Here is a 144,179-nt window from a genome sequence, read left to right on the forward strand (position 1 = left end):
TAAATAGGCATGAATTAGGGATGCCACGAGGAGAGGTGGGGTGCAGAGGCTGTCTGCAGCCAGCGCTTGCCTTCAGCTCTTGCAAATAATCACATTTTTTTAAATTAAATAGCATAATTGTGTGTGTGCAGGTACAGGTCGGGATCAGGGTTGCATTCCCAGGAAGGGAAGAGCAAGGAAGCAGATGGAAGGGATGGGCTGAGACTGAGAGGACAGGTGAGCACGGGAGAGGAGCACCAAAGGACAGAGCACGACGGCAGAGACGGAGGAGGAGGTTAGTGGGAAGGGAGGCAGGAAATGCTGGCCAAGAAAACGGAGCAGGACACAGCACTGGACAAGTCAGGTTTTATGTTGAGGGCAGAGAGGGGAAACAGGAGAACAGAGAGGGCCTGGGGCTTGGAGCAGCAGCACAAGGCTGCACGTGGCTGGGCTCAGCTCGCACTGTGGGAGAGCCTGGCTGCAGCTCTGAGGGCAAGGTGGTCTCATCCTCATGCGCTGCTGGAGCGTGAAAAACCAGGGCTTCTTATTTCTGGGTCTGCTCTGCCCAGCCTCTGTGTGGTGCCTTCACTGCCTCTGTTTCACCTGCCACCTTCTCCTATTTACAGTTCGCTGGGGCAGAGACTTGAGACCTATGTACAAAACAGGGGTATATTCTATGAAAAGGTTTATCTAATTTTGTTCCTGGAACATAACACATAGGACAATGAAAGCCTGGTTTTCAGTAGAGTACAGACTTGTTTCTTAAATTGCATGAAATTAAGTAAAACCTGCTGTCAGCAACTCAGCATAAACGGCGTGCTAAGCAGAGGTACGTCAGTAAGCACTAGACATAAGCAGGACTGTGAACATGAACGTGGTTAGCGCTTACCACGCCTTTGCTATTCGAGACCGAGAAGAAGCAATGGGTTATGAACCCTCCTCTGTCACCATCGTTCTCTTCCATGGTGCTGGGAGAGCCGGGGGGTTGCGGGGATGGGGGGGCCACAGGCGGAGCTGGTGGAGGAGCCCCAGGCTGGGGTATCGGTGTGCTGTACAGATGTGAAGGTCGGTACTGAGCTTTATTGGCCGGTCACTGAGGTGGAAACAAGCCACGCTTCTGGTGCTGTACATGGATGTCACCAGTGCTACCAGGGCTCCACCGCAATGTCTGCTCTGAATACACCTGGAAAAGCTGTCTGCGCCTTTTCACCTCCACCTCCTTAAAGCTGAGACTAAAAAGACAAGCAAAACCCTGGCAAGCACAACATCTCTTTTCATTAACATTTTAAATGGTTATTTTTAATGGTACATTTAACTAACACTAACTTATCCATGGGAAGAGAATTTGGCTGTTAACACTGGCATCTGCTTAACAAACTGAAGCTTTGCATTTGGTGAGGCGTGAGCATAACACCAATAGTATTACTTGCTAACAGCAGACTCATTAGCATTAATTACTGTGTTTACTACCACAAAGAGCTTTCTGTATCTGTAACAGCAGTTATTAGATGTACCCCATTCTCACTGGAAAAGGTACATAGGAAATTATTAGCAGTGATGCAGACCTACCGGTAAATGATGATCTAAATTCTTGGCACTTACCATAACTCAAAACTTCCAGAAGAGTAAAAAAAGTGATGAGATGTTCTGGGGACGGTGTTCATCTTTTCTCACTGGAGAACTATGTTCAAACATGGCTAAATTGCATTTGGAAATGAGTTGTTTAAGGTTTATGGTGCTCAAAGGCCACAGGAAAATGTGCGTCCATAAAACTATCTTGCAATTCAGCCAAGACTGGCTCTTGCTATCGAAAGCAGGCGTTGTCAGAACAGGCAAAGACCTGAGTTTAGAGAGATAAACTACGATGGGTAAAACACCTGATCAGATTTGCCACAACTGTGCACTGGTTGGCACTCTTAAGATTGGCAGGACTTGTCACTTGTGCCTATCAGCAGCTGGAATCCCAAGGCAGCGTATTTGTCTTAGACACACCATATTTTGATGCTTGGGATGTGAAATAGAGATTTTTTTCATAAGATTTCTCAAAATGTGACACTTCAGGCTGGGTTATAAATCAGGATGCAAATGTCTCAACTTATCACAAAATTCAGACCCAAGCGTCCCAGAAGCACAAGGGCATCTTGGAGTGGCTGTGACACGGGATACCTATGAGAGCTGGAAATTGCAATGACTTGCTTCCAGAGAGATACCTGTACCTAATGCCTTGTCTGTGTTACGAACTATGTCCACACACGGCAGGTGTGGTGTCTGTAAAAACTTGGGAACACACTGGAGAGTATGAGCTTTACACAATGCTTTCTGGTGATTAATACTTCATGGTATATGGTTTGTAGAATATTTACCTCTTCAAAAGCGCTGTCTTTCCAGTTTAGCTTAAAAATGGTGCAATGACCAGGAAGCTAGAATGAATGTTTGAACCATTTTTCACAGAGAGGAAGGTGTTAATTGAAATGCAGAATAGAGTGGCCATACATTCCAATAACCTTGGTGATAAATCTGATTTTAGTTTTTTTAAAATATTACAACTAAAATGCAAAACACTGAGCAGGAATAACACCACTCTGCCAGATGAGAGCTGCTCCAAAATTGTTAGAGGGCCGGAGGGCAGCAAGGCACCCTTTAGGCTTGGTTTGGAAATCACACCTTTGCATTGATCTGCTGTTGCTCTTTCCTTGGCTGCTGATTTTTTTATCCAGCTCTGTGCCTGGGACTTGAGGGTTGCAGTCCCCTGATGCCTGTGGCGACAGGCTGCAGTACTGGCAATGGGAGAGTTTGTGGAAGTTATTGGTAGAAGTAGACAGTCCCACCTTCTTCTGCCAGCTCAACACATGGATCTGGGTTTTCAATCTCTTGGAGCCCAGCCTCCAAGACTGCTTCTTTAGCTTGCAAGCCATTTTGCAACCCAGTCCTCCCAGCCGGAGAAATCACTCCAGGGCCTGAGCCCCTCAAGGATGCCACCCAGAGAGAGGGTCAGTGGGAATGCACAAGGCACTTGACACGAGTGCAGGAATCCAGCAGAGCTTCAGCCCCTCACAGTGCACCTGGCTTCCAGTCCTGGCCCCACATTCAGCCCTACATGATCACGTGTAGCTCTAATAGTCGTGCAGGCTTACTTCTTGTAGATGCCTGAATTGAGTCAGGTTTTATTTTTGCCCTGTTGTTCTGTTGGGTTCCCCTCCCAGCACTGAATGCTTTGTCTAGCATCAAAATTTTCATGGGGAATAATGGTCTAATCCCCACCATTATAAGAGAAGTTATTTTGCTTTCAGGCCAAGGGATATGGCAGCACAGAAAGCAAGGATCTTGAACCAAAGAGTCTGCAGGGGTACTCCTGCCACCCCCTCCCTCCCCATTCCTTGGGCCAGTGAACACATGGCAAGTGAGCAAGCTGAAACGGCCACAGGGAGAAGCTCTGACTCCAGCTGGGCTTCTCCCATCCCCTCCCACCCAGCCATATGCCATCTCCAAACCCTCATTCTCTCAGTGTCATGCAGGGGCAGAGGAACCACCGGGGATCCTGGCAGAGAAGCAGGAGGTCCTCTTTGAGACCGATGGTGGGATCTCTGCCTTCACCTGGCTGTCTGGCAGCTAGCACCCTTCCACTGCCATCCAGCAGGCAGCACACGAAGAGCTCCTAGAGGTGCCAGAGCCTGCAGCAAGTAACAGCATAAGCCAGGTCACACAAGGAGGCAGCTGGGTCTCCGGATATAAGGGTGGCACAACCATCATTACTGGAGGAACTCTGCCTCAGGGACATACTGCTCATTTAAAGTGGCTTCAGTTGGCAAAAAACAAGCACTGTGCATTCAGCTAGAGCCCCCATGAGCTGATGGCAAGCTTGAGATAAGACTATGCATCCTCTCTGCAATGTGGTTTGGGAAGCCTGCTCAAATAAAGGCTGCTGTGCCTGCCTGTGGGTCCATCACCCATTTGTAGAGTGGCCTGAGAACTTCTCTGGCCATGGAGAACCTCTCCCACATCATCTCACTGGCTGCTGACTTTACTGGTTTTCTTAGCAGAGCCAAGACAACCCCTTCCCAGCACCAGTACTTGTGTGCTGGTTGTCTGTCTTGTGAAGGAAGGGGTGGGCTCACTATATCTTTCCATGAATGTTACTTTACCCAGTCTGAGGTCTTCCTTCCACCACAGAGCCTTGCACGCCTTCAGCACAGCCTCCTGTCACTGATCAAAGCTCTTCTCCATGGCACAGAAACTAAGATGTCCAGAGGTTCATTGCTGAAGTGCTAGTGATAGCCCCAGCTGCACCTCTGGTAACCCAACACGATGTGCAGCCTCTCTCATTGCAGCCAAGGCAGAGCAGGGAGCAGTGCTGCTGTTTCCATCCATGGCACACAGTGGGGATGAACACAGTGCCATGCTCTTGAAGCAAGTTCCTCTTGCTGGTAGCGGTGCATTGCTCTTCTGCAAGGTTTTTCCGTGGCAGCAGTTGGCACAGCAGAGCTGCTGGCAGGCATCAGGGCAAGCCTCCTACGCTGCAGGATGGGGTTCCAGCTGACACGGCCCTCGTACCCATCAATATGAGCCATACTGCGTGCTCTGTTAGCAGGACAGAAATGTGATCATATGCCTGAGCCCAGTCAGGCCTTTTACTGCCAAGTGTTCTGGCAGCAAGTGGCTGCGGAAGGGATGGGTGTGCAAGTGTGGCCTTGGGCTGCTGTCTCCTTGAGGATGATGTAGGGGGGGCATCTCTCTAGGGACTCACACCTCTTGGGGACCCGAGGGCTGCAGAGAAGACAGGGATTTGTGCTGATGGCTGCAGAGAAGGATTTACTTCCCGGGGGCACAACTGAGCGCCTCTTTGTAAGGAGCCAGCAGCTGAGAGCCAGCTCCTGGGTCCAAGCAAACCCTGAATCAGCATGGGGGCAAGGATCACAAGCTCTGAGGGCATTTGCAATGCTGTCCAAAGCCTTCCTGCTCTGCTCTTGTTACCCCTGTTAGCTAATTGAAATGGAAATAAGGAAAGAGACCAAACATCTCTGGGAAGAGGCTGTAACACTTGCAAATAAAGGTTTGCAACGGCTCTAAAGCACCTCCCTGGCCCCCTGCCCCAGGCAGCTACCCCAGGCAGCGATGTGTCTTTGGGCAGTGGAGGGATAGGGCATCCTGAGGCAGCCAGATCAGACCAACAAGAGCTGATTGCAACTGAGTGATAGCAGAGTTAACAAACTACAAGGCACTAAGGAGAGTGACTGAAGAAAGGGGAAAAAAGACAATGGAGGCACTTTGTGCCTCTAATGATGGCTTCGATGCGGCAAATGAGGGAAAATTAGCACCAGACAGACAAATGGCAACTCATTTCAAAAGGCACTGAATGAGACAAAATCGCAATGAGAAGCTCAGGGGATTAATTCGGTAGCAATGAAACAATGAAATCTCCCAAGGAATCCAGTGCTCCCGCACACTCCCTTGGTCACTGTCTGTACCCTCAGAGCTCTCCCTCCCTGCCCTGTAGTGATTCCCCCTTGCTTTTAGATAAATGCTAGAGCTGATAAAACATTTATTCAGAGCAGGAGGGTGAATTTGCTTTGATGCTATCCTCCCTCCCACCTTCTAAAATTCGTATCTGCAACAAACAATTCCTGTCTGCAACGAAGATGAACAGGAGTAGGAAGTTATCATTACTCCCATGGCCAAAAGCTGATGTTGTGGTCAGCATCATGGAACAGTCTGAGAAACCAGGATGACCTGATCACGGTTAGGGTCAGGGAGGTTTTCCCTTGGGGCACAAGGACAGCGGCTGCATAAAATGGTTTTTGCTTGTATACCAGAGGGAATAGTCCCCTTCCTCAGCTGGCTGGGCAATTTCACTTAATGAATTAATTGCTGAACTCTGTCCCTGTCCGTCTCTGAAACACTGGCAATGCCATTGCGTTCTCCTGCTCTGTCTCTGTGACATGTGGTTGTTTTTTTAGCCTTGTGCGCTCTTGCCCTAAGAGACATAACCTTGTGCTAAGAGGCACATATCATGGGGAGGGAGCCTGTGCACCACCCTGTGCATCCTTCTGCACCGGGTGCCCACGCCAGGGCCACCCATGACAGAGGAACAACACTCAACACTTAGGACTGGGTCTGTGTGTTCAGCCAGTGGAAGCAATACAGTAATTTAGGCAGCGGGAAACCTACAGCATGGGACCCTGCTGGGACTCTTGCTGTGATAGCAGTTTCTGTCCAATGTTTACAAACAGTAGGGATTCCTACCAGAGGCAGACTAGTACCTGCCTAAAGTCCTTGTTGATACCTCCTGAGCTAAGTGTGCCTGCCTCGTTGCACTGGGTTTAGCCTCACTTCAAAAGGATGGCACCAGCTTGGTGTGAGAGGTTACCTGGTGGCAAATCAGGTATGAGCGGTTTGGGGTATTTTTCATATATGCTCATTACCAATGCCTATGAATAACCCCAAGAGAGACAGCATGATGGCTCTGCTTGTGCTTACCCAACAGCTCTGTCACCTGAAAAGATTATTGCGATTACTGTGCCATTTTGGTTCCAGGCACAGATGCCTACTTTAAGGGCCAGATACCCACGTGGTGAAAATCAGCATTGATATACTGACACCAATGAGTCTGCTGTGCTGGTTAGTGAGCTCCTCTCCAATGTCAGAGTTGCTATATGTAGAACCTATCAAACAGGAGGGATTCAGCCGTGTCATATAGCGATGGGACTCTGCTTGACAGGTGCCACAAAGGACAGGTATGTGTAGGCACCTGCTCTGGAGCCTTGAAGTCATGCTGTCCCACAATGGCAATCTTGCCCTAGAAATTTAATTCGGTGGAGAGGCCTGTTTAGCTGAGCTGCCCTTTGTACAGGAGAAGCAGCCCTTGAGAAGCGCTACCTGGGCTGTGATTGCTCTGTGCACACCCTGTGCCTGCAGTGGGACCCCCAACGCTGGGCTTGCTGGCCCCTCTAATGCTGTCAGAGGCATGGCGCAGTGGGACCCTGCTGAGCGGGGCTGAACACAGAGGCTGAGTCTCACCCAGGGGCCGGAGCATGCTGGCAGGTAGCAGGTCGTTCTAATAATTTTTTTGTAGTGAGCAAATTAGGTAAAAGTGAAGCCAGTCTCCAGACACATTATGAACAGATAAAAGAAGTGTAGCTACATAGGGAAGTGTTTGATGGGTGCTCAGCTGCCTTGTTTTCTGCTCTTATTCTCTTGCTTCTCTGTCATTCGAATCTCCTTTCCACCTTTATTGGTATTAGATAGTTAATTTCCTCGCAGCATTAGTGTTTGTCTCTTCCATTTCTGTTTCTAGTGCATGATTTTGTTGAGCAAGCACGAGCCATTTGGCCCACATTGATTATTTATGAAGGTGGGAACCTTTTATCTCAGCTGCCTAGTAACTTAACTATGGTGTAGAAAGAGGCTGTCTAGAAGTAGCTGCATGTCTTGCAGGAGCTAGGAGACAGGGAAGGCGGTTGAGATGCTGCAATGTCTGATAGGAAAGGGATAGAGAAGGGAGGCAAATCAGGCTGAACTCACTGTAAAGGGTGATTTATCTATTATGCCACTAGAAAGCAGGGTTAAAATGATACCCTTGGGATTTGATAGCACCTTGCATTCACCTTGCAGAGGTGCTAAGAAAATATCAGTAAAGAGTGAGGTCCATTATTATAATTTCCAATGAGAAGGGATGAAATTTTTTCAGGAATGAGTGCAATGAGAACATCGCACCTCTGCTTGAGATGGGCTGGAAGCTCACCCCTCACTGTGCGCAGGCAGATGCTCCGCAGTTGCCTGGGTGCTGGCTGTACAGCCTGACTCTGCGAGTGAGGGCAGAGACGAAGAGAACAAAGGATTTCTAGTTCAAGCGAGGCTTAGCGGGAGAGGCGTTGCAACCCTCCGGTGAGACTGCATACCGTGATTTCTGCAAAACCAGGCAAGTCACGCACTTGTAATGGGTCACTGGGACCTGCTCAGGTGGAAACAGAAAATGAGCTTCCCTCCCCGGCCCCCGCCCTTTCCTAGCCCAGCCTTTTGTATTTTCTCTCTTTTCGTTGCCTATCTGCTCACATTGGCCTCTACTAGTCCAGAAGATGGGAAAAGAAACACAGCTGACCAAGTGTTGGCAAAGAGATCTGCAGAGGGACACCTGTATGAAATAACGCACCATTGAGATGATCATTCTCAGGGTCCAACACACAAATACAAGGCTGGCAGCCCGGAAAGGCGTTGTCCCTTTCTTATACACACAAGTATGCAGGAAGGCAAATCCATTGCATGTTGAAAACTGCTCTAGAGCAAAACAAATAGATCAACACTAAAGGACAGGAGCTGAACTGTTTTATGAATGGAGATGTTATTAGAGTGTACTGCAAACAGGATAATGAAATATCAGCTCAAATTTCACTTTGCTCTTACTACTAAATTGGAATCCTACACAGAGTTTAATATAGTTCTCCTAAAAATTTCTTGTCGCTTCTGCTCTTCCCTTCATCCAATGACAGCTGAACCTGTCAGATTCCAATCTGTCCCACGGCTTATGAAAAAAATGTTTTATGGAAAAAGTATTTTATGGGAACATAAATTTAAATACTGCTCCAGCATCAGTGCCTTTTAGACAGAAAATGTTACAGGAGCTGCCTTTGAGGTGATCAGCGAGAACACAGTAAAGTTAATGTGAGGAAAGGAGGAGGCCATCTGACCCCTTCTTTAGCTGCATGTCATCAGGATTTGGCATGACATTCTCTGGTGGGATGAAAATGCGACAAGGGCAGGGTGTATCCTGGAGGCATCCACAGTCAGCCAAGGAAGTGCACACATGCACCGTGGGTCTTGAGCCTGGTTTAGCAAAGGATGGATCCCAAGGATCTCCGCCATCATTTAAAAGTATAGCTTTCTCCACCATGAGCAGGGCAGCAGGGATAGCTGCCGATGGAGGCTGATGTCTCTGTGGCAGGGATGCAGCGCCTCTACCCCAGCATGAGCTATCAGAGCCATCTGAGACAGGAGGAGAAGGTACAACTCTTAGGGTCCCTCTCAACTGAGCCAATACCCAAGTGCATGCACCATGAGCGGGTTCTGCTTTTCAACCAGCCGCTGAGCTGAGGCTTTCCGTGAGGCTCGCTGAACAAAAGGCAAATCTAATTTTCCCCTCCAGCAGTCTCAACAGCAGCAGAAAGCAGGGCTGATCTGTTTTGAGCAGCACAGGGATGCTTTGCTGTGGCTGCTGTGCAGGCTGCACAGGTCTCTCGCTGCCCCATCTCCAAACCCTGCAGCGCTACTGGGGTGCTGCCGCCCCTGACTCCCCCCTTCCCCGGCACGGTGCAAGGGGTGCACCCCCAGTCCCTGATTCAGTAGTGCTTTGCCTTCTTTATGCCAAGGCCTCCTAAAATCCCCATTCTCTTTCCCTATCGCACCTGCTACCATGTCACCACGTGGCAAAGGCTGCCTGGTTCATCCAGCCGTCGCTGCACTGCCATTTGAATGACAGTGGCATTTAAACCTGGATCTTAACAAAAACGTAAAGGGTGGCTGACCGTGCTTGTTTGCAAGCAAAGGCCCATGCCACGTGCAGTGCCAAGGCTCTGTGCACAGCTCAGGTGGCGCAGAGCTGTTACTGATGAACAGCCGAGTGAGCTAAAAAGGTGTTTCTAGTTTAAAATCTGATCTTATTCACTTAATAAAGATGAACTAAAAGAAAGCCTTATGTGCAGACTTTTCTGTGACTACAGCAGGCTTATTAAGAGCTGCAAGGACGGGAAGTGCTTTCGGGGAAAGGCAGAGGTAGGCAGAGCGCTGCGCGGGTATGTGCTCTCCTGAGGCATTTCACTTAGCAGAGCATTCACCTACAGAGACGGTCCCGAGAAGCCTTTTCCCTGCTGGGTGTTTTGCTTACAGAGACATTCCCCAGAGATCATCCCTGGAGACGCTTTTACCCTTAGAAGACAGCTGTCTTCATGGCATGTGTTTTTAACAAGGCTTAAAGGTATGTTTTATTCTCATCCTCTTCCCTGCAGAATAAATACTTCGGAGCAGAGTAGTTATTGATCTGATCCGCACGAAATCCTGAGAGACGAGCTCAGTTGTGTGCTCTGCCACAGCCTCTTCCCGCGCCTCTGGGCAAGCAGCAGAGCCCTGCTGCACAACCGGGAGGAAGGTATCGCAAAATGTCTTGAGGGTCGAAGCCTTCACAGCCCTGTGTTGTAACAAGCATCTTTCGCGCGGCGCTCCAGGGGTTGTGAGGATCACATTATTAGAGTACTGACAGCTCCTGGGTACAGCGTGATGGAAACACTGTGGTGCTAAGGCTGGCAGACTTCTGAGGTCTGGAGACATCACCAGCAATGTGAGACAGTCCTTTAGTCTTGGCATTGCTAATGCCAAATTTGAACGGCTAGAGCTGGCCAGCCATTTGGGCACCCAGACGCTGCTGGAGCATCTTATTTACTTGTGATGGCAACCAACAGCCAAGTGCCTGTGTGAGCAATGGCCTGTTCATACAAAATCTTGAATAGCTAATAAATTGGGACATGGAAGATTTGGCAAAATGGTTTATGGCCATTTTAGAATTTTCCTGTATGAACAGAGAGGAAAAGTCACACCTCCTGTGTGTAAACGTGCCTGAGTGCAGAAATGAGCCTGTGTTTGTGGGCTTTGCCCTTGCTTCAGATCAAAATGCTGGTTTGATCATATCTCTGTTTCAGGGCACATCTGACACCAGGATTTGTATTTTAAATGAAGGGAGACTTCTTGCCATGTGATGGCAATCACAGCAGAGACAGAAAAGGGTTCCCTGGTTCTGGGCTCTGTGGTCCCCAAGCTCCACAAGAAAGCAATAAACTGGGGAAGTGTGACCTTAATGGCCTTAAATGCTTCCAGTCTGTGTAATATTGTGATAGGATCATCATGTGGGTTTTGCTAGTACAATGCCACAGGGAAGGAAATGGAGGCAGCTACAGTTGTGTGAAGGGTCCAAACCTTGTCAGGCACAGAGGCAGATGGTGACTACAGAGCGATGAGGGGGAGCCTGAATCTTTCTTCCACCTGTGCTTCGTACCTCTGAAATCACCTGAGAAGTTCTATGAGGGATTGTCTGCTGTGGAGCTGATAGAAAGTGCGCTGATAGAAAGTGAAGGCATGACCATGATCTTTGCAGATGCCCACAGCCTCCATCCAGAAGATCCTTCAGAAAAGTTCTGATGAGCCATGAATGGTGCTCTTTTTTACAGGAGGTGCACTTAGCTGCCTCAGAGAGTGCTTTCTTTTCTTACCTCAGCAGTGTGTTTTCTGACTGCCTGACTTGCTAAACCAAGCAGTCCTTCGGTTCTTTCCCAAGTGCCTATCTGCTGAGCACCTATACATGTCAGGGTGCAACCCATGCAAAGCAAAACTTCATAGTTTCACACTTCTTGGTACTTAGATTCTTGATTTGTGCCTTTTCTACGGAGAGAGTTAATTGCCAGACTATAGACCTGGCATGTTTAAATCTCTGATCTGGCTTGTTTAATACTGGGATCATTCATGTCTTTATCCTGCATGGAGAGAGTGCTGCAAAAAGGTATAGCTAGCCAAGTTTCACCCTGAGACGCTCTCTGTGTCTGCTCGTGCACTGCCACTGCTTTACAAACTTCTTTCTCCCTGCCTGGAAATAAATAACCAGACAACACAACAGCTCAGATGTAAGGGCTTGAGTTCTTGATCATGAGCAGTGTTTGGCAGCAGAGGAAAAACATGCAGACTCATTCATAGAGATGTTGTGTGGAGCTGCCGTGGAAGAGCCTGTGGGCGTATGATGAATGCTTAGTAATTAAGCTGATTCTGGGCACGTTGATTATCATTTCAGGGAGTCATGGAACATCCTGCAAATACTTACATAAACATCTGATTCCTGGAGCACATGCGCGAGTGTGTGTGTGTGTGTGTGTGTACAGGAGGGAAGGGGAAGCAGCCTGACGAGTGTTTTGAGAATAAGAATAAATAGGTGCTGTTGCATCTGTGACTCTGTTCTGGTTTTTAATCCAGCAGGGAGGAACCACAGGAATTTGTACATTTATAATCCTGCTTCTCTGTCTCTGTCAGCCAGAGTGAACAACTCATTAGCATGAAGATTTTGCTCTTTTGGTTCATCCAAGTACTAATGCAGAGAGAAGCCAAGTGGTCTTGTGAGCCCCTTGCTGAGCACCTCTTGTAGTTTTCGCTGCGATAGCACTGGTGCAGGAACAATCTGTTTTCTTAGTGCACTATCCAGGTCCGACTGTAGTTCGTGGAGTCCTTGATAAAAACTTACTTAAGACTTGAAGCTGCAAGCTTTCAAAGTGTGGCTGCTGCAAAAGAGGTTTGAATCTGGAGCAGAGAGTTGCACCTTTCCCCACCCCCAAAAATCTCAGAGATATTTGGTTCTGGGATTTTGGCAGGGACATATCAGTTAGTTTGACGATTAGAGTCCTGGTTTAGTACCTAACAGGTTTGGAAAATGTCAAACTGGAGAGACAGAAAACAAGAAAAGGTAAATGAGTATACCTGAGAAGGATCTATTTTATATCATGGTGGGATGCTCCACAAGTCCAGTTGTTCTTGTTTTGCAATGATGCAGATGATGCTCTGAGATCCCACTTGGCCTTGATCTTTTGGGACATTTGGGACAGCAGAGTGCAATGGCACTATTTATTACATCCTTTCTCCACACTTCCCAGCAGGCTCCTTGCTGTGTCAGGTACTGCAGACAGGGCATCCAAAATCCAATGTGCTTCTGCACTGTCTCATCGAAGCTCTGGACTTTCCCTGGATTAGTGCTGAGGCAAGGAAGAAACTAATTGCCTCCAGGCATTTTTCGTCAGCCTGTGTGATTCTTACAGAGCTCCTGGCCCTGCAGGTTATGAAGACAGGCAGGGAGACAGATGTGGGGTGTATGCGTGTGATAGGGGTGGGGGGCAGCAACTCCAGATAGTGCTCTCTGCTTAATTGGTTTCCTTCCTTTCTCACTGTATTAATCACCTCCCTGTGCATGCTGCCCAGGGCTTATTTTGGGTCATTTTGTGGGCCTGGTGAGAGGGACAGAGAGCAGTCTGGGAGTGGATCACTTCCCAGCAGCCTCTGGTTAGAGCCACAGGTCCCTTTATCTGTCTCCCTGGCTCCACGGCAGCGTACTTTCCACCCAGTCCCTCTTCGATGCTCTCTAATGGAGGAGGAGGTGAGCATGAAATGGACTGCTAAAACCTATGAATATTTCAGAGGAGAAAGTCAAGGGACTCCATTAAATCCTCTTCAGTCTCTGCAAATGGAGCTGGAGGGGGAGGGTATGCTGGTTAATGAGAAACTCCAGCAGCATTCAGGCAATGTCAGGAATGCACCTAGCAACTTCCAGGCCGGTGTGACCCCATGATGCTTTCCAAAACCTCCCTTTTGCACCGTCTCCGTAGAGCCACCCAGCACTGCTGCCGTCCTCTCCTTTCCCAGACAAGCCCAAACACCTCTGCTGTCAGCCATGTCTTCTGCTGCCACAGCCTGCCCCTATGCACCTACCCAAAATTCACCACCCAGCTTAGCCCAGCTGTCCTCAGAGGTACCTCTTCCCACTATTGCACTCACAGCATGCCAGACTCCCCCTGAGCTGCCCAGCAGCATTTGGCTGGCTTTTAACCCAATGTCCTCCTATAGCAGCCCATCACCTACCAGCACACTGTTTACCAGTATCCCTCCCAGCTCACCTGCCATCTTCCCCTAGCCCCTTACCAAGCCCCCGATCTCATCACAGCCTCCTCGAGATGGCTTTTACCCCCCCCCCCCCCCCCCATCAGCAAAGAGCTAGAGCAGCGGCAGCTTTCAGAGCAACAGCCAGACAGAGCCTGACAGCCCCATATGTTTCGGCAGAGACAGTTCCTCCCTCTAATGGGCCCAGAGGAGTGCGGCTTTCAAAGGATTCAGCGTGGAAGTGACAGGCTGGAAAGCCTTATTAATGGGCTCTCCGCCGGCAAGGGGCTGGGAGGCAGTCAGTGCCAACAGCCCAGCAGCACGGCTGTCCTGCCGCGGCGAGGCAGAGCCAGCCCTCCCCAGCCTCCCGCTGCAGCCCGCGCACCGGTGCTCCACGGCAGCAAGCGAGCGTTCCTCACTGTCCCCTCAGACATGAGACGGGGTGGCGATGCCCCCGGGGTCTTCAACTTTTTCCTAGGGACCTGTCAGAGTGCTAGGTCTTTTCAGTCTATGCACCCTGCATTGCAATCTGCTCTTCCAGCCCCAACTCCTAAACATGGCCTGTGGGGTGTCTGGCACCAGGCTTGGCTGTCATGAGTGGAGAGGAGCCTGGGGGCAGCAACTCATGGCTGTAGGGCTCCTCTCTCTTTGCTGCTGAGAAGAGGTGGGGTCAGGAAGCCGAAGCACTGGCGTTCAGAAACTGCTCACCCCTTTGCCAGGTGCTGGCAGTCAACCAGGAATTGTCTTTCGGTCTTTAAGTGGCTTCTAGAGAAGGTGACCCGTCATCACTCACAGGGCTGCTCCTCATGGATTTCTTCTCCATGGCTTCCGGGAACATTGGTCCTCCACATCCAAAGCCACCAGTGTCTCCCCTGTTAGACACCATCAGCCCCTTAGGCCACCATTGAATCTGGCAGTTTCTTAGCTTTTGCTGTGTTTTTTGTGAATCACTCAGGTCTGCCTCAAAATGAAAGAGACCCAAGAAGGAAAGCCTCAGGCTCTGGGCAAACACAAGGAAGAAGAGTCTGCCCCACAGCACACGCAGTGAAATCGTCCCTCCACTTAAACAGGAGCTGCTACACAGACAGGAGTTGAATGAGACTCATTGAAATTTAAACCACAGATTGACTGACTGTGCGTAGGTAAATGTTGGGCACACGTGGTGTGGAGGGGGAAAATTGAACCTTCTCCATTAGACCTCTCCTCCAATGAGAGAAACTGTTTTTCCCTCTCTGGGTCAGGGTCCTGAGGATGGCCCCAAAACCCTTCAGAAGATGACTGTCTCAAGACAAAAAAAGCATAATCATGGGCTCAGTAGAGAGAGACCTCACCAGCAGTTTTCAGTTCACCCCAATTAACCCTTCCTTGTCCTCCAGCCAGTGATGACCTGTACCACCCTTCATCTCTCCCACCACAGATAATGTGTCTTATCTCTCTCTTGGCTTAGCATCCACCCATTGCTCCTGAAGTGCTAATTACATTTTACTCATAACTTTTTTAATCAACTACCATAATTAAATTAAGCACGAAGCAGTGCCTTTCTACCAGTACCCAGCTTGTAGTTTGGATTGTAGGCTGGTGCATTTACAGGGAGAAATGGGCTTTTACTTCCTTGCCTTTCTTATTATTCATGTTCATCGTTCCATGCCAAGCTAAATGAAAATTATTTCCTCTTTAATAAACAAAAGTGGCCCTACATGGAGAAAAATAATTTCATTTTTAATAAACAAAAGTGATCTTAGGTACAGAAGTGCATAATTTTCTTTGTCTGGCTTTTTCTGCTCATCTTCAGAGGGCAGCAGCCCCTGTCAGTCTGAAAGCCAGCTCCACATACAATGGTAAAACAGGGCAAAGTGTAGCAGATTAGGAGACTGTAAATGTCTATTACAGGGTGCTTCATGCCGCCTGCTGGGTAAAGGATAGCAGACTTTTAGAAATTTGAGTGATAGTATGAGAAATACTGGTCTTTTGCCGGTGACCTCAGTAGAGCAATGAAGGTGGCAAGTCTGCCGTGAAGCTGTTGGCATTGTCAAAACCCAGGAAAACGTGAAGCTCCTGTTGTGGTTTCCCCAAGAAGAGGAGGTCTCCCCCAGCCCAGTGTGGGCTAAGCCGGGGACCACCATGGGAATCGTAAACCCATTGCTCGCTCACGTCTGGCAGAAGCTAGGGAAAGGCTGTCGGTGCAGGCCATGAATGTAAGCAGCAATCTGAAGGGTGTTCACCTGGGCAAAGAGGCGATGGGGGGTGAACACCCGAGGTGAGTCACGGGCCATTTTGTACAATTCAGGCAGAAAGTTTTTTTTCCAGCTCGCAGTGGCAAGAGCGTGACACTGGAAGTCACGCACAACGAGCTTTGTGTGCCTGGTTAGAAAGTCTCTGGCGAAGATTCACATCAGGCTGTGTTTCAGCTAACACATGTGCCATGGGACAACCGTTCAGCCTCCTGCCCCCTCTCCGCTGTGCAGAAGATAAAAGAGTGCAAGGCAGCCTCGCTACCCCAAGACAACCATTCACGTGGAGGGAGGTTCTTGGCTGCCCCTTTACAGGTATTTTGCCCCACTGAAGCAAAGCCAATCTGCCAGGGTTGAGCCCTGCAATCTAGCGATGTGGCTAATTGAAACCACTTGATTTTGAATGCTAAATATTTGTTTGCACACAAGCTGGAGTCCACGCCTTTTTTGGAGAAGACACGGGGCAACTGATGATTACATGCAAGAATACAGACATCTAATTGTGTCATTTTCATTTGTAAATTGGCACTTTGTCCAGAACCCATGTGAGGTGCCGAGGTCTGCTCTGTTTCCCAGGCAGCTCCTTGGAGCCTCATCAGGAATTTTCCTGGGCCCTTGCTAAGCCAGCTGCTGTATTCCAGGGATCAGTTGCAAGTGATTTCTAAATAGTGTTTGCAAAGCTTCCTGGGATGAATAGATGTGATACAAATGCTTGATTTCAGCTCTGCTCTTGAGCTGCTGACAGATACAGCACAGCATTAAGTCAGCAGCCTAGCACAGCTTGGGCAGCAATTGCTGCTCTGTTCATATTTCATTGTATTTGGCACAAAGTTGATAGTGAGGGAAAGAACTTGGTGGGGATTCTTAGGTGCTGAAATATATATTCCTATCTCAAAAACTTCTGGAGTTTCCCAGTGAACTACTGAAGCTTTAAATCCAATGAGGAATTTGATACCTTTAGATACACTTGCACAAGATTGCCTAATTGTCTAAAAAAATTTTATTCCATTTTGTACTCACTTTTCCTTAAACATGCTGAGTGCTTAACTGAACGGTGACCCACATCACCATTTCTACACCCAAGCAGATTGCCTTCCTTGGAACATCACCGGCCCAGCATTTTGCCGTGGACATTTTGCAGATACGTGGTGCCGAAGCACAGCTTTCCTCAGTTCAGCCTGGTTTCAGGCAGTGTCTAGAGAGCCACACTCCAGCCTTTCCTGGGTCGAGAGCATGTGCAGTGATGTCTGCTTCTTATTGTATAAATACCTAGTACTCTTGCACTGGGAGACGCAAGATACATCTTGCATCAGGCAAGATGTATCTTGCCTGTATCTTGCCTGTATCTTCTACCTCAATAGATACTTAACAGCAGTAAAAACATACCAGGCCTTTTACTTCACCCTTTCATTGTAACATAGCTTTTTATCCAGACAGAATAAGTAGGAAGTGTTTCTTTCCACAGTAATAGGACTTGACTGACAAGGTCAAGGGCGAATGGAATGAGATTTTTCGTAAAAGCATTAAAATCCTACACAAGGGAGAAACTTCTGTTACAGGAGCAAATAACTGCACACAACTACACATATCTATAAGTGAGAGACTTTATTTGAACCAATTTTTCAAATACAGACATCTGTATTATTCTCACTTCTTGGGAATGTTTTCTGCTCATTTTTGAAGCTTGCAACCTTAGGACAATATTCAGGACATATGTGTACATTAGATCTCTGCAGATGGACACATTCATAATGCACAAGTACAATGAGTGAGAGACTCTTTCCAGATCCTCACACAAGAGCATCGGAAATGGGCCACTCTAATCGTCAAGTTCTGCTCTTATTAGCTTCCAGACACATCACAGTTCTTGATACTCTCTAGGCTGTAGCCGCCTTCTTCAGGCCCCCATTTACTACTGTGTTACTTCAGCTGTATGCCAGTGTAATTCCTCGAAATAGGGCTTAGGTGATGCACAGGGATGTGTTTCGTTCATTGGGAACAGGCATGAGCAGAAAAACCAAGCTATTGGATGAACGGTTCACCTAGGATTTTCTTTTGTGAGAGTAGTCTAGGTGTCAGGCTGGGATTCTTTTTTTCTTTTGGAAGTGACCAGTGGTTCTGGGTGTGTAATACATGAATCTTGATGTTCAGAGTATACGAGGGACCTGTGGATTGGGTCCCAGCAAGATGTCTCTCACGTTGGGCACTCCAGACGTGAGCCACTGGGGTCACTAGCCTGTTCTGCAAATCTCGACCTTCACCTCTTCTTCCAAGTATTGCTCAACAGAGGAATGTAGTAATAAAGCATTGTAGGTAAGAATGCAGGCTTGCACATGACCTGAGATCAACACCCTGAAAAATGGATAGAGGGTAGCGCTTTCAGGACCACCTAAATGACTCATGATCTTCAGTTCCATTTTGGAAAATGACTGGAGAATTTTAGGCCTGAGACCCCAAATTCGCTGCAGAGAGGAGTTTGGACATCCTTCAGCATCTGGGCCTTAGGAGCTTATGTCTCTGAAAGCCAGTGAAATGTGTGCTCTCAAGTGCCCATGTCACTTAGGTTATTCTGAAAACCGTACCCTATATACATATGGGTAGATAAGGGGCAGACTTTCACAGGCACAAGTGGCAGTTAGACATGTAACTCCCATTGATTTTTTTTTCCCCCTCGGGGACCTGGAAAATCCCCCCCCGAGGAGTTGAATCCTCCTCTCGCATTATTTTCACACCAGATTAACACCACTGGTTCCAGTGGAGCGACTCCTGAGTTACCCCAGTGTGAGCGAGAGGAGAACCAGTCCTGAGGTGCTCTAAATATCCAGTGAAAGTGCTAATGTGGCAATGCAGAAAAGCAGGGAATCTGAGCACAGGCCTGGAAGAGGACCCCCAACACCACCCCCCGCGTCGCTGAGCTGCAGGTGACCACTGAACGGACTTCTTAGCCAAGAGGGGCCACAAAAACATTCATTCAGACCTTCCCTCCACCTCTGCAAACCACAGCTGCGCTATTTCCTTCCTAAGACACCTATGACAAACACCAGACCTTCAGTACAAAAAGCCTCATGTGCTAGTTCGCCATTCGGAGACCACAGGAAAAAAAACAAACAAACTCCTGTGTGGAGTTTGGTATGAACTTCTTTCCTTTCTTTCTGAACACCTCTCCTCCAGTCATGGCCATTTCTTTCATTTAGAGTAACACGTTCCCCAAGCGATGGTGTTTACGTTGTCGCCATAGGTGAGTTCCTTCTAGCTAAGGCCTCTCATGGGGCTGCATTAGGGTTTGAGGCTGGAAAACACTAGGTCTGAAGGGATCTCGGCAGGGTGCCCTTCCCCTCCCTTTGGAATGTGGCTCACGGTGGAGCTTCTTGGCTGATGCAACTATTGCAAGGGTTATGGATTTTCATATGCTACCAACGCAGACAGTCTGGGATGCCACAAGCATTGCAAAGCAGACCAAATTCATGCAAATGATCTACTGCATTGACAGGGGGTGTTAGGTTGGGATTTTTTTATACTTTTCCAAGGCTTAGTCTAGATGAGGTGAAATGTCAAGAGCTGGCCAACAGCTGGGTCGAGCATTCAGTATAGATGTGGATCACTAGCATATCTTACTACAGAGGCATGGAAAAAGCCCCTCTTGGACTCTGAATTTCCGCAGCACTGTAGGTGAGGTCAGGCACCATATTCCCAGTGTGAGTCATTCTGACATGCCCTTCCCTCTCCGTACGTAAAGTAACAACCACAGACACCTCCAGGCAAAGCTATATCCTCTTCAGGGAAAGAGGATTAGATATACACCCCCTGGGGAATTCGTGTTGGTTGTTGCATCAGGAGTAGCAGAAAAGCTCCAGCTACTCTGCTGGATACTCTTTGCTCCACGCTTTACTTCTGGGACCTCCTGCCTCTTGTGCTGCTCTCAGCTCACTTGATATCCTGCTAGAAAAATCGTTCCTCAAATACCTCTGTTCTCCTTCCAGTTTCCGTCCCATGCTACATCCTTTATACTGTTTCCTTTTAGTCTTTTAAAATCTGGCTGAAGAGGCAACTCAAGGAAATCCAAATGCTTTTCTCTGCTCTCTTCCTGTACCCTGAATACAGCCCAGCTTCCTATACAAATCTTGTGTATTACACATTAAACCACTGCCTGCTCAAGGCAGGGTTTGTCTGTGTGCTCTCTCTCACGCTCTCTTTGCCCTGACTCTCTGGCAGGATCAGGACACGGTACAATAAGAAAGATAGGGGGGTGCTTGGTTACAGCTAGTAATTTTAAACTGGAACCAAGGGAGAGGAATTAGTATTTAAATTATTTAGGTTTGCAGTTGGTAACCACATACCCCGGTCTCTTTGTGGGGGGAAAAAAACCAAAACACAAAACCCAACCCTTTGTTCTCTACGCAACATGGCAAAGTATGTTCTTACGAATGGTGACACGACACACGCGATGCCCCAACCATCAGCCAAGGGGGAGGCAACATGCGAAATACAAAGATAAAACATCCCTGGGGAGAGAAAAATGTTTCTGTTTTTTGAGGAGGGAGGAAGGCCTATGTCCAAGAAGACATGAGAGGCAGTTTTCCTTATAAAGTTAAAAATAGCTATAGTAAAGTGGAGGCAAGATGAAAAGTTTGGGGTCTGAAGTCAGAAGAGCAGGGAGACCACGCGGTCTTTGCAGAAACAGGCAAGACAGTCCTTAAGAAAACTCTTGTAAATGGTCATGACAGGAGATGAGGCTAAACAAAAACTGTGCTCTCTCCTTCCTGCCTCCTCCCAAACACCTCTCCCACAAATCCTGAGAGCTGAACCTCAGTTCTCTGGACTCGGTGCTAGAGACACGGGGTGTCTGCAACGTCCAAGCTGGGCTGGGCACCTCGTGTGCTACGAACAGCAAACATACTCTACGCCTCTCCTCCCTACGCCTCGGCCCCCCGTGTCCGTCAGAGCGCTCTCCCTCCCCACACACCGCCCGCCCCCCTGCCGCTCCCGCGGCAGAAACGGGCAGGGCGGTGAGACCTGACATACGGTCCAAGCAATGCCTGATGTCCGCGCTACATCTGCTGAATTGAGGTCAGGCTGGAAGGTGTCTCAGGGTTTACCACCCATCATGACATGGGAATATTAGCATATATATCGTTTATGAAGTATGACACAATACCTATCTGTCAGTCAGCCCATCTTTCTACCTATTTAGTCTGTCTAATCTACTTTAGCTAGCTACGTTTCACTATCTCTATCAATCATCTATTGCTCCATATTATCTAATTTCTTCCTGTCTCTCTCTCATCTTTTTCACTCTAATCTTTCTTACTCTAGCTATACTCCCCTCTGTCTCCCTATCATCCATCTATCCACTCGAAAATCTTTCCCCCCCTTATCTCTCTAATCCCTGTTTTTAAAAATCTCTGTCCAATCTCTCTCCCACTCTCTCTTTCCCTCTCTTTTAAAAATTCCTCCCACTCTCTCTCTCTCGCTTATTTCTGCACAATGCCAGGAAGCGCATGTAAATGAATCCTGATGCGTTTTGGTGGCACTTCCAGTGAGCGATCTACGTTCAAACCGATCATCTCTGAGGAGACACCGTTCATCTTTTCTCCCTATTTCCAACAAAGAGATGGAGGTGAACAAAGGAGTAGGGCAGGGAGGGCCAGCCAGCCCTCTGAAGGCCATGGGGCTGCCACTCCAAGCATCAGCCACCAAGGGACGTTGGAGCTGCCAGCAGACCCGATTTTTTGGTGTTACTGCTGTGACGCCAATTTAACCGTGGCCCTGCAGCATCGTACAGCAATCCTGCAAGGTACACTGGCTGTCATTGCCAATGTGGCCAGGAAACCATGCAAAAGTTGGTGGGAAAGCACATGATAATGATCACGGCAGTGAAAGAGCAATAACTGGGCTTTCATGAAAGCACAGTTATTAATTAATACATTTTAACTGTTCACTCTTGCAGCTCATAAACAGAGCAGCAGACCCCGACGGCCATTCAGCCTCAGGGTCAGGCATCTGTCAGTCCTCCACCGGCACAGGCTGGGTGTAGTGGGTGTGCGGTTGGTGCGCACCAGGGAAAATCCCACACCCCGTGGGAAGCGGTAGTGGAGACCAACACAGTGGTTCTCTGCCCGTGGCGCCAAGCCTGCACCAGGCTTTTAGCTGGAAAGGTCATAAATGACAGCTAAAAGCTTTGGCCCTCATTAGGGCTGGGTGAAGCAACCCGGGTTTTGCCAGGGAGCAGGAATGAGATATTTCTCGAAGTGCTCTTGACTGGCTCTTATGCTACCAGACCTTGCCCTGCCCGCGTGCCTATTTACTCAATGAATTGGCCCAATTTATTTTGCCAAACAGAACATTTCTGGAGGGCCACACACACTCAACACCTTCTCCAACCCCAGCCCGGTGGGGCGAGCATCACCCTGCTGCCGGGGGGAGCTCAGGCCCCAGGACCCTGTCCCCTCATGGCCCTCAGTGTGACCCTCGGCAGGGGTCGGACCTTCAGCATGGACCAAAGCTGGTCCCCCTGCTGGGACCCATGGGGCTGCCCGGGCTCATCCCTCCAAGGTCAGGTCACCATGCTTCTCCAAATCAGGGCCTAGAGATCTGCTAGAGGGCTGCTGATTTTGTTCTTTCCTAAAACTGACTTTGCTACTTTCATTATTTATGTTAGTTGGTGCTAACACCTCACTCAAAATCCAAGCCTGCTTCCCTTAAAAATCCCCTCAGCAGTGGCAGGGAGTGTGGTCAGTCCCTGACCGGTGGCCGAGGAGCACAGCGGGGCCACCAAAGTGGCCCACCAAAGACCGCAGGGCAGCAGGATGTACGGCAGCATAGAAATGCGACACGGTGGTATTAATGATCATTATTCTCATTTATTATAATTATTGTTCAGTTTGAAAAAGGAGCCTGGAGCCAAGCATTACGCTAATTGGCACATTTTTCTTTGTTGTTTTAGTTCTGAAAACAAACTGGGGTTTAGTATGATTTTTCATTCGTTTGTTGGGTTTGGTCTTTTTTTTTTCTTTCGTTCATTCCATCACATTGAAAAAGGAAGAAAAGGATTTTTTTTTTTCCTCTTTTGTTTTAACTCACTCGGTAAGTCTGGACTCCTCGGATGAACGTAACATTGCACACACACACACTTGGAGAAGAGAGAGAAGGGGGGGAGAGAGAGAGAGAGCGCGCTCGTGGTGGGCAGACAGACACACGCACGCGCCAGGTCAAAGAACTCTGATACAGTGCAAGAATTTTCCCAAAATGATTGGATCATCATTACCAAAAAACTCGCCATAACAACACCAAGAAACAAATAAATGTTTAAGCCACACTGTTTGACTGGGATTTTTCCTGCTTTTTTTTTTTTTTTTCTTTAAATGTTTGCCACACAGAGAGAAAAAGGGTTTAAGTGGGAATGGGAGAGGGATGGACAGGCTCACAGATGTGAGCAGGAAGGGGGGAGATCAAGATTGGGGTGGGAAGGAAGGATAGAGGATAGGGGGAGGGAGGGAGGGGCAATGGGGAGTCATTTCTTAATGTTCAGGCATTTTCTTGGTCCGCCTTGCTCTCTTCTTCTTTCACCTCTTCCTGCTGGGCACTTTCAGTAGGTTTGGTTTCTTCTACAGCATCTAGTGGGGAAAGAGATGGTCCAGGGTTAGTCAGCCATGATCTAGAGCATCCTGCACGTGCACACAGCCATCGCACGATGGAGTGCGTGGCTTCAGGCTTCTCTCTCCCCAAAGTGACCCAGGTCTCAAAGTCCCTGGCACTTCTGCAGCATGGAAAGAATGTGCCGGCGTGCAGCCCAGCAGACAAGTGTGTAGCTCTCATGAAACACCTCCAGCCCCACCAGAAACCATGTGCAACAGGAATCACAGAACCACAGAATCATAGAATCATAAAATACCAGGTGGAAGGGACGTCAGGGATCATCTGGTCCAACTTTTCCAGCACAATCTAGACGAGATGGCCCAGCACCATGTCCAGCTGAGTCTTAAACATCTTCAGTATAGCAGAGTCAACCACTTCTCTGGGGAGATTATTCCAATGGTTGACTGTTCTCATTGTGAAAAGTTTACCTCTCGTGTCCAATCGGAATCTCCCTGGGAGTAACTTGTACCTGTTACCCCTTGTCCTCACCATGGGACTCCTTGTAAAAAGGGAGCTCTCTGGAAGGAGCTGCCTAGCTCGCTGCTGATGTGGCAGGCAACTGTCATTCATTTGATCAGGTGCACTGATTAGGCTCTTGGCTTACCAGCTAGATCAGACACCTGTATTACCCTTTTACTGAACCCAATGACTGTGCCAACCACTGTTGAATTGTTGCCCCCTAATTAGTCCTACAGATCCTTCCAGTCGAGTCTTAAAGAGGTAATGAAGAGACAACTCTACACGCACTTGAAGCTTTGCAAGACCCAGAGGGAAAAATTTTATAACGTGTAACTCAGACTTCTCTTACATTGAATAGAGACCTAGAGAAATGTCTCTGAGCCTTCAAGAACAGGAGCCTTCAACTGGGAGGTTATCATGTCTCTCCGGTTTTCTGGGCTCTCCCTTCAAAGGCAGAGCTGCCCCAGGGGGAAGCAATGAGTGTAACTGGAGGCTGGATCTGCCTGTCAGTCAGACACCTTGTTCTGGCACACCATTCACGTGAGAATTTAAAATGAACACTAGGAGCAATCCCACAGCAATGAACTAGACAGGGAATCAGAACCAAGGGGAAGGCAGAGGCAGCCAGCAGGGACAAGGTAAAAGAAAGGAGCGCCCCTCAGGTTGGAGCGGTCTTGCTGCTGGGTTCATCCAGCCTGAGACACCATGCCCCTCTCATTGCAGCAGGATGAATTTAATTGTCTCCGAGTTCCTGCTGACCAGCTCTCATCATATTTAGATCAGTGTTCCTGGGCCTCTTTCAGAAGCCCCGGTAAGGTCTATGCACTGTGTGGATTTCTTTTTACAGGTGAAGGTGATGGTTCACGCAGGCATGCAGGGTTGTAAGGTAGAATAACACACAAGGGTCTTAGTGTACTGTAGTGGCTGGTCTGCTCCATTCCCGTCTCTCCCCATTCCTCACTGACTCCCCACCACACGCACACACACACACACAGAGACCATGGAGAGGCCAAGCAAGCAGCATCACTCCAGATTTGGGATAAAGAACAGGGAAAAGAAACAAGTGCTGAAGGGCTGGGTGGTGTGGGACAGACCATGTGATTGGTATGTCACATACCTCGACACTGGCACTCAACATACCTCTGTAGCATCACTGTATCTCTGGTGGTCATTCACAGAGGACTGTGGGGTGCCTTTGAACCAGACAGTTCCTGGCTTCTCTGATGGGCTACCAGATTATGTTACCCAGCAAATAAAATGGGCCAGGGACTGCTCTCTGGCCCTGAGGCCAGCTGGCACTACACAGGTCATGTCCATACGGCTAAACTCTTTCTCTCCAGAACAGAGTGGCTGTGTCTGGGAGCTGTCTGGGGCAAAGCTGGTTGGCATATTCAAAAATCACACCATGGCCCATGCTGTCAGCTTAACAATACAGATGTTCACATGCCAATGTTTAGTTTGTGAGGATTAGCATCCTCACACCCATGTTTAGCGTTAGTGAGAATGCTAATTGGGATGTGAACCTTTCCTTACTGACACCATTTATGCATTTTGGTCTGGTCTATTCAATGCCATCAGATGGCAGACTTGTATTTGCTTCCAACACTGGCAGTAGGTGCTGCAGTCTCGCTTCCATCTCCCCCTCAGCTATTTAGCCTCTCTTTTAAATTCCTTCCTATCCACCATTTCCATATGGATCACCTTTAAGTTGTGTGCAACTTCCTATCCTGAATCATCTTCATTAAAGGCTCTGCTTCTGGACCTTCAAATACTTTTTATCTTAGTAAATGCTGACTGTTGATTTTCCAAAAGGAAAAAGTCTGTGGGAACATCCCCATGGCCCAGGACCATAACCTGAGCCCCTGCACCTGCAAACCCCCTGTCAGCAAAAACATCTGTGGACTTGCTTTCCCTTGATACTGAACAGCCAAACAGAGTGCTACTCAAGGACTCCTTCTATACATGGTATAGCCACAGCCATGAACCAAAGACAAAATAGACTACTGATTAAAAGAGGATGCAAGTATCGCTGGAAGGCAAAGCAGGCCAACTTGCCCTAGTTTTGTTAATTTTCCTGAATGACTTGATCACACTCCACGGCAGAGGGAAGGGAGTCCTTTTAATCCTGCTCTTCTCCAAGGCATTCATAGCAGGAGACACGTTGAATTATGGAGCTGAGAGCAGAATCCCAGTGCACAACCACCTACCCCAAAATTTGAGCCGAAAGACTATCGTTAGCCAGCAGCAAAGCATGCTTTACTATATGGCTCTGATAGATCCCAGCAAGGTAGAATTTCTGTTTTTTCTGCACATAAATGCATGATGAATGTAAGAACAACAAAGGATAGGCAATGTGGCTTCAGAAACACAAGCCCTGACACTATATTTTGTTTTGTTTAAGACTTTCTGTGTCTTCCTACTGAAAATATGCACACATTTTAGCCAGCAGTCCCCACAGCCTCCTCCGGACAGCACAACAGAAGGGCCCGTAATGCATGAAGCACAGGGCTATACACTCGGAGGTCCTGCGTACCTGCTGTGATACTGAGTGCCTTGGCCAAGACATACAAACCGCTAAGTCACACAGATGCCCCTGTTACATCAGCAGCTGAAAGTGGGGTCCAACTCCTACAGTGGTAGGCTCTTGACAATTGTCCTAGTGAGATGGGCAGGAAATCTGGTTGCACGCAAAGTGGGGGAGCTGGCAACCTCGGTGACGTGGGGTAGCTCACCATGTTTCCCGTGTCGTTCTTGCTCTTAAGATAAGCAGGCAGGTTGAAACACAATTTTCTGCCATGTTTTGTTCCCTGTTGGCTCACCACAGTGGCAAATCTAATTTTCAGGGAGTGCCTGTGGCGCCCAGAGATCCCTGGCTGGCAGAGGAATTGCGCGGGGGTGCCTCGCTGCGCCTGTTGCCTTTCTCTGGGGATCAGTTAGTGGTAGGCAGATGACTCTCTGCTGAAGCAGCCCAGAGACTGCACTGATTTCTGCCATGGCCGAAATAACCTGGACTGACTCGAGATCATGGAGCAGCAGAAAGGACTTAAAGTCACTTAATCACATATTCAAGTCATTCCTCTCCTTCAAGAGAGGAATCATAAACCAAATGCTGGACACATGGCAAACTAGAGCAAATTTTCATGACTGTGGATGTCCCAAGTATAAACAAGAGGTCTAGCTTTTTGAGTAGGAATTATCACAGAAAATTCAGCCAGCCACTCACCCTCTTTTTTCTTGCATGGTGTTGAAGCAATAAGGGGAAATATGCTATGCACTGCTACACCCTGCTAAGCTATGTCTTATTTCCTAGCAGCTTTAGCAGCATTTCATTGGTCTTTGGGACGAGGGAAAAGAAGTAAGCTGGTGTTGTTATACAATAATGAACTTTAGCAAGAAGTAATACCACAAAGGATAAAAAATTTGGCACAAAAAATAAAGTTCAAGCTGTGGCACTTCTAAACCACAGAAGTGAAAAGAAGAGGATTCTCTCTGTGCAATGGGAGCAACGCAGCACAACCCTACTGACATCAGGGCCAATTAATAGCAGTTTCTGATTCATGAGGAGAGGTGAGACGGTTTATCTGACTCACCCTTCACCAGTTTGTCTGATGCAGGCTATTTCTGCAGTATGTTCTCTGGGGTTTTCTCCAGCCTAGTTTTCAGTGTCCCAGCAAAGGAGGGCAAGGTATCCCTGGGGAGATTAGTAGATAGCTATCCTGGGGATTCCGTACATCAGAGAGGATGTTTCTTACGTTGCTTTTTACTCAATACTAGTCTTGATTTCCCAATTCCTTGAACTCTGCACTGTCACACCTGTTGGTTTGTAGTGGACAAATACAGTGATACAGAGAGAACTGCGCAGCCTTGGCATTTTACGTTCACTTTGCACTTTGTTGGAATAGGTGTAAAAGGTGACAAAAAAGCAGGTGAGAATTCAGGGCGTTTAGGCAAAATGTTCCATCCCCTGCTTGAGGAACAAAAACATTTCATCCTGGGTGGCCAAATTTCCACCTGTCTAAAGCCACCTCCCTTCTGAACATGGCAGCACTGTGAGATCTCCTTCTGCAAGATCAGTCCCGTGTCCATTTCTAAGGGAGAGAACAAGTAGGAGGCAGTGAGTTATTTCTTAAGATGGACCTGGACTGGGGCAGCACTGAGATGCATGTGAAGAGATCATGAAATGGGAAAGTTGAAGTGGGAGTAGATGTCTCACCTAACTCCAGACATCTACACAGAGGCACCTCCAGCTGATCTTCTCACCCTCTGCTCCCTTTCTAATTACTGGAAATAAACATGACGTTTCTAGGACTCTATTAAGCTGACCCATTTAGATGCCTGCTTTAGGACAAGAGGAGCTGCAGCCTGGGAACACCTACATCTTTAGCAACCCAAGGTAGAGACATCCATATTTGTTCTAGAGCATTCCAGCCACAGAGCAAAAAGAAGGGCCCAAATTCACAAAATGAGAACACAACATGTGCACGTGTGGAGGAAACATAGCAGGAGGGGAGGCTGAGCTGTAATATGAAGCAAAAGAAGCTTGAGGAGGGGCCAAAAATAAAATCTGTCCTGAAGGATAAGGCAGGAATGGCTAGGTCAAAAAGCTAAAAAAAAAACCCCCCAAAAAAAACCCCAAACAAACAAACAAAAAACCAAGACCAACAACAAAACCCACCTAGTTTGTGCTTGCAGTCATCACCCTCACACTTGTTTTAATGCACATCAGTCATTGCTTGCAGTGCTCTTCGTTATTCCAGCCCTGTGGTCCCCCCTAGACACAGCTTTGAGATTTTAGTTTGTTTTGCAGCTTTGCCTTTTGTTTCAAAATCTATGCTGCAGTCCAGATCATCCTATAACATGGGATAATTTTGCCACAGAGACAGGTGAGCTGAGATGCCACCAGTCGCACTTCAATCTAGCACCCTGGATGGGGCAGCCAAGCTGAAAAACCTTTTTGGGCAGCCTCAGTCAAACCTTAAGCTGCGACTGCAGAATTGCTTAAGCGATAGAGCTGCACGGTGGGAGAGGCTGAAGTGTGTTTGCTTCCCAGCTGAAGGGCCTGTGTCAGAGACATGTTTCATTCCTACAGCTCCAGCTGGTACCTCCTAGGGTACTGCCTTGCCCATGGAAAAGGAATTATATGGAAATGAACTACAGATCCTTGCTGAAATACGGTCTTAGATTGCTCCTGCCCCTCAGCACTCCATTTATTTCCTGGAAAGGGTGAGAGTCATGTCTGTGAGCCCTGCTGGGGAGCAAACGCCTCGAACATATGCAGCTCTGGTTGCTGTAAAGCTGAAGCAGGCACACAAGCAGTAGTTCTGCTGAATGGTGGTACTTCCAGCTGCCTTTGCCTATGCTGTGCTCTAATGGCTGAGCGTGCAGGCTTCTCTCCAAGTCTCTTCACTGCCCTACATTAGTGAAATTAGGTTGAGTGGATTTCCGGGTAAAACAGTGTCTCTTGGGACCTGCCCAGCTCCCGTCTGACTTGCCAAGATTAATTAAATCAGAGCAGACATCAGCTTATGACCATAGTAGCAGCAACCTCTCTGCTGATCATTTCTTTTGTGGCTGGTGGCTTGGGTTTTGTTTTCCTTTTTGTCTCTGTTCCATTGCAGATCTTTAAATTACCACAGCTGATGCCAAGAGAAGAGAAATTGCACAAACACACTGGGATTCTACTACAGATGCAGGGATTTTGCTTTTGCTGCTTTTCCACTGTTTGCATAATTATTGCTGATACTGATTGTGCCACTAGAACTCTCCCATGCCTTCGTGCTGAAGTATTGAACAGATCTACTCAGCTGCTGCTCTTCCTCTAGCATTTGTCATGCTCACTTCTTTCTCCCTCTGTCCTCTGCCAACTACAGCTTGGTCAGAGATGGAACTGAAAACCTGTGCCTCGTCTGGCCTCCTCTTTGCTTCCAAATATTAATCTGGGTTTTGCTGCCCTGTTATAAGAAGACTTTGTCTGCCCCAGAGATGACTCTGTTTAGAGACATTTTTTGGAGGGTAAGGAGCACTGGAAGGCCCCATTTAAAATCCCTGACCTGAGCATCTCCTAGTTTTAATGACATTTGGATCCAGACTTGGATCCAGGCTTCACAGCTTGATTCATCTGTCCTGATCCATCTGTCCTTCTAGCCAGCCAGAAGCCGATTCCAGGCAGACGATGGTAGGTCTGAGACTGCTGAAACGAGACACAGTTCAGGTTCAGAGCTGTTGCTTACACAGTTCTCCTCCTGATCCAAGTTAGCCCATTGCAGTCAGCCCTATGATGCGTCATATGCAGTGCTAAAATCCTACGCCCTCCCCACTTGCTGCTTCTGAAAACTGGCAGACTTAATGCTGGCCCAGCAAAACACTGAGAAATGAAGGAATTGGGTATTTCAGGTGAGTGGCTGTGTCTGGTCCAGGGGACTGACTTGCGTGATTTCTACCAAACCCCTGGTGAATCCCTCACTCGCTACAGATGGACCCAGGGTACCACCTGGTTCCCGTGAGCCCTGGAGGGTCCTGGTGGGCACATGGCACCTGGAAGATCTGCATCCCCTTGGCAAATCCTGCAACAAGGTTGTGGCGAGGGATGTCCCCGCTGCAAACAGCAGGCAGGAGGTCCAGGGAAGTTTCCCAATAACTACTGGAAAGAAGCAGGCAAAGCAGCCTGTTAAGGTTAAAGCAAAAAGGTGAACACAGCCACAATACATGGTAGCTTGGGCCTCCTGTTCCTGGACCCCCTCATCTTTGTTTCAGTGCCATGTATGCCAACCTCAGTTGCTCTAGCAGAGAGATAAAAAAACAACTTCTGCCAGTCCCACGGCTGATGACTTTGCTCCAAGCTTGGACGGCTGCCTCTTTTTCTGATTCTGCTAAATCCTCAGAGGACAGCCAGCCCCAGTTCTGTCGCCCCAGCTGCCTTTGCGCTTTGTCAAGCTGAAGAGCCAGTGGCTTAGGGATTTCCTCTCCCTCTCCTCTTATCTCATGCCTTTCTTTCCCCAGCACCACCACGAAACCACCCTGCGTTGGCATCGTTGTGTGCAGGAGATGGAAAGGGAGGGAGTGGTGGGAGAGATGCTCAGGGTGCGCGGCAGTGGGGAGAGGGTGCCGAGGGGAGACGGGCTCACAGATCCATTGCAAAGCATCTTTCACAGTGTCTAGACACCAGCTGCCAGGTTGCCATGGAAACTCCCCAACTTTGGCTGACGGGAGGGAGCAGTGAGGTCTCCAGAGAAATGGGAGTGGTGGAGGAAGAGGGTGGAGAGAAAAAAGGGAGGATGTTCCTTGTGAATGTGAGGTGTTAACCCTGTTACAGCTACATTTGCAAATATTTTTGCTTCCTGGAGGATGGGAAAGAAGCAGCTCTCCTTCTTTCTTCCACTGCTATTTCCTTCCCACACCCATGGACACAGTCAGACCTGAAGGCTGAGACAAACGACATGCCTAATGCTGGCTGGTCCTTTATTCCTGCCTATTACCAGCACTTTCGGTCCAAACTTCCTGTGTACAGTACCTATAACTGGACAATTGCAATCCAGCTAGGGCTGGAAGAAGCCTACCCGAGTGGTTAGGTTTTCAGACAGTGAGATCTCCTTTAACAATGCCTCTCTCTTGGCCACTGCCACTGCTACAAGTAAATGCAGCTCCAGGGAGGACATGGTGCTCCCACCTGGCAGCAGTGCGATCTGTCACGGTGCTTCTGTGGGGATGCTTTGTTGCACCAGAAAGTGGTGGGCAAGTGGGAGGCTGTGCAGTACAGTGGCCGAAGGGGAGGTAAAAGAGCCCTTTTGGGATGAGCGTGCCTTGGAAGCAGATGTTTTGCACTGATATTGAGTAGACTCCTGCCAAACAGTGTCAAAGGTGCTGACCTTGACAGGCTCCTACCAAGGCTCCACAGTCTTTACAGCCAGGGAGCCTACAGAAACGGGAAGTGACTTGTGCAGGGTCTCTCCAGCCATCAGCTGGGGTCAGAGCTGATCTGATTCCCAACCAGTTGCTCAGCTTCCCTGCTAGAGCAGAAAGGCTCCCTTCAGGACAGGTTCCAAGCTACCAGCCTCTCCATCTCCCCAAAAAGGGTGAGCCAGAGTCAAAGATGCCTCTGCAGACACTCAGACCACAGTTCTTCATTATCCACTGCTTGACTTTCCAGCAAGGTAGCGTACTGGTCTTTTTAGATACAATACCCTGATCGTACCCCATATATAAGATAAAACAGGATATAATATCCAGATCATACATTTATGATGAACCCAGGCCTTTGTGAACATCAAGAGCTGTCTCCATTGTGGCCTTCCCAAATTGCTACAGGCAGACAACAATGTAAGTATTTATCTCGTCTTTGTCACCACAACAATGGCCTAACTCACAATCATGGAGGTATTATCCTTGTGGCATCCCAGTGAAGAAAGTAAAGGCTTTTATCTGCATTTTAGAGTGAGTGAAGTATGAAGAACTGGGCTGTGGTCACACAAAACCCTGTGGCGTACCCAGGAAGCTGAACTGCTTTGGCTCTTCATTCTAGCATCTCAAACAGCCACTCTGCACACAGCAGCACCTTCATAGATGCGATGCCTTGGTCCTGTGATTTCTGAAATTCCACAAAGTCCTAATTTCTGGCCAAAACTGGAGGTGCAGCAATCTCAGCAATACCTGCCCCACCCAACCATCACAGGAAGGCAGGCAGAAGAAAGGCATTCATTACTTCACCTGAGGAAAACCTAAGAAGAAATAACCAATAAGTTGTTCTTTACTCTTTTCCTCCCCTGCCCCTGTTAATTTCACATAGGTCCTGCAGACCAGAAAGGCTACTATTTTTAATTCTTTAAATACCTTGTGATTCGAACAGCGTGAATATAGAGGTTTTTACTTGCTTCCAGCTGTGGAATGTAACAGTTGGCAGCTGCTCTTGGCATGCACGTTGGAAAACAGGATGTCCCCATCTCATGCAACAGTATTCTTTTGTGTCACCCATCTTTTCCCCCTTGCTGGGTTACGTTTTGGAGGATGGTTTAGAAACAGAGGGGACAGAAGAACATGGTCTTGATAAGACATATCCATTTATTCTTCAGCCTGTCTAGGGTGGCTGCCCTGTGAGATCATAGGGGAGAAATCAGAGGAAAGATAAGAAGAAATGGAAATAGCCTGAGTAGATCATGGCCAAGTGAGCAAAATGCAGCCTTATGGAAGTGACTGATAGTGATTCCTGTACAGCCAGGACATTTCTAGCAAAGTAATTAATTCAGAGAGTGGAGCTTACAGCACTTTGGGGGTGGGGGTTTGGAGAGGCCTGGCAGATGCACAGAGAATAGCACAGCAAGTGACAGAAGTTTGATAGACAGATCAGATCCTCAGAGGTCTGCCCATCTTACAGCTCCGCTGATGAGCCTGGCAATTGTGGTAGTATCAGTAGGGGGATAAAAATGAACCCAAAACTGTGGCAGACTGCTGGCATTCACGCACTGCTGATCCTGAAATAAAGAGGGTTAAGGAGAGGAAGGAAACGTGCAGACTGCTCGAGCCTTTGGGTTCTCCATCTACAGCTCCCACCTCATCACACAGGACCAGCGGTGAGGCTGCTTTTCTCCCCTGCTCCGGCAAAGCTGGCCAGGGAAAAGACGCCAGAGGAGGAAATCTTCCATAATTGCAGCAAAAAGGTCCAGAAATTCCTTCAGTGCATCCAGAATTAATGCACCGCTCCTCCCCTCATACTCCTCCCCCTTCAGCTGTTGGTGGCAGGAAAAAAAATTGCTGCAGCCCTTACTACAAACCACGCTCCCACCTCCCTTCCCCCAGCCCAAAAGACATGTGCCATTCATAAGCTGCCTGGCTGCTGGTCTCCATTATTAAAGCCTAGAAGGCTGATAAATTGGGGATTCATGGAGCCTGCAAGCCTCCAACAACCAGATTGCCATGGAAACCAGAGGCAGCCTCCATCTCCAGCAGAAATGATATTGATCTAGCTGAAGGCAGGGAATTACAATCAAGGAGAGGACATAAAATGTCTTTTTTTCTTCCCTTTGCCATCCTCCCATTTTGTGTCTAAATGAAGGAGAAATTTCATTTAGAGATCATTAGTTTGTTTCTGTCCATCATCATACACGAAGGCTCTGCAAATTGGATGCTAAAATGAATTAAGTGCCTGTTGTCAGCCCTTCCACAGCCATCTTGTTGATAACTGTCCCCAGCAGTTGCAACACCAACACCAGCTCTTTGCATCAAAGATATTAGTAATATTTCCCATGCATACAGCTGGTGCACACACACGTAGGATCCCAATGTGTTTTGTGCAGAACGGGCACTGAAACCCAGCTGCTGCTCTCTGGGAGGCAGTTCAGGCTTAATGCTGTACCCACTGAAGCTCCTGGGAGCCTTTGCTTTTCATTTCAACAGGAGAAGGTCATCACATGCGTTATAATGGCCTGGACATAGGAAGAGGCATTTTGAACTATGAACACTTGTGGGGAAATCCCCACTTCAAGACAACACGAAGTGGCATTGCTGGTGCACAGCAACCCTCCCCTCTGCCCAAAATCCCCTGTCTGGGACTGTTTAATCACAGCCCTCCAGGGATGGAAAGATCAGGAGTCACACCACCCATCCTGCAAAACTGTGTGGGCAGCTGGACACATTCCCCAGCTCACACTGCAAAGGCCAGATCCTCCTTGGTCTGTCACCTCATCCTTTGGGTACCTGTGAGACAGCCTACAGGTTGGGAGGTGAAAAGCCACAGCTTGACTTAAGGTGGGAGGTTGGACTGCATAGTCACCTCTTCTGCCCCAAGAAATCTCTGCGACCAGAGGTGTGGTGATGCTTGACCAGCAAGTGCTCAGCCCGAGAGGAAAGGAGGGTGTAGGGCAGCCCTGCGCCTGGCGCCGGCCATTTTCAGAGTACCGAGCTGCACAGCAGGAAGGAAGGAGGGACCTGCCTGGAAAACCTTTCACAAGTGCTCTCGTTGCCAGTGGTGGTCTTCCCTGTGAAAGTGGCAGCAGCTAGCATCAGTAATTCGGATTTTAATTCAAATTTGGATTTTTTTTTTTTTTTTTTAAACAACCTTCTTGCAGTTCGGGAGGGACTTTCCAGCCTCTGAACTTTCTGAGTGCTGCACCAAGAGAACCAGTGCAGTTGTCCCACAGTAGCCATCTCGGTTTAATTGGCTTTTCACAATAACAATTCAATCAGGCGGGTAATGAGTTCAGCCTTGACATGAGGGCACCCAGCAGGGCAGCTGCAAATGCTGCGGAGACCTCATAGGGGCACAGCAAGGCAGCCCGAAGCCCTGCACACAGCTGGCCGTGCCGTGGCGGCACGAGGCCAGGTTGCATCACCTAACACCCTGGAGTAGCAGGTATGTCCGGGTTGTCAACGGCAAAGGCAAAGCTCCTCAGTACTGTCCACTATGGTGGAAAAAAAGTACCCTTATGGGGTGGTAAGACAGCCCTTTGCTGAGCTAGCCTACAATGACAAGGCTTTTCTCCCTCATCAAAGGACATTTCAGCACTGTCCCCTTGCTAACACCGCCAGCCCAAGGTGGCCCTGCCTCGGCTGTGGGGCCCAGCAGTAGCCGCTCCTCCACTATCTCATGCGTAGCCAAAGCTGCTATGAAGCCCAGCTCTGCACAGGTCCACAGAGGCTGTGAGTTACCACAGCTCCCACTTGAAGAGTTTCTAAGTTTTTGGCCAAGGTGGAGCAGCCCATACTTTTGCCTTGGGCACCATCATTTTGACAATGGCTGTGACAGAAGAGGGCCTTAACTGAGGCGTGAACCCACCAGGCCTGAGCTGCTCTGAACTTGCTTTGAAATTGCACTGAGGCATAGGAAAAGGCGCCCCACCATTTCATGCTCATGCTATCCCCCTTGGTCCTCTGGCTGATTTTATTTGCTGTAAAGGTCCTTGGCTCAGGTCTTGCCTGCTGGTTGCAGAGCGATGTCGTGAGATATCCACGTGAATGAATACATCTGTCTTACTCTTCCTCTCCTGCTGGAGCTGTTCCACTTCCATAAATCATTAAAAATTCATTGGGTCAGAGGAAAACATTGACTCTGTAGACCAGTGGTGAGGGCACTCATCTGGAATGGGGGGAGACCAAACTCCACATCTTGGCTCCAGCAAATAATAAATAATTTATACAAAGTGGAACAGCTCCAGCAGGAGGGATCAGGGGAAACTTTGTCCAGCAGCCCAATGGCTTGCTTGCAAAGCTCACTGGATTTCAGCTTCCTAGGTTAAGGCATGGGCTCATCTTGTCTTCTGTCCATTCAGGGAGTACCTGACCCTCACGTGCTAGCTACTCTAAAAGCAGGCAAAGGTTTCTCTTACTACTTTAATCTACAAGTCCCATCATTCCTGGTACTGGTACATTATGTTTGGCTTTGACAAATTAAAGGGTTCTTTAATGAAAAAAAAAAATTTCACAGAAAAATTTCAGCCCAGCGGGACTCGGAAACTCTGCATGGAGGTGGTTTGAACTGCAACTAGGCTTGACTCTTCTGTTTGGTAGAAACACGTGTATGTGTTTTGCTAGATATGAGGATGAGAAGTTGTTGCATGCTACATCAGTTAGGAACAGCTGGAATTTTCTCCCTGTTCCCTGATGTAAAAATCAGTAACTCCATTCATCTTTCTCACAGTCATTTGGCTTCAGCCATGAGAAGGTTTCTAGCTTGAGGCACAAAGAAATGCTTTCTTTCTCATTTTGTGTCTCTCTATTGAGTGCAGTGAACAGTGCTGGGTTAGCATCTCTTGAGACTGAAGTCTGCTGTTCATCCAGAGAACTGGTGCTGCTCAGCAGCAGTGCTTGTGCATTTCTTTCCCCTGCCTTCCTGCTGGGCCCTAGGTGTGTTTGGGACAGGTTGTGTCACAGGCAAGAGGTCAAGTTCAGTCCCTGTGCCTGGCACCATGTTTGCCATAAGTCTCCCAATGAAGGGAGATCTCTGATCAGACCCTGTGAATGTGGGGGATTTCCATCCCTTCTGACCACAAGGGAAAGCAGATGACCAATATTACACTGAGTCTCTCCCAGGGGAAGAAACATACAGACCATTTGTGAGTAGATCTAAGATTAAGACCACAGACTGCTTCAACTCGTACATCTTTCTGAAGTGCAGCAGGGCAGGCTCCAGGCCAGGGCTTGGTCTTCTGTGGCATATACCTTGTTTCAGCACTGATGACTGAAGATTACTCTGAATTGCTTAAGACACTGATGCTGAAATTACAGGTGAAATCCTGGCCTTACATAAGGTAGTGAGGCTCAGATTTCAGCCCTGTAGCTGCAGCTACAGCTGGTGAGCGTTGGCTCCAAACAGGCTGTAAAAGATGGGAGGAAGGGGAGCTTCTAAGAGAAATTTTGGGATAGGTAACACAGGGTGTCTAAGCTGGAATACATACTCTCATTTCTAAGCCCACACCCAGTGAGGGGATGCAGCCCTATACTCATCTGAAAACTAGGCAGTTATTGATTTAGTCCACACGAGCTTGCATTCACACCTTCCTCTTAGACACTTGTGTCATTTGCAAATCAGTGGGTGCCCAAAGCCTTTAAAAACAGCAAAGGGGTCTTTAAAAGTACTTTCCACCATCCCAACTTTAAATTACTTTTAATTTATTCCATCTTCCATCTCTTCAAATGGTTATCCAGTAAGGTCTTTGAAACATTTTTCACAGCTGCTAAGATGGTTCTGCCAAAGTCAGCAGCACTGGGGAATGCTCCTGCAGACTGGTCACAGCTCTCGCTCCTGCCCTCCCATCCCTTGCCCTGTACGTGCAATGCATTGTCAGCTATGGTTCTGCAGCACTGCACCACTTTAGCATTGGGATTTGGATGCTCTTCTAAATGTCAGAGAGATTTTCTTCTTCATTAAGCCCTGTAGGTTACAGGTAATGTCCAGTTATCATTACTAGCATTCCCAATTACTGTGTTTTGCTGAAGGAAGATGGAGAGGTTGAATAGTGTCTTCCACCTTCTGCTTTCTTTCATAATGAAAAGCAGACTCATTTGCTATTGCCTCAAGGTACAGCTGGAAAGTGTGTGGTTCTTTGAACACTGGATAATTAGGACCTTATGACCTTTATCTAAGACATATTTACATGAAGCCTTGAGTCTCACTTTTCCTGTCATTAGAAGAAGAGCATTTTCCTTTACATCTCTGGGCCCTGTCCAGGTTTCCGTAGTTCTTTTCCTGACTACTCTGCAGTCCTGCAAAGGGCAGGTGTCCAACATGGGCTCCTGGCTGCCAGGACCTCAGCTGAGATTTTTCAGCTCTGTTCCAATGTCCCATGCTGACAGTGATGTTGCTAAGGACACAGAAGGAAAAAAAGAAACATTTCCACAGATCACATTCACATTTGGTGGTGATAAAGCCAAGGCTCTTTATATGCACAGACCACTAGAGCTAAAGGATATGCAAAGGGAGCCTTTAGCAGGGAATACAGAACTAGGAAGAAAGTCACAGTTCTAGTAACCTGCAAAACCAGACCAGACTCCCCGTCAGAGAACAGCTAAGCACGCAATAGCAGCACTCTCCATCATTCAGTTTTCCCCCATACACTTTCGTGAAGTGTCTCCTCTATTTTCTGCCTGAAAGACATTCAGCACCAACAGAGAAGAAAGCTAGGGAATGAGGAAGCCCTCATTTAAGTCAAGCTTGCAGCATGAATGTAGCCTTGAAAAATGTATTGTGGCTAGAGACCTGTTCAAATTGAGCTTGCATAAGTTGGTCTTTCATGGGTCTATTGGAGGTCCAGAACTGGAGGTGGAACCTATCCCACAGAGCTGATGCCAGTGACTTGACTTGCAAGCCTCCTGTCAGTGCCTACATTTTCTTTGATTCTCTTGGCCACTGCCCAATCTCACAGACCATGATATGGCTAAATAAAATATTTGTGCAGTGCTTTCAAAAAAAGGAGAACTCCCAAAAGAAGAAATATTGCCTTTCTGGAAATACGTGTATACAAGTACAGCCTTTTCTGGATTAATGTGTACAGTGTTTGTCACACCATCTCATAAAGGAGATTTGCAGATTTAAAGGGAGTGCAGAGAAAAGCAACAAAAATGCTAAAGAGCATTGAAAGCATTGCCTGTGTTTTCTTCAGGAAAGAGATGAACACCAAGGGCTATGATACTATGCCCTCTGTGCATATGTGCATATTATATGATGCTATATATAATAATTAATGGCATAAAGTAGGGCTATCAAAAGCTTTTGCTCTTTCTGTGACATAACACAAGTACAAAAAGATATTTAAGGCAATGGTGGCCAATTAATTGCTGAACTTTCCGGCGATGGCACAGTTGGTTAGAGTTGGGGAAACTGTTGACACTTAGTCAATTGGACATTATGCATTTATATATATGTCACATAAAGCCACAGTTACAATTAGTATCAAAAGAGATAATACATCATGCTTTAACTGTTAAACCAAATCCTAGGCAGCAGAGGACAGGGCTGAGTCCTAGCAGTAGAAAGGCAGTTTACCCCAAATCTGCCCATAGCAGTATTTGGTGCTAGCCACTACAAGTGCAATAAATGGATGTTAGGTCTGACCTGGCTTGGCAGTTTCTATGTTCCTCTACCAGTCATTTGCACGCACCCTTGGAAGTACAACTTCAACTTGCCAGAGTCCATGGAGTTGCCACAGGCATTGGAAACGATCACTGTACTGCCACTGATAATCCAGTATTAATGCACCTATTATACAGCTCTCAAGGAATGTCTAACTAATCTGATCGTGCTGACCTGGTGAACTTTCCCAATCCCTTTTCCTCTGCACATGGCAGTCATCTGTACCACAGAGTCAGTACTGCTACCTTTAAAGTACTGCTGTAAATCCCAGCTGATACCCTGTAAGCTTATATCTATCTGAAAAGTTCAGCCTACTTGATCCTAGTCTAAAGAGATGACACTGGTGGTAGTGCAGAGCACTGCTGGCAGCTACAGCAAACAGCTGCCACTTAAATTTCATTGTCCGTCTGTCTGTTATGTCCACTGGTCTGCTGTTTGAGCCCTTCTCAGCAGAAAATTTGGTTATCATTTATGGCAGAAAGCCTTCCTCCCATGTGGGGATTTCGGAGCATTTTCTTAAGATGATCTGAATGCAGTTGTAGTGGGCCACTGTGGAAAACATTGTAACAAGGAGTCAGTGATTTTGAGCAAAATCTAGGTGGAGTTTAACCATCGGCCTTGGCTGTAGAGAGCCATGTGTTGGCATGAGCAACCACTATACAACATGAGCACGTACCGTGACATTAGTATGCACCGCCTTAAGCAATACCACCTGTAGGTACTGCTTGTAAGAGCTCCTTCCTATGGAGGTGTGTAAGAGTGTAATGCTCTCAGCAAACCTTGGTAAGCCATCTAGAAAATTCAGTGTTGTACAGGTTCAAGACTGATAGCTTTGTTCAGTTGGAAGAATACTATAAAGATGTGAAGAAGAGCGAGGCTGGCCAGCCTCCCCATGAACAGGAACTCTGTGCAGCATGCCATGATCAACGAGGAGGGGCTCGGCCGATACTGCAACAGCTGTGGTTCCCAACATCGGGGGGATAAAGATTGCTGTCACCTTTCCTATAATTTCCATCCTTCACAAAATAAACCAGTTAACCAGCCTTGAATGTCCATTTACTGAGGTCCCAAAAGAACTGGTACCTCCTTGGTGCAAAACAGTAGTTAACCTGCTCTCCTCAAGAGGCCTTTTCCAGAGCATATTCGGTGAATATGCTTAGTGCCACCGAAGATTTCACTAAAAGAGATCAAGTCCTGCTTCACCACTAGCCCACTAGCACCATTCCCACCTATACGGGGTAAGTTGCATCTCATTAGAAAACAGCAGACCTGAGGCACACATGGGACCAGAGACAGTATTTCACTGCAACAGAGGAGGAAATCCTGCACCTGTAGCAGGTAGCGTGTAGGTTTCCTGTTCTCTGGAAAATTGTGATATTCTACTTTCCTCATCCCGCCCATCACATGGCTATTTGCACCAATGCAAAGCAGGCCGTGAAATATGTATGCAATGCTTATACCCATGTAGACACAATGAAAAGATTAAAAATTTCAGAGCAACTGAGGACTAGGCACATACTTTGGCACCTTTCAGCATGTTGCAGGTAACTTAAATTGCATTTATATTCTTACTTTGTTGCTGGAGTAGTACTACAGACAAGAAAACATTGGCATGCTTGCTTAGAGTTGTTCCCTCTGGGGTAGTCATGGGAAGACTACAGTATTTGCATTGCTTTCCTCAGCTGCCAGGTGTAGCAGCAGAGATAAGCTCCCATGAAACAAGAATGGCAGCGAGGGTGTTCTGCCTCATGCCAGCTACCCATGGGCCAAGGCTAAAATTCCAGTTATACAACTGCAATCCTCTTGTGTAGCGCAGGCTGTACCTTCTAGCTGGTACATGACAACACATAGTCTCCCTTTCCAAATCTTTATATAGCCAGTGCTCCCTAGGTGCAGCAAGTACTGTCCTCCCGTCAATATGCTGATTGAACTGAAAACAAAGAATGGATTCAACTCTAAACCATAAAAAAGGATCTGTAGGGACTTGCTCCCTCTGAGGAAGAGAAGATGGTGCCTCCCAGTGCTCCTTGCTTGCGGGATACAGGGCCCTGGGGGAACTGCTGGCCCGCTTACATGCAAAGCAATTGTCATCTGGCTGATTTTTCATTTCAGCTGTGAAACTGCTCCATTGTAAAGCTATTTCATCAAGCGGGAGAAAGCATTCTTCATTCCCAACAAAAGAAGATCCATTTTTTTCCTTAGGCACAATTTACTCTTTCACATTTCTGGGCTTTGTTGTATTCTTACTTGACAATCTGAGAGTGCTTTTGATGTGAGAGCTAGCCAAATTTGGAGGTGAGACTGGAAAACCTGGGAAAGTACAAAGAGAATCTAACACTGTGTGACATTCACCTCCACTACTCCCTGTAAGGCACACAGTAGCCCATCTTCTTCTATAGTCTGCTGTGCTGGATGCTGATCTCACTTCAAAGCTGCACTAATGTAGGCTCTTTCCAGTAACTTTGATGGAGAGTCTCAGTTTAAGCCAATGCAACCTAGATTAGAATAAGTCTCACCTGCTCATCCATATGTAATGTATAAATTCCCTCCTACCACTTTTGAGTTTTGTCCTGTTGAGTAGGTTGGCATCTAAGGGAGCCTCTCTAAGCATAATACCAACACCAAAGAGGCAAAAGTTGGATCATAACAAGAAAGCCTATAAACGTAAGTCTTGGCAAGGATGCTCAGATAAGAGAACATCTTCTTGGCATGCAAGTCACCCACCAAAAGACATGAAGAGAACTAAGAGATTGTCCTTCTTACATCAATCCCTCATTGCCACTGAACAAAGCCCACTGACTCATTTCATGCCTTACCCAGGTTGGAATCCATCTACTTTTTCCATCTACTTTTTGATATGTTGAGGATTGCTTAGAAACTGCCCTACTGTACAACTGGGAATGCCTGGGGTTCCAGATCAACTAATACTGGATACAGGATAGCTGTTTGAAGCCGTTTCCTAAGCCATTACCAACAGACAGGTAGTGTGTAGAACTGAATAACAAGGGAAGCTGAGGGCTCTCAGGGGAATTAGCAACTAGTATGAAGAATCACCCAGCCTCTCCCCCACTCCAGAAACATTAAATATTAATCATTAAAAATTGTGCACCTCTATCTGGTTAGTTATTCCTTTCCCCTCTTCCTGTCTTTTTTTGTCCTGCCCCTAGATGAAGGAAAAAATCTCTTCTGGATATAAATGAAATGCCCTTGGCTTTTGCTTGTGTTTGCACCAGGGAAGATATTCACAGATAACATGATACAGCCATTGTAGTAAAATTCAAGGCAGATGAACATCACTGCACAAAAGTAGCACGGTCTGCACGCCTCACAGTAGTAGCAGCCAAGCATACCATGGCAACCAGCCAAACGATGACACTGGCTAGGAGCCAATTTGATTTATTTTTGGCAGCCTGACACCGCATATTACTGTGCCAGTCTTCGATCACAGAAACGATAAGAGATGACCTTTGAAAGCCAAGGGGATGACTTCTGGGAGAAGGGGACTGATGAAGCTGAAAGAGGATCTGTCCCCAGGCTGGAGGAGTACTGGAGTGGCAGATGTTTGGTAGCCCTCCCTCTTTCATGAATGACCATCGCAGCCATGCCAGCAACCACCAGTGCTGCGTTTGCTGGGAGATGACTGGGAGAAAGGTCGAGACGTGGCAAATGTCTTTAAATGTATGGAAAGAGTACCAAGAGAGAAACAGAGAGGTTTAAGGAGATGAGAGGGAGTAATAGGATGAAGATAGGAAAAAGAAAACATAGGCTTTCTGTCATGAAATATTTCCTGTCTGTGGGAACTTTTATACTGTGATGATGCTCTTTTGTGGGATATTCTTTAAGAAGAAAGCAGCTTCTTACTATTCTGGACATTGTGCTAGAGAGTGTATTGCAGAGCACAACCCAGCATCCTCGGAGAGATGGACAAGAAGGCCTATTTAATCTTTTTTGCATTTCTTTCTTGGATGGCTCTGGGGGCACTTACCCAGCTATTTGAATTTGTGACTGGAAGGCTGATATCATACTGGAATAGGAATTTAGGAAAAAAAAATCTATATTCATTAACATTTTAAAGAGACTATCAGTTTGACTGTGGCCACACACCTTCCATGTTTGCTTTCTGCAAACATTAGTAAGCTTGAGTGTTACTGCATGCATATTGAATAAGTATAATAGCTGCACCTACTGGTCTTGAACACTCAAACAATCATTGAAAACTCATTTTTAAATATATATTTGATCGTCGATTTTTCCAACTTACTCTGTTGGCTAGATATTTACATAAGTAACAGTATCATGTGCAAATGTGTATTAAATCATGCATTTAAATGGCCACTTCAAACAATGTGGCCATGAATGGTTGGCCACTTCAAGTGATGTTAAAGCCAACAATAGCATGGGGAAGATATCTGCAAATAATTTAGAATACTGCATAGAAATAAACGATTCTTTGATGACTGGTGACTCAAAACAGGTAAAATTAAGCAAATAAAATAGCCTGCTATTATGAATTTGCTACCTCTATCCATTAGAGCAGATTAATCTGAATAAAAATAGAATGTTAATTCAAAGCAGAATCACCATTCCTGTTTAGGAATAAGGCGTCCCAAGTCCTAAATAAGAGTTAATTAGCACTTGTTATCCTGTATACAGAGGACCCCAACATACTGATTCACTCTGTCCTATTTTTGCCATTGATGTTTATACCTTTGCCCAAGTATAAAAACAACGCAAGTACAGCATGCAACATACCAAATTAGATTTCACAAATCACATGACGGTTATCTTGCCACTCAACTCATCACACAAAATAAGAACAAAAGGTTGGAGAGCTGGACAACAAAAAGCCAACTTGGATGATGCACTTTCAAGGCTTATCTCTAGAAATGTTTAAATGAAAGGAGGTAAAACCACCAACCCTTTGTTGTTGTGTACATTCAGTTTAGACTCACACTCTTGAAGGCCACTCCCCTTGTTTGTACCTTAAGTCATAAGTGTTCTGCATGAGCTCCTCTCCCAGTACTTATCTGTCCTTTTGGATATCTGTTCTCTCCTATCTGTCCACTTCGTTGAGCAGGAACAGACTTGCCTGAAGCCCTGAGTTAGCTATGAAGCTTGGAAGTCTAATTAGAGTGAGAATTGTAATTTGTGGAAGAGAAGTAGTGGACCAAATAAAATGATGGAGAAACATCAGTAAGTGCAAGACTGGATGCTGAGGCTCTGTAACATTTACATCAGGCTGTTTATGAATATCGAGGTGATATGCTGCATTTTTGCCCCAACAAGCTAATGAATGCAGAATGTCCTGTACAACTGAATGTCTCATGAATGCGGAGGCCAGTTATGCTTGGCACTGCCTCTTGATTGAGTTTCATGTGGTGCCTACCTCTGATGTTACCTTTTTTTTTGTTTATGTTCTCTTCCTTTGATAACATAAGGAAGGTAAAGAACAAGAGTAAAAGTATCCTCAGGTCTTTGATTCATTTTCTACCCAGCTCAGTATCACAATTCATAAACAGCCCTTCTTCATGATTTGTAAACACTATGTCTCTGTCAAAAATGCTCACTTTTGCCTCTCAAAACTTTTTGCCTCTTCCCAGTGGAACTAGTTAAGTAGAGTTGCACACAGTCAAGAGCAAAGAATTGAAAACACCTCCTAGAGCGACTTTGCGTTCAACCCTCTCTTCTGTCTTCACTCACTGAGCTGTCAGGGTCTTTAATCTTCCCATTCCTCTTACCACATGGGTCTGACCCAGCTGACACATCTGAAAGCTTCATGCAAGTATGGTTGTCATGGGCTACAGAGGCTAGCAGTATTGGTGTGGATGAAACTATAATTGATGCTGATAACAAGATGTTCCTGACTAGGATGTGATTGTACCAGGAATCTCATCCATTCACAAGCAGATGGAAAAGACAACCCTTTTGGCTCCTTCTTGACCATCCCACCAGCAAGGCTAAATGGCTTCCTGCAGTATAAGAGCGCTTTTTTTCTTGTGAGATCTTTAGATCAAGCTGGCAGCCACCCGTGAGCTGGTATCAGCTTGGGCTGTTTTGGTGTCCCACTGGAGCTGCCTGCGCTAGTGTGACCAGGGAGGTTCATCACCCTCTTTAGCATATGCAGAGCTTGCGGAGCTCCCCCAGGCTCCTCCAAGCCTTCTGGCTGGCTGACACTCTCCTGCCACCATGGAAAAAAGGGCTGGATGGCACCTCCACCTAGAGGAACAGGAGCCTTGAGAGGAGGTGCGGCGCTTCCAAAAGCTGCCAGGAAGCAGGGAAAAGGGCATTAAGCAAGAACATGCAACTCCTTCCACCCCTAAAACCCAGCAAGGGGATTCCCTTGTTAACTCTCTCTAACCCCCACACCAGCTCTTGCTGGCCAACCTCAGATGCATCCCCAAGAGACCAAGGGAGGTGTTCATTTCTGGAGAGGCCCAATCCCTAGCGAGGCATTCACTCACCTGTCTTCTCTTCGGTTTGGCTGCTCTCCACTGTCTCCATTTGGGGTTGCGCTGTTGCCTTGGCAGTAGCATCCTCTGCAGCAGGGGTGGTGGTGGCAGTGGTGTCAGCAGCAGGCACGTCGGCTTGTTTAGGCTCCTCTTTGTCTTGGGCTTCATCAGCCTTCAAGGACGGCGAGTTATCAGTGGAAGCTTTAGTGGCACTTTCCGTTTCGGCGGCAGTGGCAGCAGCGGGCTTTTCCTCTGAGGAGGCAGCAGGAGTGGCAGCCTGGGGGGCTGGCTGCTCTGAGCCCGTGTCGGCGGCTCCATCCCCTTTTTTCTCCTCCACTGGCACGCTGCTGTCTTTGCTGCCCTCCTCCAGCTGGGCACTGTCAGCAGCGGCTGCTTCTGTGGCAGTGGGAGCCTCGCTTTCTTTGTTCTCAGCTGCTCCGCCAGCAGGGCCTTCCTCCTTCTTGTCAGTGGCATCAGTCTCAGATGCTGGGGCATCTCCCTTCTTCTCCCCCTTGAGCTTTTTCCTTGTTATGTGTCCACGGAAGCTGGCCTGGATTTTGGTGGCTGCCTTATGAGCTTTATCTTCTGGTTTGATGCCATCTTGCTCGATCTTTTGGTCCCCATCCTCATTTTTTTCAACCTTTGAAGAAGAACAAGGGAGGAGGGCAAAGGAGAAAACAGGGAGATAAGTTAAGATCTCTCCAGGTGCAGCCCAGGCTCTGCTTTTATTGGGAATGTCCCACCTCCCCCTCCTGCTAACCAATGACAAGTTTCAAAGCAGCCTTTCCATTTGGTATGGGTTTGAAGCCAGGTGGCTCTAATTTCATCCTAGGGCTGGACCAACATGGAGGGTTTGTAAAAGGAATTTAAAGCACCTCATCATCTCCGTCAGCAATGCTGAGAGCACCTTGGCTGTGTGGAAAGGCTTGCACCAGCTGGGTTGTCTCTATTCCCATGATTTATTTTCCCATCCATTTTGAAATGCACAGATTTTTTCCCCTACTCATTTTCAAAACACTCTCCAGAGGGGGATTTTCACAGTCCTTCCAAATCTGCCTTTGCCTTCAAGTCTTTGTTTCTTTTTAATGACACCTTGTTTCACAGGTGTGTGACTCTAATGACACCAAGTGTTCTGTCCTTTATAGCTTTTTGGCTCAGGATTGCCAACAGAGAATAGTGTTGCTGCCCGCCCCACCGCAGATGCATGCTGTCAGACGTACACAGATACTCGCAGGATATACTCCACACAAATGCCCTGCCTGCAAGCACCCCAAGCACTTTGCTCCCCACTCATGGTTTCAGTGAAGGAATAATAGGCAGATGGATATCAGTCTTTCTGATTCCAGCAGATTATTATTATTTCTCTGACTACTGGGGGGAATTCAGCCTTGCAACAAAGAACAGGCATTCCCCCTGTTTTTTAGACTTAAGCCATGCATGAGAGTCTCAAATGGGACCAAAACGGAGCCTGTGCCTCATGCTGATCTGCTGCAGATAGATAACGCTCAGCTTGTAAACGCCCACTGAATCTACAGGACATACCATGCTTCACCCCAATAATTTAGCAGCCCTTGGGCAAGTAACAGCTCAGCTGCATATTGATGAAAGGACACTGTTCTATTAATATTCCCATTGGGAAGCATTCAAAAGAGCTACTCGGAAGCAGAGCCACTGGCCTCTTTGCTGTCTGCACCTGGTTTTCAACACTGGCTCAGGTCACAAAAGAAAGAAAATGAGCTGGCTGAGAAAGATAGCAAGCGTTTATTCCTGGGTGGGAAGAGGAAAGCACTCCTTAGGCCATTGCAACTGAGAGGTGCCATCTGGGGAAAGGCCCAGGACCAGAAGAGCAGAGAGAGGGGACAGCCTATAAATACATTCAAAAAGAGCACAGCAGGAATAAGGGAGAAGCAGCCACTGCAGCATGCAGATGTGGCACTGGAAACACCATGCTTGTGAAGAGGGGGAGAGAGGACCGGCCACACTGGCAGCGATCACTGGGAAACAGAAGGGAAGTCATCATTTCCACAGCATGAGACAGGGTCAGGCACACACGTGTGAGCAAAGCTGTGCCAGTGAACCGAACACTTGGCATGCCAGAGGTGGTACCCACTATCTCTCCCTGGGTCCCCAGTGAGCACAGGATCCCCCACCCTAGCACTGGTGCCCACCTGGGATCATTCCCCAGGCAAACGGGGGTGAGCTTGAGTGGGTAGGGTGGCCAAGGAACGAGCAGCCCCAAATCATCAAGGAAAAGAGCGGCTCCACACAGCTGTGCAGGGGTGAGGATGGGTCTGTATACGGCAGGAAGTAAGGCTGGGAGGGAGACTAGGCGCCAGGATGCTTATGTAGATTGCTTGGTGTGAATGAAAAAGCCCATGAATGAATATGTAACTGATATTAATACACAGAATTCAGCACAAGGAGTTTTTGTGCTTCTGATTATGTCCAGGGACAAAATGGATGTTGTAGCTATCACAGGGGCAAAGCTGAGCAGTTACGTCTACAGTTCCCTCAGTGCATAAAGTGACGTGGTATGGAAAGTGGGCTTTCATGTTTGTCTCAGCTTGTCGGAGAGCAGGTGATGGTTATGTGTAAAGACGATGCAGATGTCAGCATGCTGTAACCAGTCATGTATGTCTTTCACTTGCATAGCTAACTCTGCACTACGTTATTGAGCATCTGCGGTAAGCTTTTCAGCCTATTTCAGCACAAGGGAATGGAAACAAAGCAGAAGTACCTTTAAACTAGCATGTTCACAGAGCAGCTGGGATCCAGCCAGGGTAGTGCAGAGCTCTGCACAGGCTCATCCATCCTGCTCTTTAGGCAAGTTTGGCAGCTTGCAGTAAGTCCTGTGTTGCTGTGGCAACATAACTACTGATACCTGGACTAGCTGGTTTAAGGAGAGCTTGAGTATGCCTGCATTACACTGTAGACACAGCAACGTGAAGATAGACTAGATACTCTTTTATAGCACTGTATAGCACTTAGATGCCCTAGCTCTCACTCTCTCTCCCTAAGGACTGTGGCCAATTTCAAACAGCAGCAGGACTGGGAGACTGGAAAGACAATTTAGACATAACTACAAGACCCTAAAAGTCCAGTCCCATATGCCCGATTCCTGCAAAACCATTAGTGAATGTGACAAAATTGTTAATCCCTGGACAAAGATGAAAACCATTGACTGAAGGGAGACGTCTCTTGCCAATGGCCTTGCTGCTCTCCCTCCTGCGCCAACCAGGACAGCTACTATGCAGTGTGGCCTGCTGCATGCATGCCTCTCTGACTCCAGAGGAGTTACCCTGTTACCTGGGCTATGCAGCCCTGCGAAGGCTTATCTCCTTCCCACTGCTAGCAGGAGGCCAGGGCACAGCGAGCCGCGGGGTTGGCTCTCCTGCTATGCTGACAGATGAACTCATGGAGAGCTGTGACTGCCAGCCAGCCTTTTACCTGGCAGGGAATGGGAGAGCACTTTTTCTCTCCAGGGAGGTCAGGCTGAAACCTCTCACCTGCACCTACACCCTTACAGAGCTAAAAGCCTCCTTTGCTATTCTGATGACATCACTGTCCTCTCATCCCAGTTGGGATGACATCAGTTTGAGTCCTTGCCAGATCACAAGGTTTGCAACTGTGAATTGCATTTCCAATGGGGTGCTTTCAGCATAATTTCAGATATAAAAGATAAGAAACATGAGGCTGGGGCAGAGGTGGAGTTTAAGGTCATGGATGAAAGAAATGTACTAATAGTTTGTCTGTGCCAACTGTGACCCTCAGGAATCCCATTTCTATTCAGTCGTTCCCCACTGAAGCATCCTAGGCATTTGAAATGACTTATTTTCAGGCTACTGGCCTGAACACGGTATCTGCATAGTATGTGTGTCATGTTGTATAACAATGGGTTGGGTGAGAAACAGATTGTTCAGAGGGAAACTTCTGTTCACACAAAAAAAGACAAGGGCTCTTCATCTATGGATTACGCACACAGAAGATAAACCTTAATTAAGGAAGCTGCTCAAAAATAACCTGTATACAATGAAGCTCCTGGAAAGCAATTTATCTTCCTTGGAAAGCTAAAAGGGTGAGTCAGCCCTGCCAGGATGTACTCAAAAGCACCTCAGTGGAAAACAAGAAATCTGTCTGTCTTATCTATCTGCCATGCATGTATGACATCTTGGTTGTAGTATTGTGGCTGGAATAAAGTGACTATTATTACTAGTGTTTGTTCAGAATCTAGAGCTCTCAGCCAGGAATCAGGTCTGGTAAGGACAGGTTTCATATTAGTATTCTGTCACACACCCTTCATTTACACATTTGTGTGTAAAGTAAACTCATACTAATACTTAATATTGACATATTCATGATATTGTAAGTGTGCATGCAATGTATTGTCATTTTACGTAGAGCAAATGTCCTCTGTTTCATTTAGTGTGAAACAAATCATAGATCCTTCAATGGCAGAAGGACTTGAAATCACTGAGGCTGGTGGATACATAGCTATATGGATGTATAAAAGGACATACATAGTCAAACATGTCCATTTTTTTATTTGGACCAGCCTCACATACCCAGTGAAGCCAGTGTGCAAAGCACATTGAAACACTGGTTTCTTCATGAAACACACTGTTAAGTTTTTATGTCTGTTTCTACACAGCCCACAACATCTTTCCAATCCTAGAGGGATGATCCTCTCACCATCTCCATCTGCTTGTCTGCCACACCTCCAGGTTTCTAGGACATCCCTTCCCAGGCAGACTGTTCCTGTAAGTGAGACTTTCCTTGCTGTCACATAGCTGAGAGAGCAGGAGATAATAAATTAATGTTTAAGAAACAGGTAGGGCAGAGGTTAGTTCTTAGATACCAGGAATGTGGAAATTGCATGGTGCCATGACCCCAAGAAGATTTCTGATCTCTGGCTACCTTTCCACCTTCCATCTCCAAACCCACAGCTTACAGAGGGGTCAAAATATGGCAAAGAAGGAAGAAAGCGTTACTGTAACCTCCAGGCCCTTCTAAATGTCCCACATGCTGGTATGTCAGGAAAGGAGAAATGGAGAAACTAGATGTTTTCCAGATGTTCCATGTGTTTGCAGCCACACATAGGCAAAGAGCAAGAAAGAGGGGACTGAGTGCTTTGGTGCTTGCTTGCTGTTTGTCCGCTTGTCTCTTGTGGTGTACCTCATTGCCTGGCCTTGGAAAAATAATCACATAGTTTTGATATTGGATGCTGGAATGGAGAGATCAAGAAAGAACTTACTGTTCCATTAAAAGGTCTTTCAATATCATATGGTCTCCTCTACCCCTCTCTAGAGCTCTCGCTTTCCTGGTGTTTCTCTGCCCACCAATATACAGCACGAATCAGCCTCTTCAATGTTCATCCTAGGATCAGGCTGCTGTACACTCAGTCATCATCCTGGTATCCTGGTCCTTTCTGTCCTTAGATAGGAGCTCCTCTTTAGCATGACACCAAATCCCAGAGCCCTTAGATTCACACTGCCATCTCCTGGTATTCTGAAACCCGTGTGCCACGAGCCCAGATTTAGGACTTACATAGCTTTCACCAGAGGAGACATCAATACTGGCCAGAGCCTGGACATCCGTAAGACCAGTGACAGTTACCAGTAACCCGCTTCACAACCCAAGGGAAATATGATACCCGATTATTAAGAAAAAAAAAACAACAACCCATGTTCTCCATGCAAAGATACAGGGACTCCAAGTCATTTCTTTCTCATGACATGTGCGCTAAGGTATGCGTGGAAATCTTTCCTTCGGTTGGCTAGGTGAAGTAGTGCTGAACCAACTGATCGCCTGTGGTACTTGTGGGGTTAAGGTGCATCTCAGCCCCTGCTCTAATCTGGACTAGAGCACAATGTATGTTCCTACTGATATTATTCAAGGTCACTTCGGCCCAGACTCAAAGAAATTTAGGCACCTGACTCCCATTGATTTCACAGGATTGAGTCACCTCAATGCTTTAGTGGGCCTGGCTCTACATGACCTGATTTGTCTCAGAGACGGCATTTAAGGAGCAGAATGCATTAAAAAAAAGACCAGCTGTCTCCCCAGAAGGAGTGCAGCATGGACACATGAGAGAGAAAAGGCTTTCACGCCTCGTGAAGTGAGGAAGCAATTTAGCACAGAGAACAGCTTTTTTTTAACCCAGTTAAATGGTGTGAAGACACCTGGCTAGAGGATGGCACTTCTCAGCACAACCTGTCTGCAAGGCGAGGAAACAAACAGAGTTCTGTTTTTTCCCAGAATGACGATGGTGATGGTGGGTAAAACACCCTTGAGAGAGAAAAGGTTAATTCATCTCTCTGAAGGCTTATGAAAGATGGTTCCCCAGGGTATAACTAGCAGGGTTTCAGCTCTCCTGTTTCAAATCCTCTAACAATGGAGTTTCCATCCTTTCCTCTACAAGATCCTCTCACACATAGGAAATTTCCCCTCTATTTTATGGTGCCTGGAATGGAATAAGCTAATGATGGTCAGGCAGATGGATGGAAGTTATTCACTTGTGTACAGTGACTGAGAAGAGAGGTAGAAAATAATCTAAGCTAGACCTATTTAGCTATTAGTTAGTGTGTCTTCTCAATAAATCCATTATACTCTCCTCACTTGTTTTGTGACTCTCCCTTCTGTTTGTCAACCTGTTTCTGTTAAGCTGGTGGTCAACCATGGTGTCATCTACCACCCTGAAGCTGCTATAGCTCCAGTGGTTAAATGGAGAAAAGCACTCAGTACTGCCTATACTGCTACTGCAGGCTGGGTGAAAGAAAGAAGAGCCTTGCCCCTGAAGCTGATGTAAACTGGCTGATGCCCAGGACACATGCTTTCTGGAGCAGAGTGGCTCATGGATGTCACTGGGGAAATGCACTTGCCTTGGGTCTGATCTGGGCTCTGTGGAGCACTTCAGTGGTTGTGGGGCACTGGATGCGTTCGCTCATCTTTCAATTCAAAGCACCCTGTCTCAGAGACAGGACCGGGTTGCAGCTTGCCAAGGCGGTGCTTTTATAGTTAATGTCAAGGGCGTGTGTATTTCCTGGGGTATGGCCTAAGGGTGTGAGGGCACTTGAGGGCACAAGGTCTGTGTGCACTGTGTTGAAGGCCTTGGGTGTTTGGCACGATCAACATCTATGCTCTTGCTTCAGGTTGGATCCTGGCACATACTGTGCTGTCAGTTGTGCCTAGTCTCCTTTTTGGAGGGGAATACTTGTGTCGCTCCAGAAGGAGCCAGCCAGCAGGAGTTCAGATCAAGGGACCAAAGCCTGGAAATGAAGCAGGAAGGTATCCAAGCTGACAGTGTAAATCCACTCCCAAAACAGACGATGTTGAAGAAATTCAGCAAAAGGACCAGGTGAAAAATTTCCCTTGAACTATGCTTTGATTAGAAAAGTCCATTCAAAGAATATGTGATTTCTACTGCAGATGGGCTTAGACAGAAACGCAAGCTTGGATGTCACTGGACTAAAGATATAAAGAATAAATTTTATCCAGGGTCAAACTATGTGGTTTGTGTGGTCCAGTTTGGGCAAGGATGGTTGCTGCTATGTGAATTATTTTAAAGTAACACCTTTAGACTCAGAAGGTCTGCTGACCATGAGCAGGTAATGAAACCCTGAATTACTGATCTCTCTCCCTCCCTCCCTTTTCTCTCTCACTCTCTTTCTTTTCCTTGCTTGTTTAGTTTTGGACTCCACAAAAATTTTCAGGGAATTGTTATTACCCACTGGTGGCTCACAGTGCCTGCCCCCATGAGGGCTGGACACGTTTGCTTCTGCTCTAGCTGCAGACAAGGTCCAAAGGCTAATTTACAGCTCAGACTTGCTTCCCTGAGATCTGGTGCAGGCAGCTGCTGAGCCTCCCCAGAGTCCAGGGTTATGCAAGGTCTCTAGAGCCATTTCCACAAGCAGCAGCAGCTTGTGTCCTGCAGCTCCTACCCCATTCCCTCCATGGGAACACAGGGCTGCACCCAGCTCTGGTGATGGGAAGTATCCCTACTTCTCCCCAACCTGAGGGAGGATTGTAAACTGCAGGCAGGGATACTACAAGTTCTTCCACTGCTGGTCTCTGAGGTTACCTTGACCTTTCCTGGTTGCACCTAGAAATTGTGAGGGATTTCGTGCTAGAATCATCAGTCTATGGGCAACTAGACTGAGGCCCTATCACTAGCTCAGCACCTGCTTGTGCTCCTTGCTGGTTCGCCCAGGGTTTTTGCAGCCAGCAGAATAACAATGAAAGTCTCAAGCCCCAACTCCATCAAGTCTCTGAATCTTCTTTTTAACCTGCCTCTTAACCTTGAATCTCTTCTGGTACCTCCTTCAGGCAGTGACTGCCAACACCATGAAATCTCTCAACCTAGTGATGAGAGAGAGCTAAGCATCAAGTAGCTCCTTCCCTGCTTGGTGGTAAGCTCAGGGCTGTATTTGTTCTATTATTGTTGTTGTTGTTGTTATTAGTAGTAGTATTATTATTGTTATTATTATTATTATTATTATTTTAGTTTATGTCACTTGAAATGGGGGCAATTATCTTCTGACAAAGCATCTGCAAGTTCATTAAAGTCAAACAAACATCCCCAGCAATTAGGGAAAGCAAGGCACGGACTAATTCCCAGTGGCTTGGGAAGCTGCTTCGAGGGTGGGCTCTGCTATTACAGCAGTGACCTCTCCCCCCCAGCACAGCCCCAGGCTTTGCCACTGCAGGGGTGGGCAGGGAAGGGGAGGTGTGGGGCTGAAACCCAGGGTGGGTAGAAGGGGCACTGCGAGGAGCTGGTCTGGTAAGGCGTCAGGCTAGGGGAGGGAGAAGACAGAGCTCAAGGCAGAGAAGGAAAGGAATGAGAGGAGAGGAGAGGGAAGAACAAAGGAACTAAATGGAGAGGAGAAAAGGAAAGGAGGGGAGATAGGTAAAACCTGTCCAAAGCCAAGGCACTGAATGGATGAGAGGCAAATAAATAAGAAGCACAATGACAGAGATGCAATACAGAGGAAGGGAGAGTGCAAGGGACAGAGAGAGAAAATCACTGATCCGCATCTGAAGGGCGTGGCAGTGGGAAATACCAAGAGAAAACAGGCAGCTAAATAGCCGAGCAGGGTCTCCTGGAGCAGATCTGCATGACTGACTCTGCCACAGCTGAAAGAGGTGTTGGCAGTGCTCTCTCTGGCCCATGCCACCTTGCTGTACAACCCTGGCTGTCATTTCCATGAGCACTGGGCTAGCAGTGGTCCCAAGGACCCTGCATCAGCCTCTCAAGAGTGCCCTGCTGGGGAGCTGGCCCTGTCAGTCAGCAGGCTGATTTGGATGTGGGTGAGTTAATGTGGGACAGCTCTGGGCTGAGCCTTTCCTGCTCCTTCCTCTCCTGGACAGTGGAGGGGGGAAGCGAGATGGAGCAGCTTCTCCAAGGCAGCAGGGAGATATGAGAGAGGAAATCCAAGTGGGGAATGAAGGTTGTTCAGTCCTTCACTTGTAGCTCTGTGTCATCCTACTTGTAAAATGTAAAGGGCGATGCTTACTCTGCCCTTGAAACTTGAAGTTTTGCTGTGGTGCTGCAGGGGAGGCAAGGTGCTCTCATGAACATCCTGTTCAATTATCACAGACCATCCCATCAGCCATGCTCACGTCAACTAGGGCTTCAATGAGGAAAATGCTTTGGCTGTGCACCAGCCTCCTCTGTCTTCCCACACTGCTCTGCAATGAACTTCTGCTCCACAGAGCATCTGGACAGTGATGCTTCTACAAGACCTTTCACCCCCCACTGCTTTACACGTAGCACCTGCACAAAGAAGAAAAGGTCTCTCTCCTCCTGAACTGCAGCTACTGCCAGAGTGAAACTGCTGTAGCTGCTACCTGTGCCCACAGCCACATACAGCAACTGAAGTTCAGGGGGGACAGGGGTGTGTATCCCACCTGAAATCACAGAAGAAGGTAGCAACCAGGATTCTTGATCAGGATCTGGCAAGGACAGTAAAGTCAGTACTGCCTTTCTTACTGTTCATTAGCCTCCTGGTCAGATCTTTGTCTTTTGTTTTTCTCATCTCCTGAAAGAAAGCCTAACCCACAGCACCACCTTTAGCCAACAGCTTTCCCATTCCCCAGGGAGCAGAGTACAATCTTTCAAATCACTGGAGCTGCCCCCAGCAAAACCCAAGTAACCAGAGTTGGAAGTCTACGTAATTTGATAAACTTGCTCTAAAACAGCTCCGCCTAAGATATCCTCTCTCCTAAACACTTCAGCTTTTGTTCCAGCTAGACCAATCCCACATCCCCACTGCAGAGCTGAACGGTGTGTGTACCAGGATCTCGTATCCCCAAAGAGCAGGAATACATAGCAAAGGGTTCTACCTATTAGTAGACTATTAGTGCACTCCATTTCCTCACTGGGGCAGCTGGCTTTTTCACAGCTTCTGGTTCCAATAGGTTCAACAGGTCTCGGTGGCATGGCCTCTCCTTACCAGCCAGGATTGGCTCTGCTGGCTCAGCTTCTTGCTCCATGGGATTGCCTGACCCTGCTAACACCAGCCCCAGCTCCACTAGGACAGGGTGTCAGCCTTGCTGCTGGAGGCAGAGAATGATGGTGTTGAGTGCTGGCTCTGATCTTCACGGAAGCTCAGTTTATTGATTTGTGTTGTGGATCTTCATGCCCATCTGGGCCTGATTGACCCAGAGACTGCCCTCATGCGTCCACATGTACCTTTTCCTCTGGCTTGCCCTGGCCATTCTCTCCACCCACCTTTACTTCAGTGGTACCATTGGCGCTGATGTTTGCTCCACAGATCTTCTGCAAGGGCTCTCATGACAGCATGTGTATGAACTCACCACAAGCAATGGGTAAGACATGGACCCCTCTTATGGATCAGAATTCCTCACAGCAACAACATGTCTTGGATGCCAGTGACCTTATAGAAAACCTTCTGTGAAATCACTCTTGGCCTACATTTTTTTCTTGTTCCTTTTATGTGTTTAAAGTACAAGCAGAGAAAGAAGGAGAGAGATCCTGTATCTCCTCCCTCCTTAGTCATTAGTTCAAGTGAGAACGGGAAGAGTTAAACCTACTCTTAAGATATCAAATGCAGGAGACAGGTCACTGGTCCCACTATGAGCTCTTAGATACTGCTGACTTACAGCAAAGTGTGAGAAGACCTAGACCATCTCTCTCTTTTCCTCCTATCCCAAAGTTTGTACAGCTGATTAACAAACAGTTGTACTGAGATCTTATTGGAAGTTCAATGCGAAATGCAATGTTGGATGGTGAAAGTGGAGTGTAATTTCATTGATTTCAATGACATTTTCACTAGGAATAATTTTTACAAGACCTCTGTTGTCTGCTGCTCCAAACAACTTGCAAGAGGAGATATTTTTATGTTCCAGAAGGACTCTGAACCTAATTGAATTAGTATTTGTGGTGTTGCAAGAGTCTCAAATGCATGGTGTTGTAGCAAGGTAAAGCATTGTATAATATTTAAGCTGTGCTCTTATCTATTCCCTCCTGTCAGTGCAGGATGAGAACATCCTGAAAGGAGGCATAAGTGTCTGTCAGAACCTGAAAAGGTCTCCAGAGGGGACCTGTATGACGCAGCTTCTTTCACCCAAGAACCTGGGCTTGACTGCCTGAGACAATGCCCAGTTTGTGTAACAACTTCAGTGCTTTCCAAGGTCTGTAAAACTGATGAATCGGGCCTGCGATTGCAGCTGTCACTCCTGAGTGGCACAGCGCCAAAGGCGTAATGTTGTGCCATACCCCTCTCCCATCCTTCAGGTAGGGTTGTCACCAGAGCACAGACATGGCTTTGACTGGAAAGATCCTTTGGGGCCACAGGCAGCTGAACACCAGACCCAGTAGCCTCAGGGCTTCATCACTTGTTCTAGAGACTGGCACTGAGCTATGGGAAATGCACATGTGGCTTCAAGCCATTTTGTTTCCTACTTTGCTCCCCTACTGTACACAGCCCTATTGAAAAAGGGGGAGGGGGGAGGCAAGCCTGCAGTACACGCTGCGATAGACCCTTTGTGGACACTCTTAAGTTAGTGCTATAAAGACCTCCAGCCAAAAGGAACATGTTGAATAGATGTGCTAGGGAAAAAAGCCACAAGTGTTTGGATTCACAGCTTATAAGAGCTAGTATATCACAGCCACATTTAAGTAGTCACCCAGAGCTTCCCCTAAGCTTCCTGCTGTAGGTAAGCTGTTCTTTCTTTCCATTTTTTTAACTCCCTGGGCTTCCCATCTTTAAGTTGTTATTAAAAAAGGGCTTCAATAAGCTTTAAACATCTTGGTCCTAAAGTCTTCTGGCTTTTTTCCATTCTTCAGTCAGGAAGCATGGCAGTAGCCTCAAAGCACTGCGCATTGTAATGTGTTTACCCTGGGCACACAGTTTAGATTGCTCTGTATTTGATGCATCTGTAGCACAACCATACTGTACATCCAGGCACCCCGGGAGCCCTCCCTGTGGAGGGCTTTACTCAGCAGCCCCCCTGGCAGAGAAGTTGAGGGAAAAGGGACCCCTGGCGAGGCAAGGGGATGGCTGGGCAGGCAGGGTGGACAGAGCTCCTTCCACTTCTTTCTGCTCTGCTGCAGATGTGATATGGAAAGAGAGTTTTCATCCTGAGAAGGACCTGTGAGTTTCTGGAATAGGAAACTTCTTCCCTCAGGATCCCATGCAAAGCCAGACAGAAAGCACTGGGAACACAGACAATTTAACACCAGAAAATGTGCAGTGTTTCCTCTTCTGCTAGCAAGGGCCAGTTCACATTGCACAGCTTCGTCACACACTGAAGAGCAAATAATTAGAAATCTCCAGGGTCCTCTAGGCCCTCCCTGTGCACTGCAGCAGGGCTGATTTTCTTCATCTTTAACCCACCCTGCAAGAGCAGTGGTTTTTACCAGTCTTTGGACATTTCCCCCAAAGATGATTCTCTGGGTTTCTCTGGCAGTTTATTCTCTTGGTGAGCTGAAGAGTTCCTCCCAGAGTTTCAGCCAGCCCCCTGCATCTTGTCCATGTTGAGAATAGCTTGTTTCTGCTTTCTTAGTAACACTCCTTCGTATATCAACAGCCCTCACTGGTCATACCATCCTTCTTTGACAGATCAATCTTCCTAGCCTTCTTAAGCCCTACTCAGAGATCTTACTTTGGTTACTGAATTCACATTTGTTCTACTGAGAAATTACTAAAATGTCTCCCCAGCTTTAATGAATAATGAAACACTGTACTCACAAAAATAATAATTAGCAATATAACTAAAAATAACGTGTGGATCAGACTCCCAAAGGCAGTAGGAAACACTGCAGCCATGAACATAGATGGTGCTGAAAATAGCTAAGCACTTAGAGAAAAAAAGAAGGAAAAAAAAGCTTAGGGGAACTTATGAATGGCCAAGTGTCCTATAGATAGATAGCAACCCACACAGATTGTTAAACAGAGTCCTGAGTCTGACTGCTCCACCTCCTGTCAGCCTCCCCCAAACACTATTCAGCACATTTAGGAGTTTTCTGAGGATGTCAAGAAGTTGGGTAGCTGGAGCAGGCTAGGACAAGTAAGAAGGATGTCAAACACTTTTCGGAGATTGTCCAAGAGTTTCCATCTGGGCTCCTGTTTTCCTAATCGTGAGCTTCCAGATGAAGGAGGAGGTGCCTGCTGTGAGAAGAGCCAAATGCACGAGGATTTACGATGATGACAACCATTATTATTTCTACATCCTTAGGATATATCTCCCTTGTGCTGCTGGGAAAGGAAGCTATGAAACAAGCAACAGGAGGCAAGACAATGGGAGTGCGCTGAACACAAGCAAGGGCACAGGCAGCACACTGGTTTACGGAGGAAAAACAATTCAGATACTATAGGAACCAGCTTGCTTTCTCCTAACACCATCTAAAATATAGAGCCATTTCTTGGTAGAAAGACATAATTCCTGCTTCTTCAGGAAGTCACAAAACAAGGCAGGTTCTTGCCAGTCCAATTTATTGACCCATTTACAATAACAATACTAAGTCCTTCGTAAGACACATCATTGGAGTTAAGCAAATTGTAGGTCTGCTCAAATGAAGCAAAGATTATGGTATGAAAATGTCCACATTATGTGGCCAGGTTATGTCATTAGTTCTACTCTACTTTTCAGACGAACTGGTCCCTCAGCCATGAAAATAGACACAAATCATGCAAATTCCATTATAGTGAATGATTACCTATCTAAAATTTTAGCCCAGGAATGTGGCTTTTTCTTAATTTTTTTTTTTTTCTGTAACTCTTTCTTTTTCCTCCTTCCCAGTCGGAGAGAGGAAATCATATTGTGTAACTACCACAAACTGTGTGTCACAAATCACACACACACACATATATATAAACATAGTGGAGTAAGTGATTAATTTGCAAGAAATCCACTGCCTGAAGTCAGTTTGCATAACCAGTTCACTAAATCCTGCTGAAATGAAGTAAAAAATGAAGCCTAGATACAGAATATTTTCAAACAGATTAAATTCAACAAGAGTCATTTGATACCTTCCAGAAAGAATGAGGTACAAAGGCACAAACACTTTCTGTACTCTTTCAAACCAGTCACTAATGCAAGGTCTTGGGATCTGCCTAATCCTTAGTAAAATCTGCAAGTACTCAGTGTAGAATTGGAGCACCTATTGGGGCTTTCAGGTAACTAACATTTTGATCTCAGTGCAAAGCAGAGCAAAGAAGTTTCCACCTGTATTTTGCTTTGGTTGCAAAAGCAATTATTTTGAAGCCTGAAGAAAATATAACACATCCCCCCAAGATGCCTGCTTTCCAGATTGTACTCTCACAGCTCTTTACAAATGTTCATCAATTATTAACATTTCAGTATACATTCCTATGCTTTAGCTCTAGTGGGTCGACATAAACTCGATTGAAAGAAGAATTAAAGGGCCAGGTTTTAAGGAACGAATGGTGGGATCTTGACAAATGCCTACTTGCCTTAATCCTATTGAAACCAGTGCGAATTAGGCACCAAGGCTCTTTGAAAATCCTGCTAGGCTCCTGCCTATATAAATCTTATTTGTTAGGACAGTTCTGTAAATCACCTGATATCACCCTGCCACTGTTTGGAACTAGGCTTGTAAATATCTGCTGAAAGATTGCAAAGTAAAACAAAGGAGCTTAAAGAAGACTTAAAGCTTTAGTAGGAAATCTGGATATTTGAAGCTTAGGAAACTCAGGGGTATAAAGGGATTACACTAAAATATTGGTCCTATTTTTTCCAGTTGGAAGTTGGAAAGTTAAAATGCAGGAGGCAGAGGCTTGGCAAAGGAGAACAGAGGATCTCAGGGTTACGGCAGCCGACAGATGGCTGTCCTACAGGACTGCCCTACCTTTGCTGCTCAATTCCTCTCTTATCCTGGCCCATACTTTTCACGAGGTGATTCCCAGGGGCATGTTCTGCATCTCTGAGTAGCTGGCTTCAGACACCTTGAGTCTGATTTGGAGCAGTGCACTCAGAGCTGCAGCTGACAGTAACAGGAGATGCTTTCAGATATGTGCAATTGAAAATAAAAATTACTAATAAAAGTCAGGTCCTCTGTTTCTCAGATTCAGCACGTAAAATTAGGGAGTCCTGCTGACCAAACTCTCTCTTTGTGCCTCAGTTGTCCATCTGCAAAAATGGAGTAAAAATACTCAGTCATCTCACATGGGTCTTGCAAAGATTTACTAAGGAATGTTAGGGATGTGCTCAGAATCACAAGACAGTCCAGGAGAAAATTAGTATTTCTGATTTCAGAGCAGAGTTTGAATATTATTTATTGAGCAAAGCTGTGGGGTCATAAGATGACTTATTATGAGAGAACAAAATATTGAACAACTGCTCATTAAGTGAGCACTGTCCATTCTGTGATCTGAATGCGGTAGGAATCCCTGGAAAGAAAAATAAGATGTGTTCCTGTTATCAGAAGCATAGTGAAGTACAGTCACAAGAGGAGACCATGCTGAGGTTGCACAGGCAACTGCATTTCCAATTTTTTGGCTAATTTTTTAATACTTGACTTAGCAGCCTTAATAACTTTCTTCTAACATAGTTTCTCTGTGGTCTTTTTCACACATATACTAGCTCATGTTGCAGCTGAAGCCTAAATCTATATTTCCGTTCCTAGTAATGCAGGATAATTCAACTTTTACCCAGATTTCATGGGAGCTCAAACCTCTTGGACTCATGAGCATTTTAAAAAAATAACCTTCCTGTGTCCAAGAGGTGTCAAATCCCTACCCAGTACCTTAGGTGAGGCGAGGGATTTTTCAACAAGTAGCTCCCAGACAGAAAACAGCAATGGCTCCCCGAGGTCCCAGCACCCAGTGTGGGATGGGGTGAGGCTGGGTGCACAGCGGAGTCCTGGAGCTTGTAGGGAGCTGTTGGGCTCAGAAGCCCCTGAGAGCCTCCTCCCACATGGAGATACTGATAAAAAAGTAGTCCTAACACCAGCAGTGCGCTGTCAGCAATATGATGTATCTCCATTGCAGGAATCAGACTTCAGTTGTTCCGTATCTGCCTGTGGCTTAAAAGCCACAAGTTGGCCATCCTTGCGTTAGGTGAGGCAGGATTATCAGTGGAAAATGAAATGTTTTTCTTAGCAAAAAATAAATTAATAGAAAGTAAGTCTTATCTGACAATGTAATGAGTGCACAATTACTGCATCAGGGAAAAGCCCCCTAAAGATTTAATCATTTAACATGTACAAAAAGCTACTGGACAGAGAATTACTTTGTTCAAAGGATCAGTTATATCCTTGCCTAGTTTTCAGCAACTCAATGGCTACCCTGCAACATCAGAGATGGAATAGCAGGGGTGCTGCAGGGCAGAAGCACAGGGTGTTGATAGAAGTGGAGCAAGGGAATGACAGAATTCCTGTTCAGCATTTTCCTGTGTTCTGTATAACTGAGTGCTATTTCACTGCCACTGGCAGCACACTGACCTCCTGTTTACACCACAGTACTTGAAACTTGTGTTTTTAAAAACTGTGCCCATCTCCAATTCTGATTAGCTTCTCCAGGCATTTCTGCGCTGCTCAGAGTATTCACAAACAAATTTCCAAACAGCAGAACTGCTCTGTATGGTACCCCTCAGAGGTACTCAGCATACTCTGTCGTCTGCTGCGCCTGACAGCAGGAAAAGCTTAGAGGCAAGTACCCAAGAGAGAAGTGGAAAAATTACAGGTTGGGAATATCAGCATTAATGATACCATACTGTGTGAAGCTGAGATGCAATGAATCATGTGTGAAAGATGGGACTGAATGGGGCTGGATATAAGGAGGCAGAGCAATGAGGAGCACATTTTGTTCTCTGTAGGGACAGGTCAGAACCACAGAAGAGAAAGAGAAGAAAGCAAGCCCTGCCAGTGGGGCCACTTACTGCACTTTGCAAGACGGGGAGGCTGACCTTAGCTTGGTGAGGCCCCTTCAGTTCTGGAGCGGGTGCTTACAAGTTGCAGTATTATCTGCTGTGGTCAGTGCTTCTCCTTCTATGGGGAGAAGAAGCCAGTGGAGCCACACAATTGTAGATGCTTCCAACAAAATTATCTCCTGACCTAGTCCAGTGCCTTTTCTGCCTCCCCCTTAATTTCTGTGCTGTGGCAGTGTACACTTCTTTTGTGACAAAGCCAGAAGCAGGGATTGCCCCAGGGGTAGGCTGAAACCCCATCTGATTTGGGAACAGTAGGGACTACGAAATCCCCACCACCTCACAAATGCTAACACAAGACCTACATTTCCACTGCCCTCTTGGCAAACGTGCATCAGGTTTGGCCCAGAGAGACAACCACAGATTCACTTCGCAACAAGGTCTCTTTCTTCCCTACACTGACAGCCTCTCCACTTCCATTCTTAACTGGTAGAGGGACAGCGTCCTTCCCCCAGACCTGCTAACAGGACCTTCTCTTTTGGACACCTACACTGCCTCCATGAAGCATCTCTCTGGATCACTCCGCCTTGACCATCAACTCTGCATCAGTCCTGATAGCCAGAGGTTTAACTCCCGAGGAGCAGGAGGGTCTCTTAAGCTGCCATGGAGGGCAATCTCAGCAGAAGGTCCTCAAAACAGGAGACAGGGTATCCCCATAAGGCATAGGCTTCAAGCCATAACCAGCAATTCGATCTGGTGGGTTTACTGTGTCATGCCATGCTGGCATGTCTCAGGACAACAGACATATGCACAACTCTTATTCCATGCTTATGGAGTGCTGATGAATTGCTCTTTTTCCAAGACCTCTGAATTCAGTCTCTGCTAAGAAAAACTCTCCCTTGAGCATGTTAGGCTGCTTTGTGCCCCCCTGGGAGAAGTAAACTTTCTTCTGTAGATAATTCACAGACACAGAGGCCTAGAAGGCAACATATCAGTTCATTGGCAGCCAGCGTATGTAGCAATAGCGGGAAAAATTCCCACCTGTGCCTGGCCAGAAAACTGTGTCCTATCTTATGCACCAGCGATTTGAGGAAGGCAATACAGACATTCATAGTCTCCAGAATAATAACAGCGTATTCAGACTAGGGAGAAACCCCAGGCAGGCTCTCATTAATAAAAGTGTATGACCGTGTATCACTGAGGTTTTTGCCTCTTCTCAGGCTCCCTGTTAAGCCCAGTTTGAAGGCTCTGACCTCTTTCTTAAGCCCATCCTGGTCTGGAGCTTACATTCCAGACAGACTGCCTCTCCCAGTGCGAGCACAACCTCCCCACCTGGAGATCCTCCAGGGCAGCAACTGAGAGCCTGAACTTCATGAGAACAGCACCAAGGCTGGGACATAGGACCTGTGATAGCATAGACCTGCTTGCTTCCTCAACTCTCCAGCTCAGCCCTTCCTCAGGAGATCCTCCCATGGAGTCCTGTAGGCAGGTACATGCCCTGCTCCCACAGACACAAATATAAAGTGACTGACAAATAAAGCAAACAAACCATTTGCATTACTCAAGCTATTTCTTCCAGGTGAGGAGAGGGGAGGGGAAGAAGAGAGGAAAAAAGCCATACTTTTTCTCTCATTTCTAGATTAAGTCATGCAAGGCACGTGAATACTAGTTTAAAAGCTATTGGTTGTATATTGAGAAAACAGACAGAATGACTTCAGCAGATAATTCCACTTTCTTCTGTGCCTCAGTTTCCTCACATACAAAGGGAGTAATAACAAGAGTGTTCCATGCTTGATTTGTTAAGGATCTAAACTGACATCTTCTGGTACCAGTGAAAAGTGTAGTACTAGTTTCAGTGATCATAGAATCACAGAATCATTAAGGTTGGAAAAGACCCTTAAGATCATCGAGTCCAACTATTAACCTATAACACATTTGGGCCATTTTTGCCCAATTATTTTGCAACCCATCATTCACAGGCACAAGTACAAAGTAGCGTGACTCATATATTACATAAAAAGCCTGTCTTACAAGCATCTTTCTGGGCACGTGGTAAAGGCTGAAGCAGAAAATGTAAAATGGAGACTACCTCTGAAACCTCGCTTTGACTCCCTTGTGCATATGTCTCATAATAATCTTTATTATATCTTTTTTTTTTTTCTTGCAAGTCTCCCCCACCCCAGCTACTACAAAGGATAGACAGAGCTCACTGAGTGGGTAGTGATTCAGTATTTTCCCGTTACCCTAATTTCAGGCATGGCAAAGTGCCTTATTTGCCACACATCATTCAAACCCATCACTGAATGCAGAATACTAATTTCCTCATGGTATTTTTCTGTGGTGCTATTTTCCCATAATATCTCAGTGCTTCATGAGCCTTAATGGATGTTCTCCCAGGGAGGTAGGTGGGGTTGTTATCTCAATTTTACAGACAGTGAAATCGGACACAAAGAGGCTAAGGTCAAAATGGCCAGAGCACCCACTAATTTTGGGTCCCTAATTTGCAATGCCTTGGACTAGCATTTCCCCAGCTCTGTGTGTGTTGAGAGCAGAACTCCATACAATACCGGCTCTGCACTTCTGCAAGTCAGACCCCAGGTGCCTCAGACTGAGAACCCAGAAAATGAGAACACACCAATTAGTGACCACCCATGGAAAACCTCATTTATATGGCTTTTTCATATCACATAGGAATGCCAGGCAAAAGGCAGGAAAAAGCCTAATTCTTCAAGGCAGTATTCAATTGCCAAAACATGAGAGCATTCTTCTGTTTTTGAACAGCCCCCTGCTCAGTTCAATACATGACCTTCATCACTGGCAGTAAATGAAACAGGAGACCTATAGAAAACACCTTCGTTTATGGCAAAATTCATTCAGTCCCTAAGTATATTCCATTCTGTGCACTGAATGAGACAGGGATCCTATTGAAAAAAATATATGCCAGTATTTGATCTTATAATTAAGGACCACATCATTATGCCTATAAGTGAAAGAAGACAAATTAGAGATGGATAGGCAACCTTTTAATTAATTCTCTGTATTCTAAGTGTGTGGTTTTGAAAACTCAACGTATGCTTAACAAAAGTGTTCAATCTCTTATTTTAAAAATATAAACTAAAAAGGAAGAAAATAGGAAATTTCATCATTTGAAATTATAATGGCATTTTCTTTCCTTATATTATCAAGGCACAACAGTTGCTTATTAAATGGTTGCAAAACTCTTTACAGTTTCAAAGATTTATTCCCCTAATCTCAACAGATACAGCCAAAGAAAAAATTAAAAACCCACAGTGTCTATTTGAAGAAGACCCCTACCAAGAAAATTCTTATCCAAACAGGGAAATCTCAGCAAAATTTGATGTAGTTGAAAAGATTGTCTTTGACTATTACAATTTATCTCATCCCCCAAAAGTTGGGTAATCCTGACCATAGGCAGGGTGTCTTGTTCCCCTTCTTGTGTTGTGTAAAGGCTTTGGAATAACTGAAGAAAGGATATCTTCCGGAGGGTTGTATGGACTCAGCACGTGACAATGGAAGATACCACAGGTCAGCTTTAGTTCTTCTATATGCTCATGCAGCAGTAGCTCATCTGCTGCATGAGAATATATCCAGTGGAGGTGAATGTTACATCTCAGCATGTTTTATGCAGTATTCCCAGCAACCGCTGGGACACATCATAATGGGAGCAGAGGGGATTAAGCACTGAAGGTGAGTGCTAGTAGGGGTACAGCACTCCAGTTGGGAATTTCTGAGTGACTGCCATATAAATGCTTTCAGACAATTCATGTCAGGCAGGTAGAAGAAGCCACCAACTGATAAATCCCTTGTAATAATTCTCTCCTGAGGATGATAAAAAGGGAACCTCTGTGTGGAGTTCCAGGAGATGTCCGTGTTCAGAAGACGGATGTTGGAGGTAAGTCTAGGAAGAAGGTGAGATGCCTTGCAGAAACCATAGTCTGAAGTCCACTAGAAAATATGGGGAGAACTAGGCACCTCAGTAGCACAATACACCAAATAAATGCCTTTTGAACCTTCCTATAGCAAATGGTGAAAACAGAGCGACTTCTAAACTGTCTGGGTTTAGGCATCTTGCTGTGGTTATCAGGGAGGCATCTTCTGTTTTGGATTCCAAGCCCTGAACCCCTGCCCAGAAAGAGACAACTACTATAGTTCCTCTCTGACAGCATGGAGTAGATAGGTATTTATCTAGTACCTCAGTGGAGAGACTAGCTTCCCTAAATTATGGGAGATGTTGATTCAACTCTCTACTGTACCTGAAAAGATCTCAAGTCTTACCTTCCTCCTACAGAAGACTGTTTAGAGTAAGCTGCTCCTAGCTTTTCCTGCTTTAAGCTCTTGGGCTTTTTTCATGGAAGAATTAAATAAGCATGAGGCCAGAGACAGAGAGAGCACAGAAGTAAATATAGCTTTATAGCCTACTGGTTAAGCACTCTTCTGCAAGAGGACAGATTGGGTCCAGTTCCTGCTTCAGTGAATATTTGATACTAATCATACAAAATAGTGTTGAGAGAGCACAAGAGACCATTTAGTCCATCCTCTGGTCCAGAAGTACCTCCTACAGCCCTTCAGTGATTGGAGCTGCCATAGTTTTCTCAGACAATCTATTCCAGTGCATCACAGTCCTTTTGACTCTTCCTAAAGTCTAGTCTGAATCACTCTGATGGCCCATTAAAGACCATTACTCCTTGTTTTATCCACCCTGGACAGGAAGAACAGATTATTCTTATTTTCTTGCACTTGCCAGACTAGCATCCTGACCCATCTCAGGCTTATTCCTTTTAGGTTAAACAACGCTAATTATTTCAGTCTTTCCTCACAAATTCCCTTGACCTCCAGCAATTCTCACTATCCCAGTCTGCACTCTCTCTCACTGGACCACACTTTTCTTAGAGTACAGTACAAGACTAAGGCATGACATTTCCGCTGAGACTTACATGTGCTCATCAGAGCTGAAGGCTTATTAGATGTGTCTTACAGCCTATACTCCCATTTGCACAACCTGATAAGATGATGCTTTCCTTTTTGACAACAGAATGATGTTCTAGACTAACCTTGAACTTGTGGTCCTCTAGTGACACTGTCTCCCCTCCTGAAGGAGAGCTAGCTGCCCTGTTGGCTCCCATGGACAGCTGGCTGCAATTTATTAATCATTCCCATGGAGAGCACTTTACATTTGCTCTGATGCTGTTCAAACCAGGTCCTTGGTTTAACAAGCTTGTTTTAAATTCCAGTAATTTCCACCAGCCTATACCTGCTTCATGCCATCTGCAGATTTTAAAAAGACACTACCTCTAGACAGTCATCCAGGTTGAAATTAAAATATAAAGTACAATGTATTTAATGAAAACATGAAGCACTAACAGGCCACAGCTCAAGCTTGTGGCAACCCGCTCAATAGAGCTTTCTGTTTCGACAGGAAATCAGTGAGAATTGCTCATTGAGTAGGATTATCTACAGCAGTTCTGCATCTCTGCTGTAATATTTTCCTTTGGACCATGTTTCTTTGCTTTACTTATGATAAAAGCCTGTGAGATAATGTCAAAATCCTTACAGATGACAAGGTATGACAACTACTTCCCCTGTATCCACAAGGCTTGTTATAGAAGAAAGCTAAATTAGTTTGACATGATCTACTCTTGACAGATCTGTGCTGGCTCCTAATAATCTCCTTTATTTGATTATTTCTACCATCTTTTTTTCCAGGAATGAAGTTAAACTGAGTAGCCTATAATTTCTTATCTTCTCCTCGTTCTTTTTTCACCCTTCTGACACCTCATCCACCTTTCATGAGTCTTCAAAGCATTCAAAGCTCATGGTTCAGAGATTGCTTCCATCAGCTTTGTAAATAAGCTAGGATGATTGGAAACAACTATCTTACATCAGTACATCCTGACTTGTTCTGCCCTTTTCCTAGATCCTGATCTTCCTCCTTTGTGGCATCTATTAATTGTTTTGGGCATCAACTTGCAGTTGACCACATTACTGGAGACATGCAAAATGGGCATAAAATGCTTTGGCCTTATTGACAATGTATGATGTAAAGCTTTAACCAAAGCTCTTCCCTCCCCTCCACGAGTATCACAAACACTAAGGTAGAGAGTCAGGATGATATTCTTTCACTCTCTTGCTCTGGCCCAATTAATATTTTATTTGTCTGTGCAAAATAGATCAGCTTCTCCAGGAAACACTGGTCCCAATATTTTCTATAGCCTAATAGCACATTCTCCTGGGAGGTGAGGGTACAGATCTACTCAGGCAGAGATGGTATATTCACCACATCCCTGGGTAAATACTTAAGCAAAGTGTTTCTGGATAAAAGGAAGGTAGTACATTCCCTTCCTCTTGGATGCATTCTGTGCGGACACTTGACCTGTGTGCTCTGACAAATTTACTCATTTTGGCTCTGCAGGGAAAGCAACTGAAAGAATACTTGGTTTGTAGATCCCACGGTAGCTTAGCTGTTAAGTAGGTATTGAGCTGATTATTGCTTATAAAACTAAGGATCATCTAGGCATGCCAGTAAGGAGCCTTTAAATGTTTAGGGGACTTTACAGGTCTAAGTGTAATTATCTTAGGACTTTAGGCACCTCCACAGTTAGAAAGGAAGGAAGCTCTAAAGTTCTACAGCCTATGACAGACACCTCTAAGAAGGTAGTTCAACTTACAACAATCCCTTATTTCTCAGTTCAGAACAATGGTAAAATACTGTGATACATGTCAGACTCCTCTTGTCAGCCACACCCTAATTAAAAAGTAATGAAATTCTACAAGATAAGGCATTGCCTTATAGTATCTCTTCCTGAATTGTGGAATCATACAACTCAAAGGAAGAAAACAAAGAACATAAGGAAGAATTAACTGAACTTTACAGGAAGATTTGCTAATAATTCCTATAAGCCATTAGGGCTCATTTTTCACTAATTTGTCAATTCTTTTGTCTTCCACAAAGTCTTACACACTGGCATCATAATAGAGGGTTCTTTTGCTGCATATCTAGTTTTACCATATAAGAGGGAGCTTCAGGTATTGATTCACATATTAACTTTGCTAACTGTCCTCTGGAAGTTATTCAATTTCTGTTTACTTCATGGAGGTTTCAGTTAGCTTCAGTTCTTCAGTTATTTTGGGGGGAGATCTTTTTTCTTTGCTCCATTCATCCTTTCCTTAGGATTTAATCTCTTCTATCTGGTATTCTGACTGGAATTTAGGATAGAAGAGAAAGGCCGTTTGCCAGATCCTGTGCTTTAGCTGGGACTGGTTGCATCCTTATCATGCTTTTGACTGCAATTTTAACGGTCAACATTAAACATCAATTTTCTGTTGCGGGTGTCTGTCCTCAAAACTCTATGTAGGGCTTGAACTTCCTCTGGGTCTTCCACTGGAAATGCAAAGAGCAGGAAGGGTTAAAACCACTGTTTTTCATCTTTGATCAGGAAAAGGCTCCATTCTGACAGACTCCAACTCAGCAAGGAACTCTTTGCAAGCTGCCAGCCTGACTACTCCAACATAACTAGCTAAGAATTAAAATCTTGACCGTAAGAAAGGTGCCCCCAATTCTGAGGAACACAAGCACCATTTCAGTGCAGCTCTCCAATCTACAGTGAAGTGCCCCTGCTGAGGATAAACTTTTGGTCCAGTTTCTAAAAGCCCCTTTGCCCCAGTTCCCCATCGTTCCAGTTCCCCGTTGTTCCAGTACCACCTCCCAGCTGCACCACGCTTCTCAGGCATGGTTGAGCAGGTGATGCCCTCCTCGCATTTTCTCAGCAGGTGATATCCAGCCGTGGACTTCACTCTTACGTGAAACTAAATGGCTGCAAATTTTACTGTCAGCAAATCAGCAAGTGATACTTGTTTCTTTATGTCTACCCTTCCAAACCTAGATGATTTTTTATAAAATTATATATAAATCCACCACTGAATACCTTACTCCCAAAGCTGTGGGCAGACCGAAGAAGAAATGATACAAGAAGAACAATGGTCAGTTCAAAACCATTGTGGTTTACATCCTGTTGGTTTCAATTTGAACTAATATAAATGATTGGCACCTTGTGCAAAAGAGCAAAGCAATACCATGCTGCCCCAACCTGCGCACCCTTGAGTACTTAACATTGCAGATTTATAAGGTCATTGGATACTATTAATAAAATAAATGGATTAGACTCCATTCAATGGTCTGATGAACTGGATGCCAATTGATAATGGTCTTAACAATTATAAGAGTAATCAAAACTGTAAATTATTCTGGACATCACCAATTATTACAAATCATCCCAATTCATAAAAAGCCTGAAGTTCCTGAGACCACAATTTCACTCCTAGGCAATTATGAGAAGAGTGAAATAAAACTTGCTTCAGAGCTAGGTTCAAATCCAAACACACTCCCCCTGTGCCTCTAAATTTTAGGGGCATTCAAACCAAGGGAGTAGGATTCTTTTAGAGCCTATTAGCTTTATTAATTACCAGCCCTTATAGAGGTGTCTCCTACAGAAAGAATTTTTAAATATTGTGAGATGTCCCAGCTTTCTATAAATAGAGATATACTGTGATTATGGCTGGAATTAATTCAAGAAACTTCAGAAGTAAGATGAGTAATGAATGGGACTGACATTTATTGGTTATAATTTAAAAGAATATAAGTACATCCTGGATTCTTTTTCGAGGCATCAAAGCCAACCAACCCTGGTGGGAGGAAGGCAGTCTCAGGACATCTTCTTTTGGGCCAACAAGACAGCTCGAGCACAGCCTGCTACCCAACAGTGGCATTAGTAGCCAAGGAACAAGCCCAGAAGAAGTATGAACCCTCAAGAGAGCAGGAATGGTGATACTAGCTTGTACTGCATGTGTTGCTCCTATGGCAGCCATACCCCTCCCCAGCCGCCTGCTGGGGGTGGGCAACCTTTTACCTATGCTAACAGCAATGGGATAGGTAAAGATGCGCCACTTTGCTCTCTCTGTCTATAGGTGCTCATTTGCAGTACCTGCGACAGCTGCCCAAGTGGAGGAGAACTGGGGAAGCTGCAAAAGCAACTGGAAGCACAAAGGAAGAAGCCATGTGGTTTTCCCTCCTACCAGCTTTCCTTCTGATACCAGTGCCAGGAAGGGTGAAGGGAATAAGACCCTGGTGGTAGTGGCTGATGCTGCCAGCAGGAGTCCCCAAGAAGAACAGCCTAATGGAGGGCTGGTACCCAGATGGAGGAGAGAAGAAGCAGCAAGAGGACTGCATGGTCAAGGGAGCAGGAGGAAGACAAGGAGCAGAACACATGGGGAGAGGAGACGAAATGAACAACAGGCGGAGACAGCAGGATCAGCGTAACTCCAAAAGCACAAATTCCTTTTGTTATATTAAAAACAAATCACTACTTTCATTACAATATTCCTCCACCTCATACACATATTGTAGGTTGCTACAGGCTGGGTCGTTATGATGGTAGCAGAGGAGCTAGCACACTGGTGAATAGCAGGGAGAAAACTAAGTTCTAGCCCTACTCGCAGGCTCTAGCCCATAGTAGGAAAGCCTGGGTCTGGGAAGAAAATCAATGGTTTGTGTTAAAGGAACTCAAGTGCCTAATAAACATCCCAGCACTGCAGGCGTGACTGAGGATGGATAAAGCAATGCTTTGCCTGTCTAAAGCACCTCTCAACTGAGGGCATCTGAATCCTTTGTTTCTTCCCACACTAATTATTTAGTTTCCAAATTAAAGTAGCATCTTGCAGAGACAACCATGACAGGTAGAGAAACTGTGCTTAGATCAAGTCAGAAAGCAGGTTAATAGCACTGCTAGGAAGAGAAAACAGCTCTCCCGAAACCAATTCCTATATACTAACTACTGGCCTGTGGTGCTTGCAACCATGAAAAGCCATGGAGTTTTACACACACACTCAGCAGGTGATAGAGAGAGCCCTAAGGAAATATAAACACCTTCTCCACATGAGGCCATCAGAGCTCTAAGGTTACATGTCACCTCCCGGTGTGCTCAGGAGGATCTTCGAATTGTAGATGAAATGAATATGGATGCATTCCAGACTTTGACTTTGGACTTCAGATGTTGAAAGGTGTTTCACCCAGATACCTGCTCTGGTATTCCCACAGCAAGGTATTCTGGTATTTCCACCAACAAGGCATGTGCACCTTCCACTGGGCCTTTCTGGAAGACCAGTCTCCTTTTACCAGCCCGGCACTTCCCTGTGTAGAGCTACTGGGCTATGGTTGTTGCCTTACAGCTGGACACTGGTCCTTCAAAACTCAGATGCAGCCAGGTATGGAATGCTGCCAAATCTATCCCTGGGACTTGTCAGACTCACAGCAAACATGGGAATCGCACAGTGACTTCCAAAGAGACTCAAACACAGAGAGCCGCCATCAAAAAGTTTCCCATCCTCAGGCGTCTTTAGCCTGGAACTGTCATCAGAGCTATCGTTCATCCTCAAATCCAAATAAAGCCCTTCCTGTGCAGGGAGGAAGCCCAAAGCAACAGAAGAGACAACTCATTTACGTGCAGGAGGAGGGGACAACAGGAGAGTTGTGCAGAGGGAAGGATGCATGGGCCAGCAACGTGTGGACTGAGCAAATGGTAGTCAGCAACAGACTATCAGCCTACTGGGAGCGTGCAGAGGTCTCAGGTTATATGTACTTGGTGCTTTTGCTTCATACTATCTTGGCCAAAAGCAGAAGCAACCTTCCACCTATGCCTGCTGTTTTACCTGTTAATACACCAGTCTCTCAGCATATACCTGCCTGCTTGGTACAGACTAGGCAGAGCCCACTTACGCCCCATTTCCTCTGCACGTGGAGCAGACGAGAGACACTGAGGTGAGCACATGCCTCACAGCATGAGGCCAGCGAACCCAGGCAGGTATACACATCCTCCATTTACATCAGGCAAGACTATCAGCTTGCTTTCATCTTGCAACGGGCAAAGGGCCCAGTTCACCTTACCGCTAGCACAAGAAGGCCTTGCAACTTGGCAGGTGCCAGCAGTGGGGAATTCCTGCTCTGGGAAATGGGGAGAGGGAAATATAATGTCTGTGTAGGGTGGCTACTAGATTGTGGGATGGGATCAGAGAATCCATGACAGCTGGCCTGAAATGAGAGAGGACTTGAGGTGAAGCCTCTTTGCAGTTTCTCCTACTAGTCAGTCAAAGCCACATGACTGGAGGAGGGGTCCCTCTCATCCCTCATCCCCAAGCGATGCCGACCCTCTCAGCATGGCATGGGCAGAGTCTGGAGCTACAGCCCATTTTCTTATCCTGAGGCACGAGCAGCTCTGAGATCATGCAGACACCCTCAGCATTGGGCCAGGACAAGCCCTCAGACAATACATGTCGGTTCCTCAGGCTGCACATGTGTACCCAGCCTGGCACAGGCAGACACAAGATTCAACGCAGCCCTCTCAGCAGGGATGCCACTACGTACCAGTGGGTACTGCCTGGCTGTTTTTTGCTGGGACTCTCATTCAGGAGCAAGTGGCAATAGGCAATTTGGATCAACGGACTGGTTTCTTTCCCACTAAGCATTACTGCTGTCCTTCTCCCCCTGGAAACTCTGCCTGCAATTAGTTCCCTAGGAGGGGTCTTGTCTGTGCCATTAAGACCAGTTACATTACGCGATCCAGGAGAAATCAATGTCTCTAATAGTCAGCAAAGGCAGCGGAGGAGGACAGGGTGATGGGAGGGGTGTTTCTCTGGAGACACCCTTCTCGGGAGAAATCCCAGGGGTATCGCCCCAGGAAGAGAAATAGTAAGGACCTGGAGTAATTAAACTTCCATGCAGCAATTGTTTACCGGAAGAAGCACAGAAACTGCTCGGTGTCTCTCAGAAAGGCAGAGGCAGTGGCTAGACTCTCCCCAGGTGCAGATGAAGTGCCTCTGTCCTGAAGTCAATGGTCTGTGGTGATTTACACCAGGCTGGCAAGCGGAGGGAGGAGGGGCGTGGATGGACACCTTTCCTTTAAAATACCCCTTTTCCTCTCTCCACGTCGGTGTTTAAAGGTAAGACCATGCCTTGCGAGTTTTGAAGCATCTGGATTGTGCTGCATAATTAAGTTATTCTAAATGTGGTCCAAGACATTTTAATATCCTGAGGCAAGAAAACCTTAACCCTGCATGCATCTTCTTCTCTCTCTTTTTCTCCATTTCCTCCTTCCTGCACACATCTGCAGTTCCTGGAATGACAAGACACCTCACCGGCGGGCTGTAATTGCTAAAACCGTTCCCTAATGCTTCCTCCTTCTCCAATTGCATTAAACTGCATCTTTAGAGGTACAGCCCTGTTTATTCATGCTGCTCGTGTGGAAGGGGAAAGAAATGCAGACTGCCTCTTCCCCCCTCCCTCCTTTGATTTGATGGGTGTGGCAGGTTTAAACCTTTGCAGCCGCTGGCTCTCCAGCACTGGGGTGAGGAGGAGAGGACAGAATGGGAGGGAAGCCGTCGGATATGGCTGGTGATGAATGAGACTCATCTCACCCACAAGTGGGAAACCTGCTTGCGGGTTATTGTTTAATCACTCATGCAATCCAATACTGAGCACATACCCCCATAACGTCCATCTGTTCTAGTATGCGGTGCATGCAGCACTTGCATTTTTAGCCACCTATCTAACTATCCAGCTCTGCGTATTACTGACTGCATCTCTTGCTGGGAGTAAACGTTAAGTTCAATTTTTCAGAAATTGCTTGACCCAGCCTTTCAGTTATGCCACCTTTTAGCTGAATATTTTGTGGGCACAGATTCAGAGCTGCAATCAACTGTAGGCAGAAATGACAACACCAAGCTATCTACATCTCTCATGGGCGGCCACAGTCAGTCAGATACTTCACTCTTCACACTGGCATCGCACCCACAAGAAAGAATAATCTGCAAGGTATGAGTGTGTGAACATATTTGTCTTTGAGGGGTGGGAGGACAGACACATACAGGCACACCTAGACACAAATGTGAAGAGATTTCTTCCACGCCCAAGCCTGTAATTTCAACATTTTGCTCTTTAGCTGCCAGAAAGGCGGGACACCAGGGGCTTCCTCTGCAAAATAATTTGAGGAGAGCTATCTTTATTTTGGGAAGGAAACTCCTGCTTCTGCTGAAGAGCCCATTCCATCTTTTTCTCCCTGTGAAAGGTCTGGTTGGGGACAGAGGAAGAGCACAAGCTGAAAACTGAGGTCTTTTTCTTCTCCAAATTAAATCTTCCTCTGGTGTATCCCCAGCTTTGCTGAGCGAACTGCTATATTGCCGGTTTGGCAATCGTGGTGTGTATTCAGGTATAGGAGCAGGAGCTGGGCTCTGAGCCCAGGAACATCCACCGAGTATGCATGGGCAGGCACATTCAGGTTGTATGGCTGCATAAGGATCAGAAAGCATGTGCGAACGACTGCGTGTGTGCTGGTGCATATATGTGTAGTACAGATGCGAGCGACCGGAGAGCGGAGATGTGTGCCGCACATGCACGCGCAAAGGGGTGTGTACCATGCGGTGGATTAATGTGCGGAGGGGGAAGAGAGGACGATGTGCGATCAAGATACCTGCATGCCGTGCATTCCTGAATATGTCAGAATACAAAACGACAGGAGTAAACCCATAGAGATGTAAAGAACAGATACATCGGATTATTATTCAGGAGCTTTAATGCCCAACCTGTGGTGGTGTGGGCAAAATTATTCCCCTCCCTCAATAGCTCTCTTCTGACTCCAAAGAATCCCAGAGCTACCTACTTTATTTTAAAATTTGCTGTGCACCTCCGCCCACCGCTCTGTCACTCTGCCTCCCTGTCTGCCTTCCTTCTCCTCCTCTGCTCTTTTCATCCCATATTTGCCAGCTGAACGTGCTCTGCTGGCTGGTTGCAACATGTTCCCCCCCCTCAGCCATCACCACCTCCCTCCAGATTTTAGTGAACGTATCATTAATTGCAAAGCATTTGAAAAACCTGCATGGGGAAAAACACAGGATGACGCAGGGTCTCTTTCCAGCCCGTTCACCTGCCCCTCCCCATTATTCTACAAAATTGCTCCTTCGTTTGATAAGATACACATCTCCATTCAGAAACACACCTTAACCTGGATTTTCTTTCACCACTGTGCTGTTCTGTAACTGGAGTTACTCACATCAGTGTGTTAGGCTATTGCTCCAGAATACTGCAGTGCTATATTGTACGAGATATATAAATGCACGCATATATAAAGAAAGTAACCAGTATAGTGCTGTACCCAAGACTGAGTTGAGTTTTGCACTCAGAACAAGGACCAAAGCTCTTTGTTGCTACCTACAAATCTGTTATTCGGGGAAGTTTCCAAAATGCCTTACAAAGATATCTGGGGCCAATTCCTGCCTCAAAGTTCCAATTGCATAAATCCAGCATCCTCCCAAGGAAGCCCAAGAGGTTCAGCAAAAATCGGGTCTCTTAATCAGGAGCAGGTTTTGGCTTTCACATGAAATAAAAGGGGAAAGGGTGAGGGGGAAATGACCAAAGTAGCTTTTTTTTTTCAATTTCATTATCATTTGGTACATAAAAAAATTGGCACTGGAAACTAGCCACCACCTAAACCTTCTTATCATCCTGATTCCCCGACAGGAAAAGCCAGGTGGTACCAGTAAGGAGAATGAACTGGTTTCCAACAGGTTCACACTGTGAGCCTCTCTTATCCCACCCGAGTTGAGAGCTAACAGAGGCGTGGTCCTCTGTCTCTTTACCAGCTGGTGCACAGTTGTCTAACTGGTTGTACTATGAAGGGTATTGCAAAGAGGGTGACTCTCCCCCTCCTCTGGCTAATGCTTTTGTTATTAATTAATTGCATTTTTCACTACAGCATAGGTTGAAAAAAAAGCTTCAGGTTAATTCTTGCTCAGATTGTCATAACACGAAAAAAAATGAATGCACCTGTCCTCCGAGCCACCTCACAGCACATGCACATAAAGCATCTCCCATTCATCGGAGCCAGGAGAAATAGCGAGCGTTCTGACCAGGGATCAAGGCTCACTGGGCATCCTTTCTTTTTTGGCATAAGATGAAGAATTGCTTCCTTTATCTCCAAGGTAGAGCCAGATCTCATCACGTTTCCTGCCAGCCGCACCCCCCTCCCCGTCCACACCCTCAGAACCACAGACAGAAAATCCTAGGCAATACATCTGCCCGCTATTAAAAAATAAGAAGAAAAGAGGGGAGATTCTGGTAGCTCCCCAAATGTGGACGTAGGCCACCCCCCTTCCCCACATCACCAGCCCCAGAAAGGCAAAACAGTCATGTTGAAGGGTGTGAAAAGAGCCTTCAGTCGCAAGATGCTAAAGAATTGCAAAAGAGACGTCTGCTGAAAGCAGCTGAAATTTCCTCCCCCCCTACCCCAGCCCCTCACACGCTTAGGCAGACACGCACCCCACGGACACCCAGCAGCCTGGGGGATTTCTTAACGGAAAGAAATATAAAAATCTTCAGCTCTACCTGTTTTGTTCTTCTCATACAGCACAGCATGATCGTATTGTCCCCTTCCTTCCTTCTTCTTCCTTCCTTCTCCTCTCTCCTTTTCCTCTTCTCTCTCTTATCTCTCCCCCCCACCCTCTCCACTCCCTCCCTCCCTCCCTCTCTCTCCCCCCCTCTCTCTCTCTCACACACACATGCACACACACGCACATGCACACACACACGCACACACACCAGGGCAGTTAGCAGCAACTGTAAGGTCCACAGCTATTGCTCATCACACATGCACACGCTGCCTCTCCCTGCCTCCCTCCCTCCCCTTCCCAGAATTGTTCACCAGCTCTCCCTGACTCGTCACCTCCCCACCCCACCCCCACCCCAGCAGCCCCCCCACCCCACCCCCAAGTCCCTTGCCAGCCTCATGAATAATTAAAATCTCCAATCTGGACCCAATTACCCAACGACTTTCCCACTGTACAGAAGCGACAGGGGAGAGGGGACACTGCAGACTGCGGAGGGGGTGGGAGGGGTGGGGTGGGGTGTGTCTGGGAGGCACCGGGCGAGGAGGGGGCCCAGGCGGCTGGGGAGCCCCCAGCCCCACTCCCACTGGAGCAGCCGAAGCCCCCAGCACCCGGCCACGGCCAGGAGTGGGATTTATGGGGGAAGAAAGCATGGGGTGGGGTGGACACGGAGGGGAGAAGAGGGAGCGGGGCTATTGCCATGGCAGGCGGTGTATGCCATGCACAGGTGACGTACCATAGGTGGGAGCTGCGAGCTAAATGGGAATCGGAAAATATGTTAAAAAGGCTGTTAAAAATCCCCCTCCCCCTCAGCAGCACACTCGCAAACATATATGTCTGTACGCGCGGCGTTCTTCGTGTGTGCAGGCACAAACCCTGCGTGGTGACGTCCTGCAGCACCGAGTGGGACAACTTTCTCCCTTGTTCCCTCAGTCCATCCTAGAGACCTTCCACAGGCGTAGAAAATGATGCTGCTGCAACAGATTATTTTTTTTTAGAATAGCTTTTAGAAAACCTGCACAGATCACCCCTTTCCCTTCTGTGTAGATCTCAATTAATTTCAGCGCCTAAGGAATTTCTACATCTATTTATCTCTGCCTGCAAATTGCTGTAAACTATTACGAGGAAGATGTGCATGTTCACACACACAGCCACCCCCCAAGCACGTCTGGGAACAAAAATGTATGGGTTTGCATGCACAGAAGATCATGGCGACGCGTGAGCCTGAGCGAACATTAATGCGCACACACCTCCCCAAGCACACGTCTTGAAAGTTATAACACCGTGTTTTCTCAGAATATATTTGAGCAGGATAGCTATATCTGTCACTGTGAAAAAATATTCCAGACAAGAGTTAAACCAAAGTATGACAACGTTGAGCATGTTAAAAATATAAAAAGACTGCTGGATTTTTAGGATTTCATCTTCCAAAATTCAAATTTAGCTTATTTTATTTACTGTCTCTGGGAGGCACAGTCAGATGCTGTTCTCCTTTTTAGCACTAATGTCACTGCATCAACTTCTCTGCCACACCATGGAGTTACTTCTAATTTATTTTTAATGTAAAATGGCCCACAAAAGAGAAAAAAATTGTCTTAGGTTATTATTAAGGCCTTTGCTCTTTAAATATATCTAAATACATTATTAATACGAATATTCACACATGCGTGTGTGCCTATACAAATAAACGCATACATATATAGATACAGTTTCTGGAATACCCCTCAGCGCAGACTCCTACATAATCATATTCAGTTGCTATGACATCATTGCAGTTCCCAGTACCCTGTATTTTTTTAAGGAAAGTAAACAGCATTTCAAAGAGAATCTATCTAGCTGTCTACATCTGTATGTAATTTAAGGGAAGTGCCTTTTAGGGTCAAGCAGGTATCAGTGTTAGTCCTGGTTTGACAGTCTAGAAAAGGGAAATAATGCCATGATAATGACATTCAGAGAAGATACTAAACTGTGAAGAGTTGCAAACACCAGCTGATACAGAAGTAGACCACAGGATTAAATAACGAAGATCAGATTCAGCTTCAGAAAGCGCATGCCGAGAAAAAGAAGGCAAACTATGCAATCGAATGAAAATAGGTAAGAAGTGGAGCAGCAGAAAGCAATGGCCATCAAATTTGAGGAAGGGGTGTGTGGGACATACACCACTGCTGGCAACACCATGCCAAGGCACTGAGGAGCAGTGCAGTGGCATTTTGGAATACATCTATGGGACTTAGGAGCTTCTGCCCCGGCCCCAGGAGTTGCTGGGTGCTCACCTCCACGATGAAGTTAGCGTGTCACGAGTTCGTGGGCACTTGCTAACGCACACGACTGCTCCCGGTCCCCTTCGGAGATGGGTCTCCTCTGGTCAAGCATGCGTGTCCCCATCTGAGAGCGTCACCCTGGACTCCCTTTGGTGACAATGAAGAGAAATGAGAACTTCGAGGGTGTGATTTAGATCATCCTAAAGCAGGAGCCTAAACTAGGTCAGACGAATCACGCTTCAGAAGTGTTTCAGAAGCTTGTTTTCTTCCCACTGACAAGGCCTTTTTAGGGAACCTCCCTGCTGTAGGGAGCCCTGCCGAGGAAAGCCTTCCCAGCCCCCATCTTTCCCAGACACCCACCCGGAGGGGGAGCAGGCTGGCAGCAGAAGCGCTGCGTTGGTGCAGCCAGTGAGGGTCAAGCCACCTTCCTGTGTGCACCCGGGGCAGTTGCTCACCACCTTAAGTCAGAGCCAAAGGCAGAGCCACCTCTCTTCATGCTCAGCCCCATACTCTGTGCTTTAGCTTATTGCAAACCACTTTTGACACATAGACAAAAACCCCTTAATAGGTTCCCCATGTATGTAGAGTTAGTGGTGAGTGGCCAGTCCACTGCAGAGTCACATCTGAGTTTCCTCTGAGTTAATCTTCTTACGCAGAAGAGCCATAAGCTGAGACCGAAATTTTCAGGGCATGTCAGGTCCTAGCACCCCTTTCTTTCAAATCAGGACCCTTTAAGTATCTTTAAAGTTGAACTTTAAATTCTTCAGCCAATTATATGGTTCTGAAAATCATATCCCAGCATCCCTTGCCCTGCCATTTTGGCTATGTCATCACTTCAACCTGTAAGGTAAATTATCTGGTAACACATAAGGAAAAAAGGACAACTACACAGGAATAAAAAGGCCAAAGGGAATGAGAGGGAATTAAAGGCACAAACTTCAGCCAGGGTATTAATGAACATCAGAAGCAAAACTCAAGGGAGGGAGAGGAGGTGAATCTCCATTTCTTGAAGTCACCAAGTCAAGATGCGATGCTTTCATCCAAATGACACTTTTGTCTCTTCACCACACTGCCGACACTGGCTCATTCAGCACTCCTTCAGAGTTTCTGGATAACACTGCATCGTGCAGTGTAGACATGCCCTGAAAGGCGCCTTTGACCTTGGCTTTTGAATCGACACAAATAAAAGGAAGAGCAGTTCCAAAGAATGACATGAATGGGGGGCTGGGGAAGGGGGCTGGCAGGAGGGAGTGAACAATGTCCATAGATTTTAAAAGCTTCATGTGTGAGACTTGGCTAAATGACAGCTAAGGAGGTGGAGAAGTGTGGTATTTTCAAAAGCTGTAAGCATCAAGAAGGGAAAGGAATCATTTGGAGTGATATATTAACCCACTGTTTGGTGTATACTGCATGTTCCTTCACTGGGAAGGAGGGTATGGTTTGTGTAAAGTAATTATTAAGATGACTCCTTTGATTCAAAGCCATGTCTTCTATTTAAAAGGGTCCAGATCATTTCAAAGTAACGAGATGTATCGGTGGTTGCTACCACATAGGGTGGCTGGACTGAGAGACAAAAACAAGTGCTTTTTCTCTGTTCAGTTCTGCTGCAAGGTTTAGCAGTGCCTGAAGTTACCCCAGCAGCTCAAGGTCCATACTGGTTCAAGGAAGAAGCATCTTCAGTCCAGCTGCTAATTTAGTTTCAACAGTAACAGCATAGATTCAGTTTTGGTTTAAAGACCCACCTAGTTTCAACCTGCTTCTGGGACTGTAATCAGGCTGATTCCCTGGCCAGATGAAGTTAAATAAAACCAAGAAGGAAGATAGTTTGCCTGTAAGAGCTGTCCCAGTGGTAAGCATGCTAAACTGAAGAGGCGTCTCTTCGAGAGAAGTACTGTGAAAGTCCCGTTACTAGGGATATTTAAAGCTTCAGTAAAAACAGCACTGAAGTGAGCGACTTGCTTTCATTGGGAGATAGACTGGGTTTTTCTCTTTATTCATATGTTCCACATATAGTGGTAGCCTCGCCTTTTGTTAGCCAACTTTCATGCTGAAGGGGAAAAAAGCCAATTTTATAAAGATTTTTTAGAATTCTCATTTGAATAGGCATTCCTGAAAATCCCACTGTTGGCCCACGTGCATTTTTAGTCTCCTCAGTAGCTTTGCAACTCTGGTCTCATTCAGCATCACTTTCAGTCATCATGGCTTAATGACACAAAATAGTGCAGTGCAACACCACGACCAAACTCCTTTTCTAAATGATTTAGACATAGTCATGAATCGCCTTGGAGGACTACCCATTCTTCAGTATAAGGATCGCTTATGTCAATTTACCTTGGATTTCAGTTAATCCTGAATTATTAATAATAGAAAAGGAGAGCCTAATTTATTTTGACCTAAGACTGTCTGTATGCCACAGGCTGAAATAAGTGACTTTAAACCCATGATTTTCAAAAGCCACAATGCCACTTACTATTGCAGAGAAGGCTTCAGAAAACGCCAGTCCAGGAATGCTCTAATTCATTCAGTGCCTTTAATGACTGCTCGTTGCTCATCCTCCACGACACTGAACACACATGACACCTGTTGCCATCGTGCTAGTCAGAGATATGCACAGGTGCTCTGCATTTATTCCCTATGATTTCCATTTTTCTTCCCATGCCTGCACAGCTGGGCTCACAGCACTGAAGACACCTGACTTTGCAATAGGAAACATAATAAGAAATGGCCTCAATAATTCCCCTGTTTTCATCATTCTTAGAAAAAAATGTGTTTTCTGTAAATTATGTGGTGTATACAGACTGGAATATCTGGGTGGGAGCAAGGGTAGAAAGATTTTTAACATGCACAAAGAATGGTCTGTACAACCCCCAGGTCAATGTTAATTATTATTGAGCTTCAGAATCATCAAAAATGCAAACACAACAGTTAAATCCCAGCACAGCTTAGTGCTGAAGATCGTAACTCTTCAATAAAATGAAATCTCATCTGCTTGTCTGTCAAAAAGAAAAATGTCATCACAGAAAACAGTCAAGCCTATCAGCTATTATTCTCAGTGTAGTTATAGTCTGCCATGGGGGAATGTGATACTTTACAAACTGAACCAAATATGAGACAGGATGACCCAGGAAGCCCCTTCCTGCTTCTCCAGGGACCCTTCAATATGTGCTGTTGGGTATACACAGCAGTCCCTTCCGCTGTAGCACAGGCTCAGCAAAGCAAGCTTTGAACGAGAATCAGTGGTCACCAGGAGCTCAGCACGAGCCAATTTACCCTGCTTCTCAGGCTGACTCCATCATTTACTCCGAGTCCTGCAGTGCCATGCCAAGTTGCTGTCAGCATCCAGGCTGGACACCTTACAGTGCCACATGGGGGACATCTACGCTGCTCCATGCTGCGGGGTGTGATGGGACTGGGACAGAGACAAACGCTGAGGTGTGAGTCCTACACACTAACTTCAGGGCATGACTGGAGAAGAAAAGTCCATCTCAGTGCAGTTCCACTCCCCCCCTGGCGTCTTCAGTGATATATTGCCATTCCCCTAACACTGCAGTGCTGAACATGGGAGCTGCCCAGTGATACCAGTACGAGGACATAACAGCATTATGGTGTGAGTCACAATTTCCTGAGCTGCCTTTGGACCTCCTGGCCCTGCTCCACACCTGCCCACAACGCCCCTCATTCAAGCCAGAGTGGGGATGATGATCTGGCTGCTCCAGCACTGAGAAGGTGGGCAGGCAGGGACAGGTTCCAGCTGATCGGACTCTTTCTTCTCTCCAGAAAAACAGCTGAGCTGAGCAGAACCAGTCTGCATGCAGGAAGGTACATGGGGTATCCTGGACCCAGACAATGGACAAGAGGAAAGAAAAGTTGAAGAAGACCTTCCTATACCCTTACTTGGCACACTGTCAGCTATGGGGTGAAGTTTCCAGGAATGAAGAGCACCCAACAGATCACATCTGCCCTAGCCTTCAGCCCTTCAGGAAAGGGCATTAAGGATTTCTAACCACAGCCATGTTTCACTCACAGGCATATGGTGACCAGGCCATGCACTGATGAGGATCATAGCAGCAGATTCCACAAACCACAGAGATGGTTAAAGGACGTAGGAGGAGTATTTGTATTGGAGAAGTGTGAGGTGGTGGAGTGAGCTGACAGGACACTTTCACTTATCCATAGCTGTACATAGGGGAGTTAGAATAGCAAAGATCTACCAGGAATTAAATGGGCAGGAAAACTGTAAACACCCACATGCCTTAAGGCTCCAAAAAGCATCTCTCCTTGCCCTGGCTTCGTTTAGATTAGCCACAAGATACACATTGAGAGGAAAGCCCATATCCTTCAGTCTGTCAGGCGGGCATGGCATATGGAGAGGGTTGTTCCCTTGCACTGGGTTGCTCTACACAAAACTCACTGCATCCAATTAAAGTGGAAGAGCTTCCCAATCCAAAATGCAGAGCACGGGGCTTGGGCAGACAGCAGGTCTGTAGTTCAGTCTCACCATGGCCAAAATCTTGTTGCAGTTCCCTTTAAGTAGAATCCTGCTAGAAGTGGGAGATGAAGCCATACTGATTTTGATGCAATCCAGTAACAGACTTATATGAATTGCAGGTAGGGACTGCAACACTCTTACAAGCTAAAAAGTGCTCTATTTGGTCCATAAAATCATCAATACTGGAAATGGAAATTTATAGTTAGGATTCTCATAGGTCTGATTATCATCACCTCACTCCAGCAGCATCAGAGCTGTGCTTTGGTGGGTGTGGGCATTAAACAAGAGTTCTACTACATTGCCAGAGCCACCATGCCCAGCCTTCATAACAGTGCCCTGGTACAGCAATTATTATTTCTTTTCCAAGACCCCACTGTTAGCCAAAGGAATTCACCCTGGAGGGCAGGAAACACAGATGGAATTTTATTAAGAGTCCAGGACTGTGCAGGCAGGAATCCAAACCTGCTGCCCCGTGCATGGAAATTGCGTTGTAGTGAAAGGCCCTGTTTTAGCTCAGCTCCACAGGATAAAGAGCTGTGTTTCTGGAACATGTTTTTCTAGAGTTTTAGAAGCTGCTCCAAGCATAATGGTGAATTTTCTTACTGTGTAAATCTAGGGGATTAACTCCTTCCCCAAGTGATTCTGGTGGCAAGGAGAAATGGAAGCTTTCTGGTGAGGGACAGCCCAATCTCTCCAGGCTGTTATACAGCCCCCCTCACTACCTGGCAGAGCTGTGTTATACAACACAAGTGGCACATACCATGCATGCCTGACACTGCGACATGCTAGAGAAGCCAGTCCTGTTTCACACCTGCTGCACGCCTTTCTTTGCCCTACAACCCGTGTGCACAATTCACCCAGCTTGTCCCATCCTCCTGGTGTAGTTGCCAGCCACAACTGCCAGTCCCCTCTACCCAGCAGATGAGGCACAACATGACACAAGAAGAGTCCAGAGAGTTTCTTAGCCTGAAGAAGGCAGCGGGAAGCAGCAAGGTGACAAGGACCCGCAGCCAAGCACACAGGGAGCTTTATGCCTACACAGGCAATGGCACAGGAGATGCAGTGCTCAGTGGAAGTGGAAAGGTCTCCTTCAGCTCGAAGGAGAAAGGAGGAAAAAGACATTCGTTTACCACCTACATCAGAGAAGACATATGATGATCTTGATCGTTTTCTCGTATGTGTTCATCTCAGTGGGGTCAAGTTAAAATTTATTTTAATATTGTATGCTATAAAATGTGAAGGGTAATTCTTCCTTGTTACCCTAATTTATTCAGCCAGAGAGGAGGAAAAGGAAGTTCATTCTCTGTTTGTTATGAAAGCTAAGCTCAGGTATGAACAATGTTCCATAGTAAATGATGGAGAGTTTGACAATCTTATCTGTATCGTATGATCATATATTGAAAGGTTCTATTGTTAAGAATAGATACAAGTGAACACAATTTCAGCTGCTTCAGGAACTGTAATTCTGAGCTTCCTCATTTTAGAGTTCTTTTCAAGTCAGGGATCTGTATTTTCTCAGCATAGCTTTTTTGTGTGCTATTTCCTTGGGTACTTTCTAAAATGGAAATAAGTCTTTGTAATGTTAGAAAAGCAAACTGTACATGTCCAGCTTTCTCAAAGTTAGTCACAGTACAAAGATAAGACTGGCATGGCCCTTCTGTTCAAGAACAGTCCTGAGTTCTACCTAAAACTTTAAATGTCATTAATTTCCTTCTTAAGGGTAAAAAAGAAAAAAAAGATCCGAGAAAACAAAACACTGAGTCCTCAGGCAACACCAATCACAAAGAGGTAACAACCCTACAGTGTCAAGTAATCTCCATATTACACATGACACACGCAGACCCCCCTGCTTAGCTGTTAGCCGCTAACGTTGAATAGAGAGCAGCATGGTCATTTTTGTTCTTGCATTAAGCTCAATAGTTACCAAGGCATGGCTTGAAGCACTATGATGCCCTCAAGGTCTTCCAGCATTTCCTGCAACCACTGGGAATTAATAGGCTAAAACTGAGCCCAACAGGGACAGGAAAGTTACTGAAACACGTTGCTCGTTTAGTATTGTTGCTTGGAAGCCAGTGAAGGTTATTAATTCTTAGATCTTTGGTGAATACTGCCTCCTTTGTATGTTCAGTCATCCAAGAAGTCAAAATGGTCTCCCAAGGGATATTGAGCTACTGTGTCTGACTTAATTTTGATCATACTGTGCCCACTGAAAACGGGACTTGGCTGCATCTGCCTTTTTACCATCTCGTCAAACTCCTGCAGTCTCTTATTAGGTCTTCTTCACACACAGTCCAACCTCACTGGCCCAAAATTTGTCTCATTGTTACCCAGGACACCTGAGTCCTTTCTGTGTAAGTACGCTGGTCTCACATCCCACAAAAATTAGAGGATGTTTTTGTACTTTGAAAACTTAAGTCATGCTTAGCATTAGAGTAGAGCTCTATTCCTCTGCACACAAAAAAATTAGGAAGCATTTGAAGGTTTACCTTCATTGATCTTAAAACTGATTTAATCCTATCTTTTCTGTCACTTCCTCCAACCTGTAGCACTGAGGTCACCTACATATCAAAGTTGTTTGTGCTGGACATGTCACTTCACCTAATTCTGAGAATTTCACAGTAGTTTTTAAAAAGATATTAAAAGGCATCAGAGATGGTAAATCTTTCTGCCCTCTCCAGCAATGTTATTAAGTGGAACAGAAATTCTACTCTGTAGTCACACTGAGCTTTTTGAAGCACAGAAGCAAAATTGCCCTAGCTTAATAACTTTACTGAGGATTTAAAATTCTTTCATTATATCCAGTGCAATCTCGCATTTTTGTAAAATCTATCCAAGCATTCTAATAATAAACTCATAACTTTTTTTTTTGTTATACTGGTAAATTATTGGATCTGCTGTGAATTCTGCCTTTCTAAGAAACTTATTCCTTCTTCCTAGAGCTTAAATCTACAGAAGGATCAAAGATAGGATTCCTCAGACTGCAAAAAAGATGCCTTCATAAACATTAGTTTACAAGTCTTTTTCAAATTTGGATGCAGAACTGCCTCATCAGTTTTTCAGATTTCTTTGCAACATCCTAGTGAACCCAATCCACTTACACTATGCTTGACTTTGAGCACATTTCTTTCTCTCCTTCATCACCCAGTCAGGGTGATGTTCTGGCCCCACCATTCACTTGCTCTTGAGTAAAGCTTAAAGTAAAGCAACACCACCTCCTGAAACAAATGGACGTTTTCATAAGCTTTAGGAAACAATTCTTTAACAGGGAGATGTATAAACCCTTTCTCAATGTGTATACATTTACGCACTGGCAACAGCATTATTTATTTTCCTAAGGCTTGGCCCAGAGTTAATATTATTTAAAAGCTATATACTTTTGCTGCAGTGCTTAGAAAGCACTCACTCCTTTCTTTTGAAATTTCAAATAGTTCCATATCTGTTTTTCCACTTCGGTGAGATATTTACTGCTCCTAACATGCTTTGGGACCTTGATAAATTTACTTCAGTTCCCCAATTACCACATTCCTAAATAAGAATAAAAATCCTCACCCATCTTTCTTTAAGTCCCTTTGAAATACATCATAGTTCATCTTTATTATTAGTCACTGCTGAACATATCCATGGTTAAGGTAATTAACATCACTGTATGTGATGACACTTTTTGAAATGTCTCAAATCTGATCCTTTTGAAGTCACACAAGGCAGAACTCTTTCTTATTCTGACACCTTGGCACACAATATCCCCAAATCTACCCCATGTTCTTAAAATTTCCTCTCTACTACACTTTCTGTAAACTCTCCCTGACACAGCCATCTTCTTGAACCTACATGGTCCCCTCATTTGACTCCTGTAGCCCTTAATAACTTTTTCTGACGTAGCCATAAGGGAATAAACAGAACTTCCCATGGCTTTTTCAGAGCTAAGTGTCTGTTGGTTACTCAGACGCTCTCTACCTCAGAAAGTATCAGAGCTGCAAACGGCTAGAGGTTGGAAGAGTGTCTGGGGGAAGCACCTTTGCTGTTTCTGTTATTGCTGCTCTCCATCCCTGGTTTTGGCTCCTGATTAAAGAGTGTGGACTAGATGGACTTTTGGCCTACCCAAGGATGGTCATTCTCAAGCTGCCAAGCAGACTGAGGAATGCCTGAGTTTCCCTGCCTCTCCTTCACTAATTCAAATCTTTCTCTGTCCTCCACCCAGCAGAACCACCAGCATATTGGGTAGGTTTCGTTGCTAATGTAGTGCACTTTTAATGTAACTTGCTCCACAGGAAGGTTTCCAAATAAATAAATACAGCATTTCAGACCCTGGCTGCAAACATATTTCTTCTGCAATTTCTGGACTTCCCAACTGTTGTTGGGCAGCAATATTTAACCAAATGCTGCAGTGTAGGGCTCATTTAGCCAATGGCGTGTGTGATGCCTGTAGTGCCAAAGAACTGCTTTGAGCTGCAGCAGTGTTAGGGCTAACAACACTCTTCTAGGCTTTCCTACTCAGCAGGAAGCAGTCGCACAGCCATGCAAGTAAATTACAGGCTTATCATTCCTCATTCAAGCACCAGCACAGTCATTCAGCAGAATCCCATGTCCCTACAGCAAGATCATAGAAAAGTAGTCGCTTGAACTGTACTGTGTATTTGTTCTTCCCCTTATTTATTGCCCCTGTTCAGTAACTTTGCTGCATGGTTATTCAACAGGTGCCCTTTGAATAAGGAGCATGTGGCACAGAGATGACTGAAAGACAAGGCAGTGGAAAAGAGCAGTCTAGGAAGCAGTTGTGCAAGGCTTATTATAAAGGGCAGCTAACTGATTCATCAGTGCCCTCCCCAGCAAACCATGCCATATAAATGCTATTTTGAAATTAGCCTTGTGGAATAAGAAGGATTAGTTGGCAACGGTGTTCATGCTTGAAGTGTATGTGGTATCTTCTCTCCCCAAAGGAAGATAGCGTTTTTTTTCCCTCCAACTGCATGGTGCATGGTTTCAACTCAATTTATGATGTGTGCCTCATGGCCATTTTTGCAGCCAATTCTAATTTAAGAGAATTAGCCGGATTTTCATTCTCTAGCATTGGACTGGTATTCTGGCTCTGACTCTCACGCAACACTGGAGGAAGAAGGCAAAAGAAATAATGTTATAACCCAGCAATACTGCAAAGATACTGCAATAGGAAGAGATCAGAACCAGGGTCTTGCAAGGAAAAACAGCAGATCTGCCAGGCTACAGATTGCTCTGTTAGCATGCACTAAGGTTGAAAGAGCATATGGCAGAAATGGCTGCCTGGCTGCAGTGCACCTATTGCCAGCCCCGTCGTTCAGGGCTGTAGAGACGAGATAAAGGTTTATTTTAGTGCCCTGACAGCTGACAGGAACTTGTCATATTGCAGAAGCTGCTGAATCTCCGTCAGGGAAAGGAGGGGAAGGGAAGAGAAATAAAAAGCAATTGCGTACTCAGTGCATGCTTGCCTAATCTCCTGGGGGCAAGAGACAGGGTGAGGTCTCTCATGTATTCTGTGCATACAACACCTAGCACAAAGGGGTGCTAACAAACACAAGAAGTAGACAGCAGAAGAAGGTGCCAGAAGAATCTGGACTGAACTTTATTTCATGTTGTACCTGCTTTTCAAATGACATGGAGAAAGCCATTGCTGTTGGGTATGAGGAAAGCTGCTCCGGGATTTGCCTGTGACTTCCCAAAATGGAGAAGAACCTGAGGTGGCAGGATCTTCCTTGCAGTGTTCCTGATAAGTGTAGGGTTCATACCCACAGCTCCAGAGATGGGAGATGGGGAAGAGGGGGAGGAAGAAGAGGGGTGGGGTTTTTTTAGGGAAAACTTTGACTCTTCCTGCAAAATCAGTAACAATTCTTGGGCTGGAAACATAAACACTGCAATGTTTTAATTAACATTTTCTTCAGAGGGCAGATATTTTATATTAGTGCATCTAGGGAAAAAAAAAAAGAAAAAAAAATCCCATAGAATAGTTTTGCCTAAGTTTTTGAGCTCATCTTCCTCTCTATTTAGTTTTAGTCACATGATTTTAGACACATTCCCTCTACCAAGTCTTCCAACAACGGCTTCCCCTACCTTTACTGTTGATTCCAGGTAATTCATCACATAACAGGTTTTAAGCTGTGGGCACTGCTGTGTCACTTCCGCTCCCAGTAAACATGCAGCCTTGTTCCCCATCAAAGTTAGTAGAAGTGTCTCTTTTACCGTGTTCTGCATCTTATCAAATCACACCTATGGGCTGCTAGTTCCTTGAGGCAGGAGACCTCCTTGAGACAACATTAGATACAATGCTGAGCATACTGCTGGAGCTAGACAGATGTGTCAGCTCCTTTCATCTGTTAATACAAGTGCAAATAAAAAGAAAAATCTGACCTGGATTTCAGTGGCAGTCGGGAATAAACTCTGGATTCAGATCCAACAAGCAAGGCATTTGAGTCAGATTTATGTGCCTGCCTTGGAACATAATGTCCCTAAAAACAGAACCTGGATTCACTCCTTCTCATTGACATAATGTGTCAATGACACATCTTCTTAATTTGCCTCTGGTGTCTGATTGTTCCTCATGTTTCCTCTGGCTTCACATAATAGAACACCTTTTGAACAAGCACCTTGCCATCTTGGAAGCTGAATGAACTCAGTCTGTGCCTGAATCGCTGAAGAAGTGTAGGAAAGAAGGCAAAAGAAACATGCCAGCACGGCTGGAAGAGAAGCTTATCTTGCCTTGGCTGGGTTCACTTTGGTTTCCCTCTCCAGCTTCTTTCCGTCAATCGCCGTACTAATGTATCCCCAAGGGTGCTGATCCCAGAACAATATGCTGCAAAGATGATTACAGTCTAAAAAAGAAAAGAAAACCCTATCACCATGGATGTTATGGGTTTCAGCTTTTCACATTTAATCCTTTAATTGGTCTTTCTGGCACGAAGAATTCGATACTTGGCTTTATTGCTGCATGGATGAGCCCTATTGCAAATCCCATTGGGATGAAGTTACAGTCATTTGGCAGAAAGAAGATCCTTAGCAACCTCTCAAAAGCCTACCCAGAGGGTTCCTTGTTGACATCACAGTTTCTGTGTGATGTCATAGAGCCTTCTTCGAAACAAAAAAAGCAGTAGGATCTCTGGATATTTGATGAGACTGTGGCTAGCCCTTACTCTGCTATTGTATGTATCAAGAGCTAAGTCAAAGGAGAGTTTGGGTCTTGGCTTGCAGCCAGAACATTGATGAATACAAAATACAGAATAACAAGGTTGCACAGGCTGTACGCACAATAAAAACAAATATTGTAAAGATATTGAGCGTGAGGGACAAGAGGGAGAGAGAGCATTATACTGAGGTGTTTGGGGAGGTCTAGTCTAAGATGTCTTCATAACTTACTATTGCTTTAGAAACAGTTCTATAGGCTACCTGTGTGGTGTTGGGCAGACCCAAACAACAGCTAAGCAATCTGAGCAACAGTCTCATTGGAGGAGACAGTTTTGTCTTATGGGCGTACACAAGTCGCCTTGGAACCTCCCAGCTAAACATCTCAATAAAATTTAATCTCCCATGCCCCAGGCCAAGAGCAATAGCAGCTTCTTTGCATTCCAAATGAGCAGCCCTTGAGGTATGAAAGAGAAAGACGACTTCATTTAGAATAAAATGAAACACAGGAGCTCTGATTCACAGTCCTATTCATTAATGACTGCTAACTCTTTCTTCTCTAAGAGAAGGGGAAAGACTTAAGTCATTGCACTGAGTGCCCCTCCAAGACAGGAGTGTACTTTCTTCTAAGTTAAGAAGTTCCTGAATTCAAACCTGAAGATTTGGCCCTAAAAGCCCTCCTCAAGTCAGTCAGTTTGTGCTGATGTAAGTAATGAGGCGTCTGGATCTTACGACCCACCGTCATGGTGTATGTGCAATGAAAAGAGAGCAGATTAACACCTATGAAGCTAAAAATAAAAGCGTCACCTCCGAGGCTGGGCCTATTGTGCTTATTGCAAGGGGTGGGGTAGGATTGGTAGAGCTGTGCGTCCATCGTGGATGTCACCATGGCACACCCACGCCAACATCTCCACGGAGACACAGCACATTTCTAGCTCCTGCATCACCAACTTGTTGCCAAGGAAACAAGAGGATGCAAAAAAAAGAAGAAAAAAATCTCAATGACATTCAATTTTGAGACAGTCAAGAAACCCCTGAAAGGGATTTTAAAAGTGCCTGAGAAGGAAATGGAAATTGGGCTTCTAATTACAGATTCTCAACCAACTCCTTTTTATTCCCCGGTTATTCTGTCTGCTCACGTCACTGTCTTCCTGCCATTCTCTGTCTACAGAGGTACGAATGCCAGACATCAGTGAAAAGAGAATCAGAAAGAGCTTTCCTGGAGTGAAGGAGAGGAGGGAGGAGAGCGGGGGAGAAGGTTACGTGGTACAAGTCACAGTGGAGATTCCATAGATCAGAGAAAGGTGGTGGACAGAAGCTGCACAAAGGGAAACGTGGAAGAAAGGCAGAGTGGGAGTGAAGGTTTCTGTGAGAAGGGGATATGTGCAGTTGGCACATGCATATCTACACCCAAATGCATGTGTATTTTTATACATGCAGCTGAGAAGGCACATGTGTATACAATATATCTAAATCCACGCTGGATAGCCAAAAACCTGAGTTGTGCACTCCCCCAAAAATCATTAAGTTTACTTGGAAATCAAGCAATTAAACAAGAAAAAGGTTGTCTTTTAATTTTGTTTCTTTTGATCCATTATAGCACTACATTTACAACCTTTCTCCCCAACCAGAAAAGCTACAAATTTGCATCTTTTTTTAAATGACAGCCAGCGTTTTCACACAACCACCTGACTCTAGGAGCTGTGGCTTTGCAAAAAAAGTAGCAAATATAAGGAGAATCACAAGAAGGTGCTGAGAGTTGGCAAGCCTGGCCATGCACATAAACATGAGAGCATACAAGAGAACCAGCAGATGCACCTGCTACAAAGTGCATGAGTGAGTAAAAAGGGGAGGATTTGTTGAGTGCTTCTGTGCAGAGGGACATGGCCACCAAGACAAGGTGTATAGCTGTTGTCAAAGCATAGCAGAGCCAGATTCCACCAGCTCTGAAACCAGCATGGTCCAGAATTAGACGCACTAGCTATCTTGGGGAATGAGCATAGAGAAGATATTAACTGTCTGAGTAAATGTCTTCCTTAAGCATGGGAGACAGGGAAGGTTTCATCATATGATAGCACGAAGTGGCGCAGATATTTAATGGCTATCCTGCATGGGTGCTGTGTGGCTTGCATTTGCGTTAGTGCTGAAACAGATGAAAGAGCTCTGTCTTCACTTTCTTCTCTTCAGTATTCACAGAGTCTCACCCTTCTTCGCGCCTTGAGCCTGTCATCAAGCTTGCAGCCAGAGGTGAGATGGCTGTAGGCCAAAAAGGCAAACTTACAGACAGAAGGTAACTATTGCTGAATCGCAATGAAGGGCTTTATAGAATGACACTGAGGGTTCCCCATTAATACCAAAGGAGTTCATCGAGATTGAATACCCACGGAATTAATGATTTATGGCTGTTGATAGTAAAAGGCTGCCAGCAGTAAGGCTTGGACTCCATCCCAAGTAGAGAAGACCCAGTGCTGGCCAAACAAGAATATCCCTTTGTGCCCCCTGTCACCTTCTCCCTGCCCCTTGCACATGCCTTTGCAGGACTGAGAAGTTTCTACCCAGTTTGAGGCAGATTTTCTTCCCCTTGCTAGAAGCAGGTGTGAAGGAGGATGCCAAGTGCTTCTCTCCAAACCTGTGTGGTGACAGTCCTGGCAGTCCGACAGCTTTTCCTAAGGTTGCCATGACATGGAAGTGATGGGCATATGAATCACGGTTGTGGAGAACACCAGCCTACATGCAGATGCTGCATTCAGATTAGCAGAAGCAAGTCCTGACCATCCAGTTCTCCACTGCTTACTGCATGAGCTAATTTGGAGTATCCAGTCACCTCAGGGACTGTAAGCAGAAGAGGACAGGGAGACCACCTCTCACATGTGTGCAGCAATATGAAACCACAGGAACACAAGCAGCCTAAATCACCTAAATGATGAAGCCAAGGTCAGATTAAAACATTTTAAGCAGTTGTCAGTGGTCCACTTCAACTTTGTTCCTAAGTAAGGTGACAATAGCTAGAGTAACTAAATGGAAGGCCATGGAAAGTGGCCTCTGCTTTGCGTGTCCCAGTACCACCCTGCGTTGCAGCCTCAGCCCTTGTCCGTGGAAGCAGAACACAGTGTGGGCACATCTGAAGGGGCCATCGCACCCCAGTAGAGCTGTAAAGACAAGGGGTGCCTGGTGCCGAGAGCTAAATATGGGTAAGATATAGGGAAGCAGAGATATTGCTGTCAAGATGCAGGGGAGGTCTGAGTCAGGGAGAAGACAGTCGAAGTCTTTTTTCTCTCTTTAGCACATAAAAAGGAGTATTTTAATTCTCCATCATACGGCTCAGTCATACTTTTTCTCTAGCATATCCAAAATGTTACCTTTTCTCAACACAGATAAAAACACCGTTCAGGTGACTACTTTCTGAATAAAAAAGGAGTGCTTTTAGCAGGCAGTTCAGATTAATAAATTACTCATGAAAAAGGATATAATGCATTCTTTTTAAAAATGCATGCTTATATCACAACTTCCAGCTTCTGAATCACCAGTACATGTTCATGTTTCCTGGAGGGAAGGATGGTTTTTTTGGTAACTTACTGTTTTGAATGAATTTATCATGAAATACCCAACAAGTGTCATTAAAATTTGCTTCGGGCAAAATAAAAGTTCTGATAATTTTAGATTTTTCTGTTTGCTCCAAGTGCTGTTCCTCAATTAAATGAACACTTATTCCAATTGACTCTCTTTTTCAGGGAGGAATTTTATAAGTCATATTTCCCTAGATATAGTTTGGCATATTCAACAAATATTTTAATAGCAATTTTTAAAAGCCTAAGTGCTTTGAGTGAAAATGTATAAAAAGCTCTAGAAAATTCCAGAATTTTGGAAAAATGTTTCTAAAACACGGACAGTGGTTTCTTTTGTAAATAAAATGGAAACAGCGTTTACAAATTATCTAAAATACACACAGACACATCCATACATATAAACACGCGTGGTGTGTTATTTTTATACTCACATTTTCATTTTGTGAAATAGCCATACATTGTGACTTTGTCTTTCTCCAAGGACACACACTATGACCTTCTCTTTAACATACACAGTGTAGGCTCTCTCGTTCATATGCATACATACACATGCACACATACTATAACACGCTGCATCCCTAAAATGCATATACACCATAATCTTACCCTCTAAACACACACAGACAAATCTCCTTAGCATAAGCACAGCTACATACACACCTGCACAATGAAATCTTTCTAACACAGAGGCCCTGAAAACACAATTTTATCTCTCTCTAATACATACTGTCATTCCTTTTTCTAACACAATGTAATCTCTCTCGCACTCACTTTCTTTCATACACACAGACACACAAACAGACACATACAGTGTAATCTTATCTCCCTCAGATTCAACTACAGTATCTACATTATTTTCAAAATTGCATAAACACTTTCTGCCTGACATTTTCATTTGTAGACTCCATCACTCACAACTACACAAATGCTTGCAAAGATGTGAGGATGCAGAGGGAAGTCCTTGATCACGCAAATGCCTGTGTGCTCAGGTCAAGAAGCCTGTTCTGGCAAGACTTTCTTTTACAAGGGAGAAGATGTTATAAGCAATGTTTTCACTTTGGATGCAGTATTAGTTACACAGTGCTTCTTGTTATGATATTACACCACCAATAAATAGTAAGAGCCTTAAACAGCTTGATGAAAAAAATGTCTGCTAGATCATAAAAACAGATTATTTCTGTATTGCTATCATTGTCAAACACTTCATTGATATGTTCCATGATATGTGCTGCAAGCAAATTACAATATGCAGTTACACCGATATTTCCTGTGACATGTAAGTAGGCCCTGAGATTTCAAAAGAAAAAAAGAAAGATGTATAGAGGAGGTTCCACCTCCACTTAAGCTATTATTTCTACAACAAAAGTCTATGCTTAAATCACTTGTATTAGCAGGATTGTTCTAATGGGAATATTAGATGAATGTCTGCCTCTGCGAGCTTCTTTACACAATGGAGAGTGGTAACAGTAAGAATTAGAGGATGCAACACAGAGCACTTCTCTTGCACGCCATTAATCCGGAGCCAGGGTAGTTAGCTGATACTTTTGGGGAACCTCTGCAAAAGGAAATTTCATATCCTCACTCTGATTTCCAGTCTCCACATTACTTTGTAACAGAAACAAAAATTGAAATGAAAATGCAGTGAAGGACCTGGAGTTGATCAGTGATCCTACAGCGTAGCTAAAGGGGAATTTTTTGCAGGGCCATGTTGGGCTACAAGGATTTTTACTACCTCCATAGAGCAGGCTTTAAAGAAAAACTGCAGAGGAAGAAGTTAGTTTAAGAAAATCTCAGTAAACCAGCTTCAAAGGTATTGTCTTAGCTTTAAATAAGCACCCTTGGCTAAATACAACTAGGGTCACTAACAGGCAGTAACTTGTGACAATCCCTGCGAAAATGCTGCTTTTAGGTCATAAGGGGAATTTTGCCTAAAGATTTGAGCCAAACCATCAATATGGCTTTAAGAGCACCTCCTTGGAGGCATGGGAAAGGGAATACTTTTGTGGAGCCCAAACTTACAAAAATAATTGATTCACCGAGGGACTGGAAAAGAAAAAGCAGCTGTCCTACTACCAGAAGGGACTAAAAGAAAGGTTTTCCTTTTATGGCCTGTGATACTGCTCTGATTAACGATACCTTGCTTTGAGAACACTATCTGGTTACCTTTATCAGTGCAGGGCCACACAGCTCCCAACAGAAAGACTGCTGAGCCAGGACCAACTGGGATCACAGGCAACTGGAGTGGAGGGATGAAGGCAAAGAATAGGAGAGATGCTGGATCCCATCTTTGGAGCATGAAAGCCTGGAGATTGAAGAACTGCTCTCAGAGGGTATGAGGGTGGAAGCGTGGTACCCCTGGCCATGACACCTGTAGATAGCACAGGTGCATTGCCAGCAGCACTGAAGAGGTCACGGGAAAATCCCAATGCCCAGCAGTATTCTGGCCCTCGTTAGGCTATAATCCCGTTGGAAGTCTGAAGTAGAGGTTTCCTGACACTGCCAGCCCAACCTTCAGCAACCACACAAATACCTAAAGCCAAGCACATGACAAAACTAGACTACTTCTAACCACTTTTGACAAAACAGAAATTGACTCTAATCTACTGCAGGAAGCACGTATCACCACAGACCTTGCAAAATCCATACAGTGAGTGTTAATGTCAGCCTCTTTCTATCCACAGAATTGATAGAGCGGAGCAGATGCACTGCAAACTTCCCACACACACCACATACCCTCATGTGCCTCTTCCCCTCCTGCCCCCTGGAACAGATGCCAAGTGTCCACAATCCCATCTGTAAGGCCGTTCACAGCACTGGCACGCCGTGTTGCATTAGAGGATAAAAGAGCATTTCACAAGCAGGACCCAATCTCACTCTACCCCCGATGTAGGAAAGCATCACTAAAGCCCCTTTCTATAGTGAGAAACCCACTGCAGCTGCATGTAGCAACTACAAGCCTAATACAGCACGTGGGCTTCCTGACCCCTTTCCTGAGATACCTGATAGCCACCTGGCCATCCTCTGCATGGAGAATATTCTCTAGAAAATAGACTGGGAGAGTAGGTCAGCTGCCCTCAGCAGCTCCAGACTTTTTTCCTTTTCCCTGACAACTTCTCCCTGACATCAAATATCCCAACATTAGGGATCCTGATCATTTTGAATGCTATTTAGATGTCATTCCTGCTTAAGAAAATTTGGTAGGCCTCACGCTGCCCTGCCCCATGAGGGCCACTGACCTTAAAACCCTACTTGCTGGTTGTGAGACAGATTTATTTCTTGGAATCACCTGTGAGGCACTTCAGCAAGTCTCTGAGGACCCGCAGGGAAATGTCACCCGTGGGCTAGTCAGCTCACTTGGAAAACTGTCTGCTCAGCATCTTCTTGTCATGGTGTCTTGGCCACTGGTTTGTCACTAGGAACAAACCCTTTTTTGTGCCCTGCTGAACAAATGGTTTTCCACAGGTCGCTTGGTCAGCGGTGCCGCTGTCACTGCCATCTCCATCTCCGTCGCCTCCTGACCTTGCTGTTGTTCCTCCAAGCCTGAGCAGAGGCTCTGCCATCAAACTTTCTAGGTAAAGCTCAGTGTGGACTCCTGCAACTCTTCCATTTTTATCTCTAATGAGATTGACCCACGGAGGCCACTCCATTGAGGATTCAGGAGAAAGCCACTAATCAAGCTGACAGAGCCATGTGACAAAGCTTCTTCCTCTCTCTCTCTCTCTTCCACACTTCCCTTCTTCTTTTCTTACCATCTAATCAACGTAGTTATCTATCTTTCTGTCACAATAGTAGTTAAGTAGCTCTTCAATATTTCAGAAATAGAAACAACCAACATCCTCCTTTCTTTTGTTCCTTCCCAGGCTGTAGCAGGAATTGTTCAATTAGTTTTTTAGGTGGCATGATTTGTTTGCTTGTTTATATGCATACATGTGAGTGGGTGTTTTATAGATGTATGTGAAGAGCTGAGTGGGGGAGGGCTAGGCTGAAAAGCCAAGCTGTGTATTTATTACTGAGAGTGGAGAGATGCATGACCTTCCATCGCCGATGCGGTATGGACCTCCACAGCATAGCACAGCCCCTGTCAGCACTCTGTCTCCTGCTTTTAGCTCAGCCCTGCCAGCAAATCTGGGCAATCGTCATGGAAGGAAGATATTTAGTGGGGGAAGCAAGAGGAAAGAGCGGTAACTATTTCGGACTTGGCTACTTCAAGATTGCCTGTCCTGGGTAAAGAAGATACCCCCTGCTACTGCCTGAACACCTAAACATGAGGTAAATGCTGTAGAGAGGGTCAATATCTTTTATTAGGCCAACTGCTATGGACAGGGAGGAAAAGACACACACAAGCTTCTCTTTGGGTTGGAAGCAGCAGTGGTGTGAAACACTGTACAGATCTTTGCAGAAACTTTGACGTTTTCAGTGCTCTGAGATACGACAGAAGCAATTTCCTGGACAGTTTACTTTTCAAAAAAATCATTTTTACAAAACTTCTCTAAAAACATTTGTGCCATAAAGTACAAATATCCTAAAATATTTTGCTTTCATCAATGACAGATACTCCACTGGCTCCTAACAACCACATTTACTGGAACAGCTTTCATCCTTTTAACAGCTCTTCCTTTCTCCATGTACCATATGTTGTGTGCGGATCCTGTAAACAGAGAGAGCCGGAGGCAATACCGAGGGTCTCCTGCCATTTTTGAAGCTAACTACTACTCGAGGGATAAAATAGTATCAAACATGATGTCAGGAGTTTCGCAGTGAAAGGACACAGCAGAAGAATGTATTTAAGTTGGGAGAAGATATTTCCAGCATTGGATTCACCGGAAGAGTGTTACCTCTATCCAGATTGCATGGCCATTTGGGGACTTTATATAATGCTGGGATGACTGTTTTCAGATTTTAGAGTAAGCAGTACAAAAAGGGGGGGAAAAAAGTATCTTTGTTCACTCCAAGGTAGTCTCTGTCTAAGTTTGTCCAACTGAATACCAGTCTTTCAGCATCAATTTCCATCAGATTTGTCTGTTACGTTGCTAGTAGTAGAGTAGTAGAGTCATTGCTCTAATGCCTTTCCTCAAACATATACGGACACGGGAGCTGGGACAGAGGGACCAGGTGAAGGTGAGGTGCTAGGTACTGGAAGAACCCTGCAGTCCTGCAATGCTCATTTTGCAAGAATCTGGAGAAAAAATAAAGACAGGAGAATTGCTGACCCAGCTGGATTCACATTCTAGGTGTCCATGAGACAAAAAGAATACTTCTTCAAAAGCAACAGCTGATTTAGGGAGTCCTGAACTTCAGAAAGATGAAGGGAAGAAAGCACGCACTTCAGCTGTGGCACGGCTGCAATGAACCATCCTAAATAGTCATTATAGTGTCTCAGCATCGGGATGTCAATGGAAAGTCATTGCACCTCTGTCTGAGATTGGCTTAAAAATCATGCCATTCAAAAAACCCGAACCATATAATATGGGTTCTTTTTATTTCCTCTCTGGGTTTTGAGTCCTCGGATTTCATCTGGTCCGTTTTCTTTTTTTTATTGTCTGCAACTGTAAAGACTAGAAGCAGAAAAATGAAAACTTTTATTATCATGTATTTCCGTGATTCCAGCATCTAGGGATTTTAAGAAACACCTGAAGTATCACTCGATGCACAGTGGTGACATTGCTGTTCCCAGCAGAGGTCTGTTATGGTCTTTCTGTTAATGTGTCAGGACACTTTCCCTTCCATGTGCCATGACCTTTCCTTAAAGCTGGGGGTTTCTGGAACTGCTGAGCTACTGCTCTGTGATGTGTATGCAACATTAGATCTGAAATCACGTCAACATTTCCTCCTACAAGGAAGACCAGAAGCGATAGAAAAGCAGCAGGAGTTGCACCCAGCATTTATTTCAAATATAGGCATTTATGCCAGCACTGGAGGGAATACATCCCAAATTACACATGCCAGAGGGTCTCTGCTCTAGCCCTTTCCAAGGAGAGTAACACTCCCTTGGGGAGAAGGCTCCCTCTCTCACTTTCTCTTTCTCCCCCTGTTCTGCTTCACCAAGAGAAGAGGCTGCATCTTTCACCAAGCAGAGTCAAGCCTGCAAATCCCTTGGCAGACAGCAGATTTCTCTGTTTGCTGGCCCTTATGTGACCAATTCACACAGTACAAACAAATGATGATGCAGATGCTAAAGATGGCAAGACATGACAGTGTAAACAAAGGCTCTTATGGGATCCCGACAGCTCCACCACGTAGATCACTGCACAATGAAAGCAGGAGTGAGATCAGAATGCCTCTGTCCCCATCCCACTTGGACTCCCATGAACCAAGATGGTTCATGTGTATGTGAGATCTGTACGGCACCTCAAAGCCTTTCCTCTGAATATCCAGCACTGGCACAGAGACCAAAAAGCTGGGAGAACTTAAGGCTCTGCAGTCCTGACAGCATCACCAATATTCACATGGGAATTTGAGCACCACTACCTGCAGCAAAAGCAAACAATGTTAGACCATGAGGCAGTGGGTCTCTTGAAGAGCTTGTCTGTCCAGCTCCCTGCACATTCCCCGGGGCAGGCAGAAAATCAGAAACCAGATGATCAACAGCACAGTGGAGCTCTGCATGCACCCCTCACTCCCCTTCTCTTCCCCAGGCGGCAAGCAAAGGAGGGTGAGTGCTAGGAAGAAGGCAGGCTGGCTCCCTGATGCGAGAGCCCTGCTCATAAAACTCAATTAAGTGGATTACAGATGAGCTCATTCCCAGCGGTGGGTCACATTCCATTAGAGGCAGGCTCGATGCCAGGCGGACTCAACGCTGCTCGGATGGCAGCGCGGTCCATCCCACGGCTTACCATCTCTGCCTCTGATCTCACCGCACCTTGCAGGATTTCCCGCCCCATGCCCCATGCGCATCCCTGCTCACGCTCCCTAATTATCCCGGTGAGATAATTAGGGCCAGCGTTAGGTCATGGAGAGAGACAGGGATGGCCAAGCTCTCTGAAACGCTGTGGTCTTGGGGAGCAGTGTGGGAAAGGAAAAGCATAGGGAGAAAGAGTCAAAGGGAGCAAGGGGAAGATGAGCAGAAAGGGAGGTTCTGTGGAAAATGATGGCAGAGTTCAGGCTGAGGCAGGGAAGGATGGAAACAGCCAGCCCCATAAACTGGATCAGTGGTATTTTATGTGGAAGTGAGAGCAATCAGAGCTCTCAGCTCACTAATCCCAAAGGCTTTTTCACAGCATAGGTATAAGATTACAGCATCGTCTGCTACACAAATGTATATATACCACCGACAGACACTGCACTCAGCACTCATAAATGTGTGTGTGCTTGTATATGGGGAACAAAGAGTGTGTCTGAGGTAGACTTGTGTGTGGGAATGACTGTGTTTGGAAGAGAAAGTGGGGAGGGAGAAGAGAAGGTGAATGAATCTGTGAAGGGTGAGCGCGTGTGGGCGTGAGGGCAAGAGAAAGCTGGATGAATGAGTGTGTGGGTGTGTAACATATGGGCTAGAGTAAGTCAAATGTTATAAGCACCTGCAGGCATTTTGCCAGATTTGAGACCTGTTTTGACTTGCTTTGTGCATCTCACTTTGCTTTTCACTGTTTGCAAACGTTCCTGGCAGCTCAGCTTAATTCGTACAAATAGCAACCAACCGAGAGCAAGCCAAATATGTTGTGAAATAGGTTGAGGAAGACGCAGTGTTTTGTGCGGATCCAAGCAGCAGGGGCTTTGTACCATCTGGAACTTGCGTACCAAGTCCCAGGCAAAGGCCTACAAGGGAGATCAATCTAGTTACCTCCCCACCATTTGCCATCCCACGTGAGGAATGAATACTTCGGACCAGTTGCAGAGTGAGACATGCTGTCTGGACAATGATCCTCATAGGGCCTGGGACCCACACGGCGCCAGCATCTGCTATCCTGGCACAGGAGACCTCAGTATCCACAACCTCAGAGAGAGCTTTCTGCTTTATCTCAGAAGGACTGAGAGGAAGACAGCAGCCTTATGTTTCATTCCCTTGTGTGTGACAAGTGAATTCAGTTTGGCAGTGTGAGGCAGCAGGTTTCCTATCTGTTTTACCACCAGTTTACCGGTCAATTTTGGACAATGCCGCTCACCTTCTCCACATCTCTGTTTCCTACAATACAAAAAATTAGCAGTAATGACACAGACGTGAGATCTCTTCATGAAAAGCACTATGTAAGACTCAGGTGATATTATTCTCCTGCACTAGCTGAGGGTGATTGCCAAATCTCCTTTGCATTCACTGGCAGCAGTATCCAACCCTTAAGCTCCAAAGAAGTGCAAGCCTGAATTGCAGGAGCTCCAACTCTAGGCTCTCCAATTCTGCTGGTCCCTTCAGCAGATCATGACCCAGGTCCTGGCTGTCCGTCTCAGGACCTCCAGCATAACAGATAGAGCCCATCCTAGGTGGCAAGCGATCTCACAGTCCCTTTGGCATGTCCCAGATTGTGCTTGCTACTCTGCCCTTGGCAATGTCACCACCTGGCTGTATGTTGAGTGTATTAGAGTCCAGAATAGCTGGGACGCACAAGTACTGTGGCCACATCCTTTCTCTCCCCACCGTGGTGCCAGAAGAATTTAGGGTCATATATAGCAGCCAAAAAATCTGACCCCTTGTCTTTTATTCTGCTTTTCCCTTCCTTTCTGACTGGCTTTTCTTTATCAGCATCACTCTTTCTGCCACCCTGACCCAAAGGTTTGCTCCGGCAAGTGCTGTGCGCCCTGTGCTGAGCTGCCTCGCCCTGTCTTACTGCCGGTTCCTGTAATGGCTGACAGTACAGCGCTATATCCTCTTGTCTGTGTGCATGAATTAGCTAGCCCTTTCATTTCACCTTCAACAGAAACAGTGACCTGTCTATGCAAATAGCCCCCTCTCCCTTTAACTAGAGGGAAGACAATATATTGCCTCTCTGGGGAACTCAAGAGAGAAAGTGAGAAAAAACAGAGATGCTATCAGGGTGCCAAAGCACTACGTATAAAAAGCCTTTTTCACCCTAATAGTATATCAGGTGCTGCCCCAAGAGCTGTTATTGAACCATGGCCAGAAATGGTGTGGTTCTATCCAGTGTGTTTTTCTCCCGCCCCCTCTGCCCCCTCCGGCACTCTTTGCTCCATGAGTATATTTCATTCAGTGAAATGGTTTAAGGCACTGCCTGCAAGGAGGATCTTTTGTGAAATACCACGGCTCTCCCTTCTAAACCTTCCAGCTGAATGAGAGTAACTGCTGCGGTTGCCACGGCACAGGCTACACAAAAATTATGCTTGTGTTTAATTACACTGAGTGGTTGAGGCTACTGCCTTACTTTGCTCTGGGATATGTTCTGAAAAGCAGCCAGGTAATTCTGCTGCTGCTGCCATTCCCACAGTGTCCTGGGAAGGGAGGGAGGGGTGACAAGGAGAGGGGCTTGCTGCCAGGTTTAGCTATGGCAAACATATCTGACCTGGGGGGTCTCAAAGGATGTGGCTACACCAAGCAGAGATCCCCGAAGACAGTGCCAGAGATGGCGGGCGGATTCTCAGGAGTGTAGGTAAAATTCAGTTTTGATGTGGGGATTCAGCTGGACTATTCCTGTGCAAGAAGAGGAAAGGGAAAGGATTGGGAAGGGAAACAAAGCAGAAATAAACTGGAATGGGGATCCCTCGAGACTCCAGGAGGAAGAGGACAAAGGCAAGAAGGATGTTTCTGAGAGGCCAGTACCCTCAGCCGTAAATGTTTTACACAACTCAGCCTTTCTCTACATGATGCTGCCAGCCTGGCTTTGGCAGAGCTGACAGCAGGGTTGGAGGTATTTCAGTACCCCTTGTAGCTACTGCCTGCTTTGCCTGGAGTTGGTCATGGGTAGTTCTGCCCCAAATAACTCCAGAGCTGGAAACAATATAGCCACATGTGCTTTGAGACCCAACGAATGGAATCATTCAAGGCCAGGCTGGACGGGGCACTGGTGAGTCCGCACTTGAGCACTGTGTTCAGTTTTGGGCCCCTCATTACAAGAAGGACATCGAGGTGCTGGAGCGTGTCCAGAGGAGGGCAATGAAGTTGGTGAAGGGTCTAGAGCACAAGTCTTATGAGGAGCGGCTGAGGGAGCTGGGGGTGTTTAGCCTGGAGAAGAGGAGGCTGAGGGGTGACCTTATTGCTCTCTACAGCTACCTGAAAGGAGGTTGTAGCGAGGTGGGGGTTGGTCTCTTCTCCCTAGTAACGAGTGACAGAACGAGAGGAAACGGCCTCAAGCTGCGCCAGGGGAGGTTTAGGTTAGATATTAGGAAAAAATTCTTCACCGAGGGGGTGGTCAAGCATTGGAACAGGCTGCCCAGGGCAGTGGTTAAGTCTCCATCCCTGGAGGTATTTAAAGAACGGATAGATACGGTGCTTGAAGACATGGTATAGATGGACTTGGCAGTGATAGGTTAACGGTTGGACTCAATGATCTTAAGGGTCTTTTCCAACCTTGACGATTCTATGATTCTATTCTATGAATTCTGCGCAGAAATGGGGGAGATTAACCTCAATGTCACGCTATGCTAATATGGCTAATTTCCTTCCAGGGCTCATGTCTCTGCGTGGATAAGCACAGGTATACCAGCTCGTCTGGTGCATGCTCAAGTACTCACAGTACAGCACTGCCTTACCCATCTGAACATACTTTGGGTAGCTCATCCACGAGTGGTGTCTTCACCTCCTTCATGGGCACTGTCTTTTGCAGTGCAAGCAGTTCTTGGACTCAAAGCCCCTCTCATCTTCAACAAAATCCTCTCAAAACGCTTTAGGAATCTGCCACTACTTCCATCAGCCAAGCTTCATTCATGGTGACCTTAAGGAGACCTGGCTAAGGGAGAATCCACTGAGTTTCTTTCTTTTTTTTTCCTTCCCGCTGGTTCAGAGTCTTTGCGTTCCCAGGTATGAGAACCAGTGAATGAGTCTCTTAGACCATGCTTAGAGCTACCCTCTTCTTAGATGGACATGCAGTAATAGAGGAATTTGCCAGGGGATCAGGGAGGTTTGTTGTCACCCTTCTTGGAAGCCACCTGCGATTAGGGTTTTTAGAAAGTTTTTTTCCAGGTTTCTGGGGTGAATACTTAGGACTTCCTGAAGAGGACCAACGTTTGTACGGAGCAGTAATAACTTCTATCAGATTAAGGTATGCCGCTGGTTAAAACCAAACCAAAACAAAAAACCCCTGAAATATCAGGAAAGCTCTTGGTACACCTGGAAATGGATAGATGTCCCTCCTGCCCTGCTGCACTCCCTGCTGCTGCTTTTGTTTTTGCAAGGCTCTTCTTGTAAGACACTGCCTGCAATAGACAGCAGTGTACACTCATGGTGTCCTTCCTGTATACATATAGCCATCCGGTGGGCACCAGGCTGATTCCAGAAAATTCACTTCATGGTCATATATATAATTGTAACACAGATTGTGATCCCTGGCTTCCAAAGGTACAGGCAGCTGCATTTAACCCACTGGTCTCATGCTGCAGGTCCCCAGGACTGGTGCTTTCCACTCCCAGGAAGACGCAGGATTGCTCGGTCACCATGGTGACAAGCACTTTTCTATAGGGTAACCACCATCCTGAACTCTGGAACTCATTCCTGTGGGAAGACCAAGTCCGTGTATTCACACACACAGTTTGTTTTGCCTGTGCAGCCCAGCTGTGGTGTTACAGTCTGCACCCTGAGCTCCGCTCCTCGCCAAGCACCTTCCCGCACCCTGTAACCCAGCACTGCCGCATTTCCGAGATGACCACAGGCACCATCGAGGCTCCCAACAGAGGATGCGGCTGGGCTGACTTGCTAAATATTTTACGGGGAGAATGGCCGGTGGCTTTCCCAAGCCTACTGCAGGAGAGCTCCTCAGAGCATGCAGCCGCAGAGCCATCTTGAGCAGTCACCAGGCCAGAGCTCCATGGAAGCGAACTGCCGATAGCCTGCCGCAGCGGCATCCCCAGCCCTCTTCATCCTCCTGTTGCTCCCCTGCACGCCCTGTCCCTGTCCCTGTCCCGAATTACGGGTGCGGGCCAACTCATCCGTCCCCAGATGAGGGGAGGGCTGCGGGTGGGCTGAGCCCCGGGCTCACCTCGGGGCAGGCGCCCGCCCTCAGGGCGGCAGCCGCCCGGCCTGCGGGGAGCGGCAGGCCGCGGGTGACCCGCAGCCGGCGAGCCCGGGCTCCCTCCTGAGCCTGCGGGGAGGCCTCTCCCTCCCAAGCGAAGGGTTAACGCCACCGCCCTGCCCGCCTTCCCCTCCCGCTGCCTGCCGCCATCTCTCCCCGCCCCCACTCCCCCCTCACGTCCCTGCAGACATCTCCCCTCCCTCCCCGCCGGAGTCACCATGGAAACCAGCCCCGAGCAGCTGCCGGCTGCGCCCCGGCCGCCGCCGCGTCGCCGGGGTTGGCGGTGGCAGGCGGCAGCGGCCGCAACGGCCGCAACGGGGGCAACGGCCGCAACGGCGGCGCGACCTGCCCACGGGGGGCCATTTTGTTCCCCGGACGGGGACCGTCGGCCGCTGGTGGCTGGGGCAGGCAGGGCGGTTGGGCCCACCCTCACCTGCTGCTAAACGGCCCCGTCACCCTGTCTGTGCTCAGCAGCGAGCAGCGGGGTTGCCTTGGCAGGGCTGGGAAGGACGCTGTGTGCCAGCATTTTCCACCCTTGCGTGGTTCCCCCCCATTCAAGCGCTGAAAATAAGAGGTTTGGGTGTGGCGAGTGCCGCCCGGCTGCTGGCCCCGAGGTGGGACGTGGAGCCAAGCTCAGGGCTTCGTTCTCCTTTCTGCTCACCTCCAAGAGAAAGATTTCCCGATTAAAAAGCTCCCCAGAAGCGTCATGCCTTGCTACCAGTACCCCCTGCGACAAATACATGAAAGTAATTGCTGACCCTTGAGGCTCCCCCTTTCCTCTGCACTGCGGAGGTTTCTGTTCTGGTGAGGGCTTCCCTTCCCGAGGGAGATGAACCAGCATTGCCTCAGGTGTGGCAACTGTCCTTCATCCACAGAAAAAAAACCACCTCAGTGAATCATAGAATCATAGAATCATAGAATGCTTTGGGATGGAAGGGACCTTTAAAGGTTATCTAGTCCATCCCCCCTGCATAGGCAGGGACATCTACAACCAGATCAGGTTGCTCAGAGCCCCATCCAGCCTGGCCTTGAACGTTTCCAAGGATGGGGCATCTACCCCCTCTCTGGGCAACCCCTTCCAGTGTTTCACCACCCTCATCGTGAAAAATTTTTTCCTTGTGTTTAGTCTAAATCTACCCTCTTTTAGCTTAAAACCATTACTCCTTGTCCTGTCACAGCAGGCCTTGCTAAAAAGACTATCCCCGTCTTTCTTGTAGACCCCCTTTAAGTACTGAAAGGCTGCAATAAGGTCTCCCCGCAGCCTTCTCTTCTCCAGGCTGAACAACCCCTGCTCTTTCAGCCTTTCCTCATAGGAGAGGTGCTCCAGCCCTCTGATCATTTTTGTGGCCCTCCTCTGGACCCGCTCCAACAGATCCATGTCCTTTCCTGTGCTCACATACATTAATCTCTTTTTTTCCATCAGGTGGAGTTGACCTAACCTAAGATAGAGACCGGAACGTGGAAGTTGCTTTTACCTGGGGCTGTACCACATGCTTTTAGTAGCAAAAATTGGCGCTAGCCCACCCAAACCCCTTCGGACCCCAGCTCCCTTTGCGCAGTTCCCATGTGTGTCTGTGCAGGCAAATTTGCTCACAGCTCCCTGGGGAAGAGTTGTGCCGTGCAGCGCAAGTGGGAAATGGCTCCAGAATCCCTCGCAAAATGCACAGGTGACAGCAGATCCCGTGGGAACAGGTCAGGCTTTGCTTTCATCTGCGTGCCAGCCTGGAGAGTTAGCCTGGTGGTGGAAACATACGCCAAAGGATGTCCTGAAAGTAGGTTGAAACAAAATAGGAAATTCAGCTTTGCTGTCTTACTATCCATAGTGAATCATGTCTTTTTTACCACCCTTATCTCAATTGCGCCTTCCTGGCTAGCGAAACATCATCTCCAGTTTCAGCTCTGAGAGACTCATTACACCTATCCTGCCTGTAAGGTCAAAGTAGGGCCCCAGTTTTGGACTTGACCATAACTCTGTTTTCTTCTAGCCCCAAACCTGTCTTCTGCCCTCATCTTAAACTCTCCCAGATCTCATCCTGTTCTCACTTACGTCCCTGATTATATGGCTGCTGAAATATTTCTGCCCAATTTCTCTAATATTTCACTGTGTCCCTAACTGGCAATTACACATCAGAGATCAAAAGGAGCATTTCTCCATGCCCATCAGCTGCTTCTGAGACTGAGATTTTGCCTGTGTACATGAGGCCACCCTATTGTCTCTGCTCTTCTGAATCAAACTGATGCCTGTCGGCTTCCAGCTTTCCCTCCCTGTGTTTTCCCTCTAACGATCTCTGCCTCTTGCCCATCTCCTCCGTAGACCAAAGAATTTGCAGTTCAGGATCACCTTCTTTGATATTGTCCTCCCCAACCCTCACACTGAGGGCTCGCTCCCCAATATGATGCAGCACAGACACTGCTGCTGCTGTTTGGCTTCACCCAGGGAATGTCTCTCCCCCACCACTGTTAGTTAATTATAAGATCTGATGTGGTCTAATAGGCATGGCTGTTAAATGCAAACCCTCTCAGCTGCAAAACACTAGGTATAGTTGCTGGCAGCTCTCTATTTTCTGCTCCTCTCATATTTTCTTATTACACTAAGTAAATATGACCCTTCCTTCTTCCTTACTAGAACAACCTATTTACCAGACATTCAAATATCTAAGCAGTGAAGGCAATAGAAATGCACACTAATGGAGCATTGAGGCTGTAATTTAAATACACACAGACCCTAGGCTATTCAATCCTCGTTATGTGACGTTAGGACAGTTCTCTAGTTCCATGGTCCAGAGAAAAGGTATAGATCAGAGGGAGATGAGTGCTAAGAGTTACAGTGGACTCCTCAAATCTGCTAGGCATAAAGATTGCCACTGAGGTATAGATAACTATTATTTGATTTTGTCTAATCAGATGACTGCACCTTTTTCTTTAGAACAAGCTCTTAGGCAAGACATCTGTGTTTTTACAACTCTTGCGGCTGACCACAGTCATGAAATTGCTGTGGCCAGAAGGAGCTCCAGTTGGTGCAGCAGGCATCTAGAAGCCACCAAGCTGCATAGCAGCTAGCTATGTAACTAGCTAAGTAACTCACTGCTTCAAGACATTAGACCTCAGGTCTCACGATTGCCAGAACCTACCATGAAACTTCATTACTCAGCTGATTAACAAATAGAAGGAAAAATACAGCATGAAAAGAAAGATGAGGAATTAGATTGCTGGAGGAGGTGTGTGTGATAAAACCAGATTTTATGTGGAGCTCAGAAACCATCAGGATGAAGATAGTACAGGCAGAGAAAAATTCAGCCGGTGTGAGATCTGGAATAACAAAGTGTAAAAGAAAGTAGGCCTGTTCTCCACTTTGGCGTGCGGTTTTCGCAAGTGTGTATGCTAGACCATCTTTGTTCCTGATAGACCTGATGTGTAACGTACACCATTCCTAAACTTGTACTTGCCAGGGCCTTTGACTCTCTGTTAATCATAGAATAATAGAATAGTTTGGGTTGGAAGGGACTTAAACATCATCTGGTTCCAACCCCCCTGCCATGGGCAGAGACACCTTCCACTAGACCAGGTTGCTCAAAGCCCCATCCAACTTGGCCTTGAACACTTCCAGGGATGGGGCATCCACAGCTGCTCTGGGCAGCCTGTTCCAGTGCCTCACCACCCTCATGGTGAAGAACTTCTTCCCTGAATCCAATCTGAATCTACCCTCTTTCAGTTTAAAGCCATTACCCCTTGTCCTATCACTACATGCCCCTGTAAAAAGTCCCTCTCCAGCTTTCTTGTAGGCCCCCTTCAGGTACTGGAAGGCTGCAATAAGGTCTCCCCGGAGCCTTCTCTTCTCCAGGCTGAACAACCCCAGCTCTTTCAGCCTTTCCTCATAGGAGAGGTGCTCCAGCCCTCTGATCATCTTTGTGGCCCTCCTCTGGACTCGCTCCAACAGGTTCATGTCCTTCTCATGTTGGGGACCCCAGAGCTGAACACTGTACTCCCGGTGGGGTCTCACGAGGGTGGAGTAGACAGGCAGAATCACATAAACATTCCCATCCTGTGTTTCGTATTGAACTTAAGGAGTTGTTCGCCTGTGAGAGAAGCACCCCTTTTTAACTATACTGCCATTTTTGTAAGAGCCTTTGTAAATGGAGTGTTAAAAGTTTATTCCAAATTCAGAGAAAACAGGGCTCAAAGTGATACCAATAAACCTTGTCATCTGCCTTGCCCACCACAAGCCAAGATCAGATACCAAGAAATGACCGGTATTGTTTCCTTCATTACAAATTCAGTGAAATGGTGAGGTATTAATCAAGCCATCTGACAGTCTGGGTGATGGGACAAATACTTGAGAGATGTTTTGTACATGTAATGATATACCTTCCTTAGGGACTTGGAGCCTTGCCTGTTATCAGGCTTAGTTTGCCTTCAACTTAATGTAGGGAAGGGAAGTTAAAGAGAAGGTTTTATCTTTCTGGATCCCCTTCGAAGAGCTTAGCTGTGTTAGCCCGTCACTTACAAGTTAGGAATCCTTCTTCCTTTGTACCTGAAGATTAAGTTTACCATAAAACAAACCCCCATTTTTGCTTCGTACAGACTAAATCTGAAGAAGTAAGGTCAGGAAAAGCAATACCTAAATTAAGCCACCTACAGTAACGTTTGCCTGGCCTGCTCATATCCTAAGTGGTAGGAAATTATGAAGGCTCATTCCATTGCTACACTTGGTGGGGAATGCAGGGAGAACAGAACAGTGTGGAGGGGCTGTGAAGGCCACAAGTTGCTTAATAAGGACCTTCTCACAGGAGGGAGGTCTTCCAGAACCGTGAAGATCATGTTGGCTTCCTGGCTTTGGGACACATGAGCCAGTCCCCAAAGGGAGGCAGGAGCAAACTAAGGACAGAAGGTGCGCCCATCAGCATTACACCAGCAGCTTCTTGGCATAGTTTAGAATCAGTAGGAACAAGAGTTAGCTTAAATCATCTTTAATTAAAGCTGTGTTGGATCCTCTGTCTTTTACAGCAAGCACAGTCTCAGCCATAAACAGCTTTACACTGCAAACATAACACAGAGAGACCAGGAGCAGAATATACTACAGAGACCAAGTCTCACTTTCAGTGGTGATTCACAGGGGCAAATGAGGACAAAATTAATATATGTAGGGGAGAAAAACTGACATTGCTGTGGAAACCATTTCACTTCATGACATTTTAAGTCTAAACTGTAAATTCCTGACAATGAATCAATGTAGTTTTGTGTTATTCTACTATTGCAGCCAGCCCAGAGTGGGCCATGATGACGAATACCTTCCAAGCTATCTCCATGCAGCAGAAGCCCCTACCGTTTCAGCCAAAATGCCTGTAGTGACAGTATATGCTTTATGTGGTTCAGCTAGGACTGGGAAACTTGATCTCATAAACTTCGTCAGCATGAATTATGTTTTTATTATATTAAATTTTGTCCTGGCATTTGCTCATGCACCACATCACAGCCTGAGCAAACACATAGTATAAGCCCCTCTGCCAGAGCATGCAGGCATGGGGGCAAAGTTACGGTTGTTGCGAGGCCTCCCATCTCTAAGCCTGTCCAATTTGGTCATGATTGACATCTTGGCTGTCATGTTTCATCAGTTCCCCCTCCCCTGCCTCATTCTTCAGCTTTCAGAAGGTAGGCGCTTCGTCCTGTGTCTGTTCAGAGGAAGCACCATGACCTACACATCTGCCCCTGACCTTTAGCCTGATCAATAAAACTACAAATTGGTCTTTTCTTATCCTCGGCACTTTAGTCATAAAATCCCTATTGAGATGGAATGAAACACTGAACTTTATGTCTAGGCGTCATGAACATATTTCGAGGCGGGGGAGAGAGACTGGCAGTATTTCAGCCATCAAATATACAACCCTCTTTCTCTTGCTCGCTCTCTGTGCAGCAATCCTGTGTGTTATATCTGAAACCTGTAGAACATCCATATTCGTTCTATATTCACATATTCTCCCAAATATTCCAGAACGGAGAGAACCTCAAGTGTCCCTTAACAGAGCTTTTTTTCCCACTACACATCCTTCCCCACTTTGGTGACTCTTCCTTTTTTATGTTGCTGTGTAGAGATAACTGGCTCCGGGTCTCTGGAAAGCCAGTGGCCAGATCCAGCTGCCTCCTGAACGTATTCTCCATGCTACAATCAAAGGAAAAGCCACTGACCAAAACTCCTAGAAAAAGGACCTTTTACCTTTGCACACCAGCAGCCATGCATATGAGGTGCAGGTAAGGTGCAAATATACTCACGACTGTGCTTCTGTTAAGAAGGACTTGTTTTAATACCCAGGCTAGCCTACCACAGTGGAAAGTGCAGAAATTGCCCCATGCCCAATGCAGACGAGAGCTGTTTTTCACGCCGGTTTGCTGAAGGAGCTTGAGACAGACTCTCGCATGGCATGGACAGGGCGGTCAGGGAAGAAACAGCTCACACTGTCATATTCTTCTTGTAAGCTCACCCATAAGCCAGAGCCAAGCCTTTCGCCTGCCACATCCAGCTTGTGCTAGCAGCAGGCAATGCAGCAGACATTAAACGCAGGTAGTGCTGCACTTGTGCTGCTTCAGTGATTTGTGGGTGGAGGACGTGTTAGGGAGGCACTAGAGGGAGAGGAAGAAGAAACAGCCCATTCCTGCAAGGGAAGGGGAAAATAGGAGACAGAAGGGGTGAGGCGCAAGGACAGCCTTTTCTACTGTAGGATGGTGGCACTCCAAGAGGCAGAGGGAAGAGGGAGAAGCACTAGGAACAACTCCACTGCATGGAGCAGTGAATTCAGGACGAACAGGGGAAGAGGCATTATTTCTCTCAGTGAGGAGCAGAGAGGGTTTTGGGGGAGGGCAAACAAAAACCAGTAAGAATCTAGCGCTAAATGGATGCACTGTTGTTGCTAGTATTTCTGCTATGAGATGTTTTGTCAGGTCACTGCAGAGGCCACCTGTACTGAGGCAGGCAGCCTGAGCGGACATAGGAGGGCACAACCCGATGCGCTCATCTCGTTAAGCCTTGCAGCAGTGTCGGCAGAACTGAGCTTGCATTTGCACTTGTGCAATAAACAGTACTGAACCTCAGTGACTCAGATCTGAAAAAGCATGTAAAGGCTTTTTTTTTTTTTTATACCAAGAACCTTTATCAGAAACTCAGAAGGGCCTTAACATGGCTATAAAGGTGTTTAATGTGTTACTTTACACCCATTGCAGAGTGATACAGTGGGAGGAAGGAGGCTGTACTGCACAGTTTTGTGCACAGCTTGGAAGATCTATTACATCCTTTTTACAGTGAAAAAGCTGGTGGAGCCACATGACTTCTTCATGCTGGCAAGATAGTTGTGTATTTAGCATGCTCAGCTGCTAGTAAGGTTGGAAACCATACTTTTTACTCAGCTGCACTGCCACGGAATGGCCCTGAATAACCTCCTGTGTCACTTCAGGGCTTTTAGCTGGTGAAATGAAACATGACTGTGAATCAGAGGAAGGAAGAAAATCACAGCAGACTCTCTTCAAATTCCTTTTTGATATTCAGGCCTCTCCTTATGCCAGGAAGGCTTGCCATTGTGTCCATCCATCCATAAAAACCAGAAAACCAGATCCAGTCAATAGCGTGGACCAGAAGACAAGTAGTCTTTCGGTTCTTGAAAGCCCGAGAGGAGTGGTATGAAAATAACACCGTCTCCTGTGTGTCTCTCTGACGCTGCTGTGTGCTACATGAGACTGCTGAGTCTGCAAACATGATTTCCTACACCTCAGCTTGGAGGAGAGGCCAGAAATACTGTGTTGGAATCACAGCACATGTTCAAGGCAGGCAGGTGGCAGGTTCAAAGTGGAGCAAAGAAACAGCTCCTTTATGTAATGCACAGTTAAGCACAGTTAAGGAGTACCTTTTCTCAGGGATGCTGGAAGTTCATATGAGCTTCAAAAGTAATCACAGTCCTGGAAGAAACAAACATCAGAAGCTACCTGATGCAGCTCTGCTGCTGCATTATACAGGGAATTCTTAAGCCATAACTTGCTGGAGGCTGGAAGAGTATAGAGGGCAAGGGCTGCTATATGCTGGCCCTGCTCTATACTCTTACCAGGGCACGACTGTTGGCCACGACCAGAGGCAGAACTCTAGACTACACAGAGTGGTTTTATCTGCTATTGCTGTTCTTATACATTCTTACATAGCGCAGGCTGAGACTAGAGTCTTCTGAGTTTACGCGCTTGGCAGGGAAATCCCACCTTTGGGAAACAGGCTGTTTTCTAAAGAGACTTTTAGTCACATCAGCTTTTAGTGACACTGGATCTCTATATCGCATTGCAGAGACGGCACTTCCATCTTCACCCATTTACCCTTTATTGCATTTGCCATATGATCTTAGTATCGTAACAGAGATCAGGTCTCTATTATAATGTGCACTGCAGTACTCTATAAGAAGAGAGAGGAGTCGTTCCTCAGAAGAACTAGATGACAAAAAAAGAAGACAAATAGAAGAAAAGGCACAGCAGTACAGAGAGGGAACACAAGCTGGGGAGAAATTGGTCCCATTGGAACTGCTGGAAGAACAGTTCACGTCTCTTAACTCCCAAATGAAGCCCCAAAAATCTCACATGTCATGTCACCTCGTCCCGTCTCAGGTTCATTTTAAGTTCTACCTCAGAACGCTATTTTTTGCTATTCTCTTCAGTGCTTCCTGATTCCATGGCTGAGTGCCCTTTCCTCTAGTGAAAAGCACTGCTCTCCGATAATGGACAACAGCTCAGCTTTTGGTGGTGGTTATAGCTCTGTATCAGTGTCCATCTTCTTCCCTTTTGCAATGCCATTAGGGACCAAAGGAGCTGAATAGTTAGAAGATAATACACCATTAGGGACCAGTCGTAGATGCACAATACATTTCAAGCACACCAGTGGCCACCCACCAGTTTCATCTGTAGTCCATGCACTGTGAAAGGATTCCAGCACTGATGTAACTGAGGCTTGCCCAGAGACAAACTCTATTGGAAGCAGTAGCACGACTAGACCATGATTTTAGCAGAAACAGGATTTCATACTCCAAGTTCCCACTATGTTGGCGGGTGTCATATTTGAGCATGTAACTTGAAGTACTCCATATGACATAAAATACACTGCATACCAATAGATTTGTGTTGGAATTGATCTAGTCATTCTGAGTTCTTTATTCATATGGTTGAGCTGTGCAAGGAATAAACATTCCTGGTACCAAATTTAGAAAGAGTATATGTTATTGTAGACGAGAAGATATTATCTTCTCTGGTGGCAGTACTGGGGATTGATGGCAGTTTACAAAATGCAGAAACTGTGTGTGTGTGTGTTAATCTCTGATAGGCTTATCGCTGTACTAAACTGCTTCCATAAATCGTACGCCTAATGCTGCTTTCAGTTACACCAACACATACCCAGTAACTCCTGTAGGGTTTTAAGACATATAAATTACAGCAGAATTTGATCCCTTGTAGTGTCAGTATTTTTTAACACTCATCATTTCAATAGGTGGAACACATAAACACTCCAGATTGTTACTTACTTGACCAAATTCAGTCTTGCTGGAATGCAACTGATGACACCCACTGAGTATAGCCAGGAGGGGCAGATTCCACAGAGCCATTATGTGGGGTGATTTATGTGGCATTCATTGTGACTGGGCTTGGGGTGTGTGTTTGTCTTGTTTTTACAGTATATTGCTGGTCAGCTCATAAAGTATGTTATACTCAGGCCTATGGATAAAATATCAAGTTCACAGAGGAAAAATAAGAACAGAATTTATTCATTTCATTCATTTTTTGTCTCTGCTGTTCTTACACACTCAAATGTCAAAATGCATTTGTTGTATCCTAATCTACATCAAACTGTCCTGCAGGAACATTCATTATTCTTTTATTGCCAGCAAAACACATTGAAACAGGGGTATTAACCATCTGGCCAACATACGTTTATGTGGCCCAAATGGCATATTCAAGTTCTAAGTATATAAGCATTCCTTTGAAAACAAAAGAAGTCTTGCCTCTGATTTGGGAAGGAACCTATCAAATATGAGCTGGTATAACTAAAGCAGTGGTCTCTGCCTGAAACAATGGATAGCTTAAAGCAGTGCCTGAGAAGTGCAAACTCCTGCACTCTGCCATTAATCTCATTTTACGTCTAATGAGGGCACTTAGTCAGAATTAACTAGTTTGCTGCTAAGCCCCAGTGATTGACAAAAAAACAAGTTTAGGACTGGAGATAAGACAAAAAATTAATATTGCCAAAAAGAAGGAAATGCATAAAGAGCAAAAGGAGCTGAGACATGCAGGAGAGCAGGGACCAGAAAAAAAAAAAAAAATGCAGGTTTGGAAAGGACACAAAAGGCAAAAAAACATGGCCTAGGAAGTGGGCATGTTTTCACCCCAGTAGAGAGTTCTCTCAGCTGGGGGTGGGGGTAGGACCAAAGAAGGAGATGTGATTTGCAGCTCACAGAGGTGTGAGGGCAGGCACAGCTCAGCTTCTGTGAGGCTGCCTGGGAGGTAAATTGCTGGGCATCAGGTCACAGCCCTGGCGGCTCAAGGGGTTTTCAGCCTCAGAGAATTTTCCTGCTGCCAGAACATTTGGGGTAAGAAAAGTGAGTTTCTGCAGCAGTGGAAAAGGGCAAGGAAGGCGGTTCCAAAGGCTGAAAAATGGGGGAGCGCGGGAAGGATCAGTGGTGCTTTGGGTGTTGTCAGCATGATGGGAAGGATAGTAGATCTCAGGAGGAGTGTGGGCAAGAGAGGATGGCAGTGGTATTTTCAGATGTATGAGACCACAGATAGACAATGGGGTCTGTTGCCTTTCCTCCAGTTCTCTTGCCACTTCTCCCCCTGGTGCCCTTTACTCCTTCCTTACTCCCTGGAGTACATGGGCTCCATTTCCAACTTGGCCCCTTCCCTAAACCCCACAATCCTTTCTCTCTACCTGAGCAGCCTTCTGCCCACACATACTTTCTCCATCCCATCTATCACCCATCCACATCCTATCCCACTCTGCACATCAGCTCCTCCGGGCAGCAGAGACTGCTGTCCTAGGGATGGAGGCACAGGGGCAGAGCTAGGCAAGTGGAAATGGTAGAGGAAGGAGAAGGGGATACAAGTGCAAATGATGATTGCTGTTGATGTAGAGGACAGCAAAGCCAGGGTAGAGATTGGGCCTCTTCAGGCTAGGAGACCCAAGGCACCCAATTATCCTTTACGAGGTTTCACCCTAATACTACTCTCTACCTTACACCAGCCTTAAGTCACTGTAGTATGTCAAGTCACATAGCAATTGGCAGGGGAAGGTCTACTTCTACAGAAAACATTCGTTCATGGGACATGTGTGACTGTGGGATCCCCTTAGAAGACACATACTCTGCAGCAGCTCTGCAGGGCTGCAACCTCTCTCCTGCTGTGGGACCCTCAACCGTGGACACAGCTGGCTGGCAGATGCGCAGGGTGCCGGAGGGGGACACTGCTAGGAGTGCTGAACAGGCAAGGTGGGAGATGCAGACACTCTACCAGGTGGCAGGAGGTGGGGTGAAGCAGTGGGTAACTGATGTGTCTCATGCATAAGGTATGCCAGCTGGCAGGGCTGCCAAGCCCCTGTCCGCACAGGGATGAGCAAAGCACAGACAAAACACCACTCCGAAAAGAGACAAGACTGAGAGTGAGGTCAGATTCACAACACATCCAGACATATAATTTCCACCACGCAAGGCAGTTCTGCACCTTTATTCAACATAATAGTTAGGAAGCTTGGAAATAAACAGGAGGAAAAACACCTTTGATCAATGCAGTATCACAGAATTCAAACACCAGTGGCCACCCAGTAAAAAACATCGTCCGCTTGTTTTGTTGGATAATGGAGAAAACCTTGTCTTTTTTCTTTTCTCTTCTTTTGTTTTAAACTGGAATAACTGTGGGGTCTTGTCAGATGCTTTGATCACTTGGTTTATGTGAGTACGTGCCCACTTTACAAATTTAACTAGTGTACTAGTCTATTCTAGACTAACTAGGTCATTGCAGTGTGATGACTTGGGGTCCAATTTTCAAAAGCCCTACCAAATGCCTTAAAAACTTGCATCATATTTTCCAGAGTAACTTCAGCACTTATGATGGGAGATGTTTGTGGGTGGTGAGTGAATGACTGTTATATTAAGTAACACAGGTTTGGTTTCTTTGGGGCGAATTAAACCGGGAATATAATAACGCTAACAATAATAATAGTAACAACAACATCAGTAATAATGATAGGTTAGCACTCTTTTAGCTGAGCTCCGGTAACTCTACTGCAGTGATGCTGCTGCCCTCAGCTGCCCATCCTCCCCTCTGCCAAAGCGCCGCTGCTGCAGAAGCAGAGCGGGTGGAAGGGGTTGCGTGCCTGGGTCCTTGGCTGTCCCCGCACGCAGCCCACGAGGGCTCCGGCTAACACGTGCCGCTGTGAAGTGCAGCAGCTGAGGTGTGAGCACACGTTGCCCCGTCCTGCTCTGGAGGTAACAGCCTCCAGCAGCGAGGTGGGCTGGAGAACAAGGGGCTCAGGACAGCATCCGACCCATAGAAATCAGAGCTCTTATTTTTAACCAGGGGAATGGGGACCCTTGTGCCATGTCCAAATACCTGTGTCCCCACCATAGCATTGCCATACTGATGGTGTCTGAGAGGCTTTTCTGTTGGGCGAAGCTCAGTGTTTGGTCAGGGGAAATAAGCGTTTCCAATGAAGCAGAATGAGTAACCTTTTGTTAACCAACAAGAAGAACAGTTGAAGCATAACAGTTAGGTGCAGCCCCCCTGTCTCAGGTCATATCCAGAGGTTGGTGCAGAAATTGTTGCCCTGGCACTGCGCTGTGTCCCACTCAGTCCTGGGGTCAGCCATCACCCGTGAGCCGAGGCCGAGCCCTGCCCACCACTGTGCCGGTAAAATGTCCACGGCTCTTCCTCTCAGCTGAAAACAGCTGTTGCTAGGGAACTGCTTAAAGTCAAAAAGACAGCAAGGGATGAGAGGAGAGCAGCAGCTGAAGGATGGCAGGCCAGAGGCTGCCGAATGGGAAGGCGAAGGGGGAAGGGAGCCAAGAGGGTCAGGAGAAAGGAAGGACCGAAGAGCGTGGGGTGGGAATTGTTTCCCATCTTGCCACAGAGCAACAATTCCTTGTCCTTGTCAGGATCGCCTTTTCTTTAAATGGCTTCCCTTGATTTTATTTTATTTTTTTAACATGGCTGGGGGGCAGGTAGGATCTCTCTTTTTTCATTTAGTGTGCTTTCACATGATACTTTTTACTTAATGTAATTATCACCCCTCCCTCCATCACTCTCGTAATAAAAATTACAACTCTTATTTTCGCTTTCCCTCACTCTTAGGTATTTTTATTCTTTTCCACTGTAGCATTAAAATTGTGGATGCACCTTGTTTTATAAATTCAGATGAAACTAAAACAACAGGGTTTTTGTCTTTTTGCTCGAAATTTTACTTCTTCCTGGAGTTAATGGGGTGCTGACAGGTGGCCTCTCTCTGGGACACATCAGCATTATACAGTTATTCACCATACAGAGCTACCTGATCTCCAGCTTTGTTCACCTAGGGGCCTTTTTTAAAGCCAGCAGGTTGTCCTCACATGAAACTAACTTTGGATTTGTCCAAATGGATACAAAACACTCTTAGCCCATAGCTCATATGTAAGAGATGTGGCTTACATTTGAATCTGGTGGCATTTGACTGCTCACCAAAGTGACTAGACGCCATTAGAGTTATTACAGCTCTCTGCATGGGTCCAAACCATGGTTCACACTCTGGCGTTAGGTTCTCTCAAAAGATGCTTCAAAGTCTCTGTCACGGCACTGTCTGTTGTGTGGGTTGGAGTGTGGTAAGCGATGGCGTTTGAATTAGAGTGAATTCTAATTGTGGGCAGTACTAATGCTGCCTGAATAGTGAACAAATGCATCTAAATAAAGAATAAGATTATATAGTTCATTGCCGAACAGAAATAGAAGGAAACAAAATATTATTTGCAATTTTAAAAAATAATAACATCATGTGGATAAAAGGGTTGGTAACAAGATATATATATATAAAGTCATTAAATAAAATAAAATAAGCTATGTGTGAAGTTTCCAAACTCAACTGTGGTTACAATACCTTCCAAAGAAAGCCATGGCATATAATAAAAAGCTCTGTTTTATTGGTTTCAAATACTACAATGTATAATTGACTTATGGCAGGGACGGGTGGTGGGATAGGTAGTATTTCACTTCCAAGCATCTGGTCCAAAATCAGCCTTGGTTAGCAGTGATTGAACGTTATTAGTTTTTGATGGGTCTCTGGCGGAACCTATGAAATGCGTCGGAGGTTTCAGCGCACTTCCTAGTGGACAGGTGCCCATACCACTAAAACCACAGCTCTTTTGGAGCTAGTTGCATTCACCCTCATTGGCAAGCTCAGTGGAGAGGCTCACAGCTGAACAGAGCGCAGAGCAGTGTCCATGCTGAGATTTCTTCCTGCAGCTGCACCAGTCTTGTGCTGAGGCACAGTAAGGAAAGTACAGGGCTCAGTGGACTGCTCTTCCTATCTATTCTGAGGCCAGAGCAAGAAAGCATCTTTCAGTTTTTGGACCAAGGGGGATAAAGGAAGATTACTGAGCTTGCAAAAGGCAATTCTTCCAGGAGAGAAACCAGGGAAGTTTTAAGCCCTACATTAGTGCTTGGTCTCTTGTTCCCAAATTGTCAGGCTTCGGGAAGGGAAATTCTGTGTGTTGTGATCTTCAGCAATCTCCTTTGCAGGATCAAAGGAGCTGTTATCTTGATGGGGCTCTTCTGTAATGCTTGCAGTTCTTTGTGGCCAGAGATACGGTTATGAAGAGGCATGAGTCACCCTAAGGATGCATAGAATAAAATGGCTGGACGGGAACCATATCATTTTCTGGACTTGGAAAGCTCACTCCACCCTCCCTACTCAGCGACAAGCAAGAGGTCTGACCTCGGGAAATAAAGGCTCTTTGGCACATCAGGCTTGGTCTTTAGAGGCTATTCACAGACCTCCATAGCTCATGTTTCTTACTGACATTTACGTTTTACATATTGCTTTCACATCGCCCTCCTCCTAGCGCTTCTTGGCAGGTTAATAAATCCACCTGACTTTTGATGGCTGTCTGTCAGGCTGCTTCCCCCAACCATCTCCAGGCCCTGTTCATTTCCCTCCGTGAGCAGGCACGTCTTCTGCTTTGCTCCTGTATTCATTTGCGCTTGGCCTTGCAGTATCTGCCAGGCAGTTCAGCATCTGGGTCTGTTGTTATTCTAGGCAGACTGTATTAGGTGGCTTTTTCATTAACCTCTTTGCTGCTGTAGGAGAAATAAACTGTACAAAGGCCTTGCAAAGACAGAGGGTGAACCATGGACAGCAAGGTTGGGAAGGAAGAATCGCCCAGCAGCTACGGTGTAAGCAGCTCAGAAATTCCCTTTTTGCCATGAAAATCCTCAATAACTCATGCACCAGATGCTGGATAACAACCAAAAGACACTACCCTTCTCATGCTCAGTAGGATCTTTTAGTAAGAGAAGCATTTGCACAGAAAGCTAGCTGCATGCCAGCCCTGCGACTACAGACTGGCCTTCTCGATGCATTCTCCAGCCTCTTCCTCCATCCCAAAGCAGCAAAATATGGCTTTGAATCACCCCTCTGAAGGATCCCTCCTGTTTCATTAATGATATAGGCCACATGGACAAACGAGCTTCCTAACCTAGGCAGCATTCATCTCATCCTGAGAGGTGCCTCTAACAGATGGAAACAACATCATGTGTAGCCACTTGTGTCTCCCCACTGATTACAGAGGGAGCCTGAACTCATGCTTATATACCTGGTTTTTAGATGGCTAAACTCAGCTGAAACAAACCCCATGCTTAACAGTCTCAAGATGACAACAGGGTGATTTAAATGGTAGAAGTGTAAGTAAGTCCACTGAAGTTACAGTTGCCTTCTTACAGCTATAATATTTCCTGAAGGTAATGAATACATCTCAATATTATCCAGCAGGTCAAATTTGTCAAATGAGATAAAAGATGAGTTAAACCAGCATATGACATTTTGTGTCCAGAAATAGTTCTCTGGGACCGCAGAGTTTGAGTAAGCTTTGAACTGGAAAGGAATTGAGTTGATATTAATTGACTAGTTGCCTGTGGCCTGAGCAGATAGAAAAGTGCAGCTGTAGTTGCTGTCAATAGGAGACAACAGCATGGTCAGTGGGGTATGAAGCAGTAAATGATGAAAGGTTTATTCATGCTGCCTAATAGGCTGAATAACAAAAGGGTGATGGTTTGATCAGATGTGGTTGAGGGGAGAGCTCATGCATCAACAACAGCATAGTCCTAGCCAGAGCGATGGGAACTGGAGAAGGAAGGGGACAGGCCCTGGAGAGTGGCAGTGCTGACAAGGCAGTATTTCCTAACAGGGAGGATCAGCAAGGCAGAGCCTCAGCACTGAAGCCAAAACAATTGAGCACGATTCACTGAGAGTAACGTTATCTATCTCAGTTGCCTCTCATGTGCAGAGACTGATATTAGAGGACATACGAAGAAGTTGTAAGAAGGGCCTCACAAATTCCAAACAGAAATGCCACTTCTTGACACATGGGTAGAGAAATTCTGTGTGTCTGTGGAGTCCTCTTCACCCCACACCAGTTTTTTCTGTGTCTTTTGAATGTCTTGTGCAGTGTGCCTCCCTTTTTATAAAATAGAAGAAATTATGTTCATTTGCTCCAAGAAAAAGGGTATTATTAGCCACAGCCCATTTATCTGCTTGAGTGCAATGCACTAGCAATTGAGGATGAACATTGCATATTCAGAAACATTAACACTTGGAAGGCATATAGGAATGCCCTAAAAAGAAACATACCCTATGTTAACTATACTCTCTGTGCTTTAATGATCCACCCACATCCAAAATGTTGCCTCCCTCTTTTTTTAATCCTTCTTTGGCCTTGTGCCACATTGACTTGAAACAAGTAGTTTTTCCTTTGGATTAGATGTGGTTGAGAGCCCCTTGCTAAATGCTGAGAACCCTCAACGCCTGCTGACTCTGGTGAAAACTGATGGCACTCAACACTGTAAAGGCGCACGCAGCCTGCTGCCTGTTAGCAAAGGATGTGGAGGGCAAATGGCTGTGTGGGTGTGAGCACGTCTACAGGGAAAAGAGGCAGCAACGGCGTGTGAGAAAAAAAAGAATGACCAAGGAAAAGAGTTGTGTGTATGTGATAGGGGGAGACTAATACAGTTAAAATTGAAGCGATAAATCATACCTGAGATCCCTCTTGAGACCTATAAATAGGAAACTGAAAAGCATTTCCTTCTATTTATTTTATAAGTGCTATAAACTTTATCAGCTTTTAGTATTGGAGACTCGTGCAATATTTATGGGCTGTTTACTTTAGAAGTTATTCAGAGGTTAGCATCAGGAGGCTAATGAAAAAGAAAATTGGGATGGGTAAAGGAAAGAGGGCTTTTCCTACAGCCCCATAGTAACAAATGCGTCACATCTGAGTTGCTTGGCCCTCTTCCCGATGTCCTTTGCTCCAGGGATGCCTGTATTTCTCTAGCAGGTGCTTACCCTGAGCTTCACGGCTCCACAGGGCATCACAGAGCATCACTTATTGGTAAAAATGAAGACTTGTTCAGGCATTCCTATGAGGAGACTCACAGAGTGAAGAAGGAGATTGCACAATAGGACTTGCAAAGAGGAGGTGCCTCAGAGGGTGTTTCAGAGAGTTGGACAGATTAAGGTATGGAAGGGTTCTCTAAATGGACCAGAATCCAAGATCAGCCTCAAGTAGTCGTCAGTTGCAATACAGAGGAAGACTACTGCGGGAATGTCCTCTTACACTGGATAAGCTGATGGCAGTATTTTTGGACTGATTAGTTGGTCTGAACAAAATAACAACCTCCTCATCCCTCACAGAACTTCACACCAAGCAGAGTCCAAATGTCTGATTTGTTTCTTAATGTCTGGAAACATTATTTCAACTTTCCACACTTACGCAGTTTCATAGATGGCTTATCTATGCTCTTTTCTTTCAAATGGAGACAACAGCTGTTTTCAAAGGTTTTTTTCCCAGAGAAAGATAAAATCTCTTCAAATTTATAGCTGGGTGAAAGAGCTTTCCAGAACCTGCTGCTATGTAGAATCCTTCTCTCGGAAAAAGTTGCATATTGTTCACATAAGGAAATGTGAACATACAGAGACTGCTGGGCTCAGTTATATGAAGGAATTCCCCCCAAAAAACTGTGAATACAAGCCAAAATTAAACAACCCTAGAGAGCACATCTTATGGGTAGGACGGGAGGCCCAGTCCCAGCTGGGGAAGGCACAGACACCAAAGATGGCATCGGCAAAGCACAGGGACTCTTTGCTGCCCGATTGTTTCTGTACACAGCCATGGGATGAAAACTGGACTAAGAAGAGAACATGACACGAGGCAGCTCACAGATCTTAAAGGCAGGGAGACTAACGTATCAATAGCTCAATCTCTTCACCGTATCAAAGAGGAGACCAAGAGGTGTCTAACTTACCATTTGTAAGTACCTTAAGAGAAGTGCCCAGTGCTTACGGGGTCTTTAGTATGGCAGAGAAAAACGGGCCAACAACTCATACTGTTAAGCTAGATGCAGACAAATTCAAACAAGAAACAAGACCCGTTTTTTTTTTTAACAAATATAAGAATAAAATACAAAAATATGCTGGCTTTGGCACATTTTTTGAATCCTCAAATCAAGATCAGATGCCTTACTGGATGATACATTATTTTAACTACACACAAGTTATTGGACTCATTACTGAAACAGCTGGATAAATGTCTCTGGCATGTGTCAGATAGATGATAGTGTATTAGTCCCTTCTGTCCCTAAAACTGTAAGTTTGTGAGCAAAGAAATTACTTACCCTTGTAGATGTAAAGCACTGTCTTTATTATTTGACTCTAAAGATCTTATTAAAAAAAACCCCAAACACAAAACCAAACAATCCTTCTATGAAGTAATGTTGTAGGGAGTATGGTTTTTTGCCTATGGCCTGCCTGTATAGCCTGGGTAAGATTTTGGCCAATGGGAATTATGTCTTAAACTTCAATAAGGCTGCGGTTTAAAATGTTGCCTCTGCCAACAACTGTCCATTACCTTCTGAGAAACTTCCAACTATTCTTCAAAGAAATTCAGCAGTGCACTGCCTGCTTGTCACCTAGTGTCAGATGGACTAGCACTAAGTTTTGTTCAAGTCAAGTCCTTCAAAGAGCCCTGGAACAAACATTCAAGGATAGTCTTACGGTAACCTGTTTTAAGTGTACTATCTTAAAAGTTTCTTCTGCTGTTCACCCTGCAGAAAACTCTGACTACATTATTTTTAAACCACCATTTTACAGATTAATTTTGATTTATTTATATGGGATTTATGAAAAGAGCTGGAAGAAAAAATTCTTTAGAGTAAATAAACCACAATACATGTCTCCTAGGATTTTATATCTAGACCAGAAAGTTAGTTATGGAATAACAAAAGAGAGAAAGAGGAGGGAAAGAAGGTGTTGTCAAAAGGTATAGAGCCAGTGTTATACCTAGAAAAGGCTGAAAGAAAAATAATGATGACCCATGGTTCAGCTATTGTAAGACAAAGGTTCAGAGAGGGGAAAAGGCCTGAGTTACTGGAAAGAAAATGATTAAATGATTCTGCTCTTTACTGGCCTAAGGAAGATGTAAGTGAATATGTTACTGTTGAAGCCAGATTCAGGATAGAGATGAGGAACAGTCCCTTCTGGCAGACAGTTTTAGCCACAACATAAATACTGATCTGCCAGAAGATTAAATCAATAAAAGGCTATGTTTTCATAAGTGTAGTATATGCATGTTATTAACTGAAACAAGATGAAGCAACTGTCTTGCATATCATGCCTTTAAATTCATAGGAAACTTCTCACCTTTGATGCAAGGAGTGATATGAAGGAGTAAAGGTTTTTTTATTTCAGATCCCATGTGAAATAGGGAGACCTGTGCACCTCCAGACTTGGGAGTTGTTCTTCCTATTCGTTTTCATACTCAGAAATAAACCGTCAGAAGAGAACATGCAGGAGTTGTACTTTGTCCAGATGTAAACACGATACCAGAGAGGTCCAGCTGGCAGCCTGAAGACAAGAACCAGCCTTCCTTCCAGCCCACCATGTCTCCTCTGAGGAGGTGGGAAACAGCTGCCTGGGCAGCACACTTGAACCTAAGCATCAAACACCCTCCCCCATGGTTGTGAAAAATCTGACGGTTAGAGCTGCACATGCAGGAGGGGATGGTACTGGCATCAGGCCTTCTCCTTTGCTCATAGACTCCTACCAGCAACCTGGGAGTTCCGTTGAGAGACCATGAAAGATTTCTGTGATCTCACCCTCCCAGCTGTGGAAGTAGGTGCTCAGTTAGGCTAAGGGGCTTAACAATGTTGAAGAAATCCTGGAAGAAAAAGCCAAAAATCTCCCCCCTCATAATAAAACCAAGACAAAAAGGAAAATGAAAGACACCAAAGACAACTGAGTGAAGACTAATTATTTACCTCTTCAATGACAGGCGGTATGGTTGATTTTATCTTAAAAAAACCCATGAGTGCATGTCTGACCAAGTCACATTATAAATGAATCTGTAGCTGTTTGTCAGTACAAGCAGAGCAGCCATGTACCTTCAGTGTAAAATAACTATTACTTTGGAATAAAGCAAGTAGCTCCATAAACACTGCTACTATCGAAGCAGTTTCCTACCCATCTGAATCCGGTAACTGAATGGAAACTGAGAAGCTTTTTCTGCATGTGGGATACCTTCAAGGGCTCTCTCCAATGTAGAGTTTCTGATGGCTAATAAGGGTTGAGCTTACATTGCTGTCCTTTCCTTGTTGAGACATTGAGATGGTCTTTCTCATCTGCCTGGTCAGTGTACAAAGCTTGTCTTTGAGACCTGCATTCCCCACAGAAACAGCCAATGGTATCAAGAACTACCTGGAAGTAAAAGCAGGCAAAAGACTGCAGTGAGAGAGAGTAAAAGTCAGTCACTAGAGAGCAGGGAGTATTTGGATCCTTTACAACAGGCCACAGCATGTAAGGGAACAAAATGGCCACTGCCCATGAACACGAGCTCCTCGAGTGTCCCTAGAGGAGTGCAGGTGCAGTTCACAGAAAACACCACCGTAGAGGTCCACTATGATGCTGTCTCAAGGTAATCTTTGCTGGCTCAAAGGGCAAGAAAATCTATCCAGGAAAGGTTTGTCCATTTAAAAAGAAGATGACAACAACTTTCAAGTGCTAGAATGGGACCCGCTGTGATGGGAGAAGTGGCAGTGTGGAGGTGACGATGGCTTTCTCACCAGATGACAAGACCATAAATGTCAGTGAACATTTCATTAGAGGGAAGGAAGGAATGTACAGACTAATAAAAGGCACAATGCTGACAGCAGCTTCTCCTCACCAAACATTTCCGGCCCACTCCTCTGTCATACAAGCAAAATTTATTGCCACGAGGCAATGCATTAACCCTTAATATAATGGCTAGGGCCCAGGGAATAGCCATTTCTATGCAAGTTATGTCCAGCGATAGAAAGACAAGATTCGGCTGTAGGGAGAAGGCTAGTCATCCTGCCTGTTCTGCCAGAGGTCCCTCTTTGCCTGCTCACCCAGCATGATCCAATTTCTCCTCCCCACACCTACTGTTGTATCCTGCAAGCCTAGAACCAGTTCTGTCCTCAGAAATTGTGGTCCTAGTCCACACTGACAGTCTCTCATTGCAGGCTCTGATAGTATGCCAGCTTCCCCACCCCCCAACCCTACTTTTCACCTCAGCCTGATAGTGGCTCAGGGTGGCCCTCAAGCAATTTCTCAAGCACTGCACTGCAAATCAAGATGCCGAGTGAGGCAATCGGTATGTAGCCCACAGCAGACCTCATAGCCTAAAGGCAACCATGCTTTAAGCACGCAATGATCCACAGACTTGGGAACTCTTGATATTTGGAACAAGAAAATCTTTCCCCACCAGCTTTTCTTGCATTAATTGCAACCACTCCTGTTTTTTCTCGATGCCCTTCTAGAAGACCTCCAGGTGCGGGGTATCCGTGGATGTAACAGGGATACCTCCTTTAGAAAATCTGTTCTGGTTTGTGTTCTTTGCTCCTTGTTTCCCGCTTCCCCCTCCTCTCCAGGGGCTTCTTGTCTCCCCCTCTCCCACTGCTCTGGGGAAAAGCTAAAGCTAGCTCCTAATTAAAGTGGTTGCAATTCCCCACTGGAACAGTGGCGCCAGGGCCTGAAACCATCCTGTGTCTGTGTCCCCTTGAGATAACCCGGCTGTGCTCAGACACCTTGCTGCTCGCTCCTCCTGTCACAGACTTCCCCATATTGGCTCCAGCAGTTTCTTCTGTGTTTTCTCATCTGTGCTAATCTCTCTCCAGCGCTACAGGCAGGGGATGGGGAGGTCACTCGGCAAATGAAGTGAAGATCTCTCTGCCCTGAAAACAACGAAAGGGAAAGAGCCATGGGAGGAAGTGCGAAGGACTGAAGCAAAGATACAGCTCTGCCTTGTGCTGTGTTCACAGTGACGGCATTTCCATTTGACTTGCTATTGTCCTTTGCTGAGGCCCAACGCGCTGCGCAATGCCTGCCACCCAAATGACACCGAGCATGTAATCCTCTTACTGCCCAGATTAGTGCCTTGCAGGCACTATGTCCGTGCTCACATTGTCAGCACACACACAATGTATGGCCCACCCCCCAAAGCAACACAGATAAAAAGCTGGCCCATGCCTCTCCCCATGCACGTTCTCCCACCACGTCCACGCTCATGGCCGCCCACCAGTGCAGCGCAGAAGAGTGAGGGCGTCTTTTGTGCAGCACTGAAACGCTGCCACTGAACTGCAACATCACTTGTCATTCACAGGTACTGCAACAAATAGGGCCCGTGTTGTGTACCTACACACATCCCTACTGCGGCCACTGCCCACCACGCAGGTGGCATGAGTAATAATACTCTGGATAGAATTATCCACCTCAAGTGTCTCTTGGAATAGAGGGACTCTTCATCTGGAGAAGACTCTGTAGCTGCCTCATATACCAACATCATCTTTATTAGGTCCAGCCCAGGCAATGTGCCAGAGGTACTGTGGGGTTTAACCACAGTGGGCCCCTCTTCATCTGGCGTGTGATGCCTTACAGCCCCTGTCGGGAATTGGAGCTGCTCCTCCATTCAGTGGGAGCAGGCAATCGAGAGTGCAGGAGCCAGAGTTCCACCTCAGTTCTCTGAGCTAAGCGAAACTCAGCTAGAGAGGCCTTTCCCAATACATTTCAGAATATATACCCGGCATATATGTTTTGAACCTTCTATGTAAACCGTCATCAGACATGATTAAATAAGCACAGACTTGGACAAAACCATGCTCATGCACAAATGCATGTGTAAAGCATATATTCCTCCCATCAGCCACACACACACAAATGTACACATGGATCCAAGCAGGAAAAAGTGCAGAAGCAAATAAACATTCTCTGAAGGTACCAAGGTCATGCCTCACAACCATTCAAATGACTTATGTGTAGTTATAGAAAATCCAGTGGTAGGAATACTCTCTCCATGGTAACGTTTTCCAAAGAATATGAGTGACTGAAGAACATAAGTCTCATTTGTAAAAATAAGGCTGAACCTCCTGCAGAGCCAGTTCAAAGTCTTTTGTTGGTGTAAATGAAGTTCAATTTTGCCACCTCATGGAGAAGCAACAAGGATGGGCGCTCACTGCCTGGGGATGGCAAGCAGAGGGCAGAACTGGAGCTGGGAGAGCTGCCATCCTCAGGGATGCCCGATGATGCCAGGGGAGTGGAAGGAGGACAGGCAGCAATGGCTGCTCCCGGGGAGACAATGCACACCCAGGCATAGCCACTGGCTCACACACCTTGGCCCACGTGCTTGGCGATAGCGGGCAGCTCAGTCTCCGTGGCTCTGACACAGAAAAGTAGGCAGAGGAACAGTGACTGTTTTGCTGCCACCAGCAGTCTGCTGCCCTAGGCAACTGCCTGCTTTAGCTGTGCTTAAAGCTGGCACTAATCACACTGGCCTTGAATAAAGCTTAGGCTCAGGGGACTTGGCTGCTTTGGAAATTGTTAGCCTGTATTTTTCTTGTGGCTGTGACAGACAAGGAGACAGTAGGGCAAGGGAGCGAGGAAAACCAATATAACTGAAGTTGCCCAAAAGTTTTGATTCAATATACAAGACATTGCTATGGGAAGGTAGAAACACATGCTTAGACATTCAACCTAGCAACATCAGACATTTGCTGTCAGGTGTTTTAATAGAAAATCTCAATGAAAAGAGAAAAATGGAAAAATAATTTAATCAAAATTTTCAATGAAACAATTTGAATCTTCCTTATTCATTATTGCAAACCAAACTATTTTATCACAGAACTAAAATGGTCTGGTTGACAATAAAATAAAAATTTTGAATTTGAAGTGCCATTATGGTGTCTTATGGGACTGACAGTATGAAATGTCTCATGCTCCTATTTCACGTTACCTCCCAGGGTCTTCAGGTGGACTGCCTGTCCCATGAGACACACCAGTGTCAATCAGAGAGATTCCATCGCCATTGCAGCCGTGTGCCACAGCCATCACGAGCAGTGATGTCTGGCAGGGGGGCATGGCTCTTGAGGGAAATGAGACAACCTTCTGCTTCCTCACAAAAATGAAAGCAAATGGAAAGGACAGGTGCAGAGATACACTGATAGCAACAGGCATGTGAAGATCCTTCCAGTTAAGATCTTTAGAGCTAGCAGCTTACATGCTGTTCCACTGAGGAGTGAGTTTGCAGCCAAATACTGACCCCACTAAACTGAGACCATCAACAAGTCTATGAAAATAGCACAGTGTTAACCAAAAGCCTAAATAATAGCTTATGGTTGAAGTCGTTAAAGATAAACCAACATGACTATCAACAAACCTTACAAACCAGGGGTACTTAAGGAACAATTAGTTGTTGTTTCACCCAATAAAGAATCATCAGAATTGATGGTTAGATAGAAGTAGTTCTCTCACATGGTGTTTACATACATTTCTATCTTCTTATTATAAAAAGTTGTTCAGGTCAGGAGTAAAAATGGATTCAGAAAGGGAATAGACAGTTTCACCACTGGTGACGGTGCAACATGATACTCTATCTGTGGCTTTTGAATGTCCTTATCTGCTAATGGTTGGGAGTTGGGAAGGTGTGCTTAGAAAAGATTGCTCCCTAATTGCTCTCTTCCTTGTACTTTTCCCTCAGTATTTACAACTGGCCATGCTGAAAACATAAAAATGAACAAGGCAATCTTACTACCAGTGCCGAGGTGTCAGGTTTTGGGTTATGTCCCACCACGCAGCAGGACGACAGCACTCAACCACATGTGCTGTCTTACACTGGAGTGAAAATGTCATCCAGCATCAGCTCAGCCAAATGCATCCAACTGCTGGTAAGAAATGCCGTGATGTTCCCAATAACTCCTGTCTCAGCTCTCATCAAGGAATAACTATAATCTCTTCCCAAATCAAAACATAATCTGCTCAACAGGGAGCTAATAAAAGAAATCCAATTCTGAGGGGAAGAATGACAGGGAAATTTTTAGGCACATAAATTATTAATATAAAAAAGATGTTGTTGTTCAAAAATAGCCCAAGCTGCTAATACATAGTTTGGAGTTACTTTCTGGACAACAACCAAAGCAGCCTGTCTAGGAAGGGATTGTAAAACTCATACTTTTCATTAAAGTCATGAGTAAGAAAGACTTATGCCAGAGACTGCAGCAGTCTTGTTACCTTTTTCTCTGTGAAGCTGTGCAGAAAAGAAATATCCATTTAGATACTGAATAAGCAGTCAAACTAGAACCAGATTTCTTCTCAAAAAATAGTTTTCTTCCTATGCAGAGAATCACTCATCTCAACAACCTACAATCAGAAGAGAAGATAGATTACATCAGGCATGCTAAAATGTCTCCAAATAAACAATTCCTACTGTTACTGCTCCTTAAAAAAGCAGACAGATGATTTGTTGCTGGCTGCCCATTATTGGAGCTACTTCGATTTGCAGATGTCCGAAGCAGAGACATGTCTAAAGAAAACAAACTGACATTCCCAACCCGATGCCTGTCTCAAGTTTCCATTTAGTCTCATGCAAAAACCTACACACAGTAAAAGGATTAAATTTCCAATCCCTGTATCAAAGCATATGGGACCAAATAATCCCAAAACTCCTTTTCCCACATTCCCGTGCTGAAAGTCATGACAGACTAGGAGGAGAGGACAGAGAGGAGCTGCCACGACTCAAGAACTAGCTCTACCCTGTGCTCCCTATGAAAGCACAACCCTCACCACTAAATTCACCACTGTTTGGGTTTTTTTTCCAGCAATATTGACCGAGTCAGTCAGTGCTGCAGCATCTTTTGAATGTAAAGCCCTAAGAAGCTGCAGAGTCAACTTCTATTTCACAGCTAAGCAAAGGGACTCAGAAACTATGGTGCTGTGCTCACAGACCGTAGTGGGCACCAATGCCCCAGATACCTTTGGAGCTTGCTGGGATCTGATTTGGCCCTAGACAGCCCATCTTAATCTACTGCCATGGAAACCACCAGATTCCTGGGCACAAGGCCACCTATTCCTGGGACAGTCTGGGTTTTTTTCCAGCTCAACTAGAAGTGATTATTCCCACAAAAAAAGCAGGCAATAGTGGTGAAACACTGGAACAGGTTGCCCAGAGAGGTGGTAGATGCCCCATCCCTGGAAACATTCAAGGGCAGGTTCGACCAGGCTCTGAGCAACCTGATCTGGTTGAAGATGTCCCTGCTCATCGCAGGGGGGTTGGACTAGATGGCCTTTAAAGGTCCCTCCCAACCCAAACTATTCTATGATTCTATGACTCTATGATTCTATGAATATTCTAAATAACAACATACAGACTATAAACAGATTCCTCTCTCCTGTATTTCAAGGAAGCCTTCTGAGATTTATTGGCCGTTGTCAAGACAAAAGAAGAGTGGGCTTGCTGAGACATTGATGCCTTGTAGGACTATTGACCTTACTATTTCTCACCAGATGTGAGACAAGAGGCATATTAAAGATGATAACTTCTAATAGTAGCTACAGAGAAACATACAACAGGATAGAGAATACCACATACAGTAATATGCTCCACAGCCATTTTGTCAGCAAGGCTGAGTTTGTCAACATAACAACTGCCTTGCTCACACAGAGATGTGCCATATGTTTTTTTACAACTAATTATCTTCTCCACAGCTAGAACATGTTCCCCTACTAAGCCAAAACCTGCAACTCCTGGTCCCCATCAAAGTCTCCAAATGTGCAGCGCTCTGACAATTTTGTCCCCCAGGGCCAGACATCTTTGCCCAAGGGACTGGAAAAACCCCAAACAGCACCTATGAAACCCACCAAATCAAACACACCTGAAAGGAGGGAAGGGGAGAAAGAGCTACCATCTCCTCAGAAAGAACCACTAACAAGAAAAGCAAAGCAAGGCAGCACATTCCCGTCCTGCAGCTTCCAGCCAGAGCGTGCCATGAGTGCCATGACAAGGGAGCAGCCACCCACATGGAGGAGTGGGCTCAGGGTCAACCTCTGCATTACCTGGCATTCCCATGCCATCAGGACATGCCAGTCCCACTGGGCTACTGGTCAGCTGGAGATGAAAGCACTCTCTATCAAGAAATAGCCAGAAGGCTCCTTGGGATTCTGGGTTTTGGAATCAAACCTAATTTTAAAGACTCCAAATCTGCTGCAAAATTGAACTATTGCTTTCAAGACAGCCACAATTAGGGCTGCGGGCGTGGCACGGAAGTACTCAAGATTGAACGTATTCTGCTTTAGAGAGAGAAAGACCTTCCAAAAATAAAACAAACAAACAAACAAACAAACAAACAACTCCTAATTTTGCAACAGGATTGCAGGTTCATTTGCTATCATCACTGAAGGAAAGAGAAACATAAACACATATAAACACCTAGGTTGAGACAAAGAGTGAGGAAGTCTTTTTCCCTGTATTCTCCACACCTAGTCCCTGAGAGTCGGTAACAAGCACCCTTGGGACGGCAGTAATGGTGAAAGAGAATGGTCTCAAGTAACACTATAACCAGAGTGCGCTGAAGGGGGCATTGGTGGCTCATATAAGATGAATGCAGGGTGCCGAGCAGACCACACAAGGGATGATGTGCCACCCAGCACACCACAGAGGAGAGTTTTCTCTGAGTTACTCACTGTAATGACAAGTTGCAATTTATTGCAAGCCTTACATGGCTTAAAAAGGCTAGGAGCTTTGTCACTGAAGTCAACAGGAGTGGGAGCCGCTCCAGGGAGACGCAGCAGTGAACTCCTGTTGTCACAGGGTCACCACAGAGAGATGTCAAGCATAAACCTTGTGAGTGTGGCTGCCATCTTCTGAACTGCTCTTCTGCAGGTGCTCAGGGGAAAGCAGTTTGCTCCAAATAGTAAGCAAGGCTGGAGCTAAAAAAAGATAGATCCAACTGCTAATACAAACCAAGCTGAAAGGCCAAGGGTTTCTTTTTGATTTGTATTCTCTCCACTGATCTGTGACCCACTCTGACCTCTCCCTCTGACCCCTCACCTCTGGCAGTTGGGTGGAGAATTAGTCATTCTAAGTAGGGACACAGACCCTGGGGCTGTGGTCTGTGCTGGTGTCCTTAGGATCAGCGCACTGTAATTCCCTGCAGCATGTGCTGCCGGTCATGGTGCTCCTCCCGATGGTCATCCATCTTCCATGGTTCCTCAGCAGAAAGGCAATTTGCTGAAGGGTGCTCATGTCAGAAGTGTTCTTGTCATACGGTAGGTAGGTTGTCCTAAGTTGGCTGCCTCCTATTGCCTCATTTTTCCTAATGGGCGGCAGAGATGGCGAGTCAAGCTTTGCAAGTCTGCTTCTCCAGTAACACTGCTGAAAGGGTGAGACACCGTCCATGAGCCGTTTAGGGTATGCAGAGCTCCAGAAATTTTGTTCTGTCTTATGACTGAGCCTTGGCTGGACCAAACACAGCTGGGACTATATGACTGACTTCTTACTAAAGCAGAAGTTAATTTCATCAGAGGGCTCAATCAACAAATGCTGACTGCATTTCCTCAGGGTCTGCCATGGTCCCATGGGAGGGACAGCAGGGACACAGAATTTAAATGGATGGCTTGCTCCCACTGCGGCCTCTCCGGATTTGCAATTCAATTCAATAAAAGATGGAGCAGGCTGGTGAGGTGCCTTTGAAAGGGTCAGAGGGTTCAGAAGCAGCAGGAGGGAAATGGAGGCAGGGTACAAGCAGGGGAAGAGCCAACATTATTCTTCTTCATTCCAGAGTGAACACTCTGCTCCTGGGGCAGGAGAAAGAGCACCTCTCTGATTGAATTACCAGCAGGACCAGAAGAATAAACAAGCGCTGGATGGCTGACACCCATACCATTTAGCAGGCATACATGTGACTCAAACCAGGGGGAGCAGCAGCTTACAGTCAGAAAACCTTTGCCCAGGGTACTGAAAACAACTTTTCTTCACTTGTGTCCACACCTCTGTTCTACCACCTTCAAAGCACCCACAGCTTTCCATGTTACGGCCAAAGACGGAGCCAGTGTCTTATACCAAAGCGTTAAAGAGGGTTGAGTTTTTGTATGAGTTGCAAGGGGCTGCAGAGACCTGCAGAGACCCAGAAATACATACTGAAGTGTGCTAGGAGATCACTGTGACTTACCCCTTTGCCTCTAATCCCTCAGGAGGATGAGGTATTGCTGTAGGCAGCACTGCCTAATTGCTGAGTGGCTAGCATGAATTACAACACTATGATGACGAGAGCAATCTAGACAGACAGAAGAGGACCTGAAAAGCTTGTGGAGAAAACACCCTAATTTAACCACCAAAATGTACAAAATTATTAGCAAGCAAGCTCTCTTCCTTAAAGTTTCAATTTGTCTTTCTTGCTGAAGTTCAGACGATGCTAATCACAAGAAGTCACAATTATCTAATACAGTGTGTCACATTAGCTTGCAGTACAGTCCTGTCCCATATCCATGATGACAGACCCAAAGCTATAGGTTGTCAGCATCAAGCCTGTGCTAAACTGTACAATGAGGACTTTTAAAATCATGCACTTCAGTTCAACTATGTATCTCTGGATCAGACAGGGCGGTTGCTGGATGTGGCTCCTTGCCTGCTGTTGGGAAGGACATCAGGCAAGATGATACAGATGGATCTTTCCAGCCTTCAGAAATGAATCTTCCACAGGTCTGTTTCTTTCTCACTCCTTGTTTCCCTTTCTTTTTTTTTTTTTTTTTTTTTTTCCTGACAGGACTTGCTACTGTCCAGTATCTTTGCGCTGTGTCTTCAGCTAACATTGCATGCATCTCTTTCCCACGAGTCTCTCTCAGGACAAACTCATGGTGACAAGAAGCAGACCTATCAATGCTATTATGTCCCAGTTCCCATTGTCCATTACCAGCCCATTCCAGGAGAATACATAGGAGCTAAAGGGGGAGCTTCACCCCAAACTTCGGCATAGGAGAGGGAGCTGCAGAATGCAACACTGAAGCTTGTATGGTAAATACTTTGTGCTGGAGCAGGTATAAACACAAAACGTTTTCAGAAAAGGTGGAAAGGAAACATAAGACTTGTCCTTCTCCAGCTGCTAGTTTTTATAATTCCCCCAAACGGGAGCAGACTTGCACCCAGACACATACCTCTTTTACCCACTCCCACTAGGAAGAATGGTGCACATTTCCTGCCTTTATCTGCAGAGCTTAGCAAGGCAATTTCTTCACCGCTCCATAGTGTGAGCCTGGAAGCTTCCTACAGCAGATTGCAAACAGCATTGTTTAGACTTTTACTGAGATGACAAGTCCTGGCTAAACTAGTCATTCCATGGAGCTAGACCTCTCCTAGCCCTACCGTACTTCTACTTAAAGGCCAAACAGGCAAGATATTATTCCTCTTCCCCTATGCACTGATTTACCCATTTCTAGTGTATTTCACAGCAGTCTCTACCCAAATATTTAGTGGATAGGATTCATCTGTATTGCAAAACCATTTAAGAAAGTGAGCCATCTTTGCCACAGATCAAGGCCAAAGCCAGGGCCTCCTCCATTCTTCTCTATTCATCAGGTTTTAACTCTCATCTTTTCAGAGCATTCTGGCTCAGGCAGCTTCAGCAAAGTGCAAATTCCAGCTGCTCTGATCTCATGGATTCAAAACTCAACTATTTCCATTTTCGTGGCTACATGCTTCCTGTCCTTTGAATTTGCTTTGAACTTTGGGTTTGAACAAACTTAGGAGCTTCCAGTCATAATCAGTGAGATTTCATATAGGTGAAAAAAAGAAAAAAATAAAAAAAAGAAAAAAGACAGTGTTCTCTATGGATCAGACATAAAATCAGCCTTGGGTTCAGTCAGAAAGGTCAGATGAACTTCCTAATGAGCCCTACCTGAGTTTTAAGCTTGTACCGACAGCTGAAACTAGTCAAATTTCACTCCATTTCAGGTTTTATTTCACATGTTTCATGCACTTCTAGACCTCATCATTTTCAACATATATAATTTGGTTATTATTCCTGATTTAAAGAGTAGATATAAATCGTATCAGAAGAGAAGAAGGTGGCCAGATGGTTAAATCTCTCCTCCGTTACTGAACTTTGACAAGACCATTTTTTTCCATAGTATGCTGAGGTTATTTCAGTTGGATGTAAAGTAGAAGTGATAGATGTCCATGAGGTAAAGCTGTCTCAGCTGGTCCTTGAAGGTTCCCCTGAATGGAGGGCCCATGGCTTGATGGAGGTTGCTGTAGGTGCCCACAAGTGCTGGGCCCACCTGTGGGGCAAGACCCCTGGCCTCACTGTCTTCTGCCCCATGCAGCAAAACACACTGCTTTTTGGGCAGAAGCACATCCATCCCCTGAGAGCCTGCGGAACTACAGAGCTCTGTACGAGTGCCAATGCATATTTTCAGGTGGCCACCCGAATGGAAAACAGCACAAGGGCTTGCACTCACAAGGTGAGAGGGCCATGGTTGTCTGATGCCAGCAGCATCCCAACCACCCACCCTTCCTGGGTGCTGCCATTCTTCCCAGCCCACAAAAGCAAGAAAAGGGCCAAAGCTCATTTCCCCCACTATTTCTCTGTTGCTTTATGCCACTTTCTAGTACGAAGGTCTCATAGCCCATTATAGTCCATCTGACAGGTTCAACGAGAGTAGTTCCTCTTCTCCTTTCTTTCTGAAGACTGTTGCACAGGATCACCTGAGCTGCATCTATTGAATTTAAACCTGAATGACACTTACGTAGTGAAAAGAAACTGCTTCTCTGATTTGCTTCAAGCTGAGGGATGGAGAGGGCATGAGCATGACACAACAAAATGAGAGGCCAAGGCTTAGCCCAATCCAGCTTCAGTTCTTCTGTCCAGACCACTTTTGCAAACCAAGCTGTCTTCTGCTTTGTCCCAACAGATTGCTTCAGGTGCACGAAGAGAAGCAGTGTAATCTCTGCCCACAGAGATACTCATGGCTCACCTGGATGAGGTCCTGAGCAACCTGATCTGACTGGTCCTGCTTTGACTAGAGACCTCTAGAGGTCCTTTCCCACCTCCTCTATTCTCCAATTCTATCGTCTTTCAAGTTGTTTCACTGACACATTTCTGGGCAAGAAAAGAAGTGAAATGCAAAGTGCTCATTATAAACATATAAATATATATAAATGTATTAAAAATAGATACATTCTCGCATATAACAAACTCTAGTCCTTATTAGAGAAGAGAAATGTGAACTCTATTTTACTTGAAGCTGTTGCATCTCCTTTCTGCTTATACAAATCAGGTAAAAATATTCAACAATGTCTGATGTCTACCTTTTTTCTTTCTAATAATTTTTAGCTAGCTCAAAACAACTCAGCTATACCATGGGTCTAAAGTTCAGCTCCAACTCAGATATTATTAGGATGATCTACCACCTAAGGGTTGTGATACAGAAAAGGTGAAGGAACTGGAAAGGAGAAAATTCCAGTTAAAAATAGGAAGTGTAGAGTACAAAGAGAGATTGTGAAATGATGACGAGCGAGTACAGGAAAGACAAGCAGAGACTGTCAAATAAGCAGCAGGAATGCAAAGAGATGGAGATTTTAATAAAAAAATACATGATAACTAAAGCTAGTCAGAAACTATTATTTTTTTTCTGGAAACATTTTTACAAAAATATGAATTGCTAGGGGTTTTTTTATTCCTAAAGACTCACTGTAAAAAAAAGAGCTTTCATCAAACACAAGAACGATTTCGGTACAAACAGGAAAAATGCCTTTTCAAGATTTTTCTATTTCTTTTATTTTTTTAAGAAAGTACAAAGGAAAAGATTAATTATATAATTATAATTACATCTTCCACTGAATCTTCCACTCAAAAAAGTTTCAGATACCTTATGGAGTAATATGCAAGGCAATGGCAGCCTGGGGCAGTTGGCTGTTGTCGAACCATTATCTTTCCAGCACTGCTATTTCACATTTGATTGTAGGAATTTTACACACACTTGATGTTCCTTGGAAGAAAAAACACGCCACAAGCAGATTATTAGGGGGAAATAACTTCATATCTAAAGAGGTAATTGCAGAGATCTACAAAGCTACAAATATGAGATTCACCTCCTTCCTTCCGTTCTTTTCCCGCACCCCAAATAATTCTCAGCTTTCACTTGTGTTTTCTTCAGCCATTAATGAAATCTTTCTTCCTACGGTACTGCCAAATGAGCTCTTCTATACACAGTAGCAAGGACAAATAATCTATCTCCTGGCCCCTCTGCAACTCATGAAATACTCAGCATCAGACAGTCTTATAATACAAAATGCTGACTTTCAAATTTTTCCTAACATAAGTCTGTAGATACAGATAATGATATAAAGACTGAAATAATTCCTGTGGAATATTTGCTAAAGAGCTATTCTGCGAGAGGGAAAATCTCAGGAAACCCCAGGTCCCAAAACACTGGTTTATCAAAAGCCCCAACTTGTAATGGTTACTGGTCAAACAAACTGGTGTTATCTGGAGTAGGAGGGGATACATGAAATCAGGATCTAGCTTCAGCCTGAGTTTCCTGCCTGCACTCCCTATTCTCTGCTCTTCTTCTAGCATTAGCTTGTTTTAAGATTGTCCCATTAAGACACAGCAGCCTAAGGGAATGCCCAGAGCAAATATACAGATTCTTCTTACAGTTTTGCAGGATCATACACCAAAGATGTGCTTCCCATCTTTGCCTATAAAACCCTTTATGAAAATGGTTGCCAGGGTTATTCCTGTGTTTTTTCCTGGGTGTTTGTTCTTCTCATGCAGAGAAAGTCAGCTGGAGAAGCGGGCACCATGCAGTTCTGTTGTGGTTTAACCCCAGCCGGTGCCTGAGCACTACACAGGCACTCACTCACTCCCCTCCCAGTGGGATGAGGGAGAGAATCAGAAGAGTAAAAGTGAGAAAACTCATGGGTTGAGACAACAACAGTTTAATAATTGAAATAAAATAAAAGTAAAATCAATAATAATAATAATAATAATAATAATAATAATAATAATAATAATAATAATAATAATAATAATATCCAAAGCAAGTGATGTGCAATGCAATTGCTCACCACCTGCTGACCGATGCCCAGCCAGTTCCCGAGGAGCAGCCCCCCAGCCAGCTTTCCCCTAGTTTCTATACTGGGCATGACCTCATATGGTATGGAATAGCCCTTTGGCCAGTTTGGGTCAGCTGTCCCAGCTGTGCCCCCTCCCAGCGTCTTGTGCATCTCCAGCCTCCTCAGTTGGTAGAGCATGAGAAGCTGAAAAGTCCTTGACTTAGTGTAAGCACTACTTAGCAGCAACTAAAACGTCAGTGTGTTATCAACATTATTTGCATCCTAAATCCAAAACACAGCACTATACCAGCTACTAAGAAGAAAATTAACTCTATCCCAGCTGAAGCCAGGACAAGTTCTCAAAACATTTGTGTTTCCAGAAGGGAGTGCAGCAGACACTACAAGCCATGACTCTGGGGAGGAGGAGGTTGAGGAGTGGATTTGCTCATACACTTTGCTTCCACATCACCATGCCATGCACACACCAGGTCTGAACAGCCCAAACTGTCCTATCATGCAGTTGCACCCTCCCTTATCCAGCCATTTGGTACCCTGAGCCATTGCATCTCATTTCTAGCAGGCCTGTGTAGAGAACTATTGTTGCTGTTTGACAGATGAACATGAAAAAGAAAAAGACAAAACATTGTAGTAGTTCTAATCTGAGCCAAAATTCAAATGCTTACGGGACTTCCCTTGCCAAATCAATGAACAAGCAAATAAACAAAGTTTTTTTTTTTCTCCTTATTTTGGCTCAAAGAAAACATCTCATTCAATTCAACAGGAAATGTTCCCTTTCCATTTTCAGTAAGTTTAACAGAAACAAACGATGGGAATAAAAGACTAGAGGCAGACATTGCTTTATTCAGCAGTGGAGTGTTACAACACACAGAGGGGCAGTTTGCTCCATCTGACAGACTGTGAAATATTCAAGTTTCCCCATTTTAGATCTACCTCCTCTGCTATAGGAGGTTCTTATGTAAGTTAAGGTCAATCTTCACATTGCTCTGCTTTGTACTACACATGCAATGCATGTAGCCAACCTCTTTATAAACCCCATACAAAAAGGATTTAAATATGTTATAGAAAGTGGAACAGCTCCAGCAGAAGGGAATAAAAGAGGTTTACCCCAGAAAATCTGGGGCAGAAATATAATTTCAAGATGATGAGGCAGAGGCAGGAATAGAGTCTGTCTCTCTGTTAGTGTGAGTGAAT

The 144,179-nt window shown here is 45.8% G+C and overlaps 1 protein-coding gene across 1 annotated transcript; it reads right to left on the minus strand.

The window, feature by feature from the left end:
• Positions 1-17,468: 17,468 nt before the first annotated feature.
• Positions 17,469-79,041, minus strand: GAP43 (growth associated protein 43). Its single transcript, XM_009466668.2, has 3 exons — positions 78,769-79,041; positions 45,990-46,617; positions 17,469-23,491 (listed from the first exon to the last, which is right to left on the minus strand). The coding sequence occupies exons 1-3, from the start codon at positions 78,796-78,798 to the stop codon at positions 23,403-23,405; spliced, it is 747 nt and encodes a 248-aa protein (XP_009464943.1). The 5' UTR covers positions 78,799-79,041; the 3' UTR covers positions 17,469-23,402.
• Positions 79,042-144,179: the final 65,138 nt, after the last annotated feature.

This window comes from Nipponia nippon, unplaced genomic scaffold (genome assembly GCF_047370975.1).
Source record: "Nipponia nippon isolate SJK-2023a ecotype South Korea unplaced genomic scaffold, ASM4737097v1 scaffold_2, whole genome shotgun sequence".
In the NCBI taxonomy this organism is placed as follows: domain Eukaryota; kingdom Metazoa; phylum Chordata; class Aves; order Pelecaniformes; family Threskiornithidae; genus Nipponia; species Nipponia nippon.

Excerpts from the sequence above, each read along its gene's own strand:
- GAP43 (XM_009466668.2), bottom strand. The coding sequence starts at position 78,798 with ATGCTGTGCTGTATGAGAAGAACAAAACAG. Across the intron at positions 46,618-78,768 it reads GTATGAGAAGAACAAAACAG|GTTGAAAAAAATGAGGATGG; the intron begins GTAGAGCTGAAG and ends TCTTCTTCAAAG. Across the intron at positions 23,492-45,989 it reads CCAAACCGAAGAGAAGACAG|ATGCTGTAGAAGAAACCAAA; the intron begins GTGAGTGAATGC and ends TTTCCCCACTAG.